General features: G+C 40.5%; 3 protein-coding genes and 1 pseudogene across 4 annotated transcripts in view; all 4 read left to right on the plus strand.

The window, feature by feature from the left end:
- LOC137085040 (P2Y purinoceptor 14) overlaps positions 1-1686 on the plus strand; it is a 4412-nt gene extending 2726 nt beyond the window's left edge. Inside the window, exon 2 of the mRNA XM_067451592.1 lies at positions 1-1686. This exon is cut by the window's left edge and continues 36 nt beyond it. Within this exon, the coding sequence (XP_067307693.1) occupies positions 1-968 (968 nt within the window). The 3' untranslated portion in view covers positions 969-1686.
- A 13960-nt stretch (positions 1687-15646) lies between these two features.
- Positions 15647-18022, plus strand: LOC137085210 (P2Y purinoceptor 14-like; annotated as a pseudogene).
- A 36419-nt stretch (positions 18023-54441) lies between these two features.
- Positions 54442-78382, plus strand: LOC137085041 (P2Y purinoceptor 14-like). The gene is made up of 3 exons (XM_067451593.1): positions 54442-54509; positions 68111-68544; positions 77175-78382. The coding sequence occupies exons 2-3, from the start codon at positions 68111-68113 to the stop codon at positions 77869-77871; spliced, it is 1131 nt and encodes a 376-aa protein (XP_067307694.1). The 5' UTR covers positions 54442-54509; the 3' UTR covers positions 77872-78382.
- A 410-nt stretch (positions 78383-78792) lies between these two features.
- On the plus strand, positions 78793-111311 carry gpr171 (G protein-coupled receptor 171). 2 transcript variants are annotated; one of them, XM_067451596.1, is made up of 2 exons: positions 78793-78967; positions 109763-111311. In XM_067451596.1, exon 2 carries the CDS (start codon positions 110022-110024, stop codon positions 111024-111026), a length of 1005 nt encoding a protein of 334 aa, XP_067307697.1. In that variant the 5' UTR covers positions 78793-78967; positions 109763-110021; the 3' UTR covers positions 111027-111311. The 2 variants fall into 2 exon arrangements, with proteins under 2 accessions (XP_067307697.1, XP_067307696.1); XM_067451595.1 differs by lacking the exon at positions 78793-78967 and adding an exon at positions 94708-94933.
- Positions 111312-111984: the final 673 nt, after the last annotated feature.

Genomic DNA, 111984 nt, shown 5'->3' on the forward strand with positions numbered 1-111984 from the left:
AAAACGCCACGAATGTCAGCAGTGTGTTCACGCATCAGGTTCTGCCCGTGTTCTACTCCATCATCTGCGCTTGTGCCTTCATTCTCAACGGACTTGCCGCTTGGATCTTCTTCAGGATTCCCAGCTCCTCGGCTTTAGTTGTTTACCTAAAAAACATGGTGGTGGCGGACATTCTGATGCTGTTTACCTACCCGTGGCGTGTGTTAGGTGACCTCGGACAAGGCGGCGTGCAGTTGAAGCTGATAGTTTGCCGCTACACAGCTGTGCTTTTCTACCTCAGCATGTACACAGGAATAACCTTTATGACCCTCATTAGTATGGAGCGCTACTTTAAAATAGTCCGCGGCACCTCAGGTGTGTCTTACCTTCTGCAGCGCGCTTCGGTAGCGAAGACTTTCGCGCTTCTAACGTGGGCCGTCATGATGTTCTTCATGTTGCCGAACACCATATTAACCAACCAGCCCATGCCTGAAGTGTTTTCCTGCATGAACCTGAAAAGTGAACTGGGTCGAACATGGCACGAAATTTCAGCCCACTTCACCGTTGGAATCTTCTGGGTGGCGTTCATGCTGATGTTGTTTTGCTACACCTCCATCGCCTGTCACGTGTACCGCTCTCTAAAGCGGGTGCAACGGGACCGCAGCGAGGCAGGCCGACGGTCAAATCGAAGCATCTTTAGCTTGCTGGCTGTGTTCGTCTTTTGTTTTGTGCCCTACCACGTTTGCCGCGTTCCCTACACGCTTAGCCAAAGGCCCAACGCTGATTTTAGCGCGTATGACCGCTTCATCCTCTACCAGCTGAAAGAAGCTACGCTCTTCCTGTCCGCATTTAACGTATGTCTGGATCCCATCATTTACTTCTTAATGTGCAGGACATTCAGAGAGTCACTTTTGCAGAAGATTTCTTCTGTAAACCGAGAAAAGAGGAGGCCTTCTCTAGGCACTGGGCTGAGTATCAGTAATCTATAAGAGGAAGAGCAACAAAGTTAATTTGCAGTAGCCATGATGGAAAAGCAGATATTGATTTTAAAACCACGTACCTTGCTGTGGTTTCCTTGCATGAGAAAATGCAGAATGACGAGGCGGACTGAAAGGTCACTGGTGTTTTCCAGAAAACCACAGCTCTCAAAATCATTTTCATAAATAAGTCAATGATGTCAATGGTTCTTCATGGAACCAGATGGCAATAAGAAAAAAAAAAACCTTTTATGTATGTACTTCCTTCTGTGGAATATAAATGGTGAAATATCTCAGACAATATTTTCTGTACAATCACACTGACAAAAATGGCACAAAAGCAACACATATTATTATTTTTTTCTAGTTTTCTAGTTATAAAATAACTTTGTGTGAGGGACAGTCCAAAATGTAAGTCTTTATTCTTGGAAAATCTTTGGAGCATCCTCTTCTCAAATCAAATATGAATTAATAATGTGGTGATGCCATCATTGCTGGACATTTGACAAGAGAGATGCAAACTGTGTAGGGCGGCGGGGTAGGCTATCTGATAATAATTTTACCAACATTAATTCTGGATTGCCTCCACCAAACAGTAAATAGGAGCTAAGCAAAACAGCAGTATACACACACGCATCAACCACTGGTGTTTCTTCTTGCTGAGTATGTTTTACTGTCTATAATAATACACTGTAAAAAATCCAACATATTATTTACATACAAAACGTATGACAAAAACTTGTACAACTCAGTTTTTCTGGTTGCCTTAAACTGTTAAGTTTTCTCAACTTTTTTTTTTTTTTTTTTTTACAGTGTAATTAATAATATATTTTATTTATAACTTTGGCAGTGTCATTGTACGGCTCGCCCATCTTAATTTGCGGCTCGCATGGAAGTAAATAATCCGGTGAAATGATCATGCAGTTAATATATTTTAAAGGGGTGGTTCCATGTATTTTTTTTTTTCTAGGCTTAGTTGTGTTTATGGGGCGCAGTATAACATGTCTGAATACTTTTTTTTTTTTTAACACCATATTTTTCTTATATTTGACCTTTATTCCACACCGCTGTCTCCACTGTCCTTTGAACGGCTCGTTTGCTTCCTGCTTCTATGAATCCCATCCCTCCGAAACACACAACGGTCTTAGATTGGTTAGATGGCCAAATGTAGTTTCCTGTATTTTTATTGGCTGAAGTGCCAAGCACAGGTTGCCGGAAACGCCACGCCCCTTACCATTACGGGCAGAAGTCACATCTGCGGAGACTAGCAAGGGTTTATGATGTCACCAACCCGGGAAGAAGCGCGCTGTAGTCCAAACCGGACGTTTTTGTAAGCAATAAACTGCCATAACTTTACAAGACAATATCACCGTTTGCAGTGAACTTTCAGCGCTGTAACTTTGCAGATACTGTTAATGCTCAAGCAGCAACATTACACACTAACAAAAGTTAAAAAAGTGAAATCGCATGCAACCACCCCTTTAATACAAACAAGCAGGGCTATATCATAACCCAAAACTCAAAGTACCTGATCTATTACAAATAATTTTTATTTTTTAAATGTATTTTTAAATACGCCAAACAGCAGCATTACAAAAGTAGGAAATATTGGAAATGTAAACTTGCTCTGCCCAGACTGCCGTTACGTCCATGACTCACTGCGGAGTTGGCAGCTGTTTTTCCTGCTTTTAACTCTGAACACGTTCTCATGAAATCCGTATCTATCACATGAATTGTATTTATCGTTAGATTTATACGCCACAATTACTTTTCACGTGCATATGATACGCACTGTCTACTAGGATTTGTGCGTGCCAGCATCAGGAGCAGACAGTGTGCCAGAATCCAGTTCTCTTTTGCACTTGAAAAAACTGTAACACACAGAACGAATTATGCCAAATGTCCATTTTGTTGAGTATTCACATATCAAAAAACCTCTTAAACGAACTTAAAGAGTTGTGAGGACAAAAGGGGGCGTGAGACAGCACGTCAGTTCTGCAGCGGCAGATCTTAAAGGGACAGGCATTAATGTTAATCACTCACTGCTCTTGAGTCTTGACTAAAGATCTTTTGTTGCTTTAATAAGGATTAATCTATATTTAATTCATAATTTATACAGTGAAGACTGTTTGATAACTTTTTTCAATTTCTGTAGCCTATTGTCTACCGGTGAGACAGAAAGGACATGTAAATATGACATGGGTTTATGAGAGGATTCTTTTAAGTTGAAGTTTAAAATACATTATACATAAGCTTTCGTTGAATGACTATAATTGATGTTTAAAATTGGTGGGAAAATATTTCATAGAGACATATCTGTTTCACTGATACCGGCCTTCATGTATATTAATAAAAATATGCCATTGAACAAATATTTGTTTTTTCTACATTAATTTGGTTATTTACTGTGAAATGATTGCATCATAAAGTATATTAAAAACATATAAACACTTGTTTTTAATTGTGATTAATTGCAATTAATCACAGAAAAATGTGTGATTGATCTATGTTTTTATCGATTGACAGCACTAAAGGAAAATTTACATTAAAAATATATTATGCATGCATACCCACTATCTATCTGCCTTTTGTATTTATTGCATTGCATATTGTATGTTCAGGGATGACAGACTGATAAGCAGATATTCTATTGGATGTAAGTTTTTAGAATTTGCTAAAAGTGGCTCTCCAATTGATTTTGTCCTACCAGTGTGGCTCTCCTGAAAAAATAAAAAATAAAATAAAAACGAAGACCACTGGTCTATGGTATGTGCCACCACAACACATTTCCAGATTTTTATTTTACTCTGTGTGCCTATAGGGTGGGCCGGAGATGGCAGGGGTTTGGGGCAATGTAATCTGGATATTTGCCGCGGGGCAAGGACTTCGATTACCTCTCTCTTTTTGACCATACATGTGTTTGCATCCCTGGATGATATATGGTCACAAAATTAGATCCATTAATACACTGGTTGTAGTTTGATATTTCTTATTTATTTCACAGGAATAAATGTTAGGGTGAATGCCAATTGTCATTACATAAGAACATAAGTCTTGCCAAAAATTAATCTTCAAAAATTCTTCTTTTGTGTTCCACAGAAGAAAGAACATTATATTGGTTTGGAACAAGATGAGGGTGAAACATTATTGACATCTACTCCTTTAAAACGATACTTAGCACACTCCCACACTGTTTAATATTTGCTGTTTAAATGGTAAGTCTCAGAATTACCACACCACTTTGGCTCAGAAGAGGCAGGATGTGTTTAGACCACACTCAGTTGATGCAGAACCCATTTCCATTGGTTTTACTAATCGAAATTACATATATTGCTTCTTATACAGCAATAAAAAACAGGCAACAATTCACAACACAATAAGTGCTAATAGTTTAATGTAATGCATGTACTCATATACTCTATATATGCCCATTTGCTGCCGCTCCAATGCTTCAATAATGCTAAATTGTGTTGTTTCATGATGCAAAAGTGAAAATTAGACAATTAAACAAGTTTATTATTGTGCCTTACCAGTGGAAACACTGGGAAAACATAAACTGTGCAGCCAATGATGCCTTTTTATTTTAACAAGCATAAATATTGGTATGGTACTCAAAAGATTTAATGATGAATAAAATCCATCAGAATTGATGCTCATTTGGCTTCTTTTTTGATGGACAGGTAAGGGAATTAAGTTATGTAAGGAATGTAATTCATAAGGAAACAGAAAGTCTACAAAGTAATGATATACGAAGAATGGGGAGTGTTGTAACAGGGTCAGCAAAGAGCCCTAATGGTGATGTCATCAATATAATACACTCGCTTCCTATTTTTGAGCTCACATGGAGGTGGCACGTGACTCTGAGCAACATTGTAGATTTTACAGTGTATCTGGAAAGTATTCACAGTGCTAGTGGTAGAGTGGCCAGACGGAAGCCTCTCCTGAGTAAAAGGCACATGACGGCCCATCTGGAGTTTGCTAAAGGCACCTGAAGGCCTCCAGACCACAATACATTTTCTGATGTGATGAAACGAATATTGAACTTTTTGGCATGAAAGGCAAGCGTCATTTCTAGAGGAACGGTTCATCTTCCAAAGGGACAGAAGTGCCCCAGCCAGATCCCAGACTGATCCAGATCTGAAAATGCCTGTGCACCGACTCCCCATCCAGCCTGATGGACCTTGAGAGGTCCTGCAAAGAAGGATGGGAGAAACTGCCCAAAAACATGTGTGCCAAAGGTGCTTTAACAAAGTATTGAGCAAAGGCTGTGAATACTTATGAACAGGTGATTTATTCCATTTTTTATTTGTAATAAATTTGCAAAGATTTCAAACAAACTTCTTTCACATTGTCATTATAGGTGGTGGTTTGTAGAATTAGGGAATATAATAATCAATTTAATCCATTTTGGAATACGGTTGTAACAACAAATGTGGAAAAAGTGAAGCACTGTGAACACTTTACGGATGCACTGTATGATAAAAAATTATATATTTTCAGGAAGGGAAGTCAATTTTTTCCCTTTTTTTATTGTTATTTTGTCTAGCAATTATTACTACAATTATGTGATTTACATTACCTAAAGTAGCTTTTTTTAAGTTTAAAGCAGTTATGCTAAAGCAGTTATGCTATTGCTGTTTGGGGTGGGGAGAGTTGTAACAGTTAATAAAAAATGTTACAACCAAACCCTCATATTATCATAATGTTGTTATGATGTTGTTGTTGCGTCATGTGGTAAATGTGTTTTCATCATAGTTTATGCACGTCTTCTTATCTGATGAAAATCTGCCTTAGTTAAGCGTATATGTTTTTGTGCTCATCTTGGTGCTTCTATCCAGAGTTTTTATGTGATATCGCTAAATTCACATAACGATAGGTGGATGGCACCTAGTGACTAAATGTGACAGGAATGCAGTACACAACACACAAACATTGCATTTTTTCTGCTCAATGTAGTCCTAAAACAAATATTTTAATAAAATAATAAAAGATAACGTTGTCACTTTAAATTGTTTACAATAATCAAAAGTGATTATTCTTTGTTCTTCAATATGTTACGCGTGTCGGATGCAGCAGAGAAGGAGATCCAAGACTTCCAAACAAAATGGGCTTTATTCAAATCAGACTCAGAACCGAACATCAAACACCATAAAGGCGGGCGTACACTGTGCGAATTCGGACACTCGGAAGGTCGTGAGATATTGCAGACGCTACGAGTCATTTAATTTGATCATCGCATCAAATCAGCTGGTACACGGCACGACTGTTGCACCGCGAGCCGGCCGCGATCACACGAGTTTTCATGTAACAGACACCGGAGCTTTCAATGTTGCTGCTATAGCTTTAGATACAAAAAATAAAGAAAAAAGATGTGAAAATGATTTGTTGGAAAGCAGAGAACAGCCATTCCTTTTAACCGAAACAACCAGAGGGAGAGAGAAGAGTGCACGTGAGAGAGAGAAAGTGTGTGTGTGTGTGTGTGTGTGTGAACGCAGTATGTGGCAGCCACTGAGCTAATAATAGTCATATAGATTGAGCGTATGTCTCGTGCTTGTGCATGATTTGGCAATAGGGGACAGCTGGTAAAAATCGGGCCGACTCCCCGAACTTTTTAAACATGTTTAAAAATGATCGTAAGGTCGGGAGGTGCTCTTAACGTGCTCGGCTCGTCTCGTATTTCCTCTCACACGGTGCGAGCCGCGACCATACGAGCATCCACGATGTCCACGCGATTTCTCCCGAGAAAAAAAAATCGTCTGCGAGTTTGTACGACAGCAAAAATCGCACCGTGTACGCCCGCCTTAAACTTAACTTCAGAACAGACAAGGAAGGAATGAACATGAGGGAACTAAATACACACTGAAGACTGACTAAACGAGGGGAACAGGTGATACAGATGACAGAACTCAACACAGCTGGAAGGAACTAAACTGATGAGGGTAACCATGGGAACGGAAAAGTGGCGGGAAACAGAACAAAGGAACATGTGACAACTCAAGCCAGGAAGTGCAGGGGCAAAAACACAACAGAAACAGACCAGACATGTAATACTCCAGGAATTCCTCCACATACCACTCCAGCAGGCGACCGCCCTGCTTGAAGCCCAACAGGCGATCCTCCGCTGATGGGCATGCTGGGGACTCGGGAGACAGCGGGACTAGGAAGGTGCCCATCCTTGTTCTGGAAGTCATGGCGGTTAGGTCCGGTCTTCTGTTACAGGTGTCAGATGCAGCAGAGAAGAGGAGATCCAAGACTTCCAAACAAAATGGGCATTATTCAAATCAGACTCAGAACGGAACATCAAACACCATAAACTTAACTTCAGAAAAAGTGTTACTTTCATCCCTGGGGCCCTGTTCTTCGTACCTCGCTTAATACATCTGAGATGATTTGACAGATCCCAGATCTTTTAATCATGATAATATATCTCGGGCTAATTTGGTTCTTCAAACTAATTTAATTGAATCCCTACATGCAAACCGAAGCATTGAGAACTTTGTAAGTGTACAAACAGTTTAATAAGAAGATACTTTATAAAGAAGGTACATTACACGTTTACAGACAGCAGCCATCTTGGAAAACAGTCTCGACAAATCGATCCACGAACGCTGTGCTAAGAGATGAACTGTTACTGTGAATCTCATATGATCCATTGTTTCCAGAAGAAAACACTGAACGCAACAGAGAAAATAAATAAATAAATAAATAAAAATAAAAATGTCCATGTAGGTAGATTTCACAAACTTAATTCCTATCGATCAGCTCACTTAGCACAGCGCTCAAGGATCGATTCGTCGACACTGTTTTCCAAGATGGCTGCTGTCTGTGAACGCGTAATGTACTGTCTTTATAAAGTATCTTCTTATTAAACTGTTTGTACTCTTACAAAGTTCTCAATGCTTCGGTTTGCATGTAGGGACCCTCATTATGCTGCCGTGTTAGTGTGAGGCTATTTTGAGCCTTGTTAGTGGTATTAACTAGCGATTTAATTTCACTACCCTGTGCCCCATAGACTAGTGTTATAAGCTAATCTGTTTTTAGAGATAAAACTCTTTACATTCGATTTTCATGAAAACGCATCCCAGAGAACGATCTACTCGCTAACCATCTGTTAATTACCCCTAGGTTCATTTCTCACCGGAGTTGTCCTTTAATGCACGACGAAGATTAACTGCACGATGTGTGTAAACCTCCAATACAACTATAAAGTAATTATTCCATCACAATTCACAAATAAATCTCTCAATCAAGTGACTGTGTCTACTGTATTATATGCAAGTTTTACACAACATTAAAATATTATTCTCATGTAATAAAAATGACAATGAGTTTAATGTCTCGGGGAATAATTAACTCAAAAGGGATTCGATATTCAATATTCATGAATTTATGAATATAATTTGCTAGTCGTTCATTACGTATTTAAATTTTCCGATAAGGAAAAATGTTTAATTAAATACAAGTAACCCTTTACGGAATTGCTTGAAATGATCTTACTAAGTTTGTCCTGCAAATTAGTTATAGACTTTCAAATCAATTCTCAATAAGGGATTACTGCTTTACGAGCGCATAAGAAACATTAACTTTACTGATTAGGACAAATCAATATTTCTAATGTTCGTACAGTTTACTTTACTAAAATAGTAGCATAAGCAGTTTAGGTAACGTTAGGATCGTAAGTTTCATTGACTTCGTGTATGTGGAAGAGTAACAGATTCAATTCAAAAATGTCTTTTGGAAGTTTAATAAACACAGACTAAAAATAACACTACAATTCACACAGAAAGTACATACTAAATATGCATAAAGAGAGTAGAAATATAGATAGTAAACAAAAAGAATATAAACGAAATAAAAATAAACGAAAAGAATGAATAGACCAAAAATAGAGAGAGAGAGAGAGAGAGAGAGAGAGAGAGAGAGAGAGAGAGAGAGAGAGAGCGTTCACTTCAGTTCGTTACACAGAGCCCTCACAGAGTTAATTCGTCCCAAACGGGGTTAACACAACCTTTTTAACAGCAGTTTGGATTGTAGAAATAAGAATACTTGCTTTGGTTTTGGCTTCTCGCGTGTGTGCGTGTAATCAAAATGTGAGTTCAAATGTCCTGCGTGTCCGGCGGTTCTTTCCGAGGTCGGTGTGGAGCGGCGGGTCTGGAAGTGTGCTGAATTCAACTCTCTGAAGAATGCCCTCGGGGGCTGGAAAAGTTGGTGGCAGATGGCCCTGCGGCGTTTGATGCGATGCGATGCAAAAGCGGAAGGGTGAGGGTCACATTGGCATTTGTAGATCAGGTAGAGCGACGCCCATTTCCTGGATGGTCCAATCGATCAGAGAGTTTTCGGCGCGAAACAAAGTTCTTTGTTCAGCTTAGTCCCTCCTTTTGGTCCTTATCCGGGGAAGATATGCTCAATGCATTTTTCTTTACAACGCTGGTAATTTTGTAATAATGCATGTTCTGTAAATTCTTTTGCAAGATTCGGTACGATCACATTTTTCTGATTACAAGGATACCATGGATCATAAGTCTGAGATCTGGGAATACACAAATACAGGCTTTCCACTGTCTGTTGGCCTACACAGCTTGAGTTACATTTATATAATTTTCCTAATTATTTCAGACACATATAAAAACACTTTAAGCAAAAAAGCATACATTTAATACGTTTTTGGGGTGGCTTTTAATCATACATTCCTGATACTGGTGGGACTCTATGTGGGTGTGGGTGTCTAGATGTTTGTGAGGTGTCAGATATCGTGCAGGGCCATTTGGGGGCAATAAAAGTCACTACGGAGCCTGCTTGTTATCTCCCAAGGGAGATCAAAGAGTGGTCTTTCAGACATCGTGGTGCCCTTGTGGTCATTAATCGTATTAACATGATCTGATAACGCGCCTCAGAGAGGCGAGAGGCATCTGGCCGTTTGCCAGATGAACAGACACCGTCATTGTGGCTACACTCAAATAAACTTATTTTTATTATTTTAAATTATTTATTATTATTTATCTATATTTATTATTATTTTAAATTATTATTACCCCTGGTTCAGTAATGAAGTCTTGTAATAAAGTAGCAGTGGCTGGGACAGATTTTAAGTATCACCTCAAGATGCAATCTAATCCTGTTTACATGAAATAAGCTCCTGAGCAGGTTTAAGCTGACGGACCTGTTGCTATGACAGCAAGTCCAGGATGCGCTTCGAAGAATCAAACAATCCGAGATCAAACCAAATCATCACCAATCAAATCCAGCTGACTGAGTTAGCCACGTACGAAGAACAGGCCCCTGGTCTCCCCTCAAAAAACAAAACAAAACAAAAACATGACTGCAGCAATGCAGATTGCAGAGCTTGCCTGGGTAAATTTAAATTAATGCGTGTTATTCAAACAGTCGTTTACTGTGTTTACTGTACTAAACTTGTTATTGCTGTGTTTACTATAAGCTGTTTATAATGTGTTATACATTATTCAAATTACACCAGAAAATAGTCAAATAATCAACTCTTTCTGTAACCCAACAAGCATCAATATGCATTTGTATTTACAATTTTCCCTTTCATCTTTGTGTGAGCACACCAAAGCTGGACAAACAACAGGATCAAAGGCATATAAATGGATTTAAAGTAAGTTACATTTAATAAAGCAGCTAATCCATTTCTGCATACCTTATTAGTATTTACAATTATTATATATAACTGTATGTGTGTACTGATTTAATACTAATATGTGAAACTATATTGATATAGAAATCTATACTAATATAGAAACTGTGTTGTGTCTTGAAAATAAGTCTGTAACAATAATCTATATCTAATGTATAAAATAAATATTATAGTTATTGCTTGATAATAAATGAGTGCAATTAAATATCTGGATGGTAATTAAATTATGGACAAACGAACTGGGGCTTTTTTTCTTTAATTCTGTGTCAAATCAACAAAATATCAGAAACTTTCTCAGCTAAAAATTGTGATTTTGTTAATTACTTAAATTTTTCCCCCAAGAAAGACAAAAATGAATAGTGATATAAAGCCCAAATATTAAGTGCTTTTGATTAATGTTTACAGAGTAATCCACTATTTTGTAGGGGGGGGTCAGAATGACAATTTTTAGGAGGAGGGTGTTTTCTTTTAAAAATGGCAGTGTTGCTTTTGGTGGCTGTAGTGAAGCACACAATGATCGAGGACTAGGAAACTCATGAAACAGATAGCACAACCACGACATACACATACACAACTTTAAAAACTCATAACTCCAAAAGGAGAGTCAAATGTATCATTTGTTAGCAAACTTTTTATATTTTTAGAAAATATAAATGTTATTATATTTGGACAATCTAATGCTGAGAAACTGCTGGTAAAAGACTATTTGTTTTTATATATATTTTAAAATTTTACAAATATTTCTTATTTGACATGCAATAACTCACTCTACATTGCTCATACACAATTTTGTGGTGATAGCAGTGTTGGGCAAGCTAGCTGGAAAATGTAGTGAGCTAAGCTACCAGTTACTCTACATTAAATTAAGCTTCACTACACTGAAGCTAACCCCCTGGGAAATGTAGCAAGCAAAGCTACAGCAACTTTTAAAAAAAAAGTAGCTTAGATGTAGTAAGCTACTTTTTTTTTATTATTATATTGAAACAACTTCATTCATAGCAATGCTATCTCAGTGATCAATAAAAGTCAAGCATATAGACACACATTTTTTAAAGTAATTCATAAAACTGTCCGAAATCAATTCGGCAACAAAACCATGTGATCCATAATATTAACAAAACCAGGGGCCTATTGCACAAAACTAGGATAAGGGATTAAGCCGGGATATCTTGGTGATCTTGTAATTTTTATGCAAAATTTAGTACACAGCTGTCATGTAAACATACCCTGAAGGCAAACTGTATATATATTTTAGCGGATAAATTGAGCCAGGATCACCGAAATATCCTGGCTTAATCCCTTATCCTAGTATTGTGCAATAGGCCCCTGGTGTCGAGAGTGCGTGTGTGTTTGTTCATCTGTATGTGTATGATATGCATACACAACTGTGTGTTTGCATTTATGCTCGATTTAGACTTGGGCACTTTTGCAGGACAAACTGTAAGTTAATTTACAACTAAACTTGTACAAAAAAAGTCCAGTCCAGAAAGTACAGTAGCAAAATAATTAAGACCTGCTCCAAACAGTACCAACATGTCAAAAAACAAAACATGTAGCCTGTGTGTGTGTGTGTGTGTGTGTGTGTGTGTGTGTGTGTGTGTGTGTGTGTGTGTGTGTGTGTGTGTGTGTGTGTGTGTGTGTGTGTGTGTGTGTGATCTATCTCCCACACACATTAAACAAGTTTCATTCATTCATATCAAGAGGTGGCCAGGCTGGACCCCAATACTTTTAACAAGAGGTGTTTATTCAAGAGACACAATAGATTTTAAAACTTTGGCAGTTTCTCTTTTGTCACCGCGCGGATGATGCGCGTGCAACAGCGAATTGAGCGCTAGGAAAAAAACGTCAACTAGAATTTGCACGCGCCTATCCGGTCTTTACGCGCTCACTGCCAAATGAGAACTTTGAAAGACTCGCGCGCGCATCTGTGCGCGTCTGCGCGAGGCAGAAAGGAACGTAGAAAGTGAAGTATATCCACGTTCTTATCACTTGTGTTTCCAATTTGAGCTTGATCCTCAGAAATGCTTGGGAAAATGTAACGTTAGCTTGTGTGGACGCTACCGCACTACTTGATCAACAGAAGAGCTTCGCTACTGAAAAGCTATTTCATTGAGAAAACAGTGACGCTACCACCACGCTACTGAAAAATGTAGTTAAGCTAGTACCGTCACTACTTGTAGCGACGCTACTGCCCAACACTGGGTGATAGCATAAAGTACTAAAAAGTTACAGAATTAGAAACAAAGTTAGCCTTTTTGTTCAATCCTATACTGTTTGCTTAAGGGGTTAAATAACAGGGGAAAGAGGTGTGATTAACAAATGGGAATCATGCAGGAAAATATGCAAATGGAAACAGAGCAAACAGAGAGAAAACTGAACCTAAACAGTAAAGAAACCAAACAGACACCAAGGGAATGACTGACAGAGATTAAGCCAATGAAGACCTATGCATAGATGGAGAGCACATGGGAGCAAACAACACTGATAGCTTAGGAGACCAGGACGTCGCAGGGATTAGTGCCCAAGGTGGAGCTAGGGTGCCAGAGGACTGATATGGAGCCAGTAGGGCTGAGGAACAAGGCAAAGCTGGAGGGAAGATACTCTGGAGATTCAGGAGACTTTAAGCAGGTTGGCTCTGGGATGATTGATGGCTCAGTCCCCTCCCTTACACTGAAACAAAAGAGAAACAAAAGAGAAAAAAAATAGTATGGGTAATCTTTCTCAATACTCCACTTTGATGGCTGCCAAGTTTCAGCTAAAGAAGCACACAACATCCACTTGGTGAAGCTTGCTCGCTTTCATTGGCTATAATTGGCTACATTTCAGGTGTTCTGTTGGCCTAGAAATTGAATCTTCCCGCAAGTGTCGTCTAGAACTCTCAATACCCTTCTGAGCTGTAATCGCCTAACTCTTGCCGGGCCAATCACATCGTGTATATAGTCGGTGGGCGGGGCCATAATGACGATGGCTGAGTTGCATTTGCGTGCTTCTAGTAAACACAGAAACTGGCGAACGGCGGTCTTTCAAATCAGCTTTAACCGCGACTCTGGAAGACTTGGAGTTAAGCTTTTCTCTGAGAAAAGAACAAAGAACGGCACTGAAGTCATTCTTAAAAAGGGAAGATGTGTTCAGAGTTTTGCTGACCGAATACGGCAAATGTTTAATCTATCAACAAGCTCTGTTTCACCTTCGTTGCTCTGGTTGGTGGTAGCGCTATCCTATCGCATGCAGAGGGAGTTTGAAAGACAATCGTTTATCCCGCCCCTCGGATTGAGCCCTATCAATGGTGAGTTTCCAGACCAAACATCTTGATGTGGGTCTGGCTTGTCAGGATTGTGTTCTATCACTTTTTACTACAAATAACAAAATAAATATACAAAAGTGTGACTCCCAAATAAACAATACCAGAGGTTAAATTTGGTTAAACATTCAGGCCTAGATTAACCTCATACATAAACAAGCACACAACAAGTGCTCACTTCGTACAACCAAGCGCTCTGTCTTAAATGCCTGCAGCTGCACTGTAGAGGCCTGCTTATGTCATAAAATAGATATCAGTGTGTGAATGTATCAAAAGGAGGCAAAGGAGTAAATAAACACAGGTGATTTATTTAACGGAGACACGAACACAGGTAGATAGTGGATGCAGGTGAGTTATAGAACACATCTACCTCTACTTCACTGTGGTCCATCAGCCCTCCGGATCAGCCTCAGTCAGTTGTCACTCTGCCTCCACCCTCGGCCTTCCCCTTCCACCGGCTTCTCCTTCACTTCGGCTTCCCCATTGTCCTTACTCCCACTCTTGTTGCCCTGGTCTGCCAAGCCCCTGTCTTCAACTCAAGTTCCGCGAGCCAGTATCAGGGCAGTGGATGTTGCCCTGGTACGTTGTCCTCTCTGCTCCACCTGATACTCTATGCACCCTGGTTCTGCATCTTTTAATCAGTTCCCGTGTTGTGCAAGGCTCTTCTGCCAAAGCTTGACCCTGGCTCCTTCAACCATCAATCACCAACACCACACCAACCTCTAAAGCCCCCTCCAACCCCCCTCAGTTGAACATTGAGCCTTTCTGAGGGGGAGGGGTGGTTTCTGTTTTGGGTTCTGGGTTCTAGCTAGCCTAGAAATCTAGACGCACCCTAGCAGCAAATCTAATTTGTCCCAAGGGTCGTCTAGCAACTCTCAATTCACTTCTGAGCTGTAAAAACCAAACTCTTGTCGGGCCAATCTCATCGTGTATAGAGTCGGTGGGCGGGGCTTAATATAATGACGACTGAGTTGTGCGTGCTTCTAGTAAACACAGAAACTGGCGAACAGCAGTCTTTCGAATCAGCTTTGACCGCGACTCTGGAAGACTTGGAGTTAAGCTTTTCTCTGAGAAAAGAACAAAGAACGGCACTGAAGTCATTCGTAAGAAGGGAAGATGTGTTCTGAGTTTTGCCGACCGGAAACGTTGAAAGTTTAATCTGTCAACGAGCTCTGCTTCACCTTCGTTTCTCTGGTCGGTTGTAGCGCCACCAATTGCGTGCACGGCGTGCAGAGGCATTGAAGAGTCATTCTGCTCAGCCGGTCTTGATTAGTTCCCTGTTTTTGCTTGTATTTAAACCCAGAGTTTTAATTCTATTCTGTTGTCTATTATTGCTTATGTTATAGTGGTTGCTTAATCTCTGGCGTTTCCCCAATGTATACTTCCTGATTTATTTGTCTTTGTGCTCTTTACTACAGCAATCATTTGTGACAGTTGTTTTGACAGGTATTAGATGGTTGGGTTAGACTAACATACTGTGGTATTTTTTCAAAGACAGTGTGAGTGAGACGTGTTCAAAAAAATAAATAATAATAATACAAATGTATGTTTTTCTTGCTTATCTAGATGGAGCCTCCATTGCCTACAACCATCTTCAAAACTTCTACTAATGATAGCATGAAACCAAATACAACTAATTCAACACAAGTTCGGTGTGAAGTCCCAGCTCATCCTGTGTTCTTATTTACATATTCACTTGTGTTTATTGTCAGTCTGGCGCTGAATTGCATCACGATGCGTGTGTATTTCTGCACTAATCAGCGTATACAGTCCAGCATCATGGTCTACATGAAAAACTTGGCTGCATCTGACTTCTTCCTTTGCCTTAGTTTATCTTTGCGCATTGGTTCCTATGCCAGCAGTTCAGAGATAATGCTTAATATTTCCTGCAGCTTTGGAGGAGCAGCCTTGTATATAAACATGTATGCAAGCATTTTCTTCATGGACATTATTGCTGTAAACAGGTATATTCCTTGTGCTTAATTTCATAATTTCTCAGAAATTTGCCATCTTTTCCAGGAACATCATAATTTGTAATGATGTAATGTTCTTGCTGCAAAGTTATTAATCAAGTGAGTTATAATTAGTCACATTGCAGTTACAGCTTAGGTGACTGGCTCAAAAAACAAAACAAAAAAGCCTGTAGTGGAGCTAAACTCTTGCTAATTGAGCAAAACATATTTTAAATTGCTGTCCTAAAAAGCATCCCAAGTCCTCACAATCCAAGTACACACTCAGGAATAGAAATGTACCGATCAACTGGCCAGGTACCGGAATCAGCCGTTTTTCTGCATGATCAACTATAGTCTGTCTTTCCAATTCTGAGCCAGTCAGTTTTGTTGCCAGTGGTGCAGGCGATAACGTCACAGCCATGCTCACACTCACAGACACATACACTTGGCTTGGAAGTTCTCCACTGTGAGTGAAGAAGACACAAAAAATTTGCAATGTGTAATACTTTTAAGGCCAAAGTAACCTGCTAGGTAACCACCGCGAAAATGTTCGTAACAACACACATTTGGATATTTGGTTTTATCAGTATAGTAAGTCATGGGGACTAAAATGGTTTCAGTTCCTGAGAATGAACCAGATAGGAGATCATTATTGTTATTAATTCAAAGCCTACAATAAAGTCTATTCAAGGGGTTTAAGTGTCGCATTTAAGCTATTTTAAAGGCTCCTTAGGTTTACATGCATCCAAGGTAAAAAAACAAATACTACTTTTCTTTGGTATAATATACATTTTTGCAACACCTATTTTCTCACACTGTCTGAGACAGTTTGATAAAGGATTCTGTTTCTCTAAACCCCTCCTTTTTTCGAGAGCCTGCATTGCTCTGATTGATCAGATGGCAGAGCTTTTTGTGATTGATTGGTCAGATGGCTTAGTCTGTTGTGATTGGTCTACTCTGCTCTGATTGGTCAGATGGCCCAGTCTATTGTAATATACCACTCACAGCATGTGACGGAAACAAAACTCCCATTACTATATCTGAATTTCAGCTCTGTATCTTCCTCAGCACTTGATACACAGTGATACAAATATCGGAAACAAGACATCGGTTTTACCATATCAAGAGTCATCATTCTTTGGAAGAGCAAGTGAAGAAGTGGATTTGCTTTTGCAGAAAATAGTGTCTTGTCATTTCAACAACACAAACACAAAAAATTCTTCCAGGCCTCCAACTAAAACTAGTTTTTAAGGGCAGGTCAAAGTAAACATTTTTTTTGCAGTCAGTAAAGACCTAGGCTGGCATAATGCTAATTTGTTACAAACTTATGAAGGTTTGTGCAGGAAATAAGACTGGGATTACGAACTACTTGTTACAGGCAGTTCAGAATCTATTCTTTCTTTTGGGAAAGTTATTTTGACCATAACTCAGATCTCACAAACAGATATATTGAATGAATGATAAGGAAATTATACAGTATTTGTACATGATTACATGTAAATTAATACAGTTAACTGTAAAGTGCTATTGATAGTGCTTGTTATACTTTTTTTCAGGTACCTGAAGATTGTCCGGCCACTGGAGACTTGTGCTCTGCAGACGGTTCGTACTGCCCACTACATTTCTGCAGCTACTTGGCTCTCCTCATTAATCACATCTTACATCTACTTGATCCTCTTTTTTCAGAACTCCTGGGGTCAAAAGCTTGATGAATTTACGTGCGAATCCTGGGTAAGTCTCCAGCTCAGTTTGGCCTACAAAATCATCCATTGTGTGACCATTTTGGTTTTTGTTTTTTTTGTCCTGGTATCTCTGATTCTTCTATACCTGAAGACTCTTCAAAAGCTAAGACAAGTTCAAATCTCTACACAGAACACAATCAGTAGTCAAAGATTCAGAAAGTCTAAGCACAACATGCTAGTGCTAATAGTTATTTTCTGCGTGTGCTTTGTTCCTTATCATCTGGTGATCCCCTATCATCATCAACTGCCTTTCGCATGACTGTTTAGCAGTTTATGTGTTCTACATCCTGAAGGAGATAACCATCCTGCTTGCAGCACTAAACGTATCCTTGGATTCACTTATTTATTTTTTGTTTTGCAGAAACAAATTTAACTTCAGAGCCCAATTTAATTTTGGGAGTTTCTATGCCTCCTGAATGAGGGCTAGATGGTGTATGTATTAATGTGCTTTGTGATGTACTTACCCTATTGTTTTGCCAGAAAACAGGTCTTGTTGCATTCATGAAAAGGGGGTATACAACAATGATAATAATGCAAGTAATTGTATAAAAGTCAGAATAAAACTAGACTTTATATGGTACAATCTTTCGCAGATCATAATGATATAAACGCATATTTTGCCACCATTTGTCAAGTAAAAGTATGTTTAATTGCTTCCATAAAAGTGTCACATGTCAGTCTGTTTCTGTTGGGTTTTTTGAGCTTGTCACATGTTCTTTTGTCTCTGTTTCCTGCCACTTGTTTGTCACCATGGTTTCCCTTGTTAGTCTAGTTTAGTTCTGCTGTGTCTAGTTAATTATCTTGTTTCTGTTTGCTATTTAAGTTCCTCTTGTGTAGTCACTCCTTGTTCCAGTCTTATGTCTGATTAGTGTTTGGTGTGCCGTTTAATGTTTCTTAAAATAAAAGCCTATCTCTTTGGAAGTCCTGGATCTCCTCATCTCTGCTGCACTACACACAACTGTGACAGAAGACTGGAACCCAATCTGCCAGAATTTCTCAAATACGATGGGCATCTTCCTTACCCCGATCTCTCCCGTGTCCCCAGCAAAAGCCCAGCTGTGTCCCGTGACCATGTCTCCTGGACTCCGCTCCGGACTTTCCAGATCCGGCCGCCCACGAGCCCTCCATTCCGGCCCTCAACGAGCCCTCCGCTCCGGCCCTCGACAAGCCCTCCACTCCGGCTCACAAGCTTTTCACTCGACCCCTCAATTTTGAAATAAATGTTTTTAAATTGAGGGGGGGCTACGTAACTGTGGGTGGGGTGCCCGACCCACCATGGCCCAGAGAGGCTCCCGACCCGCCATGGCCGCCTGAGTTGCCTGACCCACCATGGTCGCCTGACCCGCCATGGCTGCCCGAGTCGCCTGACCAGCCATGGCTGCCCACGGCTCCTTCCTGGAGGCTCCAGTCAGATCCCGATGCCCCAAGGACTTCAGGGTGCCGAGGACGCGCCTACTCGGAGGGGGGAGTAATGTCACGTCAATCTGCGCCACACACACCCGTGACAAAGTTTACAACCACTATTTTGTTTGAGTAGATTACATAGACCAACACAGCACAACCTAAATATTTTTCATGCCCAGGATTCGTGTTTACCTAATTTCTAGCGGCTCTTGTTTTGTGGTTTTACTCTGCCCTTCCTCCTGTTATGCATGGATATAAAGCTACTTTCAATAATCTAATGAGAAGTAATTTATACAATGTTCTAATCACTGTCATCATCTGCTTCCGTGTCTTGCACTTGGCTGTACATTTATGCATTTCCTATGTCCTGTGGCCATGTTGTAGTTTGTAGTTGCCCTTGTATTCTCTGGTTCTCTGTTGGTCAGTGTTTGGTGTTGAAGGTGTATGATGTTCCATGTTCTGTGTTTTTTTTAGTTTGTTTTGTTCCTGAGTCTTGTTTTGATTTTTTTTGTTATTAAATTTCTCCCTGCATTTGGATCCTGCATCTCTGTCTGCCGTCTGTTATTTCCCTGTTTTCCTGACAGAATGACCAACCCATCATGGATCCACCGGGGAGATTAACATGGTTTCATCCATAAGGGAGAGCTCAGCACAGTCTAATATCAGGTGCTTAGAGCGACCTGTCACTGTAGCATAGCCGCCCACTAATTGTTGCACCTACATTTGAAAACACTTGAAACAAAACCGTGAGAAGATGATCACATGAATTACGAACACGCAGAACAGTTCATGAGAAATATAAGGGGACACAGATCTATTTCCTTATATTTATTTCCATGCTGATTTTCATAAAACCAAAATTCAAACAATGCACTGTAGGCACTGACAAATACATATAAACAGGATGCTCTGTTGGTGGTATGCAGTTGTATGGAAATTGTTATGGTCACATAGCAAGTAAAAATGCAAAAAGATAAGTTCCAGTTAATTAAGTTTATTTATTAAGCACATTTAAAAACAGCAGTGAGGCTGATCAATGTGCTTTACAATACAACAAAATAAAAACATGGAGCAAAACATTAAAAAACTTCACAATGTATTAAAAGCCAAAGAAACTTTTTTTAATGGGTCATGACATAAGAAATAAAATTGTCCAAATTGATGTAATACATCCTGCAGGTTCTTTACCTTAAAACATCATTGTCATCGATAAAAAATAATGGCTGTGGAAAAACATCATCTTTGCGTGAGCTGCCAGAGGATCCTGATGTCAGAGACAAATGGATTTATTTGATTAATGGATTAAATGAACGTCGTAGTCACGTCAGTCCTGACTTGCATGTCTGTACCTTACATTTTACCAGCGACTGTTCTGAGAACAAGTCAAAATATACCGGCTATTCCCAAAACCTTTTGTGCAAAGATCAGGCTGTGCCAACAGTTCTGTGTGTTTGAATGCAGTGTGTATTCTTTGGGCATCTGTAGTAGTGACCATGTGATGCGAGAGGGGAGAAGTTGGGTGTGTATTAAAAATGCTGGCATCTAGGCAGCAGCTCCAAGTCTTCTTGCCTGTATTAAGATGTAACAATTTGGAAAGAAGCAGGAGGTGCAACAACATCAGAATAATTGGCCTGCCCAAGGGTGAGGAAGGTACTAACCCTGTTTTATTTTTCAAATCCTGGTTTCCCACGGCCAGATTAAAGTAAAATCCGCTTACTACATCTTGACCTGTCAACCTGGCGCACGCGAGAGACCCCATGCTATGATCCTGAAACATCCTAAATTTCAGGATAAAGTCTGCATCTTACAAGCTGTCAGAAAGCTGCTGTACAAGCAACATAGCATTTCCACCACAAAGGTTTCTCAGCTGTGATCATCAGGAAAAACAGGGATTCTGTGCAGTCAAAGCATTTCTCCACAAGAAAGGAATGGTCTTTGCCATGATCTACTTGGAGGCCGTTTGACTGATTTCTTAAACACTTTTTTTTTAATGTCTTTACTCATATTACTTGTGCAGACAGCCAGGTATACTGTATTATCTATTGACCTGTAAGAGTTACATACAATCCTTCATTTGAAAGCCACATTTTTAGCATCTGTAAAACTGCATTCTTCCTTCTTAAAAAAATATATATCTAAACTATGGCATTTGCTCTCAATGACAAATGCGGAATAGTTAGTTCCTGCATTCATGACCTAGATTATTGTTATGCTCTACTGGATGGTCCAAAAAGCAGCAGCTATAGTTCTTAGAACCAGGAAGTATAACCATATTAACCCAGTTCTGTCAACACTGCACTGGCTCAAAATCTTGATAATTACTCACAAAGCACTAAAAAGTTTAGATCCCCAGTACTTGAGCAAGCACTTAAATCATTATAGTCCTTCTATTGCAACAAAAAAAATATGCTCTTCTTAAAATTATCCCAAGTTTACCGTAGTCAGCCGGATCTGCTCCATATCCAGATCAGATAGAGGACCTGATCCTGACACTTAGGCCCAATCCCATTTCTACCCCTTACCCCAACCCTCTGTTTTAAGTGTTCACATGAAGGGTGTCTTGATTCTCTTTTGGTTGAAGGGGTATAGGGAGTCCAAATAGCTACTTAAATTAATATTTCAACAAACAAACAAAGAAAATCTTTTTCAAACGAAGAGGTATGAAAAATTTCCCTACATAGCAACATCGCTGCCAGCAAAAAAGATGACCCATAAATGTAGGTATTTTTTGGCATTAATATGGATTTTAATGACAAATAACCATTAGTTTTATGTTACATTCATATTCTTAAAAAAAATCACTAAAGTTTGCAAACATTACACCATTGACTGAATGCATGATATTCTGACAACATATTTTCATGCCCTGTGACAAGCATTTTATGTCAGAAGTAAAACTCCATTGGCAGGGAATTTGCTTATCTTTTACCACAAGTCTGGTGTCAGTGTATTGTTTTCTTGTGGTTACTGTATGTCCATGAATACAGGTGCATGTCATATAATTAGAATATCATCAAAAAGTTGATTTATTTCACTAATTCCATTCAAAAAGTGAAACTTATATTATATAGTATATTATATTCATTCATTACACACAGACTGATATATTTCAAAAGTTTATTTCTTTTAATTTTAATGATTATATCTGACAACTAAGGAAAATCCCCCACGATACTCCATAAAATGGAACCCCTCTGCACTTTTTACAAACCAGGGGCCATATTCAAAAATATTTTGACTTACCACTACGAGTTCTAAATAGCATTAAAAGTTCTTAGGTAGGAGTTTACTCTTAAAACTATTCACAAAGCTGCTGAGACCAACTTTTATTAAGGAATAGAAATAAGTCTTCCCTCAATCTGTCCTTGGGGTCAATATGACCCCAATCAAACTTTCCTTAGCAAAAAATAGTTCCCTCCATCTTAGTGGAATACTTTTTTTTGACGTTTCCTACATTATCTATTCACACACAAAACAACTGGGCTTAATTAAGTTGTTCTGAAGGGATGTAAAACAATAATTTACAAATCTGGGGTCGTATTCACAAAACATCTTAAGGCTAAAAGTAGCTCCTAACTTGACAATTTAGGATAATTTTTTTTCTAAATAATGGGTGTCTCAGTCCTAATTTTAAGGCTCCTAAATTTTTGCTTTAAGAGCATTAGCCCTAAAACTAGCTCCAAAATATGTGAAATGTTAGGAGTAGTCAAGAGGACTCCTAAATCACTAAGACCAAATCACTGAGCAATCCTAGTGATGTTGCTGCAATCCACTGCAATTTTGCACACTGATGAAACAAAGATTGAACTAGTTTGGCCTGAATGGCAAGCATCATGTCAAGAGGAAACCAGGCACCACTCATCACCTGGCCAATACCATCCCTAAAGTGAAGCATGGTGGTGGCAGCATCATGCTGTGCGGATGTTTTCAGCATCAGGAACTGGGCGACCAGTTAGGATCAAGGGGAAGATGAATGCTGCAATGTACAGAGACACCCTTGATGAAAACCTGTTCCAGAGCACTCTGGACCTCAGACTGGGGCGAAGGTTCATCTTCCAACAGGACAGGGACCCTAAGCACTAAGCCAAGATAACAGAGGAGTAGCTACAGGACAACTCTGTGAATGTCATTGAGTGGCCCAGCTAGAGTCCAGACTTGAACCAATTAAACATCTCTGGAGAGATCTGAAAATAACTGTGTACCGATGCTCCTCATCCAACCTGATGGATCTTGAGAGTTCCTGCAAAGAAGAATGGGAGAAACGGACCAAAAATAGGTGCGCCAAGCTTGTACCATCATACTCAAAAAGACTTGTGGCTGTGATTGGTGCCAAAGGTACTTCAACAAAGTACTGAGCAAAGGCTTTTTGTCTTTTTTTTTTAAATACATTTTTTGAAAGTTTTCAAACAAACTTCTTTCACAATGTCATTAGGGGGTAATTGTTTGTAGAATTGAGGAACAACATATAATTTTTATCCATATTGGAATAAGGCTGTAGCATAACAGAATGTGGAAAAAGCGAAGTGCTGTGAATACTTTCCGTATGCACTGTAAGTACTGTGAACTTATTTCTTTTGAATCAACTGAACAGAATATTTCTTGGTATAAAGTTAAACCGCAAACACTGCTCAAAAACTTAATGTGTAATAGTGCAAAGTAAAAAAATATAGCACACATACATTAACTAATATAACTAGCAAATAGACACTGCATCAGCAACTACACAGTTCCTGCCTTCTAAATAAAGCTACAGTAACAATCCAATCAATTTTGTAACTGTTAATAAACTGAAAATATAGTGCACGCAGAAATGTGCTCACTGTTTCACGCGAGAGTAAGAACGAGAACCATCACATATCCGGGACAAACAACGACAAGGAGAAATACATAAAACAGCTGTAATGTGTTCATAATTAAAATGAATTAACGGCAGTCTATATACAGTCTTGTTCAAAATAATAGCAGTACAATGTGACTAACCAGAATAATCAAGGTTTTTAGTATATTTTTTATTGCTACGTGGCAAACAAGTTACCAGTAGGTTCAGTAGATTGTCAGAAAACAAATGAGACCCAGCATTCATGATATGCACGCTCTTAAGGCTGTGCAATTGGGCAATTAGTTGAAAGGGGTGTGTTCAAAAAAATAGCAGTGTCTACCTTTGTACAAACTCAAAACTATTTTGTACAAACATTTTTTTTTCTGGGATTTAGCAATCCTGTGAATCACTAAACTAATATTTAGTTGTATGACCACAGTTTTTTAAAACTGCTTGACATCTGTGTGGCATGGAGTCAACCAACTTGTGGCACCTCTCAGCTGTTATTCCACTCCATGATTCTTTAACAACATTCCACAATTCATTCACATTTCTTGGTTTTGCTTCAGAAACAGCATTTTTGATATCACCCCACAAGTTCTCAATTGGATTAAGGTCTGGAGATTGGGCTGGCCACTCCATAACATTAATTTTGTTGGTTTGGAACCAAGACTGCCCGTTTACTAGTGTGTTTTGGGTCATTGTCTTGTTGAAACAACCATTTCAAGGGCATGTCCTCTTCAGCATAGGGCAACATGACCTCTTCAAGTATTTTAACATATGCAAACTGATCCATGATCCCTGGTATGCGATAAATAGGCCCAACACCATAGTAGGAGAAACATGCCCATATCATGATGCTTGCACCTCCATGCTTCACTGTCTTCACTGTGTACTGTGGCTTGAATTCAGAGTTTGGGGGTCGTCTCACAAACTGCCTGTGGCCCTTGGACCCAAAAAGAACAATTTTACTCTCATCAGTCCACAAAATGTTCCTCCATTTCTCTTTAGGCCAGTTGATGTGTTCTTTGGCAAATTGTAACCTCTTCTGCACATGCCTTTTTTTTAACAGAGGGACTTTGCGGGGGATTCTTGAAAATAGATTAGCTTCACACAGACGTCTTCTAACTGTCACAGTACTTACAGGTAACTCCAGACTGTCTTTGATCATCCTGGAGGTGATCATTGGCTGAGCCTTTGCCATTCTGGTTATTCTTCTATCCATTTTGATGGTTGTCTTCCGTTTTCTTCCACGTCTCTCTGGTTTTGCTCTCCATTTTAAGGCATTGGAGATCATTTTAGCTGAACAGCCTATCATTTTTTGCACCTCTTTATAGGTTTTCCCCTCTCGAATCAACTTTTTAATCAAAGTACGCTGTTCTTCTGAACAATGTCTTGAACGACCCATTTTCCTCAGCTTTCAAATGCATGTTCAACAAGTGTTGGCTTCATCCTTAAATAGGGGCCACCTGATTCACACCTGTTTCTTCACAAAATTGATGACCTCAGTGATTGAATGCCACACTGCTATTTTTTTTGAACACACCCCTTTCAACTAATTCAACTAATTGCCCAATTGCACAGCCTTAAGAGCGTGCATATCATGAATGCTGGGTCTCATTTGTTTTCTGAGAATCTACTGAACCTACTGGTAACTTGTTTGCCATGTAGCAATAAAAAAATATACGAAAAACCTTGATTATTCTGGTTAGTCACATTGTACTGCTATTATTTTGAACAAGACTGTATCTCCCTTTTATGTGGCCGCGCTACATAGATCCCCTCCCCCAGCCAGCAGCATCGGAGGAGAACGTCCGTAATAACGCTTCAGGTTTACCACATTTAATACATCAGTTCTAGGTGGGTTGCCCCAGCACACAGTGTAATTTATTGGCCTCGTTTTACTTTTTATTTCAGCTGGACCCTCCCACTTGGGCGCTAGCTTGGCAGAGAACCTATTCGATGAACTAGAGAGAGGATGAGTTTTAATCCAAACTAGGTCGCATTTTTTCTATGGTAATTATTATACCTAGCTTGTTTGGCTTGGCACATCCTCCTTCTATTCTTCACCTCCTGCACCATGATGTTTTGTCGTTCCACCAGGGAATATGCAGCTTGATCTGGCGACGGTGGCCGATGGATTAGGCGTTCCAGTGGTCCTCGAATTTGCCTGCCCATCATAAGCTCCGCAGGAGTCCTTCCTGTGGTTTCCCGTTGGGCATTGTTGATGGCATAGCGGAACTCTGGCAGCCACTGGTCCCAGGTCTGATGTTGTTGACCCACATAAGCCGCAATCATTGTCTTTATGGTCCGGTTCAATCTTTCAGTGATATTTGATTGGGGATGGTAGTTTGTGGTGAGTTTTTGAATGCAACCCCGTCTTGCACAGATCGCCCAGAAGGCTAGAAGTGAATTGGAGACCCCGATCAGACACCAGATATTTGGGCACCCCCGATCGGGTAAATATCTCCTCCCGGAGTATTTTCACTATCTTCTGGGTCTTTCCATCTCTCAATGGAAACATTTCCACCCACTTAGTGAAATAATCCACAATGACCAGGAGGTAGGTATTCTGTTTTTTTACTGCTGGGAAAGGGTCCCATTAGGTCCACCCCAAGCATGTAACTTGGTTCTGTGATCGGTGAACTTAAATCCAGACGGTTTTGTGTTGCAGGGTTTATATTTCTGGCATACCTCACAGCCTTTGACGTACTGCCACACATCCTTCCTGACGGATAGCCACCATGCCACATCTAGGATTTTCAGCAGGGTTTTCAACTGTCCCAGATGGCCACCTAGGGGATTATCATGGTAATAATGCATGAAGTCAGTGGTTAATGATTGGGGTACTACCAACTGGAACTTCTCTCCCTTAGTTCTTAAAGGAACCTTGCGGTACAACACCCCCTGGTGGTCTTCAAAGGTGATGGGCTGTTCCTTGGCAGATCGAGGGTTGAGGCCAGACTGCAGATGAGTAATAGTATTGTCCACCCTTTGAGCTTGAGCTATTTCTTCCAGAGAGTGTGGTAATGTGGTCGAATGTTGTGTAGACATGGCTAGACATGGGGCATCATCTGTAGAAAACGGCTCCTGATAGAGCGTCAGGTCCCATGTTGAGGCAGCCCTTTCTATGATGAACCTGAAAGTTGAATTGTTGCAGGCGGAGTGTCCAGCGGGTGAGTCGTGAGGAAGTTTTAGGGCAGTTGAATGCCTATGTGAGAGCTGCGTGGTCAGTGAAAACGTCAAAAGGCCATCCCTCCAGTTAATGCCTCCACTTCTCCACCGCCCACACCACTGCTAGACATTCCTTTTCAGAAGTGCTGTAATTTTTCTCTGCTCCTATTAAGGTCCGTGATGCATAAGCCACCACTTGTTCTCCTTCCTCAGAGTGTTGCATGAGTATAGCACCCAGTCCTACATCACTCGCGTCAGTGTGAACCTGGAAGGTTTTGTTGAGGTCAGGTTGTATTAAGACGGGTGCATTCTGTAGTGCTTGTTTCAAACCATCCATGCTAGCCTGACACTGTAGTCCAGTCCCACTTTACTCCTTTCTTTTTTAGATGGTTCAAAGGGGCAGATATGTCTGCGAAGTGGTGTATGAACTTATGATACCACCCCGCCAGGCCCAGAAACCTTTGCATGCTCTTGAGATCTTGTGGTGGCGGATACTCAGCAACGGCTCTGGTCTTCTCTCTGTCAATCTCCACCCCCTCTCAGAGACTATATGGCCAAGAAATTTGAGCTGACGTTTGAAGAAATGGAATTTCTTCATGTTCAACGACACATTGGCTTGGGTAAGTTTCTGGAAAACAGAGTTAAGGTCTTGAATGTGGTGCCATTGTGACTTTGAATAGATGATTATGTCGTCAAAGCAGATTTTCCCCCTCAACTCTGCTAGCACACTCTCCATCAAACGCTGGACGGTGGCCGCGGCATTTCTGAGTCCATAGGGCATAGACTTGAATTGGTATAACCCTTTGGTGGTGATAAAAGCAGTCTTCTCCTTGCTCAATTCCTCCATCTCCACCTGCCAGTACCCAGACTGCAGATCCAAGGAGGTAAACCAGGAGGCCCCTTCCAGCGATTCCAGAATGTCGTGAATCAAAGGCATTGGGTAAGTGTCCGGTACAGTCTTGCTGTTTAGCTTTCTATAGTCCACACAGAAACAATATGAACCGTCTGGTTTTTGGGACCAGAACCACCGGAGAAGACCAAGGAGAGAAGGAGGGCTCAATGATGCTGTCCCACAGCATCTGATCCACCTGCTCTTCTATGACCTGCTTCTTTAGAGGTGACAATCTATATGCCCGTGATTTGATGGGTATATCATCGGTTACCATAATCTTGTGTTGTACCACTGATATCTTACCCAGGGTGTTAGAGGTGGTGAGTGGGCAGGTGGAGATCAATTTTGCCATCTCTTCTGGATTGTCCGAGTCCAACTGCCTGATCTCTGTGTTGAGTTCGGAAAGCCGGCCAGTTGGTGGTAAGGCGTAGTATAGGTTCAGCGTTGCAGCCGTAAGAGCATGAGCTTGTTCTGCAAGGGTCGCTGCGCCTGTTGGTTTCAGTGATGGCAAGAAAGGGTAATATGTGTATCCTTTTTTGGATTTTAACCCATACCTGTGTTGTCTCACCTCCAAGACTGCTCCTGTGACCCTCAAGAAATCCAGACCCGCAATAAGAGGAAAGGCGAGGTAAGTGTTTTTCAGGATATAAGTATCCATACTACACTCGTGGTCATGCCATTGAAACCTAACCTTTTGCAGGTCTCTGGACTGGTGAATGGTTCCATCTGCCATAATAAATCTCTGAGAGCTGGAGTTAACTGATTCCACAGGTTTTCTTCCATTAAGGTATAAGTGCTTCCCGTGTCCAATACAGCACTCACTTCTTTACCATTCACCCTTACAGGCACCACAAGGAGACAGGCACTACAATGACCCCGGATTGTGTTGTGCCAGAGTTACTCCTGCCAGGTTTTTGTTGAAGGTACGTTCTCCAGATTTCTTGTAGGACTTTTCTTTGCTGCTCTGAGAGCTGACTTTTTGCCAACAGTCCTTGGCTCCCATGCAGTCCTTTTCCACCCTTGAGCCAACCTTCACCAGTTGTTCCACTGAATTCACCGTTCCTCTTAGACATCCTGCAACCCTGGGGTTGATATTGTTTAGTATACGGTTCACCAGTTCCTCCTCATATATCTCAGGCTTCCACTTCAGACAGAAAGCTCTGTAGTCGTAAGCGAAGTCCCTCAGGCGTTGTTGTGGCTGCTGAACCAGAGTCCTCAGTTTTTCCTCCACTTCAGAGAGGTAATCATCAGCGAGGAAAGCAGCCATGAATGCCTTTTTGAAGGATTTCCAATCTGTTATCTTTGACTCCTCTGCCTTCCACCAGCTCAGAGCTGGTCCCTTCAAGACTGTTCTTAAGGTTCCAATGAGCTCGACACCAGGAAGCGGCCTGATCTCTAGGAAGTTCTCACATTGTTCAAGGAAGTTAAGCACCTCCGCTGTCTCACAGGAGTCACCAAAGGACGGGAACTCAAGGCGGATGGGAGGTCGAGCGTAGAATGGGGATGTACAGCCCCTACTGCAGAGGTAAACACATTAGGAGTTTTAGAATGCACAGTAGGTTGAATGTTATATGTATCATTGACCGTGGGAATTCGTTGCCTAAACAGAGGAGCTGGGGTTGGGGGACCGCAGCCACCCGAGAGGCCTCAGGGGTTGCAGGCCTCAGCAACCTGGAAAGCGTGGGAGTGCTAGTTAGTCTCAACTTCCTCATTTGACTTTCCCATTTATGGTCTCGCCTGAGAAAACAGTTTGTGACTGCTTTCTCTAATTTTTCTAGCGACTTTAAAAAATAGTCCTCCAAACCTGCCAAGCTAGAATCCACGGCCTCCCTGAAACTGGTTTCTCGGTTCAATGTACTGTCCATTGACTGTTTAAAATCATTTTCTAAGGTGTGTACCTTTTGATTCAAGCCAATAAATCCACTTTACATTGTGCCAGATCTGTGTGTATTGACAGCGACTATTTTTCTAGCGACTTTAAAAAATAGTCCTCCAAACCTGCCAAGCTAGAATCCACAGCCTCCCTGAAACTGGTTTCTCGGTTCAATGTATTGTCCATTGACTGTTTAAAATCATTTTCTAAGGTGTGAACCTTTTGATTCAGAGTCAATAAATCCACTTTACATTGTGCCAGATCTGTGTGTATTGATTGTACTACATCAGCATTCCTCATATGACCCTCATCATCATCATCATCATCATCATCATCATCATCATCATCAGACTGTTCAGAGTCAGAAATGTACATTGAATTAATCATAGAAGTTATTTCTGCAGCTGGATTACGCCGGGTCACAAACGGGCCTGCAGTAAAATCTGTATCATTTTGTTCTGCATCATTTTGAACATTAACTGGCGTCACTGGGTTATCAGTATTCTCTACCTGAACTTGAACAACTGCATCACTATTTGTCTCATCCATAATTCCAGTTGAAAAAACAAAAACAAAAAAATAAAAAAAATTTGAACGGGAAAATCCCCGTATGGGCCACCAATATGTAACACTCAGCCTGATAAAGGCAGTTTACACAAATATCACAGTTCTTTAACCCCTTTTTAAAAGGTGCTCAAATAAACTTATCACAACAACCACTTAGATATTAAACCAAAGTGTACAGAAACCCCACACCCAATATAACAAAAATATATATACAATATTAACAAAGGTAAGAAAAAAAGTATAGAAAATTCAGTTCAAGTCCCGTGTGTGTGTGCGTGTGTGTGTGTGTGAGTGTGTGTGTGTGTGTGGAATCGCTCTTACCGGTACAGTTTATAGTCTGGGTAGTTCTCCGATGAAGAAAAGAGTTATCCTGTGTTGGATCCCCAAAAAGAAATAGTCCACTCTTATTTCCTATTATTTTTCCTATAAATATGACAAAGAAGCAGAAAAATATAGTTGCAGTAAAATAAGATATTTTAATAAGTAAAAGAAACGATTTATAATGATTTGTGACATACACACAATCTCTCTCTCTCTCTATGCTGGGAAGTTTGGGGTGTGCGTGAGGTGAGGGTGTTCATGGGGAGCGCATGCTTTTTTCTGTTACTAAGTGAGTTGTTTTGTATTCGTACTTTTATTTTCAATAGCTTTGTTGAAAACGTTTTTTGTGGCATCGAGATGGCATCTCCTCCTGCGGCCGCAGGAGGCGGCGTCACGTGTCGCTCAGTCATGGCATCAGGTGTGTGCCTGCGCAAGGCGTGACTATGGAAGATGTGTTACAGGCGGTTGGAGAACAAGTCGGCTATGTAAAGCATTTCTTCGGCCTTAAGAATGAATAAGGCGGTAGTGGTGTTTGTAAAGGAGGAGGAACTGGCTAACCGGTTGATATGCAATGGAATTGTAGTAGGTGGAAAAGTTGTTATCGTTTCACCACTGGTTTCCCCAACCATGTCTAATGTCCCACATTTTGGGCTGGGATAAACGATTATTTTTTAAACGATTAATCTAGCGATTATTTTTCGGTGCATCGATTAATCTAACGATTAATTTTTCCTGTCCGATTCGGTTACGATTCGATTCGATTATCGATTATCTCCCCATTAATTGCCTAATAGCAATTTACACATGTTGATTTAATTATCTGAATGGAAAAAACTAATTCCTTAACATTGCAATCTATGTTTATTGCTTTTAAAAATCCAAAGTAAAAGACTATACAAGAACAATGCATTCAAAAAAATCATAACAAAGTGCACACACACACACACACACACACACACACACACACACACACACACACAAATAAATAGCTAAGTATAAACCAACAACAAAAACACAATATACGATTTTTCTTTGTATGCAACTCAGCCTACAGGCTATGCCCATCGATTAAATATCAACAAGTTGGTTAATCAAATCCGGGGACACTGAAGCATGCCGTGAGCGTTTCGGTTGCGTGGCGTGTCCGTTTTTGTTTCGGCTCCCACATAAACAGGTTAGAGTTTGCACACTGCCTGTGCCGTCAATATCATAGATATGTGGTCAATAGGCTACTGCCGACGTTGTCTTTGCTGTATCAGTAGGCTATTTATGTTTAACATTAAGTATAGGGCTTCCCTCCGCATCAATAGCAGCAACAGTGCCACGTCAGACACGCTTCTAGTTTGCAGAGGCAGAGAAAACGCCACACAGCCCCGTGGATGACACGTAACAGAAACGCCAAGCGCATCCGCGGCATGACAGTAGAGTGCCTTACGGGCGTCAATATTCCGTTTAAAACCTGAATAGTCCTGGGATGAAGCTGTGCTCACTTAGAGGATGGATACCCTCGGTCACATCAGCGCGATTAGACAGTGAACATTTTAAATTTAAAACAGCTTATTATGTAGGTATCCAATGTGCCCGATGCTTTCACTTGATGCAAACGTTTGTTATTGTGATTAAAATACATAAAATATTACCAAAACATCTGTCTTCCTGTGTGCAGAAATTTGTTTATGTAGCCGTGACAACAAAACGCGTGCATGCGCGCCTGTGTTCAGAGCGCTTGCTCCGTGCGCGCCGCGTGGCAACCCGCAAGCCTTGCACTTCTGAAAGTCTGAGGAGCCACTCCGTGTTGCTACCATAGATATTCATAATAAATAATATACTTAATTACATAATATACTTTATTATGTATATCTATGGTTGCTACTACTCTCCGGCGCCATCATCTTTATTTTGAGTCTGACGAATCGACGCGCATATTTTGCGTCTACGTATTTTTTGCGTCGACGTCATCGATGAAATCGACGCGTTGTCCCAGCCCTACCCACATTTCATTCATAACGATGAGATCGAAAGAGCGTTGTTGAGATATGGAAAGTTTGCAAGTGAAATTAGAACCTGAGTTGCAGAAATGTAGCTTTGAAGCATGTAATGTCTTTCAGGAGGCAAGTGTTTATGTTTTTGAATCAGCCAGAGTTGGATGTATCGTTTAGAGTTGGCCGCAAAGGAAAGACGTATGTGGTTTACGCTAATACTGGTAGCATGAAGTGCTTTGAGCGTGGAGATTTCGGCCATAAGAGGATGGCGTGCCCAAATAAGGCCCAAGACAGGGAGGAGATGGCAAATGTACATAGTGCTGCTGAGGAAGTCCAGGATAACAATCAGGATGTCAAGGATAATAACAATGGAACTAATTCTGAGGAAGTACTAATTCAGAATACAGAGGAAAGGAATGTTAATAATGTTGAATTGATTGACAGTGTCATTAATGATCAGAAAGATGAAGGTGTCAATGAAAATTAAGATTTCTAGTGGGCAAAATGATGCAGGCCTATCTGAAATTGGGGAAAGTAGTGTAAGGGCCGATGATGTAAATACAGGAAAAGATGATGATGATTCTGAGGTATCTAACTGTGCTGAATTGTGTTCTGAATCTGAGATGAGAGATGATAATACATTCTCTGAAATTTCAGATTTTGTTTTAATTAATTTACAGCCCACAGATTCACACTTACCCTTTAACTACATGCAATAACAAGCACCACTTACCCTGTGACTACACAAATAATTATTCAAATATATATAAATCAATAAATACTAACTTCCTAAATAAATTTGTTATTTTCCTGATAGTAGCCGCTTTATTTCCCAAATATTACATATTGTTCCCTTATACCGACATGTACTTACTTTATTGCTGTAAATTATGTTTAATTACACAGTGCTTTCAAGGCTGTAATCTAATCGGCTTTCCTGTAGCTCAACCAGTAGAGCGTGGCGCTAGCAATGCCAAGGTCATGGGTTCGATTCCTAGGGAAAGCAAGAACTGACAATAATGTAAAAATGTGTACCTTGAATGCAATGTAAGTCGCTTTGGATAAAAGCGTCTGCTAAATGCATAAATGTAAATGTAAATCTAAAGCATTACCCAAAAAAAAAAGGATCTGGAAATGCGGATGCCGCAGTGAGCTATAATGCATGTTCTTTTTGTTTATTAGAGGTGGAATTCAAATCAAATACTGCCAAACTGACTATACTACTTCTCGATAGGATGTCTACTTCATAAAATGTATAAAAATGATGGAAATATATGGTTCAGATCACTCAAACCATATGGAAATGGAGGCACCCTTATTTGGTCAGTAATGGAGCTTGGATGTCATATAGAGGAAATGTTTGGTATTGCGCCCAAACAATCAGCCGACTTCAGATAACCATAACTTGTGTTTCAGACAACCCTTACGCAAAAGAAGTAGGTATACTTCAAGTTAATTTTAAATATATTTTTAACTATACTTAGTATTCTTAGTATACTTGTATCAATGTGTTACAGGTAAACTTTAAGTGCTCAACTAGGTTTCTCATTTGTACTGCATCTGTACTAGTAATTTACTATTTTAATACAAGTAGTATTTATTTTATTTTTTTAAATTTAGTTTATGAAAGTACACTTGTATTCTCAGTAAACTACTATTTTGGTAGTTTATACGGCAAGTATACTTGTACGTTTTCTTCAAGTGAACGTATTACACAGCTCTGTGGAATAATTTATTCAGATTGGTCAATTGCGCATTCCAGCGGTATGTTATTCCCAGATAACAACTGCTAAAGTGAATAACAACGCTCATCTGGGTACTACGAGTCATCTTAACCAGTACTACTTATTCATAGATGCCACCTACGTCACTACCAAATAGAACGTCGCCATATTTATTCGACTGATCTCGCCCTTTCCATTTGAATGAGACAGAGAGACAGAGATACCTGGAGAAAAATTCTATTTTAGGCTCCGATCCTTATTTGTTACCCCCAGTTTTCTTTTGTCCATTATTATCTGCCCCAGACTTTCCCTAATTGGCCTTCCATGATCTTGTACATAACCCCTCCCCATACAGTGGGGATCGCTTGAAGGCCAATGATTTATATTTAATCATGGGAAATGTAGGTATTATGAAAAAAATGTAAATGTATGACTTTGGTGGTAGTTTGCTCTGACTAGGTAGCGAGTTGTTAGCCAGCTAACATAAGTGGCTAACAGCTGGTAGCTTGCCAGCTGTTAGCCATGGTTAGCAGTCATGGATAGTGTTCTTTAATGTCAGATGTGTTGGTTTTAGGGCTACCCCTTCATGCTACCCCAAATGGTTTTAGGGAATTTGGTGTGCATTTGTAATTGTATTCAGAATGAAATCCTACAAGGACTTCTTAAAAGAACCATATGCAACTAAAATGACATCAATTAATTTTGTAATACAGTAGTAAATGTTTCTTTTGTGAATTCTTCATTGACACAATTATTCAACCCCGTAAAGACTACCTCTCTGAAGAACAGAGGCTCATTGAAGTGTTTTCAATCAGGTATTGAAAACACCTGTGGATGTTCAACCCGATCACACATACTAAATGCGTATAAATAGTACGAGTGTGCAATGTCGTGGAATGTATACGCCAAAACTCATTTTGGCGTGCATATGATACGCTGCTTTTCGCGTGCATATGATACGCACTTTATGGCGTATATATGACACGCGCTTGGGTAGGTTTAGGGTGGTGGGGCGTATATATGACACGCGCTTGGGTAGGTTTAGGGTGGTGGGGTGGGGGGTTCGTATGTATAATACGCCATAAAATGCGTCTCATATGCACGAGAAAAACAGCGTGCCATAGACACGCCAAAATGAGTTTTGGCGTATTCATTCCACAACATTGCACACCCGTACTATTTATACGCATTTTTGTGAGAATACCCTGGGATGTCAGGGAGCAGCAATAAAGCCTAATAAGCACCAATTAGGCAGCTTTAAAATGACTTTGATACTCAGCTCCTAGACATTTACTGGTGTAGTTACAAACATGGTGAAGTCAAGAGAATGGTCTAGGAAGACAAGAGAAGAGGTGATCACTCTTCACAGGAAGGGCAATGGCTATAAGAAGATTGCAAAGATGTTAAACATACCAAGAGACACCATAGGAAGCATCATTCGAAAATTCAAGGCAAAGGGCACTGTTGAAACACTACCTGGTTGTGGCAGAAAGAAGAAGCTGACTTCGACTGCTGTGCACTACCTGAAGCGTAGAGTGGAGAAAAGTCCCTGTGTGACTGCTGAGGAACTGAGAAAAGATTTGTCAGATGTGGCTACTGAAGTTTCTGCTCAGACAATACGCGCACCCTGCGTAATGAAGGCCTTCATGCCAGAACTCCCAGGCGCACCCCTTGCTGTCTCCAAAGCATAAGAAGAGTCGACTGCAGTATGCCAGAAGTCATGTACACAAACCACAGAAGTTTTGGGATAGTGTTCTGTGGACTGATGAAACAAAACTAGAACTGTTTGGGCCCATGGATCAACGCTATGTTTGGAGGAGGAAGAACACGGTCTATGAAGAAAAGAAGACCTTGCCTACTGTGAAGAATGGCGGCGGGGGGGGGGGGGGGGGGGGGTGTCAATCATGCTTTGGGGCTGTTTTGCTTCTGCAGGAACTGGGAAGCTTCAGCGTGTGCAAGGTACCATGAATTCTCTTCAGTACCAGGAGATATTGGATGACAATGTGATGCAGTCCGTCACAAACCTGAGGCTTGGGTGAAATTGGCCCTTTCAACAGGACAATGATCCCAAGCATACCTCCAAGTCCACTAGAGCATGGTTGCAGATTAAAGGCTGGAACATTTTGAAGTGGCCATCGTAGTCACCAGACTTAAATCCGATTGAGAACCTCTGGTGGGACTTAAAGAAAGCAGTTGCAGTGCGCAAGCCTAAGAATGTGACTGAACTGGAGGCTTTTGCCCATGATGAATGGGCGAATATATCTGTAGATCGCTGCAAGGCACTTGTGTCAAGCTGTGCATCACGTTTAAAAGCTGTTATAACTGTAAAAGGATGTTGTACTAAGTACTAAGATTGAATGTCACTTGGGGGTTGAATAAAACGGATAATGATGTAAGACATTTGTGGTTATTTCATTATAAATCTTATGTTATATTTGTCTGACCTACACGTGCCTCTTTGATTTAATTGTAAGCAGGATGACTGAATGATCAAAATCAATGTCAAACCGACCAAAACAATCAATGTCAGTTGGGGTTGTATAATTTTGAACACAACTGTATGTATGAAATTTATGAAAGTATGAAATAATATTTATTTTTTAATAGTTTGTTCTTCACTTAACAGGTCCATCATTCACAGGCTCTTAATACGAAGCCAACATGGCCATGGGTAGTGGTGGAGGAGGCAAGGACTGTCGTCATGGCACACTGCACTTGTATGGCAGGACTGGGAGAGGTGTGCTCCCATGCCGCAGCACTAATGTTCTCACTCCTAGCTGCTGTTGAGCACAGTGAAGGACAGCCATGCACAGATAAAGCATGTGCATGGGAAGAGCCCAGGCAAAAACTTGTGAAATATGATGAACTATCAAACATCTTTCAAAATAAGGAGAAAGACAAAAAACAAGACAAACACCATTACTTGAAATCCACTGATGAGCTCAAGCTGTTTTTTAAAAAGTCTTTTTGCTTTTCAACAGCAGCAACCAGGTATACAGTTTAGAAAGACATAGTAACCATTACTTTTTCTTGCAATTGCATCATGAATACGCTCCAGGAATTATATTTTATGTAACCGTGACATAGTATTTGGGACAATGAAGGCCTTTTACATAAAGTTTGAAATATCATTGCTGACATTACATGTTTTCATCAGATGGGGTCTGCAAAATGAAGACACTGCCAGGGAGTCATACCTGAAGGCCATGAGAGATATCCATGTGAACTTCAGCATTACAGCATTAGGGTTCAGGTTCATTATCAACACAGACCTAACATGGCTAAGAGCATCGCCAGATGGTGTGGTGACCTGTGACTGACAAATGGACAATGCATTTGTCATACATCCACAAATGGACAATAAACAAAATGATTAATAATTGCTATACAAGTAGTTCATTGTAGTTCAGAGGCCACACAAATACTAAGGAGATCTGCACCAGGCTGGGAAGACTGAATCTAAGCAGCTTGGTGAAGAAATCAACTATGGGGGCAATTATTAGAAAATGGAAGACATGCAAGACTACTGATAATCTGCCTTGATCTGGGGTCCACGCAAGATCTCACCCCGTGGGGTCAAAATGATCATAAGAACGGAGACCAAAAATTCCAGAACCACACAAGGGAACCTAGTGAATGACCTGCAGAGAGCTGCGACAAAGTAACAAAGGCTACCATCAGTAACACAATACACCGCCAGGGACGCCAGGGAAATCCTAGAGTGCCAGATGTGTCCCCCTGCTTAAGCCAGTACATGTCCGGGCCACTCTGAAGTTTGCTAGAGAACATTTGGATGATCCAGAAGAGGATTGGAAGAATGTCATATGGTCAGATGAAACCAAAATATTACTTTTTGGTAAAAACGTAACTTTTCGTGCTTGGAAGAGAAATAATGCTATGTTGTGCCATACCTACTGTAAAGCATGGGCGTGGAAACATCATGCTTTGGGGCTGTTTTTCTGCGACAGGACCAGGACGACTGTGTAAACGATCCATGTAAAGAAAATAATGAATGGGGCCATGTATCGTGAGATTTTGTGTAAAAACACTTTTCATCAGCAAGGGCATTGAAAATGAAACGTGGCTGGGTCTTTCAGCATGACAATGATCCCAAACAAACAAAGGAGTGGCTACGTAAGAAGCATTTCAAGGTCCTGGGGTGGCCTAGCTAGTCTCCAGATCTTTACCCCATAGAAAATCTTTGGAGGGAGTTGAAAATCTGAGTTGCCCAGCGACAGCCCCAAAACATCACTGCTCCAGAGATCTGCATGGAGGAATGGGCCAAACTACTAGCAACAGTGTGTAAAAACCTTGTGGTGACTCACAGAAAACTTTTGACCTCTGCCATTGCCAACCAAGGGTATACAACAAAGTACTGAGATGAACTTTTGTTATTGAACAAATACTTATTTCCCACCATATTTCGCAAAAACATTTTTTTTTTTAAAATCAGACCATTTAATTTTCTGGACATTTTTCTCATTCTTCTCTCATAGCTTAAGCATACCTATGATGAAAATTACAGGCCTCTCTCTTCTTTTTAAGTGGGAGAACTTGCACAATTGGTGGCTGACTAAATACTTTTTTGCCCACTGTATATACAGTAAAACATACAAGGAAAGCAATTTTACCACCTCTCTACTCTGTAGGGACTACAGGTGGGCAAATGTTACAAAGAGCACAGCAAATTGTTTCCATTTTGTCAATGGAGGGGTGTCCTTGCTCGCCGGCTTGGCAGAGGGACAGAGGGATGGTGGTCTGAAGAATAGTGTACTTATTCCTCACCAGGCCAATGACTCGCTCCACGTGGATCCTGATGGCTGCCAGTCCCCTTGTTGCCTCTAGCTCCAGTGGATGCATCTGTTGCTCTCCTTTGGTAAACACTGGTATTTTAAATTGAGCACAATACAGACCCACTGTTTCTTTCACATTGAAGCATCTAGCAGCTAGAATGACATCTCCTGGTGACAATTTATCAAGTAAGGCACAATTTTCCGTTATGTGCTTGTCACGTGCGCAACCACTCCTTCCTTTTGACACCTTAATATAACACCTTGTAGTGTTATTGAGATAAGGTATTTTGCAGTGTTGTGGTGCTTGTACTGTGAGTATGTCTGTGCATGGCATCTCAGGTTGCTTGGCTTTCTATAAATATTTCAAAACAATCAATAATGGAGGTGCAGTTCTAAAAGTTGATACACATTGGGAGACTATTTTAATTTTTTTCTTTTGGTGGCCATAAGATTAGATCTGATAGTCTAAAATACATTAAGGGGGGGGGGGGGGGGGTGAAACACTCAGTTTCAGTCAATCTCATGTCAATCTTGAGTACCTATAGAGTAGTATTGCATCATTCATATCTCCGAAAAGTCTTTAGTTTTATTATATTTATAAAAGAAATATGGGCTGTACAGAGTCTTTCCGGGAAAAAAACGAGCGCCTGGAGGCGTATCGTGTGGGCGGAGCTAAAGAATGACGAGCACACCCAAAGCGGTGACGTCCTCAAGCGTGGAGAAACCCATGGCTATCGATCTCAGCTAATAGATATATAATCCAGAATCATTCGGAGGCTGAAATAAATTGAACAGGAGAAACAGCAACAGCAGGACGTCTGTCTCTGTGGTATGTACTGTATTTAGTGGCCTGTCAACATTTGTGTGTCTTTACTCGCAGTTTATGAGGACATGATTCGGTTTATGGACTATTGTAAGCGACTTAACCTTAGCAGTAGCAAGCAAAACGGTTTTGCACGTCAGACTAGTTTAACGTTATACATAGAACAGCAATGGAGTCCGTTAGCACGTGTGAATGACGAAGCACGCGATCGTGTCGTTTACTGATGTTTACTCACGCGACGATAGCCAACAGCACAGACATTTGAAGCAGTTTTACTCACCGGCTGCTTCCAAAGCAGGACCGAACCTTTATCGCTGGGACCACTCCTTCAAAAACACACTTCTTTGGTATGATTTGGTGAAATCATGACAGCAGTGACTGTGGAAATCCACTTTGCGACGCGACTGAAGCGATGTTGTGAAGCTTCCCGTCATTTCTGCATTCAAATCGGTTCAAATGCAGCGCTGCCTTCCCGGAATGCTGTGCTGAAGTGTTGAAGTCGCTTGATGTCACCCATAGGAATAAAGTGGAGCGCGGTGCGTGGTGTTTATGGGCGTGCATTTCCTCTCTCGCTCTTGTCACACATGCGCGCGCGCACCCTACCGGGAGAAGAGCCCGTACGGCCCATACAAGGACATTCCGCTCTATTAACGTCAAGCCGACCCATACTCGAAAAAAACTCTCCGAAACTTGTGAGAAACCGGAAGGAGTATTGTTGACACAGAATTACTCCATCAAACGTCCAACATTAGTTTTTGAAACTTTGTCTATGTTTAGGAAGGGAATCCAAGTCTTTAACAGTGTAAAAAGCTCAGTATGCATGAAACAGCATTTCACCCCCCTTTAAGTATTCTAAAATAGTCAAAAATATAGTAAGTGCTATTGAATGAACACTCTGATGACAGTTGACTTAGATATTCCAAAAAGGTAAGCAAAAAAGTAAAGTGGCACATTAAGCCTCACTCTCATTAATGTTAGGATCAAATATTGCATGGTGTGATTGCTTGTCCAACTTTAAGTAATTCCAATAGAAAATTAAACAAAACAATATATTTGGCGAAGGACGGAAGACCTGTGAGTTCCAGCACCATGGTGTGATTATCCCTGAATGCCTCCTCATTCATGGACCGCTCCCTGCCCTTTAAGGGTTAGTTCACCCAAAAATGAAAACTCTGTCAATAAATACTTACCCTAATGTTGTTCAACATCCGCAGGACCTCCGTTCATTTTCGGAACACAGTTTAAGATATTTTATATTTAGACCGAGAGCTTTCTTTTTCGCTATTGAATGTATGCACAGTATACTGTTCCTTTAGCCTGGATGCCAGCCGAACTCAGCCTCCTCCCACAACATTTGAGCTGGGGTGGTTCGGTCTGGACTCGATCCACAGAGGAGTGATTATGCCTGAACAGAAACTGTTTAGACCAATGAAATCATCAGGGCGGGCTTTAGACGATAATGGACAGATGATAAACAGTAACATAATTACCAGGCGCTTGGATTATATTTGTTCAAATCCTAAATGGAGAGCTTGTTCGTATATGCATCCACCTTCACTATTTCTCTCTGAAATGATGATCATGTTGGTAAGTACTCTGTGTATCCTCTGTTTTTTTTTACAACACCGGCAACGATCTTTATTCCAGAGCCGTATCTATGGCTCTGGTTTATTCCTGCGTCCATGCAGATAGGGTTGCCAAGTTTCGGATCGGATGATTCGGATCGCCAATGTCACATGATTTCGGCAGTTTGACACGTGATCCTAATGTAATGTAATCAATACGCCGTTTCATAACCGTTTGAATCTTTGTTTGCGTATTGAAAACAAACACGGAAGACAATGGATGCAGTCTTTATAATCTAGCTATCTTTTTAATGAACTTCCTGTACACTTACAAAAAGTTCTCATTGCTTCGGTTTTCATGTAGGGACCCTCATTATGCTACAGTTGAAATGTATATAAATTACATTTTCTTTAGAGTTTAATAAGACGGTATGTAAAACAATGTAAAAAAAAAAAGTGTATTTCAAAGGCTACTCAATCAAAAGAACAGGGGGACTATTCAGTCATTATTAACAGAATGACTGAGGGACAGAAACGTTAGGCTAGGGGCCCTGTTCTTCGTACCTCGCTTAATACATCAGAGATGATTTGACAGATCCCAGATCTTTTAATCGTGATAACTGATCTCTGGCTAATTTGGTTCTTTAAACAAATTTGCAGATTGGATTAATATATCTGGATTAAGTTATCTGAGATCACTGCTTGTGCCTGTGTTCCCTGAAAAGGACAGAGTAGTCGATACTCGAAACCACGATCAGCAATGCAGCGATTGGCTGGCGTCAAGACAACGTAATGACATCATATAATAAAAAAAAAAAAAAAAAACTTTTTATAAGGATTTTTATAAGGAAACAGACAAACGACCAAACCAACACAAAAGTTAGATAAATTAAATGTGCACTGTTTTGATGAACAGGATTCCCAATGATATTCACAATTTTATAATATTTGTACACACTTCAAATTTATTTCAATGTCGTAATTTCATTTTTAATTCAATTTGAAGCAGATTTGTTATGTGACAGTATTAAAGTTTCTTAACGGTCAAGATCAAATTATCTGCTTCTCTTGAGCTGCATCAAGCCACTCCCATAATGTCCGTCATCACTCACATTAATGCACGACGGAGAATAACTGCACAATGAGTGTAAACTATACTAGTTACTATAACGTAATTATTCCATCACAATTCACAAATAAATCTCTCAATCTCTCACTGTGTCTACAGTATTACACGCACATTTTACACACATTTTTTATATTCTTTTAAAATAAACTTTTATATTTATTATTATTTAAAATTATTATTACCCCTGGTTCAGTAATGAAGACTTGTAATAAAGTAGCAGTGGCTGGGACAGATTTTAAGTATCACCTCAAGATGCAATCTAATCCTGTTTACATGAAATAAGCTCCTGAGCAGGTTTAAGCTGACGGACCTGTTGCTATGACAGCAAGTCCAGGATGCGCTTCGAAGAATCAAACAATCCGAGATCAAACCAAATCATCAACAATCAAATCCAGCTAACTGAGTTAGCCATGTACGAAGAACAGGCCCCTGGCAGAAGGTCAAAACCACAGTAGCAGACTGATCAGTAAACAAACACAAGGGGAATCAAAAAGGCAGAGATGAGTAAGCAGGCAGAAGGTCCAAACACAGTTATCAGTAGTGATGTTACCCCTGATACTGAGGCTTCGAAGTGTGTCGAGAACGTCAGGCACCTCTCATCGGAGCTCCGTATCGAGGCTTGTATTGTTTTAGTGACGTGACGTCACTGACGATGTTCGAAGCCTCGTTTGAGTGCAGCGCTTCGAGAAAGGGTTCACTTTTGGAGGGATGCTTCGACTATAGGATGTGTCAAACTACACAAGCACTACCACTACCCTCTCTCAAGTCCACCCAATCTAAAGAACTCCATTTCCCTCTGTTAAACAAAAGTACTCCCCAGTTACAAAATTATGAAACAATAAGCATATACATGTGTGTATATATATATGGGTGGGTGGGTAATTTATTTTTTACTACCGTTTAACGTTTGACGCCATATTTACATTAAATACAAATATACTGCCGTTTACTAAACGACTGTTTGGAGCAGACAAAATTACGGAAATCACCAAGTTTTTAACTGTGACTATAGTGTAGCGGTAAAATGCATGACAAAGTTCTGACGCAAATCAATCAGGGGTTCTAATCCCCCTTTATCCACACTTGTTCTACTCCCTTTTCACATCACATATCATATCAGAAAGGCATTTATTTTTTATAAAAATGGAGAAAATATTAGAAAAGTGGAAATAAAGCATCTAACGTGTTTAATAATAAGTGTTTTTTTTTTTTGGTTAGGGGTAGCTAGACAGACATGTACTGAATTAGAGACGATAAAAGTGAATGGTCCAACATCATTGGTCATAAAAAGTGGTGGGTCTTGTCTACAGGGAGTGCAGAATTATTAGGTAAGTTGTATTTTTGAGGATTAATTTTATTATTGAACAACAACCATGTTCTCAATGAACACAAAAAACTCATTAATATCAAAGCTGAATATTTTTGGAAGTTTTTAGTTTTAGCTATTTTAGGGGGATATCTGTGTGTGCAGGTGACTATTACTGTGCATAATTATTAGGCAACTTAACAAAAAACAAATTTATACCCATTTCCATTATTTATTTTTACCCGTGAAACCAATAACATCTCAACATTCACAAATATACATTTCTGACATTCAAAAACCAAACAAAAACAAATCAGTGACCAATATAGCCACCTTTCTTTGCAAGGACACTCAAAAGCCTGCCATCCATGGATTCTGTCATTGTTTTGATCTGTTCACCATCAACATTGCGTGCAGCAGCAACCACAGCCTCCCAGACACTGTTCAGAGAGGTGCACTTGTGGCAATTATAAATGAATGCTCGCAGAGGGGTTCAATACCTTTCTACAGGACGTCAGACCTGGATATAAATAGACTCCGAAATAAAGATTTACATAAACACCAACTACGCCACCCCGAGTGATCTCATTCCCGGGGAACAATCCTTAATAATTGAGCAAAGCTCACACGTTCGTTACGGCTGAGTCAGGTATCAGACATGGGTTGAGTACAAAAAGATAACTTTATTTAAAACCCATTAAACTATTTCAACACACAAACACTAATCAAAAAGAACAAAATACCACTTCAGAATTGGAGACGGACACTCCCAAGCAGGATGAACACAGCGATCACACGTGCACACTCACACCACAGCACACCTCACTGTGAACATGGCACTCAGGAAGGAAACCCACCACCGTAACACAGGAAGATGCTGGTCATCTGCAGCAGCTAGAAAAGATCATTTGAACCACACACACACACACACACACAATAAACCACTTGAAAATCAGATTAATAAACAGATATGCATATAAACAACATAAACATATAAAGCAATATAATTTAATTGCAACCAAAGTAAACACAAAGACAACACCAAAACGACTGGTGACAGTTAAATGGCTGTTTATTGCAAGCCATTCATGGCTTTGAGTCACTTTTGTTACTCACGAGTGTTGAGTTTCACTAAAAGTCGAAGCACCACGTCACAGGCCCAGAACGGCGGTTCAGCTGATCCTGTACCACTGAAAATGCTACAGACATGCACAAGTAAAAAGAATGAAACGCTATGGTGCAGCGAACCCCTCAAACTGCAACAGACGAGCGGATACGCCGATTTAATCCAGCAGTGGATCGCGCACTCGCACCCCTCATGTCCCAAGAGCAATGGAAGTCAGTATAAAAGTTCCGATGATGTAAAGCAGAGCAGAAACGCAGAATTCAACGACCGTTTGGATAAGACCAAAAGCCCACTGCAACGTCCTTTGCACGTTGACCTAAACCTGTTGTTTAAGACAGCATCAGACAGGTTTAACGAACAAGCCCCCAACATTGATACAGTTAACCCAAAACCCAAGCCTACCTGTTATTTGGCGACTCATATGACACAGAAAATGCGGGTTACACGGGTTTCCATAGAAACGGCTGTTGCCGAAGGCATCCCGAAAAGCTCCTCAGTCCACCCTTTAACGAAATAAAACCCTGAAACCCTGTATGCTGGCCAAACAAAACAGATCACAATGCAATCTCGGACAGCAGATCCTACCTCTCAGACATTCACACACGCCCCGCCGGAAGTACGGTGGCTCGCTCACAAGCGTGGAGGAAGATGCACACACATAGCGTCATTGTGACCACTCTTATATGCTACCAAATAAGGAGACTCCTCCTACCAACAACGTGCATACTGCTACACACTGTTTTCCCTCCTTGTAAATCGCACATTTGATGATGGACCACAGGTTCTCAATGGGGTTCAGATCAGGTGAACAAGGAGGCCATATCATTAGATTTTCTTCTTTTATACCCTTTCTTGCCAGCCATGCTGTGGAGTACTTGGACGTGTGTGATGGAGCATTGTCCTGCATGAAAATCATGTTTTTCTTGAAGGATGCAGACTTCTTCCTGTACCACTGCTTGAAGAAGGTGTCTTCCAGAAACTGGCAGTAGGACTGGGAGTTGAGCTTGACTCCATCCTCAACCCGAAAAGGCCCCACAAGCTCATCTTTGATGATACCAGCCCAAACCAGTACTCCACCTCCACCTTGCTGGCGTCTGAGTCGGACTGAAGCTCTCTGCCCTTTACCAATCCAGCCACGGGCCCATCCAGACTCACTCTCATTTCATCAGTCAATTAAACCTTAGAAAAATCAGTCTTGAGATATTTCTTGGCCCAGTCTTGACGTTTCAGCTTGTGTGTCTTGTTCAGTGGTGGTCGACTTTCTGCCTCTTACCTTGGCCATGTCTCTGAGTATTGCACACCTTGTGCTTTTGGGCACTCCAGTGATGTTGCAGCTCTGAAATATGGCCAAACTGGTGGCAAGTGGCATCTTGGCAGCTGCACACTTGACTTTTCTCAGTTTACGGGCAGTTCCCAGTTATTTTGCGCCTTGGTTTTTCCACACGCTTCTTGCGACCCTGTTGACTATTTTGAATGAAACGCTTGATTGTTCGATGATCACGCTTCAGAAGCTTGGCTATTTTAAGACTGCTGCATCCCTCTGCAATAAATCTCACTATTTTTGACTTTTCTGAGCCTGTCAAGTCCTTCTTTTGACCCATTTTGCCAAAGGAAAGGAAGTTGCCTAATAATTATGCACACCTGATATAGGGTGTTGATGTCATTATACCACACCCCTTCTCATTACAGAGATGCACATCACCTAATATGCTTAATTGGTACTAGGCTTTCCAGCCTATACAGCTTGGAGTAAAGCCGGGCATACACTGTGCGATTTTCGTCCGATTTCGAGCCGAATTCTGACTTGTGCGACTCTTTTTTGGGTCGGGCTGATTTTCAGGTTTATCGTGCGTCGTTTGTTGTGAGGTGTTCGTGCAGTGTACAGGGGGAAACGAGAGGCGTCAAACCTCTCACGATCGGGAATCGGATGGTCGGATGAAGTTCTGGCGTGTCAGAAATTCTGCTCGCCCCTCGTGAGGTTATCGCACAGTTGAAGCAGAACCTCAAACTGATTGCCCTATTTCCCCTCACTGCGCCTGCGCCAAAGCAGAAGTTCAACCATTTCATTTTTAAAAGCATTAAGGAAGAAAACGAAAAGAGGGAGATCTTTAATTATGTAGGCAGCTATCAAATAACAGAAATTAAGTAAACTGTTGTGCCTCCAGTTCCCTTTCGAAAGGGAACTCGAGCTGCGTCAGCTGACGCTATGGGGAACGCCTCCAGCGTGACCGGTGTCTGAACTACTATCAAACCACAGCAATCCTATTGACCGGCGACAGCCTATGATGTCATCAAGGTGCGACCAGGAAGTATATAAGGGCGCCTTGCAAACATGACACCAGCATCTTCGTCTTCAGGGACTGTTTTTGTCTGAATGCTTCAAATCAAAGGTAATCCAGATTCATTTATTTTCTGCCTGGGATTAAGAGCATGCACAGTCAAGCTCTTGTGGAGTCATTTGTTCGATTGTGTGTAATGTGAGCGAAGTTTTCAATCCGAGATCGCTCCGTTCTCGTCTAGCGCTCTTCCTGAGGGAAGAGCGTTTTTGCATCTGAGATTAGTGATGTGATCCCCGCTCACGCTGAGGCTGAGCGCGGATGCACGTCACATTCCCTCGGATGGGGTCGCCGATCGCCGCGAGGGGATGTTTCCCTCCGGCGATCTAGCGACTGACGAGACTAATCACGAATGCTCGTAGGGATGGCTGGTGAGAAGGGAAATTAATTTCTCAGCCATCCTGACTGTGTATGCTGAGCCGATGGCTGTTATGAGCGCGCTGCATGCAGGCTGCGGCCGTCATGTGGGCGCATTAAAGGAGAGATCGCTCGTATAAACGGAACGATCGATTTCTCCCCGGCCATAAAACCGTCGGCTCAGTTGAGCTTTTCCATTCCTTCCTGATCTCCTGACTGAGATCGTGAGGGTATGGAAGAACCCATATTCAGTGTATTCACGGACATCAGCGGGTGTTAAATGCTGATGTTTGGAGGATGGGTGTTCTAGCTCCAACCCTGCCATCTGAGCTTCTTTCAACTATGTTTCAAGAAGTTTAGATGGCGGGGCATACACGGCAGCGGGTCAGCCTGGTGCTACTTTTACGCCGTGTCGGTGTTGCAAGTATACTGGGAAGACCTGCTGAGGGATCTCAATCAGGGAAAATACCCTGACCCGCGGCGCAGCTGTGCGCCATATCAGCGATAGCAGGGCCTGAGGGCCCATGATCTGCTATCAGGTAGCGGGCCTCACCAGGCCTCCCTGAGGTCGTTCCCTGGTCTCAGTGCCGGCTACGAGTAGCCTGGCAAGTAGTAGGCCCTGCGGGGCCTCCCAGGGGGAATGAGTTCCTTGGACGGAGACACATAACTGGCTCAAGCTGACAGCTAGTGGTTCCTGCCATCAGGCTTCGGTCCTAGCCGGCAGCACCTGATGGCGGGCGCATACTCTAGCACGACGAGTTTACACTGCTGCTATGCGGTCCTTACATGACAGGGACTTGCATAGGTTGCCTACAGCATGGTACCTACCAGGCAGGCTTAAGAGCTCCCCTCTTAGGAGGGTTGTCTGTGAGCTTACGGCCGCCTGGGCCTGGTCAGTTGGTCGCAGGCCCCTCGGGGCCTCCCTGTGAGATCAGCCTGTAGGCCTTCTCAGGCCTCCTGAGCACCCCTGTAATGTATGTGCTCGGTAGATCCTAGGATCGAGCAGCTGACTCCCCTCGCTAGCAAGGGTGGGAAAGCACTACGCTGAGCGCTGTTCTCCAGGATAGCCCGTCTCTGAGTTCCGGCCTGAGGCGGACACTGCCAGTTCGCAGTCCCTCAGCTTGATGCCTCTCCAGAGGCGAGTTTCCAGAGGCTCTGTTGTTAACAGACTGGGCTGGCAGACGGAAGCGTCCCGCATAGTGACGCCAGGTCAAGCCTCCCTGGTGGCATTCGGTGAAGTTCTTCCCGAATAGTGACTGGCTGGGGCGCCCTCGGGTCCCCTAGCCACATTCCCTTTAAAGGAACCCCTTCTGTCGAACAGGTTGGTTCCAGGCCTTTGAGCGGCCGGGGTAGGGTACATGAAGGTGCCCCAAGGCCACAGCTCGGGCTATGACCGTAGGGAATGCTGTCACTGACAGCCTAATGTGACCAGAGGGGGAGTGGTTCAGGCATTTCAGTTGAATTTGCTTGTCCTGACAGTTGTCACTGCCAGTAGGCATGCACTCCCCTCGGCATGGCGGCGTGGGTATATCGTTCCCCATAGCGTCAGCTGATGCAGCTCGAGTTCCCTTTCGAAAGGGAACGTCCCCGGTTACGAATGTAACCTTAGTTCCCTGAGAACAGGGAACGAGACGCTGCGTCACTTTTGCCATGCCTCGGGGCCTGCCTGCGAACAGTCCCTTCAGACGAAGAAGCTGGTGTCATGTTTGCAAGGCGCCCTTATATACTTCCTGGTCGCACCTTGATGACATCATAGGCTGTCGCCGGTCAATAGGATTGCTGTGGTTTGATAGTAGTTCAGACACCGGTCACGCTGGAGGCGTTCCCCATAGCGTCAGCTGACGCAGCGTCTCGTTCCCTGTTCTCAGGGAACTAAGGTTACATTCGTAACCGGGGACGTTTGTGTTGTATATATCCAGTGCATCTTATTCATTTAGCTAGTTGATCATTAATTTACTTGTTTTACTTTCACATTTTATTTTTTTAATATTAATTCATATTTAACCGTTGTCCATCTTGACACAATGTCATGTTGTGTTGTTTTTCTTCATGAACGCGAGTCAGTGGATATCCCGCAATGCGCAGTTTAAACGCAGTCTCAAACCCAGTCCATTATTCACTACAGAAAGTGAAAGTAAAATCTGACAAGCTTTCGGCGCATATTCTCAGACAACGAGAGATAAATGTAATTCAACATACTGATAACGTAGCCTATTGCCTTTTCTTTCTTATTTATTTTCTTAATATTTCTATTTTGGTCCATATTGTGAGAAAAAAATAGAAGAGAAGTAGGCCCATTTTGTGTTAAACAAGATGTTTTTAGATAAATCTGCTCTTACTTTTCATTGAGACAGACATTATTATTGCAGTGTTCTGACATTATAATCATATAATTAGACCTATAATTCCTTGTTTAATCGGGCTAAATGTTTTTAAATAGTGAGGAGTAATCTATCTATTATTTTATTATGCAGTGTGTCGATTATGCATTATTGTTGGCGGGAGGGGGGAAATTAATGTAATATCAATTTAATAATAAAAGTAGGCCTACTCTTAATAATAATAATTTTATACATAAATTCTAAATCCTCTTGATATCAATAGCTGATGCATTTACCTCTCTATAATACACCATGGTATCGTCGCCACGGGGGTTTTATTGCGCATTTTTCACCCGTACAGTGTGAGCAGTCAAGACGCGCTCGACGGTCGGACCGCACAGTGAGAGCACATCAATCGTGAGCTTTGGCTTTACATCGTATGCGATCTACTCGTACAGTGTGAGTAGGTAACCTTGCTGAAAACGCATAGAAATCGCACAGTGTATGCCAAGCTTTAGACAACATGCATAACGAGGATGATGCGATCAAAATACTAATTTGCCTAATAATTTGCCTAAATATATATATATATATATATATATATATATATATATATATATATATATATATATATATATATAGAGAGAGAGAGAGAGAGAGAGAGAGAGAGAGAGAGAGAGAGAGAGAGAGAGAGAGAGACCTGCTGGTCAATGCAAACATTGATTTTATATATATATATATATATATATATATATATATATATATATATATATATATATATATATATATATATATATATATATATATAAATAAAATCAATTTTTGCATTCGAAGCCTCAAGAAATGAACCACTTTTCAACACATCAGGCTGGAAAGCTTCAAAGCTTCATGAAGCTTAATTTCGCCACCACTAGTTATCAGTCCAAACAAGGATACCCAAGCAAAAGGAAGATCCAACAAACATAAGTCAGGAAAGAGGCAGAATCGTACACAGGCAAACAGTCAGGAAACTTTTGGAACCGCTTGGTAAGGCAGCAGAACTGGCAATACTTCGCAATGAACAAACACACGGCCTCTTTCTAAATACAGCTCAAACAGTAAATGAGAGTAGAAGCAGAGGAAGTGGCACACTGTCAGTACTCAGGGGAGGGCTCCCTCTGCTGGTGTGGTGTTATAGGTTTAAGTTTTTAGTTGTAACACGCATGGTTTAAAACTTTACACACATATCAGGATGACGTAACTTAGTGTATTTACTAATTGCCATGTCAACATTATTCAGAGGAAAAAATTGTGGCAAAATTAAAACATTTATTTAACCATAGCAAAAGTTTTGTGTTTATTTAAAATAAGACAAATCTGATATTATTTTATTGTTATATCTGTTATTTAACACTTCAATGCTGATATAAACCATGCAGTTTAAATCACGTTGTAACACTGCATTACAACGAGCCCCTATTAGAACTACGGTCAAGAGAAACCATGAGAAAAGGGTGAATAATAACTGAGAGTCAATGGTCAGAAATTATTTGTTATTATTATGATTTTAACAATGCTGTACAGCTGTATTTAGCGATGTGTTTGTTGTCAAATTCAAAAAACAAAACAAAAAATTAAAAATGCCATTATTTTAAAAAGTGACTAATTATATTTTATTGACAAAATATTTTAGTTTGCTTTGTATATATATTTTTTTATTAGATCAGATAACATTTTAATCTGTAATTTAATCATGTTTGTACCCCACCTAAGGGGCATGTTGTCACATTTCACTTCCATTCTTTCAGGGGAAAAGTATACACTGTATTAATAAAACAAAACCACATAATTGTACTAGACGTGTGAAATGAATGTGGGGAAAAATAAATACTCTAAACCCCAAGTGGGTCCTGCACACTGCGATTTTTCAAAATCTTTTGCGAATGTCCCTTGTCAGACTACGAACATGATCGCCATGTCACACTGTAAGATCTCAGTTGACATTAATGTCAGACTGCACGATAGTGAAGGCGTGCTAAAAACGGACGCGCAAGAAAACTCACCCGGAGTTTTATATCATCAATGAATGACGCGTTCAGTGGCAATGAGCTGCATTACACGCGGGACTGAAATGCTGGCTATAAAGAAATCTCTAGTACTCGTTTTGGTCATAGTTTCTCTTGAAAAACAGAGATATTTGACTGTCGTCGTAGGAGAAGTCACACTGCAGTATTGTGTGCCAAATCTTCTGACACTGCCAGAATTTCGTCTGAGGTCAAATTTGATCGCAGCGCTCATTAATCGGCTGCCGGTGAACATGACAGACTAACGACCAAAGACGTCAGATTTTAGCCTAGGATCTGAGGAATCTTTTAGGATTTGCTAAATTTGTCCCAGACGGCCAAATCGTGGGCAAAATCGCACAGTGTGCACCCGGCTTAAGCCCCAAGTGGATTTAGACAAACTGAGAAAGCCAAAAAGCGTTAGGTTGTCCCCTGCTCTCCCTTACTTAAGTGCAATTTTAAAGGGGTCATATAATGGTACATGCACTTTTACAAGTTGTTTGAACGGAAATGTGTGTTGGCAGTGCATGTACACAACCATCCTTTTTTATCTCCTTATATGTTTTCTCCTGTCTCAATTCAAGCCGTTCGACCATGTGACGCCACACACGCCCCTTCCACGATTGATAACTGACAGCAGCGTTTCAACACAGACCCGCCCTGAGCGAGCTCATCACAGTCCGCCATTGTGGATATGCTGAAGCAGAATGGTGTCTAAGCGATTGTGCTGTTCAATGCCTTCAAGTTTGCGCAGCGCAAATAATTTCTAACCAGACTGCTTTATAACCGAGGGTCAGTATAAAGCAGGTTTTGCTAAGAAGCTGCTCCTCAATAAAATTTAGGCACTTTTCCTGCTGCTCCTCCAGAAGTAGTAAGTGTAGCTTGAAAAGCTTCACGATGAATGCAGCTAACTTACATTACAGTATGCTTTCTATGTATGACGTTCTCAATATAATTCATAATCCCATATTTATAATGAACAACGCGTTATGGTTATTGTGTTAATACAAACTGTGTACACTAGTTATAAAGTTAATGTGGTAACACTAAAGTTAATGTGGTAACACGTGTCACTCACCCTTGTTGTAATATTGTTGCAGTTGTCCAGTGGGTTCTTGTTTGTCTGTGTTTTTCCTCGTAGGAGTTTCCTCTTCGTTCCAGATCCTTGGATTCCTCTGGTTTAGTGTGCCCGTTGCTTCCCTGTGTCACGGTGTCGGCGGATCTTCCACCTGCCACCATTGCCCATACTGGACTGGACCTGTTCTTTGCATCTCTGAACTTTTCTGTGCTTTGTCACTGTTAAAACTGAGAGTAATAAACAACTTTTCATACTCACTATTGGATCTTCCTGTTTTTCTGTCACAGCACGCGATAGATAGCATGCTTGAATAAACTACTTTTTCCTAAGGGAAGAATAAAGATTTGGAGAGGGGCTGACCCCAGCTTTCATGGTATCAGTTAAGGGCCCCTGATCGCCCAGGTCACAATCACAATTTAAAAGGTCATGCTAGGTTTATTTTATGCTACAGTAAAGTACTGTAGCTCTGTTGAAGGAATGTAGTATCAAAGAGACTCCACTAGATAGCAGCAAATCAGCATGAAAATATGTATACAATAAAAGTTATTAGACCTCTAAGCAATGCCACTGACACACTGTATTAATAAAACTGTCTCGAAATTTGTAAAAAGATTGGAATTTTAGCCAGTTCTTGCCATTTTAGTGAACATTATTCAGTGTGAAGGTATTTGTTAGGTTGATTCTGAGACAGTAGCTTATTATTGACATGAATTAATTATTCAAGGTGCCCCACAGCTATACAGCAAATTATTTGCATAGTGAGAACATACAACAGTGTTGCCACTGGCAACAACAAAACTGATGACTCATAAAACGAATAACTGATCCCTTTTGGTAATAAAAATCACAATAACATAACAACCTCAAAAAGGCGAACCCCTCTAAAACAAAACCCTCCAGCAGTTTCAGTTTTAAAGTACTGTACAGCATGCGTTTTGTTGGGATGTGGCTAAGAAAACTATAGTAACCAAATAACTTTGACTTGCAAATGACAAACATTTTTAAAAATATCATTACAGTACAAAGTTTAGTCCGGCAACAGACACTGTAATCTATCTTCAATATCTCCTGCATCACCACAAAATTGTCTCACCATGTCACACTCTAACCACCTGGTTTTGCATTTTCTCATGCTTTCAGATTCTCGCACACGCATACAAACACCAATTTCCTCTTTACATGCTATAGAAGGACGTTATGAAGGAAGTGAATGAAAAGGATGAAACATAGATCAAAGCTCACTGGACAACCTGGGTACAAGTGGATTTCAAGTAAGTTAAATATGATTAGCTATTTTGTTAATTGTAATTAAAGTTCTATCATAAACATGTAATTGGCTTAGTTTGATGGAAAGTTAGGTGATTTCTTGATGCACAAGTACATTGCATCTTTTTTATAACATGCATTCATTTTTAAGTAAAACCTTATGTCTGTATTTGACATAGCATTTAGCTATGTCTACTCACGAATTATGATGGAAACTTCTTAACGTTTTAAATATATACATCCTGTATTACGTGTAATTACAATGACACAACTTATATGTTACTTATAAGTATGTTGGCATCCATTTACCATGTTGCGTTATGTGGTACAAAAACTGTCAAACAAAAAAGTGACAAGAAGTCATTTAGCCTTGAGTAAATTCGAATCCATTACAATGCTTTTTTTGTCCTTCCTTCAACAAAATCTTCTCCTATTTTGAATAATTGATTACTTTCCCTGATATGTACTAATACATTGGACTGCTAATGGAAAACTTTGTTAAATGCTTTGGATTATACGTAAGTGTCAGCATTGTCGTTGACAGTGTCAGCATCAACATTTGTGGCGCAGAAAAGAACAGTGGCCCCTGTGAACAGACCTGACCTTAGTAAAAGAGAGAGCTTTTATCAGTCATTGAACTTGACAATAGGCACATTATGCAGCTCTCAGCACTGCAAGACAACGACGGAAATGAAGTCTGATTTAGCAACAAAATAGTTGATATAATTATTATTGTTTGCATCTAATGACCTACTTCATGGATGGCCTTAGGGATTTTGTAACCAAATTTAGCAACATTATCATTGTTGCTGCAGCTTTTTTTATTATTATTATTATTATTATTTGCAACAAGGAGCTATTTTCGATACATTTAAATACTGTACATGTGGCGTTTTTAACAGTTAAATGGATCACACATTTCCTGCATGGTGATTGATTTTGACTGGCGGATAATGGTCAGATTAGGCCAATCATCCCTGACTGAAAAGGGAATATCCGTCTTGTGGTTTGCTAACCAGACAGAGGATGTGAAAAAAAAATCTAAGAAAAACTTTCCCTTACAGAAGGAAAATATATTTACCAATATATTACTTGAAACATATTTTAATTTATGGAATAATATATTGATGGGATTGTTATATATTCATGTAATATATTGCAAAATATACAAATGATTGCTGCTTTCAATATATTGCAATATATTGGAAAATATAAATATTAAATCCCATATATGTGAATATATTGCCTAATGTATTGCATTGCAGGATATTTTCCAATATACTGCAATATATTTTTGTTTCGTAAGGGTTTCCACTTCTAACTTTCTCTCTGAGTGATCATTTTACATGAAAATATAGCCAACATCATAACAAAGCTTTCTCTTATGTTTTTTTTTTTTTTTTGTCATGTGAAGTTATAGATCTGGGGCCGTATTCACAAAACATCTTAAGGCTAAAAGTAGCTCCTAACTTGCCAATTTAGGAGAAACTCTAAAATAACTGGCATGTCAGTACTAATTTAAGGACTCCTAAACTTCAGATCTAAGAATATTTGACAAAGCATTTTATCACTAAAACTAGCTCCTAAATCAATGAAATGCTAGAAGTAGTCAAGAGGACTTCTAAATCACTGAGACCAAATCACCAAACAATCCTAATGGCTGTTGCCGCAATCCACCCAAAGACACTATGCATTATTGAGGCAATAGTGATAATAAATAGCCTGACAAGCCAGACCCACATCAAGATGTTTGGTCTGGAAACTCACCATTGACAAGGCTCAATCCGAGGGGCGGGATAAACGGCTGTCTTTCAAACTCACTCTGCAAGGCGTATCCGGTCAGCAAAACTCTGATTCGAAAGACCGCCGTTCGCCAGCTTCTGTGTTTACTAGAAGAAGCGCTTGCAACTCGACCGTCATCATGTTAAGCCCCGCCCACTGACTCTATACACAATGTGATTGGCCCGACCAGAGTTTGGCGTTTACATCTCAGAACTGTATTTCCTTTCCACATATATTTGCTATAGTTGCTAGACGACACTCGCGGGCAGATTAGATTCGCTGCCGCTAGGGTGCGTCTAGATTTCTTCGCTAAATAAATGTAGGATTATCTTTAGTAAAAAATAATAATAATAATGTCAGATTACCTGTGGCAGTTGTTTTTACAAGTTTACATGTAAAAATAATTGAAAAGAGTAAAAAAATATAAGCATATTAGGCGCACAATCCGAGGGGATCGAGGGCTCAGAGCTTGGAATTTATCCCAAACCCAGAGTTCTGCCCCGCATTGCAGGCCGTGAGTGAGGAACGGGGAGGTGGAGGAGGGATGCAGAAAACGGTGGCGGTAGCTTGGTGAGTCGGCTCTCTCTCTCATGCTGATTATATAGACCATTTGACTGTGCTCTTCACAAACTTCGATTATAAAACATAATTTTTGCTTGAATTCTGCAAACTCACGAGATGCAGACATGTTAGTCTCACAATTAGCTGATCTCTTAGTGGTAAGATAAAATGTTTTGTGAATACGGCGCCAGAATTTTAAACCGACAACTAGGTAAATAAAGCTTTATTGTGAATTCAGGTAATAATATGTGCGCATAGAGAGAAGCAAACATATGCGAATATGGTATAATGAATATAACAATCAGTGTGGGATAGCATCTAGTGATATTGTTGAACAACTTTTTAGCAGGCTTTAGCAATTTTACATTGAAAGTAGCAGACTTATACTTAGGGGCTGTCACACAGGATGCTATCGCACTATTTTTACAGGCAGCAGCTATCTGCACAGTAAGTGTAAGTTGCAATATAGATGCTATTTGCACTAAGTATAAATAGCAACAAAAAAAGGTATTTTTTCTTTGCACTACGTGCAAATCACGTTTGAAAGATGCTATTCATTTACACTGCAAGTTTGGTGTAAATAAACACTGATTTTGAAAACTGATCAGGGTGCACGTGCAGACGGATGTCTTTAGCTGTTGTGTTGCATATTTCACAGCGATAAGATTTTTATCAGGATAATAGCAAGAGCCCCTTATCTGTTTATCTGCTGAGCTATATTTGGCTGTCTTTAAAGGGACACTCTGCCGCTTTTTCATATTAAACTACGTGTTATTTCCTTAACTAAAACAAGTTGATACATACCTCTCTCGTCTCAGTGCATGTACTTAATTGCTCTGACGCGCGGTGACATTTTGATAGCTCTTAGCTTAGCCCACTAAGTCCAGTTCATTCTCATTTCTGTAATAGGAGTGAGAGGGAGATGTGAGGAAGGATGTTTCAGGCGTGACTTTTTTGACTGTGCCAAGTCGAAGTACTCTCAGAAGTGCTATTCCGCCATACATTATAGTTCTCCTTTTTAATCCGCTTAGAAAAACATCACATTTTATTTTATATCATCATACTTGATCGTTCAGCTATTCGTGTAACTGTATTTAAATAGGGAAAACGTGGAGGTGTTTGGTCGCTTCTAACTTCGCATCTGTGTTTGGTACAATAGTAAATTAACTGGGCTTAGTGGGCTAAGCTAAATGCTATCAGATCGTCACCGCGCGTCAGAGAGATTAAGTGCACGCACAGAGACAAGAGAGGTGTCACTCTTACGTATATATTTTGAAATACAAAATAATATTTCCCTTTGTCATTAGACACACTATTTGGTTTGGTATGGTACTTGGAGTTTCCTATTGTTACTGTACTAGCATCTTGTGTTATCTAGACAGTGCTGTCTCTCCGAAACTTTCAATTTAATCTGAAATTGTTTAAACAGTCAATAAATCGCTACTTACTGCTTGCAGGAATACAGTTGTAATTGCAACTTTCTTCAGTTTAAGATGCTGAGCGAAGTTTGCTTGAAATGGGCCGAACAAACGAACAATCTTGTAATAAATTGTTGTGGTATCGGATTATAAACATCAACTATGACTGTTGACATTTTTTATCTGTGGGAAGGGAAGAAAATTCCTCACGTCTCTTGCACAGCCTGGAACATGAAGTGCGTCCATGCGAGCAGCTTGTTTACCTGATGATTCGGCTCTGTCATTTCCGCCTGACAATGAACATGTTTGGACAGATGCAAATGTTGTGGGCGTGGATAAAAATTATCCCCAATGCTTGCGTCACGGTTGGGTTTATGTTAAGAATCACTTATTTTTCCGTGGTGTTTTTTGATTTACGAGATTTACATAAGAAGTAGGAGGCAATGGTGTTTGAGCCTCACAGTATGTGATGTCCATGTACTGAACTCTTATTATTTCACTATGGCAAGGTTAATTCAATTTTTCATTCTAGGGCACTATGGAGCTAGAAATATGACAAAATGATCTGCATTTGAAGTGTATAAATCTGAATTATTGACTGAATTATAAATCTAATCTAACAAAATTAAATATTATGTTGCATTTTACATAGTACTAAATTTGATTTTTTTTTTAATGTTGAAAATAGAACCTTTGAAATTGAACACATCTGAAATATTTTTATGTTGAAATTGTATAGACATGTATTTTCAAGCAGCAGATATTTTGTTCTGAATTAATAGACTGTAAATATTAAGTTTTTGAAAATACAGATTCAAGATTTCAGATAAAGAAGAAATTCAGATCATCAAATTCAATATTCTAAAATTCAGATCATACAGAAAGTAGGCCAGAGGTAATCATCAGGGAAGAGTAAAGGATGTCAGAAAAATCCAACAGAGCACTATCTGATCATTTCATTTCCTATTTGTAATGGAATAAAGAGAAGATCAAACAGCCCTTTTATACTTTTTTGTTTATTTTAGATTAATGCACGGAAAAAGAGATTTCGGCTAGATTCCTCATTTTTCGTGTGGTTTACCACACAATTAAATAAGACAGGCCGGGTGCTGATTAATATTTTATATATCAGATAAACATTTTTTTCTGTGAAACGCGTTAAGTTGCACAGAAAAGTTGCCTGATCTAGGACCTGCCCTGTACAGTTTAAGAAGCGGTAGTCTTCTCCTGCTATAAGACTACTATTGAACAGACCTGGGCTGAATCTGAAATCACCCCCTATACCCTCAAATACATATCTAAGGTAGAATTTGCTTCAAGTAAAAAACATTTACACTATAGCGCTGGGCATTGTCACAAGTTTCAAAATTTGTGTGTGAAATCGTAGTGTCTAAAATGTAAGTACCTAATAATAAATTATGCTACACAATTCACGATTGCAATGTATTTGAAATCGTGATAATGTTCAGCAAAACAGCTCCATTTATATTGCTTCTCACTTGTTTTTCTTTCCCCACGAATGTCTCACAAAGAGACAGGCAGCGCGAGCCTCAACGCGACTTTACCAGAGATACACTCCATTATCAGTAACGTTTACATTGACTATAATGATAAAACAATTATTATCTGGTTATTTTAATGTTTTATTTGTCCGGTCGGGAAAGTAAAACCCTCTTTCATTTGTCCCAGATAAAGATAATGTGGAGCCCTTACAGACAGCCCTGTGTGTTCATTCATGATTTCTCTCGTGCTGTAAAGCGGAGGTTATTGGTTCATGTCATGAGCGCTGTGCTGCCGTTTGCTTGAACTGAGGGCTACAGTGATCTGTGAATGTCACGCTATAGACCAGGGCTATTCAAATCTTACCCTGGAGGCCCAATGCAGTGCAGAGTTTAGCTCCAACCTTAATCAAGCACACCTGAACATGCTAATAAATGTCTCCAGGATCATTAGAAAATCACAGGTGGGTGTGTTTGATCAGGGTAGGTGCTAAACTCTGCAGTGCATTGGCCCTCCAGAGTAAGATTTGAATAGCCCTGCCATAGACTGTTAAAAAGTAGGTCACACCACATTAGAACATTTCCTATTATTGTTGTTAACAACTTCACCCCCCACCCCCGAAAGAAAACTTTTCAGATCTACATTCATTCACTCGTTCAAGTTAACTGCATGTATTAGTGGACTAAAGTAGGGTATAGTGAGGGTTTAGGGGCGATTTTGGATTCAACCATGGAGAACGACAGATGACGTCAAATGCTTAGATTTTCTTCACTAATCAGCGATTTGTAGCCGAAATCTCATTTTCCATGCATTCATCTAAAAAAAAACTAAAAAGTGTAAAAGGGCTGTTTGATCTTCTCTTTATTCCATTACAAATAGGAAATGAAATGATCAGATGGTGCTCTGTTGGATTTTTCTGACATCCTTTACTCTTCCCTGATGATGAGATGACCTCTGGCCTACTTTCTGTAAGATCTGAATTTCTGATCAGAATTTTAGAATATTGAATTTGATGATCTGAATTTTAGAATATTGAATTTGATGATCTGAATTTTAGAATATTGAATTTGATGATCTGAATTTTAGAATATTGAATTTGATGATCTGAATTTTAGAACATTGAATTTGATGATCTGAATTTTAGAATAATGAATTTGATGATCTGAATTTTAGAACATTGAATTTGATGATCTGAATTTTAGAATATTGAATTTGATGATCTGAATTTTAGAATATTGAATTTGATGATCTGAATTTTAGAATATTGAATCTGATGATCTGAATTTTAGAATATTGAATTTGATGATCTGAATTTTAGAATATTGAATTTGATGATCTGAATTTTAGAATATTGAATTTGATGATCTGAATTTTAGAACATTGAATTTGATGATCTGAATTTTAGAATATTGAATTTGATGATCTGAATTTTAGAATATTGAATTTGATGATCTGAATTTTAGAACATTGAATTTGATGATCTGAATTTTAGAATAATGAATTTGATGATCTGAATTTTAGAACATTGAATTTGATGATCTGAATTTTAGAATATTGAATTTGATGATCTGAATTTTAGAATATTGAATTTGATGATCTGAATTTTAGAATATTGAATCTGATGATCTGAATTTTAGAATATTGAATTTGATGATCTGAATTTTAGAACATTGAATTTGATGATCTGAATTTTAGAATATTGAATTTGATGATCTGAATTTTAGAATATTGAATTTGATGATCTGAATTTTAGAACATTAAATTTGATGATCTGAATTTTAGTACATTGAATTTGATGATCTGAATTTTAGAATAATGAATTTGATGAACTGAATTTTAGAATAATGAATTTGATGATCTGAATTTCTTCTTCATCTGAAATCTTGAATCTGTATTTTCAAAAACGAAATATTTACAGTCTATTAATTCAGAACAAAATATCTGCTGTTTGAAAATACATGTCTATACAATTTCGACATAAAAACATTTCAGATGTGTCCAATTTCAAAGGGTCTATATTCAACATTAAAACAATTTAAATTCAGTACTATGTAAAATGCAACATAATATTCAATTCTGTTAGATTACACTTGTCAATAATTCAGATTTATACAATTCAAATTCAGATCATTTTGTCATATTTCTAGCTCTATAGGGGCACCTTCAAAATAGAAAAAAAGTTACTTTTTTCTTTGCAATAAGTTCCTATTATTATTATTTTTATAATATATCTTATCGTGATTTTATCAAACTGTGCACTTTTATGTGCAGTTTCTCAGTGTAGGATGGCTCTGTGATCCAATCATCCAACTGCGGCTACAAATGGGCATTATCGTGCTGGTGGGGGTTACCGTTTTCGCAGACTAGAACGCCCCCTTTTTCTTCTTCGCCTCCTCTGCTGAACTGTTAGCTGTCAACATCCGGATTAATATGTTCAACATTCGCATAACGTACATTTGAAAAAGCAACATGCGTTAAACATCTCTTCAAACATCAGAAGCATTTAGTCATGTTTAATCAAAGCGTTTTAATGTTTATTCAGCTCACCGATAGTATGATGTACATCTATAGTGATTTCCACATGGATGGCTATAGCTATAGCGCCCTCTGGTTTGTGGAGCAGTGTTTACTATCACAGCCGTGCTGCTCTGAGAAGCTGCGCATCCAATAATCACAGCCTCTGCCAAATCGCGTGCGATTTTATATTACGCACTTAATGGTATATGACACACTCTTGGGTTGGTTGAGGGTGGAGGGGGTTGTGAATATAATACGCAATTAAAGTGTGTATCATATGCACCCGAAAAACTGCGTACCATTTGCTTGCCAAAACGCCAAAGTATGGATATATTTAAAACATCTCTTCGCTTCAGAAGGCCACTATTAACCCCTGGAGCCGTTTGGAGTACGTTTATGATGGATGGATGCTCTTTGTTGAGCTTCAAACTCATTGAGCCCCGTCACTTCCATTATAAAGCTTGGAAGAGTTAGGATATTTATTAATATAACTCTGATTGTGTTAATCAGAAAGAAGAATGTCATAATATACACCTATGATGACTTGAGGGTGAGTAAACAATGGGGTAATTTTCAGTTTAAACTGAACTACTCCTTTAAAGTTTTGCTATATTTATTTTGTCCTTACATACCAATCATTTTGCACCGACAATTTCTGTGACAGCCTAAGAATTTACACAGAACATTTTTAATGGTTGGCTTAAGGTTATAAGCTAATGTGCTCCAAAACAATGAAACAATTTTCATTGAGAAGATATAAGCATTCAAAACGTATGGTCTCTCTCTAATGCTTCAATGGATCAATGATTTTGATGACATCATTCTTCACTTTTCTGTCTAATCAAATGCAATCATATGATCCGCTCTGTGCTCTTGTATCTCTGGACTGGAGTAGACTGTGCGCACTGCGGCGGTTTATGTGACAATAACGTACAACAAGGCTTCATATACTTACACAGACTGAATTGCTCCCAATACCCTTGTGGTTCGGGTCAAGGATGTAAGGAAGAAGGCGGGGTCGGCGTGACTGGGACTGGTAACTTTATTTCTCTTTATCAAACACAAAGTACGCACGTTGGCGTTCAGCTCAAACATTCAAAACTCTCTTTCAACTTTTCAATAACAGCTCTGTTCGTTGTCGTCCTCCAGCAGCCCCACACAGTCCCAGTCCAGATCTCTCTCTCCCTCGTCTCCCTCTGCTGTGGCTTTTAAGCCGTCTCTCCACGCCAACTACTGCAATCAGAGACAGGTGTTATTCATTTGCACTTAACCCACTTACGCCCCGCTCGGCTCCGCCTCCTCTCTCCCTCTGCCGATCCTGCAAAACCACGCCTCCCCTGCCACATACCCCCACCGCCCGACTCAGGCCGGGGAGCCGTCCGGCCTGCAGCCTCCCCCCCCCCCTCCGGGAGAGGAAGTCAGCCACAGCCATCTGAGCACCCGGCCTGTGGACCACCTTGAATTTAAAAGGCTGTAAAGCTAGATACCACCGGGTGATCCGCGCGTTGGTATCCTTCATGCGGTGGAGCCACTGCAGAGGGGCGTGGTCCGAACAGAGGGTGAACTCCCGCCCCAGGAGGTAGTAGCGAAGGGTGAGGACGGCCCACCTGATGGCTAAACATTCTTTTTCTATGGTGCTGTACACCGCCTCCCTCTTAGAGAGCTTACGACTGATGTACAGCACCGGCCGTTCCTCACCCTCCACCTCCTGGGACAGGACGGCGCCCAACCCCCTGTCCGACGCGTCGGTCTGCAGAATAAAAGGGAGAGAAAAATTAGGAGCCTGTAAGAGCGGACCACCACACAGAGCAGCCTTTATCTGGGTAAAAGCCTGCTGGCACCGCTCCGTCCACTGAACCGTATCTGGTACCTCTTTTTTAGTTAGATCAGTCAGCGGGCTAGCGAGGTCCGAATAATTAGGCACAAACCGTCTATAATATCCCGCTAGCCCCAGGAACTGTCTAACCTCCTTTTTGGTCTTGGGTCTCGGAGAAGTCGCAACTGCCGCTGTCTTATCAATTTGGGGACGCACCTGCCCATGACCCAAGTGGAAGCCCAGATACTTTACTTCTACCCGCCCAATCGCACACTTCTTCGGGTTGGCGGTTAGCCCCGCCCTCCTCAGCGACTTCAGTACAGCACGCAGATGCTGCATATGGCGCTGCCAGTCCGTACTGTAGATGATAATGTCATCTAGATAGGCAGCGGCATATGCAGCGTGCGGCCGGAGAATCCTGTCCATCAGTCGCTGGAAGGTTGCGGGGGCCCCGAACAACCCGAACGGAAGCGTGACAAATTGGTGCAATCCGAATGGCGTGGTAAAAGCGGTCTTTTCTTTAGACATTGGCGACAAGGGGATCTGCCAATATCCCTTCGTTAAGTCCAGCGTCGAATAAAAACGAGCGGTCCCTAGCCGATCAAGCAATTCGTCCACCCTTGGCATTGGATACGCATCGAACTTTGACACCGCGTTGACTTTCCGATAATCTACACAGAATCGCACGGAGCCGTCCGTTTTGGGCACCAAAACTATCGGGCTCGCCCAATCACTGTTAGATTCTTCTATTACCCCCATGTCCAGCATCGCCTCTAATTCGTCCTGTACTACCTTCTTTTTATATTCCAGTAGTCTATATGGCCGACTGCGAACCACCACGCCCGGCTCCGTCTCAACGTGGTGTTGGATGAGGTCGGTCCGCCCCGGTAGGGGCGAGAACACGTCGGCAAACTCGGCCTGTAGCTGTTTCACGTCAGTGAGCTGCGAGGATGAGAGGTGATCCCCCCCCCGAGGCCAGAGCGAGAGAATGAGGCTTTTGGACCGCCTCCGGCCCGAGATCCTCTTCCCCGCCCACTACCGTCGCTAGCATCACTGACTCCGCCTCTGACCATTTTTTTAAGAGGTTGAGGTGGTATATTTGACGTGCCCCGTCCCTATCCGACCGGCTCACCTCATAGTTGAGTTCTCCAACTCGCCGCGTGACCACAAAGGGTCCTTGCCACTTTGCGAGTAATTTCGAGCTGGACGTGGGCAGCAATACAAGCACTTTATCTCCCTGTGAAAATTGTCGCAGCTTCGCACCTCTGTTGTAGAGCTGTTTCTGTCTGTCCTGAGCCTGGAGCAAATTCTCCATGGATAGCCGCCCCAAAGTGTGGAGTTTTGCTCTTAGGTCCAGGACATACTGAATTTCGTTCTTACTCGCTGAAGGCCCGTCCTCCCAAGCCTCTCTAAGGACGTCCAGCACCCCCCGCGGCTGGCGCCCATAGAGCAGCTCGAAGGGGGAAAACCCCGTGGAGGCTTGGGGGACCTCGCGAACAGCGAACAACAGAGGCTCAAGCCATTTATCCCAATTCTTGGCGTCTTCGTGAACGAACTTACGAATCATGGTTTTTAACGTGCGATTAAAACGTTCCACCAGACCATCTGTCTGTGGGTGATAGACGCTGGTACGGATCGCCTTAATGCCCAATAATTCGTATAGTTCGCGGATCGTCCGTGACATAAACGCCGTGCCTTGATCGGTGAGAATCTCTTTCGGGATTCCCACCCGGGAGATTAATGAAAACAGAGCGCTCGCCACACTTTTCGCCGAAATCGTGCGGAGAGGAACTGCTTCGGGATATCGCGTTGCGTAGTCAACGAGCACCAACGCAAAGCGATGCCCCCGTGCGGACCGTTCCAATGGCCCGATGAGGTCCATACCAATTCTTTCGAAGGGGGCCTGCATTAATGGGAGAGGGCACAACGGTGCTTTTGGGGTGGCCGGTGGGTTCACCAACTGACATTCCCGACAAGACGCACACCACCGGCGTACATTCTCGTGAATGCCCGGCCAAAAGAATCGGGCCATGAGACGGTTTAATGTGGCCGTTTGACCTAAATGCCCCGCCATTGGATTGGAATGAGCCGTCTGGAAAAGCATTTCCCGGCGGCTTTTTGGTATTAACAATTGCGTTGTATCTTGCTTTGACTGGGTGTCTTGGACCACCCGATACAAGCGGTTATTTATTACTGAGAAGTACGGATAGGAGAGCGGTTGTTCAGGGTGGACGCGGTGGCCGTCGATGGAACGGACCTGAGCAAAGGCATTTTTGAGCGTCTCGTCCTGGGACTGTTCCAAGGGAAAGTCATTGCGCTCTGAGAAGATGGGCGGACCCATTGCGCTCGGTTCCCCTGGAACTGCCCCCGGCGGTCCCGAATCCACCTCGCCCGCCTGCGCAACCGCTATCCTCCCACCTCCGTTCTTCCCCCACCTCGCCGCTGTCTCGGCCGCGGACCCCGTTCTCCACCTCGGTGCTGGCCGGGGCGGCACTCCAGCTCTGGACCTGGGAGCGGGGACAGGTTTAGAGAGAGACGGGGCGGGGTTAGGAGGGGAGAGAGAGAGAGAAGAGAGAGAGAGAGAAGCCGCTGGCAAGGGCTCGCCGACCCCGTGGCACGCCACCATCTGGTCTTCCGCCAACTGGATGGCCTGGTCCAGCGACGCCGGGCGGTGGCACTGGACCCACTGCGCGGTCTTCCTCGGAAGCCGCGCGACGAACTGCTCCAGCACCACGCGATCGATGATCTCCTCGGCGTCGCATTCTCCGGCCATCAGCCACTTGCGGCACGAGTCCCGGAGCTGGTGCGCGAAGATGAAGGGCCGGCCGGACTCTTCGAGCGCCAGTGTCCGGAACCGCTGGCGGTGCTGTTCCGGTGTCCGGCCGACCCGTCCTCATGCTGGGCCTGGAGGAGCGCCTCAAATCTTTTTTGCTGCTCCTCCCTGACGGCCCGCAGATCTTGATGCGTCTCCTGGTGGAGGCCCGCGAGCAATTGCACTAGGTCCGCAAGTGGGTGGCGGGATGGAGTTTCCATGGCGGCGTGCACACTTCTTCCTCCCGGGTTTCGGCACCAGTGTGGTTCGGGTCAAGGATGTAAGGAAGAAGGCGGGGTCGGCGTGACTGGGACTGGTAACTTTATTTCTCTTTATCAAACACAAAGTACGCACGTTGGCGTTCAGCTCAAACATTCAAAACTCTCTTTCAACTTTTCAATAACAGCTCTGTTCGTTGTCGTCCTCCAGCAGCCCCACACAGTCCCAGTCCAGATCTCTCTCTCCCTCGTCTCCCTCTGCTGTGGCTCTCCACGCCAACTACTGCAATCAGAGACAGGTGTTATTCATTTGCACTTAACCCACTTACGCCCCGCTCGGCTCCGCCTCCTCTCTCCCTCTGCCGATCCCGCAAAACCACGCCTCCCCTGCCACAACCCTATATATAATGCATTATGTCCCATTCACCTTATAGTCATTTTGTGAACAAGTTTGCGTGAGTTGGTATTCTGGTATTGGTATTGCGTGACTTTGAATTCTGCAAAGATTGCTATATTTTAAAGCAATATGGAGGAGACAGACTCTTCAATTTTCAAACACATTCTCAGCATTATTATGCTCACTGTTTTGCTTCAGTAACAGTTTCATATTAAATCAAAAATGGGAACCTATTAGACTGGCTGCCAAAAAATGTAAAATATGGCTTTTCCGAGCTCAATGGACGTAATGCTGTTGGCTATTTTAAAATAGGGGAGGAGCTGTTCGATATGTACCGCTCTGTCTTCCTGTTTTATTATTATTATTATAACAGATAGGGACTGGACAGGGCACTTCAGTGGGCCTTTAAATATTTAATGGTTTAAAATAATCATTGTCTCACCAAAAAGCAATATATTGAATAATAAAAATTGAATAATTCGCACTTTGAAGATGAATAAATTCCTCCCTGAATTGAATGTAAATGTCTTTACATTTGCTAAACAGGTCTATCTGGTGACTAATCCGTCTCTCTTGTGCATCTAGATGGAGTCAGCAGTCTCAGAAATTCTTACAACTGCAGTTCCACTAACCAGCTTCGCCTCTGCCCTGGATAACTTCACAGAAGCAAACACGACTCGCTCAGAAGCAAATGCGTCCTGTGAATTTTCAAAGATCCCAGCTCACCCTGTGTTCATATTAGCATACTCGCTTGTGTTCCTTGTCAGTCTCGTGCTGAATTGCATCACGATGCGTGTGTATTTCTGCGCTCATCAGTGCACCCAGTCCAGCGTCACGGTCTACATGAAGAACCTAGCTGCATCTGACTTCTTCCTATGCCTTTGTTTACCTTTGCGCATTGCTAACTATGCCAGCAGTTCAGAGATAATGCGTAATATTTACTGCAGCTTTGGAGCAACAGCCTTCTATATAAACATGTATGCAAGCATTCTCTTCATGGACTTTATTGCTGCAAACAGGTATGGCACACATACTAACACTTGTGGTATGCAACACCTACACTACACAAAGTTTGGAATAATTATGATTTTTGGAATCTTTTTTAAAGAAATATCTTGCGTTCACCAAGGCTGCATTCATTTGATTAAAAAATACAGAAAAAACAGTAAAATGAAAATGATCATGATCTGTGGCTGTATGAAGTGCACAACAAAAGAGTTAGAGCAGGGCTGACCCTAAAACTTCTGTAGAGTTTTTCTTGTTTTGTTTTTTACACTAATCAAGCAAATTATGACTTGAAGGATCAACTAATAAATTGCCCATACACAAATTATATAGAATGTTCAAGGATATTTAACAAATATTAACTCCATAAACTGTTGCTCTTAAGCACCAGTAAGGACACTTAAAGGAAGTGTATGTAAGATTGTATAAGAGTGTATGTGACCAAAACTTAGCAAAACCCTAGTGGCAGCAAATCTAATTTGCCACGAGTGTCGTCTAGCAACTCTCAATACACTTTGAAAGTTTGAAAGACTTATCCCGCCCCTCGGATTGAGCCGTCAATGGTGAGTTTCCAGACCAAACATCTTGATGTGGGTCTGGCTTGTCAGGCTAGCCAAAACTGGTACTGCAATTACTATCGTCTTTCTCCCTCCCCCTGACTCGAGGTTGCCAGATAGGCTGCAGGATCCAGCAGGAACATTTGTAGAAGGAGTTGTGGTAGTTAGAGCAGAGCTGGCAATCCGGATCCTCAAACACTACTGACTTCATGATTGGTAGATAGGTGGAGGGCGGAGCTTCAGGCCAAAACACAACAGGCTTGTTTGAGATGCGCCTTGCCTCGCCTGAAATAAAGGCGAGATTAGGCGGCTGCAGTGAGGGGAGGAGTGAAAAAAAAGAAGGCAAGCCGGACAGTTCTCTCTTCTCGTAGTGGATCAGACACCTTCGAGATCAGTTGCGGATATCGCGGGATTCACACTCGTGCGCTCTGTTGCTGATAAACTGGATGTAATTTAAGTTCTGTTGCTTTTATATGAACATAAAGATTATGAACAAGACACCCAAAGTTTTTGTTATTTATTTCCATTCGAAAGACCTGTTTATCAAGCATTTTTACTTTAATTACATACATGTTTTTATATATTTTTATTAATATGACAACAATCACATAACCAACAGAGAGATTGCACTCTCTGAGAGTTTAAGAATATTCACACATAATTTATTCACATAAAAATATGATATCAGAGTTTAATGCTTATTGGTTTAAACAACTGTGATGTATAGTTCTTTTTTTTAAATATTTGATTTTAAAACTGTGTCGTCAGCAAGTCGTTTCCCATCATGCTTTTGTTCAGCGCAGTCAGTGGAGAGCAACTGCGCTCGAGTGCAGAATCTGACACGTCCGCCTCGCCATCGCGAGAGATTTTTGACATACATCAGCATGACATCAGAGCAAGGCGGACCGCCCTCGGACACATTTCTAACCGGCATGCATCTCGCGCTGATCACCGGTGATCGGTTCTGCGCAGATTTTGCTCATCTCAAACAAGCCTAACATGTCAACATCAACATCAGTTGAGGGCTGCAACAACAACTTTTAAATGACAATATCCTGGCATTTCTATTCACTATAGCATGCATACGATACGTTATCCACATAACGTACTGGTCTTTTCACATTTTAATTACATCCATGTAGGTTATTGTCAGTGAAGTTATGTTTGTAATACGTAGTAATATGTGGAAAACTAACTAACGTTAGCTAGCTAGTGATAGCTTAAAGGAACTGTATGTAAGAAATGTATTACAATTAATCATAAAATGGCCCTGATATGTCACTAGACATTAAGAAATCATGTTCATTTCAGATACTTATATCACTGACAAACAGTAGTCCGGCCAGGATATTGTCATTTGAAAGTTGTTGTTGCAGCCCTCAACTGATGTTGATGTTGACGTGTTTTGGCCTAAAGCTCCGCCCTCCACTACAAAATGGCGGCTTAAGGCAGAGTCTGAGTCCGACCTGTCTGCATGAGGTTCCGCTGAGGGCTGTTCGACAGTGGCTTCAAGGTCCAGAGATCAGCGATGCAGAAACGATGCTGACTTTGTGATTGGTTGATAGATTTTGTGATTGGTCGATAGACTTTGTGATTGGTCGATAGACCAATCACAAAGTCAGCAGTGTTTCTGCATCCGGGTTGCCAGCTCTGCTCTAGTTACCACAGCTGCAGCTACAAACGTTCCTGGATCCTGCTGGATCCTGCAGCCCATCTGGCAACCTCGAGTCAGGGGGGAGGGGGAGGGGGAGACAACACTCTACAGTCATTTGAAAGTGATTGCAGTACCAGTTTTGGCCACAATCTTACATACACTTATTTTAATGACAGCAATGAAACATCCAATATTAGTTAATAAGTAGACACTGCCATTGTAATGGACACCTTAATGGCTGAGATGAGAAGTCTTACCTCTATACTGGGCTATATTTTGAGCTTCTTCCTTTCTCTTTTCCATCCCTGTGCACCCAAGGGTTTAGACCGCTTAATTTTTGGCCCTGTCCCAAATGGCACACTTCATGTGCACATTCAGTCTTGTGGACTTACAATTGGCACTGCGTGCGCGTGTCCGTTAAGTCCACAAAACCGTAGGGTGTCCCATTCTTCATTTAAGCTTAAAGAAGGGTGCCCGTGAGCACCCCTTTTACGGCTGATATGCACCCTCGATACACATTTCAGCTGAGCCCGCAAGTTCGGGAGCAGAGGAAAATCAAAGCCGCATTACGTTGTGAAAGTGCGGACTCAGAGGAAGACCGCAAGGGTTTAAGGTGCCATTTGTGGCGGCCTTTAATGTACGCTCCAGTGATGAGCACCTGCCTGACCTATGCCCCGCACCCCGGAAATGATCGCCAATAATCACCATCAATTCAATCTAATTATCAGGTTGACACGTAATTAGACGTGTGTCTGAGGGGCATTTTATCCTTAATAATTTATTCATGTAAAATGCAGTGCAGCTGCACAGCAGATACAACAGTGTGTAAACAGGCTGATTGGTTGTGCTGCGGCAACTGCAGGAACCTATGGCGAGGAGGCTAAACGAGAGGACCAATGAGATGACTACCTGAGCTCCCACCTAAATAGCCCGCCTGAATTTGTGTAACGAGTCTATAAAAGGATGTGTCTAGCCATAGGAATCAGATTTAATCTCCTTCGACTCACCTTCGCTGATCTCTGGACCTTGAAGCCACCGTTAAACAGCCCTCAACGGAACCTCATGCAGACAGGTCGGATTCAGACTCTGCCTTATGCCGTCCGACAATCCAGCTGCGCTATCCGGCGTTACATCCTTTTCTGCTATCTGTGTTTGTTTCTCAGAACGAGTGCGTTGTTTCAAATGCCTCTGTAACATAGTTCATTGTTATGGGAAGAAGGGGAACCAACAAACTTTTAAAAAACTTTAATTAAATAAATAAACAAAACGAAAGTAATGCGGGCAGCCCCTCACAGATGACTGCCGCATGCACACATAATGAAACGTAAACAAAACATAACAAATTCCAGGCCTGGTCCTCTCTCGTCCTTCACTTGTGTCACTCGTGCTTATATGCCTTCGAGAGAGAACTTGAGACAGGTGTGCCTCGCAGGTGATGTTCATCTTTAATCACATACCGGTCTCGCTCCTCCCACATCTCTCGCTCGACTACCTCGCCACAGCCTCTTACAGAGGCCCTCTTCTTGGTGGAGATCGCCACAACATATGCACATCGTGTCTTGGCCGAGATCATACCCTTCCTGCACTCTCCCAAGGCAACTGCAGATGACACTGCAGCCCTGTTCATCCAGGAAGACCAGCACCCCTCTCTAGCAACGTCCTGTTCTGTCTCCTTCGGTGGACCGCAAATGGAGGAGGAAGAGGATGATGACAGCCCTTCTCAAGCTGTATCTGGAAGTGTGGCCGGTCTCTGTCTCTGAGCCTACAGCTTTGACGCAAGCCACCACAAACATCAGGGCCAGCGTCGATGCTTCTACAGCCGCTATTTTCTCATTCTGAAAAAGGATGGCGGTCTCAGACCCATCCTAGATCTCAGACATCTGAACAAAGCACTCATGAAGTGCTTGTTCAGAATGCTGCCAATGAAATAAATCCTCTCACAAATCGGATTGGTTCTTCACAGTGGATAGCACGCCATCACAGGCCATTCTTGAGATTTGCCTTCGAGGGGCAAGCTTATCAGTACACAGTCCTGCCATTTGGTCTATCTCTGGTGCCCCACACTTTTACAAAGTGCATAGACGTAGCTCTAGCTCCCCTGAGAGTAAAGGAAGTGCGTATTCTTAGCTACTGCGAAGATTAGCTGGTTACAAATCCTGGCTCCTTAACCATCTAGAATGGTTGGGTCTCAGGATCAATACAGAGAAGAGTGCACTATCTAAAACCCAGATTATTTTGGGAACATGTATAGACTCAATACAAATGAAAGCGTGACTTACGCCAGAGTGGGCACTCACCATTCAGAGCCTAGAAGGAGCGTTGTTCAAGGCTGGCACTTACACTTAAACAAGAGTTTCAGAGGATGTTAAGTCATATGGCCTCAGCATCAGCAGTGCTTGAACTGGGTATATTGCACATGCACCCCCTCCAATGCTGATTAAGCTGGGCTGGCTATGCATAAAAGTGAACCACAGCTGCATCAAGGCTCTGGCTCCTTGGAAAGCAACCGACTGGTAGCAATCGGGTGTGAATATGGGCACAGTCACGAGATGGAAATTAGTCTCGACAGATGCATCCAACCTAGGTTCGGGATGCCCTTTGCCAGGGCAAGCCACTCTCCGGCCTCTGGGCATTGTTGGAGAAAGAGCTGCACATAAACTGTCTAGAGGAAAGTTGTCATTTTAGCGCTGAGAGGTTTCCTCCCGTATTTACAGGGACACTACATTCTGGTCTGAATGGACAACATGGCAGTAAGGTATTACATAAATTGCCAGGGCGGCCTGAGATCAAACTGCATTCCATGATGAAAAATCTCATTTTATGGGCAAGGCGTAACCTGAGCTTGCTGAGAGCAGCTCATGTGCCAGGAATCCCGAAACAGGGCCCAGATATGTTATCCAGAGGTAATATTCCCCCAGGGGAGTGGTCGCTTCACCCACAAATGATTCAGCTAATATGGAGTATGGAAAGGCGAAGGTAAACCTGTTCGCCGCAGAAGACAATACTCAGACATGCGCTGTATGCTTTTATGCCTCCGGTCACAATGAATGTGTGGTACTTTTAGTAGCCCCGCTGTGGAAAGATCAGATATGGTTCTCAGAACTGACTCAGATACTAGACACATCTCCATGGCCAAGACCGCTGAGGAAAGACCTCCTCACGCAGGCGAAAGGGAAGATCTGGCATCCCAGACCCGATCTGTGGACCCTTCATGTATGGCCTATCAACAGGTACCCGGAAATCTTCCTGAAATACTATTTCCGAGGCTAGAGCCCCCGCAACCAGTTGGCTCTATGCTATGAAAAGGTCAGTCTTCTCCGACTGGTGTAATGCACAAAACCTGAACCCGCAGTCGTGTGAGATGACAGACGTGCTTATTTTCCTTAAAGAGCGGATGTACGCCAGCCGTTCCCCCGCCACACATTTTAAGTATATGTGGGAGCCATAGCAGCATATCATATCCAAGTGACTGGGCAGTCCCTGAGGAAATGCGAACTTAGTGCGATTCCTTAAAGGGGCCAGAAGGCTTAACCCGCCTCGCCTCCCTTCAGTTTCTGTATGGGAGCTCTCCACAGTCTTACAGGCTATGAAAGGAGCCCCATTTGAACTACTACAGCCGTGAGCCTAAATCACCTTTCACTCAAAGTTGCTTTTTTACTTTGCCCTCGTCAGATCGTTTATCAGATTTTATAAATTGGAGATTCCTTCTTTAAAAGCTGGTATACTTTCCATATAATCTAGAATCTGTCTGGCTACATTATCATACATAGTTATATGATAGACCCTACTATAACGGCAGTTATATCCAGGCTATTTTTAAGGATTTCCCTCATTACCATCTTTTAGGCCCACCATGGTTGGCTTCCAGGGGTTTATTTTCTCTTCCACTAAGTCAGCCCATTGACTTATGCCTTGATCAGTGCCCTGACTACTGAACTAGGGATCTGATTGAGATCTGATTGTCTAAAGCGATATGTCTGCGGTGGGGACGTATGTGGTTCATCTCATATTTGATGATGCATCTTTAATATGGGTTGTAACTTGAAAATAATGCTTTGTTTATGTTTCTGTTGATGAATACACGTAACGTTTATGGCTCCTCTGTGATACACTAAAACAACAGCGATAATAAAAGAAAAACTGGCAAAACGGTCTCTCTTTGTAAACTTTGTTCAATGCATGCGAGTACTGCCATATGTCCGAATATGACCAGTCATGTTCTCCATCATCACTCGGATGTAGAGCCAGAAGACGCGAATGAGCTCGTATACGCTGTGAGAAGATCTGTCTCAGTGATATCATCCAAAAGCGTGCACTCGTCTCACAGCACGCAAATATTGAGTTCTCTTTCAAGTCTTGCGCTTAAACGGACAAACTCACACAAAAAGTATGTCAACATGTCCATCTTGAGGAGTATAAAAGCAGACATAGTCTGAATATGCCTTAAGAGAACTTTATACAGTCCAGAAAGACGACACATATCCGTTGATTATGTCTTAAAGGGGCAGTAGCCTTTACGCTGTTTCATGTCAAACAAAAGATAAGAAAATTCATCGCTGCTCTTGATTAAATAGCTTTTGTTTCATAAGTATTAATCTTTAATTTCAACAGTTAAATATGCAGTAATTTTATATTTGATTACTTAATTAAATGTCTGTACCTTTCTGCAGGCTAGTAGGCTTGTATAGCCTATTATTTATTGTAGGCTACACATGAGTGAGGTCAAGTTAAACATTTTAGTTTGAATTTTATTTTATACTGTGCATTGTTGCAATGTGCTAAATAGAGTTATGCATAATTTGTAATTGATTTATTATTTGAAACTTTATTTGTAATTCATGCAATTGTAATAACTTGATTTTTAGTAAATTTACACAGTCATAGCAATAAATGCAATGCTTACTATTGGTAAGAATTACTAATAATTGGCATAATTTATTTCAGTGTTTCGGTTTTCGGCCTTGGTTTCCTCTTTTTCGGTTTTCGGTTTCGGCCAAGAATTTTTATTTCGGTGCATCCCTAGAAGTTACATTAGTAACTGAGACGTTTTATTTTGCTTGTTCTAATTCTTTGACTAATTGGAAGTAAGCCTAAGGGCAACACTAGAGGGCACCCGTGCCCCCAACACAATTGTCACCCTAGGCAACCGTCTAGATCGTCTATAGCAAACGCCGGCCCTGAGTTAACAGAGAACAATAACAGTGTTTAACATAAACAAGGAACACTCAGGAGAAAGCAGGAGAATAGAGAACACAACCACTTTCAACACTGAACAGAAAAAACTCGAGGCTTAAATAGGCTACACAGGGAATGTATAGGAGAACAGAAACAGGTTTGTGCAAACAAATAAACAGCCAGTGAAACTAACTAGGAACAGAAATATTATTGCAAATAAAAAAAGTAACTGTTTTCTATTGTAATGCATTGTTAAAATGTTTGGTGCTCAGTTATCATCAATTATTACCGGTACGTAATTATTAATAATGGTTTTCATTATTATCAGAATTGAACAGTTTTTTGTGGAAATAATGGTACATTTTTTAGGATTCTTTGATGTATAGAAAATTCTTAATAACAGTATTGTTTTAAATAGAAATATTTTTTAATATGATGAATATTTAATTTAATGTGCCCTTGCTGCATATGACTATTATTATTATTACTTACCCCAATTTGTATTGGTAGCCTATCACAGTTTTTAGATAAATATTAAATCAACAACTTTTTTCAACACGGATAATAATAATGAATGTTTCCTGGGGTCAACATATCAGCATATAATATTACTTTCTGAAGGACCATGGGACACTGAAGACTGGAGTAATGATGCTGAAAATTCAGCTTTGATCACAGGAATAGATTATATTTTAATATATTCAAATAGAAAACAGTTAATTTCAATTGTAATAATATTTCACAACATTACTTTTTAATGTGTTTTAAAGGTGCAGTATGTAGTATTTATGAGAATCTATTGACAGAAATGCAATATAATATACACAACTATGTTTTCTGTGGTGACCTTACATAATGAACCGTTCCATTATTTTATTACCTTAGAATGAGCCATTTCTATTTCCATACACCGCGGGTCCCCTTACAGTGAAGTCATCATTTTGTGCTGTCATGTTTCAACAGTAGCCCTAAACGGACAAACTGCTCTACAGAGAGCTAGCTACTCTGCTCTCTCTTACACCATAGCTTCTCTGTGTGCTTTGAACGGCAGGGGTGAGCGTCGAGTTATTGCAATTCAAAACCTCACCACTAGATGTCGCTAAAATTCACTCACTGCACCTTTAAATCAATTAAATGCAGTCTTGGTGAGTAAAAGTGACTTATTTCAAAACCATTACAAATAAATGTGAGTGTATTACTTTGCATAATTCCAAGCATGAACACATATTAAATAAAAATAAATGATCTTTTGCCTCAGGTACCTAAAGATTGTCCGGCCATTGGAGACACATGCTCTGCAGACGGTTCGCACCGCCCGTCACATTTCTGCAGCTACTTGGCTTTCGCTGTTAGCCATGTCTTCCGTCTACTTGATCCTCTTTCTCCTGACTTCATGGGGTACTGTTGAAAACACAGAGAAAATTGGCTGTGAGGCTTTACACAGTCCTCAGCTCAGTTTGGCCTACAAAATCACTCACAGTGTGTCCATGGTGATCTTCATTTTTGTGCTGGTGTCTCTGGTTGCTCTTTACTGGGGGACTCTGCAAAAGGTCCGAAAAGCTCAGTTGTCCACACAGACCACATCCAGCAACCATAAGTTCAGAAAGTCTAAGCGCAACATGCTAGTTCTAGTGGTTGTTTTTTGTGTGTGCTTTGTGCCCTATCATTTGGTGCGCCTGCCTTATGCATTTATCAAACCTCAGATGAAACTCTGCACAGCCCAAGCATTCTACATCCTGAAGGAGCTGACTGTCCTATTATCAGTGCTAAATGCTTGTTTGGATCCACTTATATACTTCATCTTCTGCAAGGCCTTCAGAGCCCAGCTGGGCCTCAGGAAGAACACAGATTTGCCGATAGACAGTGACGATAAAGGACAGCAAAGACGAATGAGCAACATGATGAGCTACATTGAGACAAAGATATCTACACTCAGACGTGAAAGTGTCATTTAACTCAAACATTTCTCAGGAAGGTTGACTCTTTCCTAGTAAACAACATGAAAAAGTGCGCAATGTAGATAAAGGCTCATTAAATCAAATTAAATGTAATACATAAATTCATCTTAAAGGCAAGCACATTAAGTTCTATCCTTTTCTCTAGCAAAACATTTAATTTTCAGTTTCCCTGTTACTAGATTACAGCGTGAAAATTATCTAATAGGGAATTCGTTGCTAGAAATTAATGTTGAAGATTCATGACGAACTGATACTGTCAATGATGCATTAAACCGATCCAAAGTGACAATAAATATATTTATTTTATAATATTACAAAGGATTTCTCCTTCAAATGTTCTTCATTTGAACTTTTTGTTCATCAAAGAAACCTACAAAAATGTATCACAGTTTCACCCAAACTGTTTTCAACATTGATGATAATCATAAATGTTTTCTTGAGCAGCAAATCATCATATTAGAATGATTTCTGAAGGAAATCATGTGACACTGAAGACTGGAGTAATGATGCTGGATTAATGAAAAATCAGCTTTGATCACAAGTTAAAATATATAATAAAAAGAAAAAAAAATTGGAATGTTATTTTACAAAAGATTAGTGTTTTACTGTATTTTTGATCAAATAAGTCCAACATTGGGGCACACTTCTTTCTGTTACAAATAAAAAAATCTTACCAAAACCATGGCATAACAGTGTATTTACTATTGGTATTGGAGATTATTTCTTATGGTTAAAGAGTTACTTCAGTGATTTAAGCTTTGTATTTAAACTGGGTCATTGATGTAGTAGAAATGTGAAATACATTTTTTATTTGGTGCCTTCTAGACTGAGAAAATATAGTACATTTATTTTTATCTTATGGGGATGGAAGACAACAATTCCCAGAATGCTTCGCTGCCCTACGAGGTCACTCCCAAAGCCACCACAACTGGATCACTTTCCCACCGTGTTCATTTTCAAAAAAACAGGTCAGTTTGAGAACAGAACCTACGATTAAACGTGCCTGTTCAATAACGTGTGTGTGATCCGAACAAGAGTCACGGCAAAAACGCTGCAGGATTTCAACGAGTCTGCATTCATCACTAGAGCTGAGGTAAGCGCGCTCGCGGCATATATTCACAGCGTGTTCAGTCTGGCACATATTCAGTTCATGCCTTTGGAAGCTTAACTTTCATAGGAATTAATTTGAGAAGTTGAAACACTCACTTTGCTCCGCTCCGTTTCCATGAAAGTCTGCAGCTGCTAGCTGAGCTCTGAGTGTAATCTCCATCCCCCATGTGCGAGTTGAAAACATGCGGAAATAGCTCCCTCTGCTGGCTGTAGTCTTTAGCCTCTTGCCAAAAAATACTCAGATGACGCAAAATTATTTTTTCCAGTGATAAAAAAAATACATAAATATCTCTTCTCAGGGGGATATTAGGAGGGGGGAGAGCATGATCATTTGAATATACTCCCAGGTTTCTTCTGACATCACAGTTAATATGCTATGCACACCACAATCCTTATGCTAAATCACTGAAGTAACCCTTTAAAATTAATGGTTAAATTGGTTTAAAATGAATAATCGGTCTGAAAATTAGCTGTGTTCAGACACATTATTGATGTGTTGCTATGTTAAGGAACTGAAAACGACTGCACCACTGACAAACAAAATCCTGGTCAAAAGTCAAGTCTTGTCTGAGAGTTGCAGTTGCCTGCCACCATTCCAGTGCTGGAAATTTAAAAATAATATTATCCAAAAACTAGAAAAGGACACATACAAATATATTTAGTGCAAAATGTTTGCCATCTATTAAAATGATATTGACATTGAAGATTTAAATGTAGAACCTAAGGAAGCATCTCCTATGATGAATGTTAACCTTAAAGCAGCACTAGGTAACTTTTCAACCTTCATAATATATTTTTTAAGACTCTTGTGATGATAAATCGACTTACAATAGGTTGAATGACACGTCTGCCATAGCCTGATGGGGTCTGTATCGTTTTTAATCGTACTTTTAAACTTCGGGTTTCGGGTAGTAACCCGAGAAAAAGAAAAGAACTACAAAATTCGACTGCTTTACGGCATATACGTCACTTCCACCAACACACACACTTCCTTACATTCGGACGTGTGAGCCCAACTTTGTTCGTCAGATAATATAGTCATGTCCGAAGCAGCAGAGACAAATAAGAAAGAAAAGGTTTTGTTGGAGGAAAGCAATAAGAGGAAATGAAAAAATGATGGGATTAAAGGCAGGACGAGGATCAAAATGTGACCAGGGTTTGCTCGTCGGCGTGAGCTGAAGGAGGCGTGCCCGACCGATGCTGTCCTGCTTGTTACGGTGAGCTACCACTCAAACATTGAACTGAAGTATCATATAGATTCTGTAAAACGGTAACCAATAGACTACTATAATGACGCTGGCTTGTAAACGTGAGCATCGTGATTATTTGGCGTTTGAAAAAAATAAAACCCATGAAATTATATTCATATGACATGCTGAAACATATGCCACTGACTGTAACGTTACCTGGGATGAAGACATTTCACACGCGACGCCAGAAGAACTGTTCAGGGGAACTGTTAGTGCTGCACCGACCCGCGGGACGCTTTTATGAAGTTATTTGGCCCGCACCGCACCACTGTATATATTTTTACAACACGCCGCGCACCCGCGACCATTAAATAGACATACGGGGTCCGCGGGTTATGAGACGACCCGCGCATCACTAGTTCAGGGCTATCAGGGTTGTCATGTCAACAAATGCACGCGTGATGGCATCCCCTGTTGTAGGATGACTGAGCTTACGACAGTAGTTGAGGACATTATTTTTTCCAAACTGTAGGGGGACCCCGAGAGCAAAAGTAGCCAAGTGGGGCTTTAAAGGGGGGGTGAAATGCTGTTTCATGCATACTGATCTTTTTACACTGTTAAAGACTTGGAATCCCATACTAAACATAGACAAAGTTTCAAAAGTTAAGGTGGACGTTTGATGGGAGTATTTCTTTGTCAAAAATACTACTTCCGGTTAGTCATAAGTTTCGGCAAGTTTTTTGAGATCATGCGTCCCCTTTGACGTTAATGGGGGCGGAATTTCCTTGTATGGGCCTTACGGACAATTCTACCGGAAGCGCGTGAGAGAGAGCGAGGGAGAGAGCGAAAGCAACGCCTATCAAAGCGCTGGCTTGTAGGATGCTGGACAGGTGATATGCACATAACAATGTCACCAAAAAAGTGCGTTTTTGGTTGCCAGACCAAGACAGTCCTGCACAGATTCCCCAAAACCCCGCGTTAAGGCAACAGTGGATGTAATTTGCTTTTCCGGATCAGCAACTGAGTTGCGCGAATGTTTATATCTGTTCGCTGCATTTCGGTGCCGACTGTTTCATAAACAAGGCCCAGCTCAACGCCGGCTTTTCCCAATCGCCTAATGCTGAAGGATGGAGCAGTCCCAACGTTAGAAGGGTGAGTGAGACTGCTTCAAATGTCTGTGTTTTTTTTAGTCCGCTTACTGTCTACACAAACCACGCGTAAACACACAAACACACGTGCACAACTGCACTTCCCACATGTACACCTTCAAAGACAAAAATACGACGATATAATTCAAGTATAAATATGTAAATAACACAAGCCGCTAAGCATATTATATAGTTAGGCCGGGGACACACTGCAAGCGTGTCGTGAGCGTCTCGGCTGCGTGGCATGTCCGTTTTTATTTCGGCTCCCATATTAACCGGTTAGCGCTTGCATACAGCCTGCGTCAGCCGCGCGGCTCACGCGCGGTCCGAGCCGCGCGGAAAACGCGTGCATGCTTCAAATAGAAGAGTCGCCTATTTTTCACGCGACACGCGAGCGTGTTGGAAGCGTTTCTAGGCAAAACAGCATAGGAAAAGGAGTTTATATGCCATTTTGACACGAATACATATTAATAAATGACATTGTCATGTGTGAAAGTCTTTAGGTTAACAAATGCAGATATAGGCCTACTTGTAATAACAAAAAACAACATAGTTATCGTTTTGAAATATTAAACCTGTCAATACAGAACGAAATATTCTGTAGCCTATTTTGCCGTCAATGCCAAATATATGTATGGTCAATAGGCTACTGCCGACGTTGTCTTTGCTGTATCAATAGGCAATATATTTATATTTAACATGAAGTATAGGGCTTCCCAGCAGCAGCAGCGCCGCGTCAGACACGTTTCTGGTGTGCAAAGACAGAGAAAACGCTGCGCAGCCGCCCCGCGGCTGACACGCAGCAGAAACGCCACGCTTGCAGTGTGTCTCCGGCCTTAGTGTATAACTTGTACCACATACAGACGTCCTGCTCTAGTCGTTTTTGCTGCTGCTCCTGTTCAACTGCAGCCTCTGGGTCTGATTCCGGATCATAGATGTATGGCTGTATCTGATTAAAAGCCATATTTTTATTTTGAATAAAGTTTTTTTCCCGCTGTTAGGGATGACGCACTCGACTCAACACACAGCGCGCTGCTGCACACGTCATTATTTAGCTCCGCTCACACGACACGCCCCCACCCGCTCGGCTTTTTTCGGAAAGACTCGGAACAGCGCATCTTTCTTATATAATTATTAAAAAAATAAAGACTTTTCGGAGATATGCAGGATGCAATGCTACTCTATAGGTACTCAAGATTGACATGACACTGTCTGAAACTGAGTGTTTCACCCCCCCTTTAAGCGTCACCAAATGGACCAATCTTTAGACTAGTTTGTTTCTTTTTTCACTTGCAAAATAGAGCTATTTAACTACTAATGTGTCATTGAGTCTAAACAATATTTTAGTTGGACTATAACTTTATAAAAAAATAAAAAATACCATGCATAATATGACAGCTAACACTGGGGGGCGTCTTGTGTGGGTTGCCAGAGAGTATTAAACTAGAATCTATTCTTGCTTCTGTAAGTGAGAAATCAATAGACCAATAGAATAAACAATAGCATGCAGATTTTTTACTGTTTATTTTTATATCAGTAAGAAAACCATGTTTTTACTACAGTATAGTGACCAAGAATTGTGTGTTTTCTCTTAAAGGGTTAGTTCACCCAAAAATGAAAATTATTTCATTACTCACCCTCATGTCGTTGGACACCCGTAAGACATTCGTTCATCTTCAGAACACAAATGAAGATATTTTTGTTGAAAGCTGGTGACTGAGAAAGGCTTCAGAAAGGCCTCCATTGGTATTCAGTACATTCCCACTGACCCACTCACAAGGCATAAAGGCACTAAAAGACGTCGATATAAAGTCCATCTCACTACAGTGGCTGTACAATAATGTTACAATGTGACGAAAATAGTTATTGTGCACACCAAAATCAAAATAACTACTTTATCCACCAAGTTATTGAAGTGAACTCGACGCATGCGCGAGAATATGACGCAGCTCCACCGTTTGAATACATGACCCGGAAGAGGAGGAGCGCCGCACCGCTATCGCGTGAGTTCACGTCAGAGACCTACACGGAAGAACTCGGCGGATAAAGTCGTTATTTTGATTTTTTTTTGTGCACGAAAACTATTCTCTAATTATTCTGTAGCGACGTCTTTAGTGCCTTTATGGGTCTTGAGAGTGGGTCAGTGGAATTGTACTGAATGCCAATGGAGGCCTTTCTGAAGCCTTTCTCAGCATAAGAATTTATTTGTGTTCCGAAGATGAACAAAGTTCTAACGGGTGTCCAACGACATAAGGGTGAGTAATTAATGAAATAATTTTCATTTTTGGGTGAACTAACCCTTTAACTATAACTAATTTGTTAGAATCAAATGTAATCAGGTAGCCTACATATTACTTTAATAAAGTAATTGAAACAGTTACACTACTTTATGCCTTGATGCCACTAAATGATGGCTTTGGACAGGGCCAGCTCTTGCTTTTTGGTTTCCCTATAGGCGAGATTGAGATTAGGATTTATTAAACTATACCAAAATAAAGCTCTTTTATTTACTCCAACACTTAAAAAAGCGAATTATGACTTAAATGACACTCTGATAAACTGCACATGCAAAATACTGCAACGAATGTTCAAGGATATTTTTTTTTAAATTATGACACGAACAATGGGTGAACACACACACACAAACAAAAATGATCTTATAATCACTCCAACACTTAATCGAGCAAATTATTGACTTGAAGAATCAACTGTTATTTTTTCATATACAAATGCTGGAATCAAGGATATTTTCCAAATATTAACTCCATAAACTTTGCAAAAGGGATAATGTATGGTTGTTATCGCAGAATAAACCCCGTGCAGAATGATCAGGACTCCGACGCAAAGCTGTGTGTGTGTTAGTTGTGAACTCACTAAACAGAACTTATGCATTTATAATTAATGTAAAGAGAGCAATTGTACTTTTCTTAAAGGACAACTCTGGCGATTTTTTTTTTTTTTCTTTTGATCATTATATCCTTGTGAGTACAGTCAGGGCTATTCAAATCTTACCCTGGAGGGCCAATGCACTGCAGAGTTTCGCTCCAGCCCTGATCAAACACACCCACCTGTGATTTTCTAATGATCCTGGAGACATTTATTAGCATGTTCAGGTGTGCTTGATTAAGGTTGGAGCTAAACTCTGCACTGCATTGGCCCTCCAGGGTAAGATTTGAATAGCCCGGGAAAGAAAAAAAAACCTGTATTGGCGCTTGCAACATTGAGTTATTATAGTTAATACCCAGAGCCTCAGCTAAAATGGCAGCTTTGGGGGCATAAACGTAAAGGCTGTCTTTGTGCCTCTTAACAGACACAAAATGCAATTAAAATGTCTGTCCAACATGAACAGGCCTTACATGACAACGAGATGTGTTTAGCCACTTAGCCATTGTTTAAATTCACCTGTTTTAGACGGTTAGCTGTATCTCGCACTGACGTGCCGTGGGAATGCCGTTGTAGCCGGAAAAAGGCAAATAGTCCAGTTGGGAAGAGCGTCGCGTGTGTAAAGAGGCTCTGCTCATCGGTTTCAGTATCGAACGTGTCCGAAAGAAACGGTTTTCGATTCTGTACTGCTGATTAGAGGACCGCTGCTCGTTCAGTTACTGGCGTGTGCTCAGTATCAGCGACTCGTGAGTTCATCACATCTCTCAGCAGAACATGTCTCAGTTCAGTGAACGGTTGGATAATTATAATTATAGACATTATAATTCAAGACATTAGTTGATTTCTATTCGGAGGGACTGTCACTCATGTCAGAAAGGGAGCAGCTAAAGTAACTTGTGTGATCAGCGCTGATTTGAGACGCGAACGGTTGAGAATGATTTAGTCCGATTTGGTGAACTGGTTCGCCCGGTTCACTAAAAAGAACCGGTTAAAAAGAACGATTTGTTCATGAGCCGGACATCACTAGAGTAATGATCCGATCGGGCGTAAGAAGAAATGGTTCACATTTGTGCATTTCCGAATTGTGGCAACACAACGTGAAATTTTGCAGCGAACACTTGACTAACTTACACAGACACATCACAGCGGGCCGGTTGAAGAAAAATGCCATTCCGTGGTTGAAGACGGGTGCAACCACTGTGGAGGTAATGTAAACTTTATTTATCCTTCCCTTTGGGCACACATGGCTTGAAGAAAGATGTGCAGTAATACAATAATCATGCTTTACACACACACGATACTCCTCCCAACTGGACTATCTGCCTTTTTTTTTCAGCTACCACTGAGTTCCCACGGGACTTCAGCGCGAGATACAGCTAGCCGTCTAACCAGCCTGGTCTCATCGTTAATACGTAGGTATTAATACGTTACTTTCAAAGAGACTAAACGTACGTCTTAGTACTTTTGGAGAAGTGCTAAAATGTAAAATATAGACGTATTTGCAACATTTAAATGTAGTATTATTACATTTTTACAGCTAAAAAACGTAAAATATTTACGAATCCATCATGAAATCTTTTTTTTTAAGAATACAAAACTTTATACTGGTAAAAAAAAAATTTTTGTTATGTCATAAAGATATCTATATAATTTCCCTTTGACCATTTTATTTATTAATGTACGATCCCTTAACACTACCCTAAACCTAAACCTACCAATTTAATACAGAATATAAAGAAAATAAAAGGTAAAACGTTGGAAAATGACGATTTTGATAACAATATAGCATTAAAAAAATATTTTGAACGGCTAATCCTACACTTACCCCTAAACCTACCCATTAGCATTTATTAAAACAACGTACTGTTATAAATCGAAGCATAACAGACAGACCAGTGTAAACACAATAATTTATTTATTGCAAAAATGTCAAATTTTTGACATTTGACATTTGACATTTTGACATTTGACATTTTGACATGTCAAAAATGTCAAATTTACCAAAAGTAGTTCAAATGAAGATGTGTTGCAGTCCTCTCTGGTGGTATATAACGTTAATAGTTTTGTATGAGGTACAGAGCAGAATGTTAGCTATTAATCAATGAAAATATTAATCCGGCTTCTCTCCGTGAAGTTGCGCGTTTCCCATTTCAAATACAAATCGACTGAAACACGGCATGTCAAAATCTGTGAAGAAGCAGGCGAGAGCCAATGAGCGTTCGATGCCACTGCCGTAAATCATGTCGTAACGCTACATGAGGGCGCGTTTTTTAAATTTGAATTCACAAGCGCGAGATTTGATGTTTACCGTCGCGCTACTGAGAGGAGATGAAGACTATGGATGGCTAATGGAGATGAAGATCACCGGGCTCAATTTGGATTTGTTTTTCGCAAACATATGGATTCTAACGATTTGGATTACAGCGAACCAATAAAGTGTTGTGTTTTGTGAATTGATGTTGTGTTTTGGTGTATATTGTGATCGCCAGTTGCTGAATAGGAGAAAATGCCTTTTTATGTCTCACAGCAAACAACAAGCTAAATACTACAACATGGTTGGCAAGAATGTTATTCATCTGACGGTTTTAAAATTCCGTCTTCTTTTAACATTATATAGTCATCCGAAATGAGTTTGTAGCAGAAGTCACGAGAGCAAAATGTTATTTTATATTTCTGTTATTTTATATTCGGTTGATTAACTTAGTAAAATGCATTTAATAAATGTGACTGAAAACATGTATTGATGTGACTATTGGATATAAAATAAACAATATTAATGCCACGATTTATGGGAGCCGGTGGCTGGCTGTTACACGTTCACACTTGGATACGTAGATAATTAACATTTTAGTGCTGTCAATACGTCAATATTGTACATTTTAGTGCTGTTAATAAGTCAGTATTGTACGTTTTTAGAAACCGTTAGTAAATGTACGTGTAGTAGAATCACACTTTACGTAAAAATACTCACGTATTTTCATGAGATCACGTTGGTCTAACACACTGTTTAGATGAATTTAAACCAATCCGGTTCGTTTTTTTTCCTATAGACTGTACTCACAAAAGGTATTACGATCAAGATAAACTTAAAAATTCCCTGGAGTTGTCCTTTAACCAGTGAAGCAGTTCGTTATTCGCTGTAGAAATCACTCTCAAACTCTCTCTTCCATCAAGTCCTTTTTATTGATCTGGTGTAACAGAGACATAATATGCCAGTAATTAGAACAGGCAGCGCGTGGCAGCAATGCACGATGCGCTGTAATATCTAATGCAGACAGTGCAAAAGTTACTTTTAACAATAACTCATGTAACTGGTATAACAGACATATATGAGGACACATGCAGCAATTAGAACAGCGCGCGGCAGCAATGCACGACGCTGTGAAAGATAAAGATTAAATTTAAAGTTAGGAAAAACACTTAAAGCAAGAAGATAAAGCAATGAGGCATATGATTACACATCACAGAGGGACAACCATACATGTATATTGTGTAAACTAATCAATTACACCATATGCGGCCAAGTTACCACATAAACTTAGGCCGGAGACACACTGCAAGCGTGTTGCATACCAGCCGCGGTCTGTCTTTGCACACCAGAAGCGTGTCTGATGCGGTCAGAAGCGTGTTTGACGCGGCGCTGCTGGTGAAGCCCTATACTTCTTGTTAAATATAAATATATTGCCTACTGATACAGCAAAGACAATGTCGGCAGTAGCCTATTGACCATACATATCTATGGTATTGATGGCTACAGATCAATACCATTGATGATACAGATAGCTACAAATGGGCTACAGAATTTCATTCTGTATTGACACTTTTAATATTTCAAAATCGATAATTATAGCCCCGTTTCCACCAAAATTACCCGGAACAATTTGTCCCAGGAACTATTTTTATAGGAACTTTTCTCCCCCCAGACCTGCAACTGTCTTCGTTTCCACCGTGATCTAAAGTTCCGTGAAGATTAGGCAAATTAGTCCGGTGATGTAGGACTGCGCGCGACTGCTCCTCCAAGTCAGTGACGGACAGTAATCATTTTTGCGCGACACGCCACATTTCCAAGCACACTTTTTTTGTTATTCCGATTGAAAGATTTAGTGGACTGTTTACATGAGACGTTATCTAAACCGATCTGGTGTTTACATGTGATGACTTTCAATCGCAATCATTTTGTCACATGCAGTTTGTCTGCCGCATCAAAAATGTCAGCGCTGTTTTCTCCAGCAGCTGGAATGTGTTAACTGTAGCCATAGCAACTCTTAACGGCCACCAGGACTAATACAGTATTATATAATAAGCTAGTTATTTGTTGTAAAGTGTAATAATCATCTAAAATTATTATTCTTCTGTCAGGCGCAGTTAAAGTAAAAACTGCCTGGGGCAATATACACTGTGTCATTATTCCAACATTATCTTCATCACTTACGAAATAAAAAGTTTACCCCTCAGAAAAATGAGCTTTCCTCTCTTGTCAACATGAGCGCGGCGCACGCTGTCACGTCATGTAAGGACGCACACTCAAGTAATCGGTCAGGTCGTTTACATGGTGAAAAATAGACTGTAAAAAAATAATAATAACGAGTATGGAAGAGATTCAAGCTGTGCTGCTTTTGCTGGTTATAGGTTTAGAGGTAATTAACAACGACAGAAAAGAGAACTAGCATATTCAGATTCAGCAGCATATTCAGAAAGCTTGTAAAGCTAGATTTAAAATGACAATGTATATTATTATCAGCTATTACGGACATTGATCGTGAGATGGCTGAGACGAACGAACGCCATCAGACAGAGAGCAAGACTGATATTTACTGAACGCAGAACGAACCTCGCAAAAGACTTAAAAATGCCGGTTGAAATAAAATGCTAAACCAATCAGCATGTTCAGTGCCCAAATCCCTCCCTCGAAAGTTCCTGAACTTTGAAAAAGTACTACCTCGCGAGCAGGGCCGTTTAGAGGGGGAAATATTTACCCGGAACTTCATTTAGACCCTGGTTCCTGCGGTCTAAACACACCGAGTACCACCCAAAGTTCCTGGTTCCTGGGTAAAGTTCCTGCAGTGGAAACGTGGCTTATGTTGTTTTTTTATTATTACAATTAGTCCTATATCTGAATTTATGTTAACCTAGACACTTTCAAACTTGAAAATAGCATTTATTAATATGTATTTGTGTCAAAATGACATATAAACATCTTTTCCTATTTCTCCAATGCGGCGTGGCATGGAGGCGATCAGCCTGTGGCACTGCTGAGTTGTTATGGAGGCCCAGGATGCTTCAATAGCGGCCTTAAGCTCATCCAGAGTGTTGGGTCTTGCGTCTCTCAACTTTCTCTTCACAATATCCCACAGATTCTCTATGGGGTTCAGGTCAGGAGAGTTGGTAGGCCCATTGAGCACAGTAATACCATGGTCAGTAAACCATTTACCAGTGGTTTTGGCACTGTGAGCAGGTGCCAGGTTGTGCTGAAAAACAAATCTTCATCTCCATAAAGCTTTTCAGCAGATGGAAGCATGAAGTGCTCCAAAATCTCCTGATAGCGAGCTGCATTGACCCTGCCCTTGATAAAACACAGTGGACCAACACCAGCAGCTGACATGGCACCCCAGACCATCACTGACTGTGGGTACTTGACACTGGACTTCAGGCATTTTGGCATTTCCTTCTCCCCAATCTTCCTCCAGACTCTGGAAACCTTGATTTCCGAGTGACATGCAAAATTTGCTTTCATCCGAAAAAAGTACTTTGGACCACTGAGCAACAGTCCAGTCCTGCTTCTCTGTAGCCCAAACGTGTCTTGACCTGGGGAATGCGGCACCTGTAGCCCATTTCCTGCACACGCCTGTGCACGGTGGCTCTGGATGTTTCTACTCCAGACTCAGTCCACTGCTTCCGCAGGTCCCCCAAGGTCTGGAATTGGTCCTTCTCCACAATCTTCCTCAGGGTCCGGTCACTTCTTCTCGTTGTGCAGCGTTTTTTGCCACACTTTTTCCTTCCCACAGACTTCCCACTGAGGTGCCTTTTTTTTATTTTTTTATTTTTTTTATTTTTTTATTTAAACAGGGACAGTGTAAAATATACATTAAACCTTAAAGGAAAGATGCATTTTACCAGGTTGTAGCACTTGTGCTAATTTACACCTGCAGTCCATGGACAGGCTGATGTAAACAAATCAAGTAAATAATACATTAACAACATTAAAATAATCAAACCCTACATTCATTCTACAGCATACATTTACAAATACACTGACCTACACATCAACTAAACATTATGTAAACATGTTTGTTGTGAAAGAAGCCATTTTCTGACCCGATGTGAAAAAGTGTTAAAATTCATAGATTTAAGTAACTCTGCTGGCAGCTTATTCCACTGTCTGACGGCTACGTTAGAGAAAGCTGAGCCACCAAGTGCTGTTTTACATAGTGGTATCCTACACTCGCCCCGAACAGCCGACCGAGTGGCTCGAGATGTATTTTCTGAGCTCAATAAGATATACTTTTTTAAGGGAGGAGCTGCAGTACCATTTATTATCTTAAACAATAAACAGAAATGTGAGTATATGATTATATTATCAAAACTTAAGCTATATTTTTTAAGAATATGACAATGATGAAATAACCTAGGTTTCTTATCAAGAACCTTCAGAGAACTTTTGTACAATGATTCCAGAGGCCTCAATGTTGTTTTACAGGCCTGTGACCAACTCGTCATGCAGTAACGAAAGTGCAAGAATATAAAAGCATTTAGATATAAATTAGATGCCTCTATGGTCAAAGAGTTCCTAATATATCTAAATTGTGCAGTGTTAATTTTCAACGTATTAGTTATCTTTTTAATATGTTTTTTAAAATTTAATTTTGGGTCAAGAAAAACTCCTAAATATTTAATTTGGTCAACCCTTGATATTTCTTGACCTTAAATTATAATTTTTGATTCAGGTTTACATGACAAGAACTTATGATTATTTGTAAAGAACATAGAAACCGTTTAGTCAACATTCAACGTTAAGTGAGAGTGTTTCAGCCACCTGGATATCTTTTTCATTTCCTCAGTTAACTTTCGGGCAACATCCTTAACAGTTTTACCATGAATATACACCACAGTGTCATCAGCATACATTATCATTTTAGCATTAGTACACACAGATGGAAAATCATTTATATAGAGAGAAAACAGCAGGGGCCCTAATATAGAGCTCTGCGGCACACCCATGGTGCATGCTCGTAGGGAAGATGATACATTATTTACCAATACACACTGCTGCCTTGCACTAAGGAAAGATTGAATCCAGCTTATTGTACTTCTACTAATAGAGAAATTTGCTAATTTATCTATCAGTAGTTCATGATTTACTACGCAAATCAAGAAAGACCGCCCCTACAACTCCTCCACTATCCAAACTTGATTTTATTTCCTCTATTAAGTAGCGACATGCAGTCTCCGTTGAGTAACGTTTTTTAAAACCAAACTGAAGAGGATGTAAAGCAGCATTATGATCAAGATGTTCCACTAGTTGTGCTGCAACTACTTTTTCAAAGACTTTGGAAATAGTGGGAAGGATGCTTATTGGTCGATAGTTAAAGACCTGAGCTTGTCTCCTGACTTGTGTATAGGCTTTACTATAGCTGTTTTCAGAGCTATAGGAAAAATACTTTCATTTATAGACTGATTTATAGCTTTAGTTAACACTGGAGTCAAAATTTCCTTGTGCTCTTTTAAAAACACAGAATCAATGGCAAAGATGTCTTTAGATTTACTATTATTTAAGTGTACTTCTAAAACTGTTCCTTCATCAACATAAGATAGCTTAAAAAAATGACTCATCACAATTAAATGTATGTATAGAAATTGGTTTCAGAAACATATTAGCCAAATCCTGCACAGAATCTAAAAAATAATCATTAAAATGTGTTGCTACCACTATATTATCATTTTGAATAGCTCCATTAATTTTGAGTTGTACTTGATTACAATTTATCTTGTTATTGCATGTGTACTCACAGCCCATACTATCAACTTTAGACTCCCAATCTATTTCATTTAAATCATTCATCAGTGCAAGTTGATTTCTCTTAGGAATATGACACATTTTATTAAATTTTTTTATTTGCTGTTTGTCTCTATACCTAGATTTATTTAATTTTCTAGCTACTAGAGTTAGGTTATGATCTGACAAACCTATTATAAAATTATATGTTTTGGTAATCCTATCTGGTTTATTTGTAAATATGAGATCAATCAAGGTTTGAGAATTTTTTTGTCAGTCTAGTTGGCTTGTTTATCATTTGAGTCATTTGTAACGAATTCATAATATCCTTAAGTTTTTTCTTTCTTACTTTATCTAGCCAATTTATATTCAAATCACCCATTAACAGAGTTTCTTTTGTTTCATATTTTTTAAGTATTTCAGATAAATCTAAATAAAATTCATTTGTCGCATTTGGTGGTCGATATACAGCAAATATAAAGAATGACATTTGTGCTGAAAGAGTTATAGAAACACCAGCACACTCCAAAGTTTGCACTGGAATAACTATTTGATGACTATCAATACTGTCTCTCACATAGATTAAAACTCCGCCTCCTTTCCCCTTCCCTCTGTCCTGTCTATAAACATTATATCCAGGAATTGTAAACACAGATAAAGGAGTCGTGGTTGTTAACCAAGTCTCTGTGAGACACAGGTAATCAAGATTTGAGTCCAAGAGTAAATGTTCCAACTGTTCCGTTTATGAAATCACACTACGTATGTTTATATGTCCACCAAATATTCCTTTTGGTTTTGTTTTAGGGTTCCATATCACCAATGCATGATTGACTGTTTGAAAAAGTTTAGTATTTCTTTGTTTGGAAGTTAGGATAGTCTGCAACAAGTTGAGTTCAGCAGTTTTAGACGCACATGTTAAGATGTTACCTTGTAGCATTGAGATCGCTGGTGATGCCGTAGATGTATTTAGCTGCGATGAATGTTGTATACAGCAATCTGGGAACAGCCTATTCGTTCAGAAATTTCTTTCTGTGAAAAGTTTTTAAAAGCCTCAGGAATCTTTTGCAGGTGTTTAGAGTTAATTAGTTGATTCAGATGATTAGGTTAATAGCTCAATTAGAGAACCTTTTCATGATATGCTAATTTTTTTGAGATAGGAATTTTGGGTTTTCATGAGCTGTATGCCAAAATCATCAGTATTAAAACAATAAAAGACCTGAAATATTTCAGTTGGTGTGCAATGAATCTAAAATATATGAAAGTTTAATTTTTATCATTACATTATGGAAAATAATGAACTTTATCACAATATGCTAATTCTTTTAGAAAGACCTGTATATGCTGTGTTCCAGGCAACCCGTACCTGTGTTTTTCTGACCTTCTAGCTGTGAAAGTGCACTGGAACAGCCGTTAAACCCGTGAACTCGTACTAGTGCTGCGTTGGAGTGTTGCGTTCCCCTCCACTATTAGACACACTTCCCCTCGGGGGAATCCCCGCCACCATTTTGAAGAGAGTTCCACTTTTGAAGTGGACAAGAGAAGTTTATATGAACAGACCCTGGCCTTGATCCCTCGATTTTGACCAAGAGAGTCTACATATACTACACATCAGGCTGCTTCATATACCACAATGCAACACGATTGTGACGTCACCCAGGGTATTCTCACAAAAATGCGTATAAATAGTACGAGTGTGCAATGTCGTGGAATGTATACGCCAAAACTCATTTTGGCGTGTCTATGGCACGCTGTTTTTCGCGTGCATATGATACGCATTTTATGGCGTATTATACATACGAACCCCCCACCCCACCACCCTAAACCTACCCAAGCGCGTGTCATATACACGCCATAAAGTGCGTATCATATGCACGCGAGAAACAGCGTATTATATGCACCCCAAAATGAGTTTTGGCGGATAAATTCCACGACATTGCACACTCGTACTATTTATACGCATTTATGTGTGATCGGGTTGCGTCACCGCATATCACGTTTAATTAACCCCACCACAAACAACTCTATGATATTTTAATTATTTTTTAAAAACATTTAAAACAACCCAAACACACCTACATACATAATGCTGCATTAAACAATTCCATGTAATGTGAATTGTTGTGTGTTAACCTGCTTTCTTAACTGAAAAAAAAAAAATATATATCCTAAGGGAGATAATAAAGGATAAACTAACTAACTAACTAACTAACTAACTAACTTGACTTTTCACCAACAAACTGTTTGTATGGGTTAGATCAAGACCATTAGCGAGGACAGTCAAAAGGAAGGACATTTTCACTCAGGTTTGCATATAAAAATAATGGTTACTAACTGGGAATGTGGTTGGTAACCTCTGCTCTAGACCTTGCGCCATTCTAGCCCATAGTGCTACTTTAATGTTTAACACATACACGTAGAACACATCACACCAGGAACTGACAGCACAGAGCGCATGCAAATGAGGCGAACAGTCTTTTTAGACTAGTGGTTTGTGGTCGTCTACAGACAGCGAATCTGGAAAGTTCAGGTTTCCGCTGCGTCAGTGCACTGTTGCGTTCCTCCAATGGCTGATATAATTAAAACCAAACTTTCAGAAAAGAGGAAACTGGATTTAAAATGTTGAAACTCTTCGATGAAGCACCTCAGTAGTTGTTTGGTTTGTTCAACAAGACAGATGTCAAGCACAATCGCATTGTTTTGCCGTCTGATCTGATGTTCTTGGAGAGTATGATGAGGTAAGTTCTCAAATTATTCTGATATGAAGCGCCATGTGTCTGTCTCCTCTCGCTTGAGGTGTTACACTTCTATTTGTTAAAAGTTTTAAATATGGACCTTAAATTTGTACTCAAAGTAAAGAGTAAAATATTTACACCCTGGAGAGACAATTAAAGCATTTCATACTTAAATTATGTTAAGTATTTAATAATAGACAATTCTAAGTTCCATCCGGAGTTTAATGGATATACATTTCCTTTTTTTTAGCACATTAACTGACCACAATCTGACTCGCTTCCCTAAAGAGCAATATATGTATGCAGACTTTTCAGAATTGTTCTCTCTTATCACCATTGGCAGAATATGCAAAAAAGTCCTGGTTTGTCAAAACACTATAAAACTGTCTGCACTATAAAATTGTCTGAATATTAGTTAATGTTACTAAATGCACTGATTATTAAGAAGCAAGACATTTGTTACAGTTTTTATTAATCCTTATTAATGTTATACAACTGTTCACTATTAGTTCATGTTATCTCAGGTCCATTAAATAATAGGTCTGTTCTAGAGATGCAACAATACAGTTAGTCTACAGTTCAATGCATACCTCGTTTTTTAACCACTGTTTTTGGTTCGATTCGGTTAGTTTTTTTGCTGTTCTATTCACTTAAAAGACTTGAAAAACCTTACTTAAAGGGATACTTCACCACTTTTTCATATTAAACTGTTATTCCCTTAACTAAGACGAGTTGATACACACCTCTCTCGTCTGAGTGTGTGCGCTTAATCTCTCTGACGCGCGGTGACGATCTGATAGCATTTAGCTTAGCCCACTAAGCCCAGTTCATTCACTATGGTACCAAACACCTCCACGTTTTCCCTATTTAAATACAGTTACACGAATAGTTGAACGACCTAGTATGGTGACATAAAATAAAACGTGACGCTTTTCTAAGCGGATTAAAAAGGATAACTATAATGTATGGTGGAATAGCACTTCTGAGAGTACTTTGACTCGGCGCAGTAAAAAGTCACGCCATAAACATCCTCCCTTACGTTACGGAGATGTGAGGGAGGATGTTTCAGCCGGGACTTTTTACTGCGCCGAGTCGAAGTACTCTCAGAAGTGCAGAGTCAATCTCATCTAGTACGGTATCAAAATTAATGTTTGTGTCGCTGTTTTCATCTCTACGTTTAACTTCCACGTCTCGCGGAGATAGGCCAAATAATTAATTTCCACGAAGTTGTAATTAATTAGATGTTTATTATATAAATGTTATATACCAGACGTTAATATCATTTAAGAACTTTTAAAATAGTCTGTCTGCTGGAGCAACTCTGTGAGAGAACGGCTGAATGCGACTTAGCGTAAACACAGAGAAAGAAATAAGTTCAGCGCTTTTATTTCCAACATGCTCTCATTCATTATTTAAAGGTCCCATTCTTTGTCTGTTTTCAAAGCTTTGATTATGTTAACAGTGTGCAATATAACATTAGTTCATGTTTCGCATGTAAAAATACACAGTATTTTCACACAATTTACTTATCTGTACAGCGCTGTTTCCTCTGTCCTAAAAACAGCCTGATGATTTCCTTGTTCTATGAAGTCCCTCCTTCAGAAACACGTAACGAGTTCTGATTGGGCCAATGCTTCTCGCGCTGTGGTTGGACAGCAGCTTAGCGCACGTTGCCCGGAAAGGTCCGGCCTCTTACCATAAAGTGTAGATACTAAAAATGTCTATATTGCCTTATCAATTTGAGCCGGAATCAGAACCGGAGAATATCGAAGAGAATCGATTACAACCTGCTCAGGAAAGACATTTGCTGGATGTTTCAGAATGGTAAGCTGTCTATTCAGTAGTTTAAACTGATCATTACAAACACCAACAATCGATGGTGTCTGAATGAATTACTACACTTTTATATACTAAGTTTTTCAGATTAGTTTCAATTACCATCTAACGTTAGTTAACAAAGCTAAACAGCATTGCACTTTGTGTCATAAGTTACATAAACTGTTAAACGGACCAACTTAAATAATAAAATACACTTACCGGTTGTGGTCCATAAACAACGCCTTCTCCAGACAAAGAGGGAACTGCGTCATCTTTTAAGAATAATCTTTCTGCGAATCCGGCATTAAACTGATTGAGATTGAGGAAGCAGTCCTCAGCAAAATGTGCTGCACATATTTTTAAATTGTGATTATAATTTTCCGGAAGCGAGTTAACCATAAACTGTAGCCATTGATCTCGTACATCGTCCGTGGGAAGGCCAAACAAAGGTGATTTGACTCCGGGATGAAAATAACAACGTTTCAATGGCATGGCAACAAACACACTCTACAAAAACAACGCTTCCTATTCTCGACCTGCGAGAGCAAAAGGACAACGCCCCCGAATTTGCGTGTTCTCGTGGGCGGAGGGTTCGTCAACAAACGGTTTTAGTTGCGTCATTAAACATTGAAGAAATTGGGAAGTTTATAAGGTATATCTTATAAGGTTTATGAGGTTTATCTCATTGACATAGACAGACAGAAGTATAGATAGACAGACAGACAGAAGTTTAGATAGACAGACAGAAGTATAGATAGACAGACAGACAGAAGTATAGATAGACAGACAGAAGTATAGATAGACAGACAGACAGAAGTTTAGATAGACAGACAGACAGAAGTATAGATAGACAGACAGAAGTATAGAAAGACAGACAGAAGTATAGTTAGACAGACAGACAGAAAGAAGTATAGATAGACAAAGGTATGTTGGAGACATATTCTGTATTATACTACCGGTCACAATTGTGACCATCTTCATTTATCTGCATCCTGACAACAGAATAAACCATGCATTAATATAATTTCAATATGTAAGTATAGATAACCCTTTCATGATGATATGTGCAAAACATTTATCAGCTATTCAAAAATATACTTTTGAAAAAACTATTTTAAAATTGTCCTGTCATTTCTGTGCTTTGATTGATTGATTGATTGATTGAAGTTTATTCCGAGCATATATATATATATATATATTATAACCGTCCCAGTTACGTTGTGCTGGGCAAGCTACAAAAAAATCAAAAGGGGGATTCGTCCTTTGTGCAATTAATGAAATGGTATTGTAGTGAAAAAGGACCTAACAACAAATAAGTTCAGGAACAAACAAGAGTTGTATAATATTTTCACCCTTATGTATTCACCCTCTTTCTTACAAGTCATACATAGGTACAATTCATGCTTTCATCATGGGTACATATATGTGCATGTGAATGGGGGGTCACAATATCCAACTCAGTCCTGTTCTCCTATCTGGGAGCATAAATAGTTCAGCAATTGAAGGAAACAGTCTTATCTGTTGGTGAGTAGAGGTACAGAAAGATGAGGTTGATTGTTGTCCTTCACTTGGATGTGTGGTTAATCACAATGTTTCATGGTTGCAGATAATGGTTTCACCAACACCAACAGTAGGTTTGTGAACATGTAGCTGCCCACAGTCAAAGGAGCAAAAAAGTGCCTCAAAAACAAATCCTCTACAAAGAGAAAACATCAAATGCAATAACAATAAATTAAACTAAATTATTTCATTTTAACTTTAAAGCAATACAATACACATCAACCTTAAACTTACGTTTGAGCTGGAAACCAACAGTTTCTCAAACAGGATTTGGAAAGAAAGGTTACAAACAACCATGAGGCAGCATCAAACAGACCCTAACATTTACTTCTATAGTTTCCTGTTATATATCCATATGCACACCAGCCAGAGAATGTTCCTATCTCCCCCTAGAGGCCCGGAAGAACATAACCATCAGTCTTAGAAATCTTGTGACAGGCATTGACTGTTACATATCCGTCCCCTCATGTTATAATTTTTTCTACATTACCAAAATAAGGTTTTAAATTTTGTACATGGAAAGAATCTGCATGTTCTGGCTGTCCAATGAATGACACCAAGTAATTCACAGGACCAAGACATTTCACCACTTTGGCAGAACCTTTCCATTTGGCTGCCAGTTTAGCCATAATACCCTCATCAGCGCATGACAGAGGATGAGTACGAACCCATACTAAATCTCCAGTCTGAAAATGAACTTGTCGCCTTCGAAGATTATAGTACTTGCGTTGTTTGCTCTGGGCCCGTTCGACATTCTTTTGCACCGTTTGAATGAGTTCCTGTGCCTTTTCCAGGACAGGGTAGGCTGGACTGTTTGGATCAGGGGGTCTCATGACAGCCCTTTCTAGAGGTCCTTTCAATTTGCGACCAAGCATGACTTCGGCTGGGGTGAATCCCGTGCTTTCTTGCCATGCCGTGTTGATAGCAAACCGGAATTCGGCTAGCCACCTGTCCCACTGACGATGATGGTCCTGCACATATGATGAAATCATAGTCTTGAGGGTTCGGTTAACTCGTTCAGTCAAATTGGTTTGCGGATGAGCAGCAGTTGTAAGTTTCTGAATGACATTCCATTGTTTGCAGATTAAACTGAGGAGGTGTGAAGTAAATTGGGTTCCCCGATCAGACACCAAATACCTAGGAGTGCCCCATCTGGTAAAGACTTCTTCAACAAGAATACGAGAAATTTGAGGAGCTTTGGCTACTCGCAACGGAAACAATTCCACCCACTTTGAGCAGTAATCAACTACTACTAGAAGATGCTCATTCTGTTTTGCACTTCTGGGGAACGGTCCCATAAGGTCAATCCCCAACATATGCCCAGGTTCCACTATCGGCGTAGATTGCATATGGCCAGCTAGCTTTGAGACAGTTGGTTTATACTTTTGACATACCTGGCATTCTTTGCAATGCTTCCATACATCAGAACGTATCATTGGCCAATAGCATATGTCCACTAACCTCAACAAGGTCTTTAGTCTGCCAAGATGTCCACTCAATGGACTGTCGTGAGCATATTTCAGAAAGTCAGCTCTCAATGAGGCTGGAATGACCAGTTGCAATTTTTCTCCTTTCGGATCTTGAGATACGCTTCTGAAAAGAAATCCATTCTTCATGACATAATGTATACGACTGGGATCAGAAACAGAGGTTGATTGAACTTTAGCAATAAGCTCTTGGATTTCAGTGTCTTCTTCTTGAGCTTTGGCAATGTCTGACCATTCTATGGGAAAAGCTGCAAAGGTAGTTGAAGAATCCTTGGGTTTTACCGTAGTAAGTATGTTAAGTGATGATGATTCAATGAAACTACGAGAAAGTGTGTCTGGAACAATGTTGCATTGGCCTTTCCTATACTTGACCGTAAATTCAAACTCCTGAAGACGGATACCCCAGCGTATCAGCCGAGATGAGGGTTTTGGATGGTTAAAAACCCAAGTAAGAGCAGCATGGTCGGTGATCACTTCAAATGGTCGACCCTCGAGATAAGGCCTCCATTTTTCTATTGCCCATACCACAGCACAGCACTCCTTTTCTGAAACGGAGTATGACTTCTCAGCTCCTCTCAAAAGACGTGAAGCATAAGCAACAACATGTTCCACTCCTGTAATTTCTTGGGTTAGAACAGCTCCGACTCCCAGGTCACTTGCATCCGTCTGGACTCTGAATGGTTTACTCAAGTCAGGGGCAATGAGTATTGGTGCACTAATCAACTCACGCTTAATCAACTCAAATGAATTCTGACATTCTTCATTCCACCTCCATGTAGCTCCTTTCTTTTTCAGGGCATGCAATGGAGCAACTTTCTCTGAGAATTTTTCGATAAATCTCTGGTACCAGCCTGCCATACCTAGAAACCGTTGCACATCCTTCAGAGATTTTGGTACAGGAAAATCGTTAACAGCATTGACTTTGTCTTGATCTGTCTTTATCCCTTCACCTGAAATCACATGTCCAAGAAATTTCAATGACTTTTGCATCAAGTTGCATTTTTGCAGATTCAAAGTCAAGCCTGCTTTGTGTAAACATTTTAACACTTCTCTCAGATGGTTAAGATGCTCTTGCTCCGATGTTGAGTACACTACAATATCATCAATGTACACAAAACAGTTTTTTCCTTTCTGATCTTTCAATACCAACTCCATAAGACGTTGGAACGAGGCTGCTGAATTTTTAAGGCCAAAAGGTAATCGTAAAAATTCATATAGCCCTGACTGTGTCACAAAAGCAGTTTTGCAAATGCTTTCAGGATCCATCTCAACCTGCCAATACCCACTTTTAAGATCAAGGGTACTGAAAACTGCAGCTCCATGCACGGATTCAAGGATATCCTGGACTTGAGGCATAGGATATCCATCCAGATATGTCTTTGCATTTAGCCCTCTGAAATCAATACAAAACCTTTGTCCACCTCCCTTCTTTGGGACTAGGACTACAGGTGCAGCCCATGGAGAAAATGAAGGTTGTATTATCTTCTTATCCAGCATCGACTTGATCTCCTGTTCAATGAAGGCTTGTTTTTCTTATGACACACGGTAAGCTTTCTTACGAACAGGCACCTCATTAGTGGTAATAATGCGATGTTTAACCACACTGGTGTGTCCGATTTCACTTGTGCAGACAGTAGGCCATTCTTGGAGTAGATGATGAAGTCGTGCCTGGAATAGGGAAGATGTATCAGCATTTGTGATCAGCTGTTGAATATACTGCCTGGTTTCTGTTGTTTCTTCTGGAATAGGTAAGGCAATTAAAAGTGACAATGTATCTGTAACAGGAGGAGTTATAAATGAAAATGTTTCTTCTTGATAGGCAGGGGTAGCAGGCAAAATGTACAGAGCATTGCCAATATCCAGATTAATTCCAGTTGTTACTAGGAAATCCATACCTAGTACCATGGGTACTGTAAGATCATCATCCTTCATTACAAACAGTTCAACATCATACCTCCTTCCTTGTAGCTCACATTCACAGCACCATACTCCCATTGCATGTAACACTTGTCCGTTGGCTTGCTTAAAAGTTTGACCACCACTTGATTTAAGTGGTTCTTTAGTTCCCAGCTGTCTCCAACATGACTCTTGTATCAGAGTTAGTGAGCTTCCAGTATCAACCAGAGCTCGAAAATGTCTTCCTCTGACCAACAAAGGTAAAGACAGAGTTAATTTGGACTTACTTATTATAGGTTGTAACATGCGAGTGGAAGAAGGATTTAACCTCAGATGAGAATCTCGTTCCAGTGGGGACTTTCTTTTCTGGGTTTCGACATTAACCTGGTGCCAATACCGCTTTGTTTCTTCAAAATCTCTCTCAATTTGTGTTCCAGTTCTTACCAACTCACTCACTTCCTTCACATTTCCTCTCAGTAAACTCGCAAGTCTAGGGTTACAATTTCTCAGAATTGCTTGAACAATCTCTTTCTCTGTCATCTCTTTCTTCCATCTTAGACAAAGGGCTCAGTAGTGGTAAGCAAAATCCCGAATGGATTCTCTAGAACCTTGTTTCCTTTCTAAAAGACGTTTTGCTGCTTCTGCTTCATAGTCATCTGTAAGGAATGCATGCAAAAACTCTTGTTTAAATTTCTCCCAGGTAAGTACATGTCTTCTCTCCGCCAACCACCAGTCTTTAGCTGTACCCTTAAGCACAGAAGTAAGAGATGCTAGGATTTCAGGATCAGTCAGGGGTCTAATTGCAAAATACTCTTCACAGCGTTCTACAAAGGAGACAGGATCATCAGAATCGAACTGGGGAAATTCAGCTTTCACAGGTGGACGATAATATATGTCATTTACATTATCTGGTAAGCTGGTAACTTGGTTAGTTCTTGCATGGTAAGTTGGTGCAGACAATGGAGGAGAAACTGGAGTAGATACCACATGAGCATAGCTTTTAATTTTGGCATCAATCTGAATGTCTCTTCTCTTCATACAGTCAACCATTGACTTCCCCAAATCTTGGATGCTTAACTCAAGCCTCTGCTTAACTCGCTCACATTCTCTTTCAATTTTGTAATTCAATCTCTCTTCCAGGAATTTACACTGATTGCTCAACTTATCTTGGGAGCAGCATTGACTTAACTTTTGCAGACAAGTTTGTATATCACCTTCTAAAGTTGTTACTCGCTCAGTCAGTACATGACTAAACTGTTCAGCGGGACGCACATCAACAACCATATCACCTGAAGGAGGAGGTAAAGGTAGAGAAAGAGGAATGTCAGGTTGAACATCTGATTCATTTTCATTGTCTGAGGTAAGATAAAGTTCACTGAAAGTGTTTATAAGATCTTTTACGGGAGGTGGGTCTCTTCTAGTCACAAAAGGACCAGCTGTGAAATCTTCAAGAGGTTCATGCTCATCCTCTGCACCATGTGATGATACTGACATTTTTATAATACACTGTACACATTAAATAAAACACCAACACCACATAGACCTTTACCTTCAATATGCAACATAAGGATCCCCGTACGGGCCACCAATCTATAACCGTCCCAGTTACGTTGTGCTGGGCAAGCTACAAAAAAATCAAAAGGGGGATTCGTCCTTTGTGCAATTAATGAAATGGTATTGTAGTGAAAAAGGACCTAACAACAAATAAGTTCAGGAACAAACAAGAGTTGTATAATATTTTCACCCTTATGTATTCACCCTCTTTCTTACAAGTCATACATAGGTACAATTCATGCTTTCATCATGGGTACATATATGTGCATGTGAATGGGGGGTCACAATATCCAACTCAGTCCTGTTCTCCTATCTGGGAGCATAAATAGTTCAGCAATTGAAGGAAACAGTCTTATCTGTTGGTGAGTAGAGGTACAGAAAGATGAGGTTGATTGTTGTCCTTCACTTGGATGTGTGGTTAATCACAATGTTTCATGGTTGCAGATAATGGTTTCACCAACACCAACAGTAGGTTTGTGAACATGTAGCTGCCCACAGTCAAAGGAGCAAAAAAGTGCCTCAAAAACAAATCCTCTACAAAGAGAAAACATCAAATGCAATAACAATAAATTAAACTAAATTATTTCATTTTAACTTTAAAGCAATACAATACACATCAACCTTAAACTTACGTTTGAGCTGGAAACCAACAGTTTCTCAAACAGGATTTGGAAAGAAAGGTTACAAACAACCATGAGGCAGCATCAAACAGACCCTAACATTTACTTCTATATTTTCCTGTTATATATCTATATGCACACCAGCCAGAGAATGTTCCTATCTCCCCCTAGAGGCCCGGAAGAACATAACCATCAGTCTTAGAAATCTTGTGACAGGCATTGACTGTTACAATATATATAAGAAGTAGAACTTATTTACTCCCACCCCCAATTCATTCTCTTATATTACATCATATAGATATTATAGTATTTCATATACAACATATATTTTTATATAATTATGACCGTCTCAATAAACACAATAATGCAATGTAATAATCCTCACTATCATAAACATTCAAAAATAAGAAATAAAAATATATTTTAAAAAAACCCCAGATAATTATAATAATCATGTAATACTATGCAAAATATGACCACATAACTCACAGTTCTACAATAACAATAATTATTTCACGTTGTCATTGTGTTAAGATGGCAGTACCAAGAAATAATTGTGTGTGGTCACACGACCAAACTACACAACAATGTTAGACCTGCCCAGAACTCATGGCCATAGACATCTTAAATGTGTATTATAAATGAAAATTTGCTTCATAATAGAAGTTGCTTTTTAATACCACACTAAAATATGCAAGGAAAATTTACAGTCACAATTGTGAAAAGCCCACCGACTCATGGAGCTGTTCAGTCGATCACAAGCCAGCAGTAATAAACACGTGGAAGAAGATAGCAAGATATTGTGGAAGAACACAGTCGCTGCATAAGCTTCCTTTGGATCATAATATTAGGACTGTGTGATACATCATTTATTTTTAATGAAGTTCTAGCTCACGTGGAAGAACGTTTGTGTGCTCGCTTCATTTTACCGCTGAATTGATTGTAAAGAAGCATCAAGTGCTGGATTTGCAGACACAATATTGTGCCTTCTATACTTCGATAGGATGCAACAAACTTATGTGAGTAAAACGTCTTTTTATATGTAATACTACTAGTCCCCGGGGCCATACCAGACCAAAACGTATGCCCGTCGGCAGAAATTATTTCTTGATCTGGGCACACGTGTGTGTGTGTGTGTGTGTGTGTGTGTGTGTGTGTGTGTGTGTGTGTGTGTGTGTGTGTGTGTGTGTGTGTGAGCGCACGGTTCGCGCTTATATCGACCAATCGCGTGGGTGCGGGCCATGTAATATAATCGCGGGTGGATGAGAAATAAATCATTGTGTTTGTTTGATAAAGACAAGTTGCAGTTGCCGCTTTAATAATCTCTCCCTCATGTGACCTGAACTGACAGGGCCATAGAATATGACAGCGGAGCTGAAGCTCATTAAATATGCAAATCTTCTCCAATCCTAGCCGTTGGCGTTTACTTCCAAGTCTCCAGTCTGACACGCCCATCAAAACCCAGCGTTCAGAAGACAGCCTCAAAACCAGTGTAGAAAATAGCCTATTACTTATTAGTTATGATGTTATTGAATGCAAAATGAATGAATCAATCAATCAATCAATCAATCAACTTTATTTATATAGCGCTTTTACAATGCCGATTGTTTCAAAGCAGCTTCACAGTGTTAAACAAGACAATATTGCAACAAAATTTGATTTGGCTGTACAGTCGTTCTGGAGAAAACAGTGATGTTATCAGCTTATTTTCATTTATCATATAGCGACAATGTTGGCAGATCAGTATTATAGTTTATAGAATCAAATAAGACCTAATCAATTAATTTTATTTGTATATTTAGTTGAATAACTTTGATCATAATTTTAGTGTCCCCAGCAAGCCAAGCCAAAGGCGACAGTGGCAAGGAACCAAAACTCCATCAGGGCATGATGGAGAAAAATAAACCTTGGGAGAAACCAGACTCAGTCGGGGTGCCAGTTCTCCTCTGGCCTATTAACAAACAGGGTATGATTATTATCCTGGCAAACATACAGGCCAGAAATCATATTAGATCGGAATATTCAAAATTTCTGGGTATCATGCAAGAGACTAAAGATGGCCCGTCGATTACACAAGAGGATGAATACTTGAAAGATCGGAGTTATTGCGCCGGAGACGAGTTTATTGAGGATGTCGTGCCGGTGAGGCAAATTCAGAGGAGACACCAATTGACACGGTCGCAGCAGACACTCCAGGATGTGTTGGTCATGTCCAGACGCAGATCCACCATCCGATCCGGACACGGCCTGGATCCGGGATAAACCTCGGGTTAAACAGAGAGACTAACATTAGCGTAGATGCCACTCTTTTTATGATGTAACGAGTACATCAGGTGTTATGGGAAGTGTTCCCGGTTCCGGCTGACCTAGTTAATGCAGCCTAACAATCAGTCAATTGATCTGAATAATGAAAGTTAAAAATGGTCTATGTGTATTCATAGTAAAGAGATGTGTTTTTAGTCTAGATTTAAACTGACAAGAGTGTGTCTGCTTCCCGAACAATGCTAGGAAGACTGTTCCAGAGTTTAGGAGCTAAATAGGAGAAGGATCGACCGCCTGCAGTTGATTTTCTAATTCTAGATATTATCAACTGGCCAGAGTTTTGAGACCGCAACTTTTTAATAAGTGGTTTAATTATAGCCAACTTAAAAGTTTTCGGTACATATCCTAATGTCAAAGATGAATTAATGATATTAAGCAGAGGATCTATGACCTCTGGAAGCATCTCTTTTAATAGCCTAGTCGGTATAGGGTCAAGCATATATGTTGTTGATTTTGATGATTTAACAAGTTTAGCCAATTCTTCTCCTCCTATAGTAGTGAATGAGTGTCATTTTTCCTCAGTAACACTACAATGCTCTGTCTGAAGTGATACTGTAGTAAACAGCTGCATAGTTATAATTTTATTCCTAATATTATTAATCTTACTAGTAAAGAAGTTCATAAAGTCATTACTACTGTGTTGTTTACAAACATCAGAAGTTGAAGCTTTATTTTTTGATAATTTAGCTACTGTATCGAATAAATACCTAGGGTTGTGTTTGTTTTCTTCTAAAAGAGTTGAGAAATAAGCAGATCTAGCAATTTGTATGGCCTTTCTGAATGCCATCATGCTCTCTTTCCACAAATTGCGAAAAACCTCCAGTTTTTTATCTTCCAGCTGCGCTCCATTTTTCTGGCTGCTGTTTTAAGGGCCCGAGTGTGCTCGTTGTACCACGGCGTTGGATTATTTTCTTCAATCTTCTCTAAGCGCCGGGGAGCAACCATGTCTAAAGTGCTAGTAAAGAGAGAGTCAATAGTTTCTGTTGCAGCATCAAGTTCCTCTTGGCTATCTGTAATGCTGAGGAGATGGAACTGATGAGGAAGATTATTTACAAAGCAATCTTTAGTCGCAGCGGTTATCGTCCTGCCATATTTGAAGCGAGGGGACGGCTTTGCAGCCTTAGCTAAATCAAGTATACATGATGCTTGGTAATGATCTGAGATGTCATCGCTCTTCTGCAGTTCAACGGTATCAACATTTATTCAATGTGACGGTATTAGATAAAGTATGATTACGGCAATGAGTGGGTCCCGATACGTCTTGTCTAACTCCAATAGAGTTCAGAATGTCTCTAAATGTCAATCCCAATGCGTCTTTTTCATTGTCTACATGAATATTAAAATCCCCAACAATTAGTGCTTTATCTGCAGCTAATACTAACTCTTATACAAAATCAGCAAATTATTTGATAAAGTCTGTATTGTGCCCTGGTGCCCTGAATACAGTAGCCAACACAAATGTCAAACAGGATTTATCATTTACACTACACAACGTTACATAAACCACCAAAACTTCCAAGGAGTTATATTTGAAACTAGACTTCTAAGTAATACTTTAGATATTATAAATTACAGCAACACCTCCCCTTTACCTTTCAGACATGGCTCGTGTTTATAACAATAATCTTGGGGGGTGCACTCATTTAAAGTAATGTAGTCATCAGGTTTTAGCCAGGTTTCTGTCAAACACAGCACATCTAGGTTATGTCTATAATCATATCATTAACAATAAGCGTTTTTGGTGAAAGAGATCGAATATTCAGCAACCCGAGCTTTATGAATTGTTCATCTGTGTTATATCTGTTGTTAATTTTTTGGACATTAATTTAATTTTTACTGTTAAATGGTTTTGATGGGGGTTTTTTTGTATTTACTAATTCGGGGAACAGACACAGTCTCTATGTGATAATATCTAGGTGAAAGAGTTTCTATATGCTGGGATTTTGCTGTGTACACAACCCACCCACTCCTTTTATTAATCCCCGTAAATCATACAGTGGGGCAAAAAAGTATTTAGTCAATTGTGCAAATTCTCGCACTGAAAAAGATGGACATCACTGCTTTAGAGGAGATCTGCTTGGAGGAATGGGCCAACGAAGGGTGTATAACAAAGTATTGAGATGAACTTTTGTTATTGACCAAATACTTATTTTCCACCATAATTTGCTTTAAAAATCAGACAAGCAGATTTTCAGAATAGCCTTTTCTTTACTTGCTGTTTAGAATCACAGACTTAACCGATAATCTATATGAACTTTTTGAGTTTTTGACATAACCTTGTGTGTATTTGACAGTTTAAAGGGTAAAATACAATCAGAGATATATTAACAATATTATATATTACAATGACAGTGACTGTTGCTCTGTTTTTGAAGTCAATAAAAGTGCATCTAAATCCATCATATAAATAAATTATCTAGCTTCCGGACGATCGCCTTCCGTATTCAACTATAAAAAAAGTTTAGCGTCCGCGCCTCTCACAGTTCAAGCGAGACAATCGTAACTGTTGTGCAGTTGTTGTCAGACATTACCCGTCTATTGTTACCCGTCAACCCGTAGTGTAAGCATTTTTAACTTGGAGAGGCGATTCGCCGGAAGCTAGATAATTTACTTTATAAAGTTTTAAATATGGATATTTTTCCCTTGTACTAAAAGTGGGCATATAGACCATGCGATCACACGCGATTAAAGACAGTGTGTTCTGTTGATACATTGGTAACACTTTACAATAAGGTTTCGTTTATTAAAGGGCCCTTTTTACAAGATGTCTCAGGTGGCCACAAAATCTGTGAATTTTCAGCTCAAAATACCCCACAGATCATGTATTATATCAGCCGGATCTCACAAAAAATGCGTATAAATAGTACGAGTGCAATGTCGTGGAATGTATACGCCAAAACTCATTTTGGCGTGCATATGATACGCTGTTTTTCGTGTGCATATGATACGCACTTTATGGCGTATATATGACACGCTCTCTTGGGTAGGTTTAGGGTGGTGGGGTGGGGGGTTTGTATAATACGACATAAAGTGCGTATCATATGCACGCGAAAAACAGCGTATCATATGCACGCCAAAATGAGTTTTGGCGTATACATTCCACGACATTGCACACTCGTACTATTTATACGTATTTTTCGTGAGATCCGGCTGATATAATACATGATCTGTGGGGTATTTTGAGCTGAAAATTCACAGATTTTGTGGCCACCTGAGACATCTTGTAATAATAATAAATAATAAATGAAACCTTATTGTAAAGTGTTACCAATGTATCAACAGAACACACTGTCTTTAATATTAGAAGACAATATCTTTTGACCTAAACATTACTAGTGCTGTGATCCAGAGAAAATATCAAGAAATAAGTATTCTTATCTTAATGTGATAATTGATTATTTGATTGCATTTGCCTTGATACAAGTTTTAACCACGCAGACTAGAAGTTTATACTGCATCTAGATCAGCTTTAGCATCTATTATTATAAACAGTTCATATATAATTGTGAAACATCATTAGAACAGGAACCAGTGGTAAACATACTAATATTTTTTCCTTTTTGTCTTTTTTCCAGGATCTGGACATGACAGTTGCTATCTGATGCATTTCTTTGTGCGAGCAAAACAGGAAAATGCTTTTGCATGCTTAAACAGGGGATTTACCACTTCCGCCTCCATTACCTTTTACTTTCTTGTGAAGTGAAAGACAGAATTGTTTTCATATATACTTGTTATTCTCGGTGGCCTGACAAGTGTTTAAGTAGACACGTGTAGAAAAGGGGAACTGATAAGTATTTATTTGATAGCTTTGGTTTACACAGTCAAGATCCAAAAATGGGGAATCCAAATACCAGCATCTGCGTGGTCAACGACAACATGGTGCCCTTCGCCACCATCTACATCCTCATCTTCCTGATTGGGGTGGTTACCAGCATGGTGGCTCTGTGGGCTTTCATAACCAGCCGAAGTGCTAAAAAGTGCATTAATGTTTACTTCATCAATCTTCTGACCTCCGACTTCCTCCTCATGCTGGCGTTACCTGTCAAGATTGCCAAAGATCTGGGCAATGATTCTAAGAGTTTGACCATCTTTCACTGCCAAGTGAGTGCGCCGCTCATCTACATCAACATGTACGCGTCCATCATCTTTCTAGCTTTTGTTAGCGTTCAGCGCTACCTCCAGATCACCCGCAGCTCTAAACTGCTGCGACTGCAGGAAGTGGGTTTTGCAGTTCTTATGTCATCGGTGGTCTGGTTCCTCGTACTCTTCATCAATGTGCCTAACATGGCTATCCCTATCAAAGAACACATCGAAGACAAAGTTGGGCTAACATGTTCTGACTTAAAAGATGATATTGGTAAGCACTGGCATGCATTATCTGTATTTCTGGGCATGGCTATCTTCTTCAACGCTTCAGTAGCGGTGCTGTTGTCCAACGGCCTGGTCTTGAAGCAGCTTTGGGGTCGGCGTGACTCCGACCCTGAGGAACAGGCTAGTGCCCGACAAGCCTTCATAAACATTGCATTGGTGACCTTGGCTTACGTGATGTGCTTCGTGCCGTACCACGCCGTGCGTATGCCGTACACTTTTACGCAGATGGAGGTCATCACCGAATGCACGCTGAAGAAGAATCTCTTCCTGGCCAAAGAATCTACTCTACTTCTCGCCATCCTACACCTGTGCTTTGATCCCGTGCTGTACTTTGTCATCTGCCATGCATTCAGGAATAAGATCACGAAGGCCTTCTCAAACAAACGCGCCGTTCCAACCGCAGATCCGGATGCGGATCCAGAGAGAAAAATTACAGGAGATTCACAAACCAAGTTCAGTGCGGAATAAGAATAGGGAGAAGAAGGTTTCTTAATGAATTGCAGACTGGTAATGTAGGAAAAGCAAGCGAACTGAACGAAGCAGAAGACTGCACAAAAATGGCAAAATATGTATATATTTAAACATAAGCCTTCTAATCTGACTAATGCTATACAGAAGATGGACTATACAGTGATGTTCAGAGGTGGATTATACAATGATAATACAAGGATTGTGTGTGTGTGTGTGTGTGTGTGTGTGTGTGGGTGGGTGTCTGTGTGTGTGTGTGTGGGTGTGTGTGTGTGTGTGTGGGTGGGTGTCTGTGTGTGTGTGTGTGGGTGTGTGGGTGTTCATTTTTATAATTTTTTGTGTTTTTGTCCTTAAATTGGGACAACTGTTAAAGCAAAGATTACTGTGTAAGCATCGATTATTCAGTGTATAAATTCAAAAAATCTATACATTTATTATCTTTCTCAAATTGTAAGGGTTGATTTAAAAATCGTTTTTTTTTTTAACTTCTTTAACTCTTAAGATTTTGAATAAAGCAATGCTACCAATGTTTTGTCTTGCCTCTCTCTCTCTCTCTCTCTCTCTCTCTCTCTCTCTCTCTCTCTCTCTCTCTCTCTCTTCTGATAAATTACCTTATTGGTTGCATTTTCAGTTACCTCATTATTCCCAGAAATTAGTGAAAAAAGGTGCCATTAATGTCAGTTCTGTGAGTCATGTCTCTGATTATATGACTGTGTCAGAAAACTCTAGGCTGAGTTAGAAGGTTATGAAAGGTTAAAAGGTTATTACGGAGAGAGTGGGCTACAACCAGAGTTACTTGTAGCACGCATGGTTTAAAACTTTCCACACATAACATGCCAGGATGACGAAACTTAGTATGTTTACTTCAGTTGCCATATCAACATTATTTAGAGGAAATATTGTGCCAAAATTAAAACATATTTGGAAGATATCACTGAACATTTATTTAACCATAGCA

This window comes from Pseudorasbora parva, chromosome 8, assembly GCF_024679245.1.
Source record: "Pseudorasbora parva isolate DD20220531a chromosome 8, ASM2467924v1, whole genome shotgun sequence".
Lineage (NCBI taxonomy): Eukaryota > Metazoa > Chordata > Actinopteri > Cypriniformes > Gobionidae > Pseudorasbora > Pseudorasbora parva.

What these genes read in the sequence shown, in the direction of transcription:
- gpr171 (XM_067451596.1), top strand. Translation starts at nt 110,022, where the DNA reads ATGGGGAATCCAAATACCAGCATCTGCGTGGTCAACGACAACATGGTG.
- LOC137085041 (XM_067451593.1), top strand. Translation starts at nt 68,111, where the DNA reads ATGGAGTCAGCAGTCTCAGAAATTCTTACAACTGCAGTTCCACTAACC. An exon ending in GACTTTATTGCTGCAAACAG is followed by an intron (nt 68,545 to 77,174) that starts GTATGGCACACA and finishes CTTTTGCCTCAG; the next exon opens with GTACCTAAAGATTGTCCGGC.